The 144,179-nt window shown below is 39.2% G+C and overlaps 3 protein-coding genes across 3 annotated transcripts; all 3 read left to right on the top strand.

Moving 5' to 3' along the window:
* Window positions 1–26: 26 nt before the first annotated feature.
* lrrc1 (leucine rich repeat containing 1) lies at window positions 27–41,206 on the top strand. The gene is made up of 14 exons (XM_079472825.1): window positions 27–526; window positions 12,957–13,074; window positions 17,692–17,770; window positions 20,194–20,283; window positions 24,328–24,384; window positions 24,479–24,542; window positions 25,438–25,512; window positions 27,214–27,358; window positions 27,670–27,788; window positions 28,212–28,295; window positions 31,909–32,024; window positions 35,174–35,346; window positions 40,165–40,307; window positions 40,904–41,206. The coding sequence occupies exons 1-14, from the start codon at window positions 368–370 to the stop codon at window positions 41,060–41,062; spliced, it is 1,581 nt and encodes a 526-aa protein (XP_079328951.1). The 5' UTR covers window positions 27–367; the 3' UTR covers window positions 41,063–41,206.
* A 24,775-nt stretch (window positions 41,207–65,981) lies between these two features.
* On the top strand, window positions 65,982–116,071 carry mlip (muscular LMNA-interacting protein). Its single transcript, XM_079473736.1, has 12 exons — window positions 65,982–66,112; window positions 90,949–91,056; window positions 93,824–93,961; window positions 95,216–96,499; window positions 98,110–98,181; window positions 98,610–98,690; window positions 99,825–99,908; window positions 100,008–100,055; window positions 102,362–102,415; window positions 103,093–103,134; window positions 104,401–104,529; window positions 114,850–116,071. The coding sequence occupies exons 1-12, from the start codon at window positions 66,077–66,079 to the stop codon at window positions 115,033–115,035; spliced, it is 2,262 nt and encodes a 753-aa protein (XP_079329862.1). The 5' UTR covers window positions 65,982–66,076; the 3' UTR covers window positions 115,036–116,071.
* Window positions 116,072–128,054: 11,983 nt separating this feature from the next.
* On the top strand, window positions 128,055–143,901 carry fam83b (family with sequence similarity 83 member B). Its single transcript, XM_079473930.1, has 5 exons — window positions 128,055–128,185; window positions 130,561–131,053; window positions 137,403–137,567; window positions 139,575–139,699; window positions 139,828–143,901. The coding sequence occupies exons 2-5, from the start codon at window positions 130,595–130,597 to the stop codon at window positions 141,869–141,871; spliced, it is 2,793 nt and encodes a 930-aa protein (XP_079330056.1). The 5' UTR covers window positions 128,055–128,185; window positions 130,561–130,594; the 3' UTR covers window positions 141,872–143,901.
* Window positions 143,902–144,179: the final 278 nt, after the last annotated feature.

Here is a 144,179-nt window from a genome sequence, read left to right as displayed (position 1 = left end):
CAAAGGGGCTGGCCGTTGGGAATCATGACGTCAAACTGGAATGAGGGAGGGAATGTTCCGGGTCAGAAACTGGGCTACAAGGAAATAAACTCCAGGCTAAGAGAAAAGACGAAAGAAACGCATGCAAACAGACATGTAAAGGCTGACAATTAAAAACAGGGGACACTTGTGATCCGTCTGCCGAAGATGTGGCGAGGAAGGTGAAACGAGGAAAGAAAACTCCCGCGATCTTTTCATTCCATGTTTCCGTGCGCGGCGCGTTTGAAGTTGATACATTGTATCCTGTGCTTCCGCTAGTTGTTTGTGTCAGTGTTGAAGTTTTCCAACAGCAGTAGCAGGGATTGATCTTCATCGTTATCATCCCGTGATGTTTAATTGTATCCCCCTGTGGCGCTGTAGCCGTCACGTTGAATCGGTCGATAAGCGCCACTGCTCGCTTCTCTTCGTGCCGGAGGAGATATATCGTTACAGAGCAAGCCTGGAAGAGTTGCTCCTGGACGCAAATCAGCTTCGAGATTTACCCAAGGTGAGAGACGGGGAGAAAGACCAATGCGTTTTGGGGTGAACGTTTTTGTCATTGAAAGTGTGATCTGATTCAGCAGAACTTTTAAGATTCGTTGCTGCGTTCAGAGTCAGCAGCAGCACTTCATAACAGGCTACTGAGTCTGCTGCAGTTTTGGGTGTCTGAGGAGGGCTCTGAGTCAGGAGATTTATCAATATCAAGGTGCTTGGTGTCAGCTGTACATTTGGCCTCCGTGGTTGCGTTTTGAGCTTCATTTTTGGGCATAATGTGTGAAGATTCTGGGTTTGCCGATTTCCCAAAACTTCTAAAACGTTCTTCTAAAAACAAGTGCTTTCTGAAGGCTCTTGGCCATGATGCAAGGCTCTTATTAGGTTTGAGGCCACAGCCGATGTCATTTTCGAATAGGAGAGGACACCAGAACTCCGCTCGGTGTGGTTGCAAAAAACAAAGAGGAAGTTGACAGAAGCAGGTAGACGTGATGTTCCCGTATCTTTTGATAGGGCGACATGATTAAATATTTGTAATGCAAAAGTAATGCAGCCTTTTATACTCTGATCACAGATACATGCAGGACATCAGATGTAAACACGCCTGCTGTAACCGTGTGGCTTTTTCTATGCATCTAATTTTGAACTGCAGTAACTCAGAAGACCTCTTGTTTGTTTAAATCACATTTCTTCAGTTGGTTCAAACAGGCCTACTATTAGACCGTGACATTTGCAGTGATTTAGAATGATTTTGTCAGCAAGTTTGCAAATGTGATATTTTTGGCCACATGCTGGTATAACTTTAAAACCACAAGAATTGGGTGCAGTGATGCTTGAGCAAATTATATCAGTCTTCCAGATAGACCAAAAGATGTTGTGTCTAACAACTGCACAAGGGAGGATGAGGGAACAAAATAAACCTTGCTATTTGCAGATCACAGTTATGCTGAGTTTAAGTCCTGAAGTTATTGTAAACTAAATAAAACCTAAAGGTTAGCATAACAATGGTTTTAAAATAGCTACTTGGTTTTTTTGGAAAAATAATTGCTGGTATAAAAAGTGCTGCATTTTTTTAGACATGTGGTAACGTGAAACGGCAGTAATAGAGGGCCACATATCAGACTTTCCCTTTAAGGGCTGAGTGAGTGGTTGTGCTGAAAGCATTCTGGTATTTAACCATTTTCTGTAAGATGTTTGCAACGTCTCTATTGAATATAGAAATCAGTTATTCATGTCTGTGCCTGTTAGTTCTGGGCTTTCAGATTTTCTTTTATTAGGGCAGATTACTCTGTGTTTGATAGTAGTCTTTGTTGTGGACCATTAAACCAAGCCCATTTATTACAAAAGTAGACTTTGACCTAAAATACGTTCTTAAGACATGCACATTTAAGATCTGACAATATACTTTGTGTATATATACCACACTACATCTATATCACTGACAGTACAAAGTAACAATATTGTTAAATATATATATATATATATATATATATATATATATGCGTGTACTGTGCACGGAATCATACTGTTGCTTAGGTTACTTTGAGAGATTGTTTTACCTACTTTTATACCTGGTAATTTACATGAATTGAAGAAACTACAATTCGTCATATGTTATCGATATGGTCATTTCCTATACAAACAGTCTTGTCAATGTATTGTCAATATTTTCTGTTATAATATTGAGTAAATGTTGCAATTTCATAATAAAATAAATTGTAAAGTTACTGTAAATTCGTTGCATTAAATTCTGCAGTAAATAATGCAAATAATCTCATAATAGTCAAACCAATCCTTCCATCAATTCTTAGAACTGTCACTCTCTTTTATACTTTGTGGCTTCAGTGTAACTGCTGGGTGTACAGTCAAAGCCCAAAGTGTAGCTTTCAGACTCAAGCGAGTTTAATAAGTGCTTGAAAGTATATTTGTTTGCATATTCTCATTGTTTTCCTGGAATCTGAGACTTGTTTTGATTAAAATATATGTAATGCTATGGGAGACCAATTAGCCTACACTGAAAAATACATGTCAGGGGAACCAGGGCCTGCTGGTCAGATATCAGATACGTTTTAAATCTCCAATATCTAACACTGGCCTCCATCTATGCTCTTTTAGCAAGCATTTCTGTTTATTGGGATTAGTAGTCATTTATTTAAATGCCCATTCACAAAATGAAAGATATTGAAGAAACTAGCCACACTACATCTATATCACTGACAGTACAAAGTAACAATATTGTAGGGATTAGTTATTCCCTGCTGATTAACAATAATATATTGTCAGCCAATCGAAATCCATTTAAATTTAAAGGGTACGTGTAAGACTGATTTAATTTGTTCATGTGTCACTGCACTTAATTCTTGTGGTTTTATCATTATACCAGCACGTGGACGAAAATACATGTAACAACGTAAACATAACATTATCATTCATTGCTGTAAAATATCCCAAAACCACTAGGCCAGTGTTATGTATTTTGTTCAGCTGAGTACTTACAGTGTTGTGTGGACAAATACGGAAGAAGTGTCTAGCCTCTAGCATGTTTCAAGCAGTCACTTATTTATGGACAACAATAACATTTATAAAACTATTACTTTACCTCATACGCCAACATGATTTTTCGTATCCGTCTGATTGATGGCCATCATCGGTGGAGTTGAAGACAACAGATCCCATCATGCCACACTCCTTCACAGCGTCGTCAAGCTACGCCATTGTTGTTGTTAAAAAATAATCCTTAGGAAACTGAAGGGCTTCTGCACCTCGGTGCTTGGGCCCTAACAAGGGGGAACAACAAGGCTTGGTTTAAAGACAAAAACCAAGAACAATTTTTTCTGTGAAATTCAGATTTCAAACACACACTCACAGTGTTCAGCGCGGTGTCGCGGCTATCAGAGCAACCGCTGCTCTGTCTATCTCCCCCAGTCGTGTTCATATGTAAATTGTCTGTGCTTATTTAGTCCATTCGATCTAAAGATCTGAAAAAGCCCATACATTTACCGGACCACAACCCTCCCCTCCAAGAAATCAGGACAGCAGGGGTTGAAAGTGGACAAAAAGATATGGATTCAAGCAACAGGTGTAAACTGGAATGTGTCTTTTTCAACCACTTGTGATCCGATTGACCAAACGCATCTTAAGAACAGTTATAGACAGGGTCCGACCCACAAAGTTTATTTGTCTATACAATGAGGGCTACTGTAATTATTTAGTCACTGAGTCCTTACCATTTGCTTTCCGCAAGAGGCAGCGCCATGTGTTCCACAACAATGCTTAGTTGCTAGCCACCTGCTTATTTGCCTACCTTGCAGCACAATCGGTCGATGCCAATTATGTAAAAAATCCCTCTAGTTTGAAGAGCTCTACTAATTTACTTGGTAATGTACAGTGGTTGTTTATTGTAAAGCAAAACTAACCAATAGCACTAGTTGAACAAATTGTTACTTGTCTGTCTGTAAATATTTAGATTGACAAATTGCAGTGGATTTTCTTTGTTTGGTCATGAAATCTTAAGACTTTGCAGGTGAGCACCATAAGACTGTTTGCTTTGTTTGTACCCAATCAGGCTTCAAATATTGACGGAGAGGATAAATAGGTTAATGTATACTTGCGGGCTAAAGGGTGGAGGGCCGACAGCATGACACACAGTTTCATTAACAGGAAGAACAGGTTCCGGGTTCCACCTCAGCTGCAGTTTGTGAGTATAGTTGTCTGACAACCCACCAATACAACCTGATGGTTTTGTCCTCATATGTTGCTAGTTTCAATTGCATTGGTTTTGTCTCCTATGGTTTATAAACAATAGCAGTCATCATAACGGAAGTATTGAGGACAATGTGGTGGGAACTGCAGAGATGACTCTGTTGTTGGTAGTGTGGTGCACCTGTTGTTGTCTGGGTGCCTATTGTCTAGAGGATGTGCAGCATTACCATTTAAATGAGAAAATGAAAAGGTGGTGAAAAAAACAAGAAGGTCTGTGCCTCTTATTTTGGTGGTCTGTCTGATTGTGATTGTTACTTTCCTGCCTAACTCGCAGAGGAACTCACCAGTTTTATGCACTGTATTTAAAAAAAATCTCGGGGCATTGTTGTCAGGGTTTTGCAGGCTGGTGTTGAACCTCAGCTACCCTCACTCTGGCTTGTCTGAGTCTAGACAGGATTTTACAATTTGAGTAACAGCTGGCTCGTGGGGCATGCGAAATGATTGTAATTTTCATGCAACACTGTAAAGTCAATTGGTTTTTAGGGATGCACCGATATGTACATTTTGGACGATAACGAAAACCGATAATTCTTAAACATTGAATGTCGATAACCGATCTATTTCCGATATACAGTATCATTATAAAATAATAATTCCATAAGACTGAAAGAAAAGGCAAACAGTGGACAACTGCTTTTATTAACTGCAGAAAACAAGTTAACCTTTTCCCCCGAAAATCATGTACCAAGCCTACTTAACACTAGTTAAAGATTCTTTAACCTTCAGACTTTTCTGGTACATTTTTTATTTAATATACAAATAATAGATGTTCTTCCAGAGCAACCCCATAAAAGGTTCTTCATAGCCATATGTCTAACAGGTTTCAAAGCAGAAAGCATTCAGACAACAGTTTGATTCAAACAATATGCATTTGTTCCTATAATGTACACATTCATAAATACTGTACATTTACATTCAGTCATTTAGCAGATGCTTTTATCCAAAGTGACTTGCAAAGAGTTCAGGCGATATGTCATAGAGGAGCAATAAAACAATAGGTGCTAAGACAAAGTTACCAGTTTCAACAAAAGCTAGACCACTACCAGAAAGAGAGAGAGTTAGTGTACATTAAAATTTTTTATTTTTTTAATTTGTCAAGTATTCACAGAAGAGATGGGTTTTAAGTAGTTTTTTGAAGGTTGTGAGAGATGTGGTTGACTGGACCATGTTAGGAAGAATGTTCCACCAGGAAGGAGTTGTGAGGGAGAATGAGCATGAAAAAGATTTTCTGCCCTTATGAGAAGGCATAAGGCGCAGCTCATTTGCTGAACGCAGGGTTCTTGATGACTGCATCTACATACTGTACCTACATCCACAATGTTTTGGTAATAGCAGTAAGTCCGACCGTTACAGACCAGTCTGTCTCCTCCCTTTTATTGTGAAAACTCTTGAAAGGGCAGTTTTCAACGAAGTTTCCTCATATCTATCCCAGAACAATCTACTGGATGACAAGCAGTCTGGCTTCAAAACAAACCACTCCACTGATACTGCACTGCTATCAGTCACAGAAGCACTGTGGCTAGCCAAGGTGGAATCCAAATTTTCAGTCCTGATTCTGCTAGACCTATCTGCAGCATTTGACACGGTCAATCACCAGCTACTGCTAGCAACCCTGTCATCCTTAGGAATCTCAGGCTCCCCTCTCCGCTGGTTTCAATCTTCCTCTCCGGCAGATCATTCAAGGTGTCATGGACGATACCCCTGTAGCAGCTCGCATTACAGCCTGCCTAGATGACATCTCGGCTTGGATGAAAGAGGATCACCTCAAGCTGAACCTGGCCAAGACAGAACTACTTATGTTTCCGGCACACCCCACGGTGCAACACAATCTCACCATTCAGTTTGGCAATTCCACTATCACTCCCTCCAAATCAGCCAGGAACCTCTGAGTCATATTTGATCAACAGCTGTCCTTCGATGATCACATTGTAAAGACAACGCGATCCTGTCGATATGCCTTATTCAATATTCGAAAGGTTAGACCCTACCTCACTGAGCATGCCGCACAACTCCTTGTCCAGGCCCTGGTAATCTCAAGGTTGGACTACTGCAATGCTCCTTGCTGGTCTTTCTGCAAAGGCTATCAAACCACTTCAGCTGGTTCAAAACGCAGCAGCACGCCTCATCTTCCAACAGCCCAAAAGGGCTCATGTGACACCCCTTTTTATCTCTCTCCACTGGCTACCGTTTGAAGCCAAGATCAGGTTCAAGTCACTGATGTTTGCCTACAGGACTATCACTGGATCTGCACCGGCATACTTTCACATCCTCCTACACCCCATCAAGAACCGTGAGTTCAGCAAACGAGCGGCGCCTTGTAATGCCTTCTCACAAGGGCTTTAAATCGCTTTCACTCATTCTCCTTCACAACTCCTTCCCGGTAGAACATTCTTCCTAACGCGGTCCGGTCAACAACATCTCTCACAACCTTCAAAAAACTACTTAAAACACACCTCTTCTGTGAATACTTGACAGACATATGAAAAAAAAGTACACCTAACCCTCTTCTCTCAACAGGTAGTGTTCTAGCTTTTGTTGAAACTAGTAACTTTGTATTAGCACCTATGTACTATTGCTCTTTTATGACATATTGCTTATTGCTCCCTGAATTCTTTGTAAGTCACTTTGGATAAAAGCGTCTGCTAAATGACTAAATGTAAATGTAAGTGAATGATCACGACAGAACGATACTGTTTTGTAACTGAGCGGCGTTCAGCTAAAGAAGATTAACCAGAGGAAATTCTTAGATTTTTCGGTTATAATATATCCTCCTAAATCTATTATCCAATTACACTAAAATGACAATTTATCCACCGATACCGATATGGCCGATAATTTATCATGCATCGCTTGTTTTTTCTTTTTGTAGTTTCCTTTAAATCAGGGGTGGGGGTCGCTTCGATTATTTCCAGAAATATATTTTTTATATTTTTAGAAATAGCGTATGTAATCAATAAGTGTAACCAAATATATTTTGTATTATTTGAAGAGATGTATGTAATCAAAAAGTGTAACAAAAAATTTGTAAATATTAGGCAACACTTTATTTTACGGTTCCCTTGTTACATGTTACATGTATTTAGGGTTCGAGCCCGTAGGGCTAGAAACCTATTGTATTTGTAGGTTTTATTATTATTTTTCCGCCGTATTCGCCGTAAAACTGATCCTGCAGCCCAAACCGTAAGGCCGACAAAGCTGAGACTTGGTCAGATGGTAGTAGTCCTTGTCGCTACTCAGATACATTGACCCAGCCAAATCGGCCCATAGGTGGCGCTATAGCGATGAAAAGCCTGTTTGCACTCTTTACTCCTAAACCGTTTGTCGCACACCCAAGTGTTTTATATCATTGTAATCATTGGCTCCAAACTTAAAAAACGTATATCTCCCATTTCATTTCCGGTATGCAATTTTTTCCGCTATATTGCATTTTATGAAAAAAATAAAAAATGAACTCTTACCTGGATTTTTGCACGATCGGAACCAAACCAACGCTGACGAATTCTGTGGAGTGTGAATGTGAATAATTATCCAAAAAAAGTTGAAATTTCGATTGACCGTTGCTAGGGGTCGCCAAAACGTCTGAACCGGAAGTGGCATATTTGACTAGAATGGCCATAACTCGTGAACCGTTTGAGCAATCTTCACGTGGCTTGTACCCTATGTGTAGACTCTCAGTCCGGGGTCACAATAAAAAGGAATTGGCGTTTGGCCACTAGGTGGCGCTATAATATAGATGAACTCGAAAAGGGCTATAACTACCCAACCGTTTGCCCGATCTACTAATTATTTGGTATGGTGTGTCTTTGTGTCATTTACCATGACTGTGTAAAAGGACAGTGCCGTATCTAAAGAAACATGGCCGCCATCGACATTTGACACATACTCAAACTATTGTTATCATATGATAGCGCTTCTCATTCTGAACAACTTTGCCTCTGGACTCGCTTCTGTCGATTGAACGGTTTGTGAGTTATCGCTGACGATGTCAAAAACCTACTTTCGCGAACTAGTCCTAGGTTTTTCGACCGATCGGATCCAAACCAATGCAGATGACTTCTGTGGAGTGTGAATGTAAATAATTATCAAAAAAAGTTGAAATTTCCTTTCGCGGTGGCTAAGGGGCGTAAACATTTTAAATAGGCGGAGCCTATTACATTAAAATGCCCTTAACTCTAGCACTATAAGAGATATCATCATGGGGCTTGGACCATACGTGTAGACCATCACTCCGAGATGACTTAAAAAATATCGCAGCGTTTGGACACTAGGTGGCGCTATAACAGTACAAATTGCAAAATTGACACATCTTTGGTTGCCTTAACAATTGTGTATCACGTGACATTTGACATTTACAGAAACTATCGATATCATATCAAAGCTCTCATAATTCCAAACAAATTTGGCTCTTGAACCATTGATGTCGATTGAACGGTTCGTGACTTATCTGTGATGATGCTAAGAACCTGCTTTTGCAAACTTGTCCTAGGTTTTTCAAGCGATTTCAAAATTTCCACCACAGTACAATTCTCAGGACTCTCTAGATAAATAACTATCAAAAACATCTTCAACTTTTTCATTTGCATGACCATTACAGGGTCCTTTATTATATTCAAGTGAACGGTGTACCTGAAAGCTCGCTTTTCCTTAACAAATAATCCAATTGACTTGCCATTAAGTACAATCATACATCTTATTAGACTAAACAAGCATGCAAAATATGATGGTTATCGGACAAGAGATATGTTTCCTGTCTCACAGGAACAAGGTGTTAGACATATAAAGCACTACACATTAAACGTTGCTCCATATTCACACGTCTATAAATATAGAACATGTCTGGCTGGTTGTAAGATGCTGTTTTGCTTAACATAACACACACCTTTATTACGGTATGTACACCAGTTTAATTGCATGTAAACCCTAAATATCTACTCAGCAGTCACATGGCAGCAACTCAATGCAATTAGGCATTTAGACGGGGTCATTTCTTAAATGGATGTGACCAAATTAACCTGAAAAAATGATTCCCCTCAAGTGTACTCTATGTGCATATGTGTGTAATCAGGCGTAGTGTCTGTGAACCGTTGCTGACCGTATCTATAATTTTTCAGGCGTTGGGAGTATCTCCCACTTGGGTGTTTTAGGATGAGAGTCCTCGGCCTACTTGATGATGGCAAAGATGCTTTGGATGCCTTAAAAGTGCTCGAACCCGCTAAATGCTGCTTGCAGCTTTAATTACTATAGTATTTTCTAAATATTATGAATAATTACATGTAACTTACCCTGAACCAAACCCTAAAGTAAGAACATGTCATTCATATTTATTACTCATTACTTAAATGTATAATTACACTGCAACACAGGCACAAAGTGTAACCAAATTTTTGTAAAGTTAAATATAAAACCAGGCAAATACAAAACAAAGGAATTTGCTCCCCCTACTGATCATGACCTCTGAGGTGATTACGTCACATTAACGACATAAGCAACCGCATTAGGTTAGGTGCAGCAAGTCCATTAACAGCACCACGTTAAACAGTCCCATGTGCATGCAGATTATTTTCCGGGCTTTAAATTGAGGATTTTCTTATTTGTCGAAAATGAAACGTTGATTAATATCGACCAAAGACCACGCAGGGAGGCCAGCGGAGAAGGTTGGAGAAGCGCCGCGGTCAGAGCACTCTAATCTGTCTACTAATCACTCTAATTAATGTATAACAACAAGTAAAGTAATGAGTAAATAACTATAATAATATTATGATAATATTATGTTAGACTGTGCTCTTTGAGTTGTCATTATGTGCCTTTGGGTAGAATATGTTTGTATACTTGTATACTTTAACCACCTCAGAGTATAGTGGGGGTCTGGCACTGTTATTTTGGGGGTCGGGGCTGAAAAGTTTGGGAAAAGTTGCAATCATTTTGCATTAACACAGCTATTATTTTTCAACTCTTTTGGATGAGTTTAGTTTGAATAAGTTCTTGGCTGGTGGACTGGGATAGCCAGAGTAGGGGTTAACCAAAACTTGTTTCACCATTTTATTTTTTTATCAAGGGACAGTGGGTCTATTTAACAGTCCAGTAGCATTTTCTTTACTGTATGAAATAAACTGATTTACAATAAAGATAGTATGATTTTGTTCATGATTTTGTATTTTGTTGTTTTATTAACATTGACGACAAAACAGCAGCAGGTTTTTAGTCTATGGGATAATGCAGCCAGTTGTTATCTGAGAACACATCACACGACATGTCGCGGCCCCGCGGGGATATAGGGATATAGACGTAACTGTTTACTTTCATTTGAGGACACAACGGACTGTTTTCATGTGTCTTTGACATAACGTTGGATTTCACAGCATATAAGATGCGCAAAAAGACACATAGAGAACATGGTTGTAGTCTTGCGCTGTTTGAGAACTGGCTCACTCTTTAAGTGAGAAATCGATAGAAAGTTTAAATGGGGAAGCGTTTTAAAACGTGTAAGAATATGTTTTAACGTTATGTGCGTCAAAGTTGGAGACATGTTACAGTTATGGAGGCCCCACCTCCAAGCCTGAGGTCCTAGGCAACTGACTGCGCTTTTTGTTTGAATTTACTTTGTTTTGCTCAATTTTATTTTAAGTTATATTGTATTATATTCAAAAAGCAAGACAAAATATAAAAAAGCACATTTTGACCATTCAGTTCATGCAATAGGGAAAATAAATTGAAGAAATGGGAAACGTGGTCAGTATTTGGCCAAGTCTTTCATTTTTATTCGGCTACGGCCAAGAATTTTCATTTCGGTGCATCCCTATTTCATTATTTAAATAACAACACAAATCAAACACATAGCACTACTGAATTAAAACATAATTGCATGTCAGTAATTTTTAACATTTATAAAAGTTGTCTGATAGATTCTATTCTGTCTGATAGATTCCTTTATTCTATTCTAAATGACTTTTCCTGTTGTTGTTAAATATTATGTTTTATGCTGTATTTGTGTTCATTTAAATTGGAGGCTACTATGTGTTAGTTTTGGTTTCATTTAGCTAAATAAATTTGAATATTAATTAGGTTTTATCTATAATCTAACATATCTATAATCTTGCATTTATTAGCTCACTGGAGTCATTTGGAATTTTTTTACGATGGTTGTATGTAGACTTTTGAGTGCCATATAAGATAACATGATGCCATTTTGTAATATATAATAGTAGGGTATTTATCCGTTCACTGGACTTGTTCTTTTCAGCAGTAGCAATCTTTTTAGCTGAATTTATGCATAAAGTACAACGGCACAGCACTGCTGTTCATAAAACAACAGAAACTGCAGGCAGCTTGTTTGTTTCTGTCTGACTGCGCAGTTTCATGGGGTGCTTCAAATTCAGTTTTCTTTCTCATTGTCAGCCTCTGTGCCAGCGAGAGGTGGGAGGAACTGAACAAGTAGGTCATGCAGATAGACATGAATAGCTGAATACATCACAGAGCGCTATACACTGAGCTGCTTTTGCCAGGCCACTGGACATTACCAATTGCTGACTTTTTGAACTAGTTTTTGTCATTTCGTTCCCTGAACTTAAAGTGAATTGGATCCGTTTGTCTGCATTGGCTCTGTTTTTAGGCTTTTTGCTTGATGCATTAATGCATCTATTCTCTGCTGAAAAAACAATGGACATTCTAATGTTTTCCATTACAAATGCCATTACGAAACATTACAAATTTTCTTTATGTAGTGTGTTTTGGGTGTTAATCCATTAGTATTTCATGGTGTTTGGTTTGTTCCCATCAGCCAGATACATTCCTGATCAAAACCAAACACATTACCAGTGGAAAACCCCACAGACTATAATAATTTCTATTAAAGCCAGTATACAGGGTATGCACGTGACGTCACTTTCCCACGTGAACAAGCCACTAGGCCCTTGAGTGGAAAAATGACTGCTTACAATATCATGAAACGCAATTCTGTTCAGCGTATCAGTGTCCAAGGGCACCTGGTTCCATTGGAAGTCGTAAGGATCACCGTCAAGTCCAGCCGGCTTTAATTTCAGCAAATAAGTGCGTGTTTTAGTCCTGGTTTCTTTTTCTCTTCATATTGAAAGTTGCCATTTTGCTGCTTGTTTTACCACTCAATGGAACATGTCCCGGCATGATCACGTCGGGAAAGTGACATCAATCTATACCCTCTATTATAACCATTAGCATTTCTGTGATGTTTTCTTTTCAAACCTGTATGACTGACTTCTGTAGAACATAAAAGAAGATCGTTTGAAGAATTTTGGTAACCAAACAACATTGGACCCCCTTGACTATCATTGTATGGGAACAAAACCTGACATTTCTAAAATGATCTGCTGTTCTAACTTGTTCAACTTGCAATGTGCTCATTGCTCAACTTTATTTTTATGTCTAATTCATTTTACACAAAATGGGATTTAAAATGCTTTTTCATTTTGGTCTGATATTTTCATTTTGGTCTGATATTCTTGTGTTCAGTGATAAAACCGGGTGTGGGAGTGGTTTTCAAAACAGGAGAGAAGGTTAAAGGTCATAGCATAGCAAAAGCATTAGTCACTTAATATGTTTAATAAAACTTTATTGCACTGTTTATTTTATGTTCTCTCATGTATTGATGAATATGCATCACTATTTCAAATCATTATGGCTCATAATTGGTGATTCTTGCTCTGTTGCAGCCTTTTTTCAATTTGACGAAACTGAGAAAACTCAGCCTGAGTGACAATGAGATCCAGCGGCTGCCAGGGGACATAGCTAACTTTAACCAGCTTGTAGAGTTGGATGTGTCTCGAAATGGTAAGAGATGATCTTTGCCATTTGGCCCTTTTATTTGTCAGACTGCTGTTTAATGAGTGTAAGTGTCTGTGAGAAGTTTTGACCTCACCCATACACTACCAGCATCCGCCCAGTCACAGCGACTGTTTTTCACCACTCAACAATTATCTATAACCAGTGCTCGAATTGAGTCATGTTTTATGGGTGGTCCCCATGTATTGAAAAATAACTTCAAAACAAAACATATTTTAAAGTATTTAAATATTGTAAAACGATACCGAATATATAATTCGAGCCTAGTAAACTTAAATGAGTTTCAGTAATGTTGGCATAAATTAACAATGCATGGTTACGCACAGTCTCTGAACATGTGAGTAATTTTCTGCCCACTGGTCTTAAGAATATTTAGTTTGCTATTATTTTCTTCCACACACAACAAGGTCTTAAATCAGCGGTCTCTGTTCCTGCAGAGTTTAGCCCCCCAACCATCAAACACACCTGAACCATGTAATCATGATCTCACTTGGCAGACTAGAAACTAGGGATGCCACAGTTCTCAATGAAATATTGAACTTTTCGGTACAACCTCAGTATGGTTCAATACTGGTATGTTAATTGCGTTTTTTCAGTTTTGTGTTTAAATAATTTCCTTGCGTTTCATTACTCTCTGAACTGGCTCTGTCCATGTTTGTCTTTGCGTCCAGCGCTGAGATAGATAAATGCCTCCCCACGAGAAAAAATCGAATAACAATGCGCTAAAGTTCAAGTAAGTTACAATGCTGGTGTCTTACTTTTGGCCTTATGTATATGACATGATTTTAAAAAATGGATTGATAGTGATACTGTACCTCTACTATCAAAATAATATATATATATTGGGATAGTTACATTTTTCCACCCTAATGTTGATGAACTGTAAACAAAGAATTGCTGTGAGCTGCCAGTGTAAATATTTTATACATCTTTATTTTATATTATTCAATACACCAGGAAGTTGCTTTTGCTTAAAGATAATAACATAAGTAAAATAAAGAGAACTGCAATAAAATCATAAAGTCAGATTTACACTCGGAACACTTTAATGTACCAACTAGTCGTTAATCAAAAAAATAAATTAATCAAAAACCGTGGGTAAGAAAACAAGGTACGTATTAACCCATGGGTTAACTTTATTGTTGCATCCCTACAAGAAACCTCCTTTTAGTTGTTTTGAGGCAAGTTTGAGATAAACTCAGCGGGACAATGGCCCTCCAGAACTGTTATTGGACACCCCTGTTCTGATGCCTGCATGAAAATATCTGTATAGAAAAGTGCAATTTTCGGCGGAAATGTTTGGTTCATATGAATTACTAGCCCTATATAAAAATGAAAATACATAATGTTTTCTGTTGATCAAGAATGAAGATAAAGCCAAATGTGTCCAATTTATTTAAGGAATTCAAAACACTAATGTGGAATGGATAAAAACAGTCACAGAATGTGAAAATGTGAAAGAAATCCAGTTGGGGCTTTATTAGCATCATTGTTTTGCTCAAGGTGTGCACTATCAATATCACAGGGTTACATTTTTAAAGATACATGACAAGTCACCTTAACATAGACTTTTTGTTAAAAAATTTACAGTATCTTTTCTAAATTACAGTTTGTCATTATTTTATTCTTAAATGTAGGAATCTTATAATTGATATAAAATAAACATTTAAATTCTGATTATCAATTCCTGTGTACACTTTACCAGATAACAATGTGTATGTGTTAACTTGGGAGTCTCTATAAAAATAAATCATGTTTTTACCATAGGTAACATAGTTAAACTACGCTATGTTCAAGAAAGCACAGTCCAGCAACCATGGTTCATCAGATTTATGACCTTTTGTATAACCATATGTTAACTAGTAACTAGTAAAATTAGTAACAAGTAGGGGGTGACCGATGTGTCTCGCAAGATCCGACTGGTCTTGCTAAAACACAATTTCCTTACGCAATTGGCATGATGGACCATTACTGTTCATTACTGAACAGAACACGCTAATAACTGCACAAAGTATGTGCGTGCTGTGAGCCACAGTGACCGGCTTTCCATTCAAAGACAACGTGAATTTACATCCCGCGGTGCCTCTTTCCCACCGTTTTTTCGATGTAAACATGTGCTAGACGGACGCTGCAGGGCCTCTTACATAAGCACTAGTGTACTGCGGTTCACGCTGCCACCAGTGCTTTGGGAGCGCGCAGCGATTTTACGGTTTAGCAATCACAAGTTCACATTACGTTATTTTAAATACATTCACAGGCAAACCTTTTCAGAAACTGATCATCTCTCTCTTACATATGCAAGCATAAAACATGTTTATGTAGTTTTAACTGTTTCTCTGAAGGCAATGGGGGTTCAGTCAGTGGAGGAAGGAGGATCAACAGTGTGATATGATCGTCGACTCTGCTAACACAAGCACTATGCAAAACATGTAGATAAAAAAACACAGCTTTTTACTAAATGCTACACCTGTTAAAAAAACAAAACCATACATTTTGTGCCATTACTGCCTGTCATTTGAGTTTGTGACAAACATTTAGCAGTGTTTACATATTGTTCATTACTGCATAATATAAGTAATTTGTTTCATCAAGTTGATTTTATAATGCCTACATTTTTGCATTTTGTATTAAGGTGAATAAAAGACTATGTTTCCCTATATATTTCATCATTGAGGATTTCTTAAGTCTAAAAGTCTCGTCTCGTGAGATCTCGTGGGTCTTGTCACACCCCTAGAAACTAGTATAAACATGGTTCATTTTCGTAAAGGCTTCAGCAGATCACAAAATGTTTTTCAAAAGCTACCAGCAAATGATCAGACTGTTGTTTGTTTATTGCTTGAACCCCCTGCCCGTGAGTATTACTGCGATCCGGCATTACTAGACTGCACAAATCGGATAAATTGTAGCTATTTGCGCTAATCTTTTGTCCTATGACTTTCAGTGAATGATACCTGAAAGTAGATTTATACTAGATACCTTACCTTAAAGCACTTTGAACACAAAAGCAGTTTCTTTTCTTTCTTTACTTACAGTAAATCAAAGTACAGTGAGAGAGATTGGAAAAAGCTTCTTTTGAAAGACTCTCGCGACACGTTAATGTTGTACGCCAATCGGTCAGCGTACGGTGTGCAGCCTCAAAATAAGTCAAACGTAATAACAGACAGGTCTAACTCAAAACTATTCAGCTAGTGGGTGATTTTCCAGGAAAACTAGGGATGTCAACTTGGACAAATCCCCATAATCGAACTTCCTTTAAATTAACGATCAATTAATCGATTTCAAGTTAACATTAATACTGCAATATGCCTTGGCAATGGCATATAGGCATGAGGGCGTGCAAAAGCTATGCAAAATGCCAGCTTCCTCACCTGAATATAAATGTTTCTAAGTTTAAATAAAAGCCTATTAGCATTGTTAAAATTAATCGGTGTGATTGATAATATAATCATATATAGAATTATGTATTTAATTATTAACATATGGACCAATATACAATGGGTCGCCGCCTCAGATGTGCATTCTGGCAATTGCAAATCAGCAAATTCATTAGTTATATTCATCACAGACGTCAGACTCACAAACTCTTGCGTCCATTGTCACAATTTATTTAATTTCTATAAAAATATAAAACGTGTCGGTAGCCAAGTAATGTAATAAGTGGATAGCCATTGCGGTTTTCCATGATTCTGCTGTAGGTGTTTTGTTCATGAGCCACACACACGTGCATGACCTTGAACTCGATCATCCTTAAGTTATTTCGAGTAAACTGTAATCGACAATTAATCGGTCGTCGATTAATCATTAACATGACTGGAAACCGTCAGGTATGCAGGAATTGTCAGATCTCATTCCCATTTGACTTCCATAGTATTTATTTTCCCTACTATGGCAGTAAAGGGAAATGAGATCCGACATTCTCCCAAATATCTTCCTGTGTGTTGAGCAGAAGAAAGACATTTATAAAGTTTTTTTACATACAATTTCATATTTGAAAAAGTATTTAAGTACTTTAAAACAAAAAAAATCTCTCAAAGTATTTAATTACAAATTAAATGTGGCTTTTTTTTAAGGAAAATACAAATGACAAAATACTCAAAAGTAATTAAATACGTATTTCAAATACATGTAATTGAAATACTGCCCATCTCTGCTTGAAATCTCTCTTATGTACTAATGCTATGTGGATTTGAACGTAGATTTCATTTATGGCTCCCTTTTTCAGCAAGCACATACATAATTTAAATATTTGTTTTTTTTAAGACCATTGCTCTTTACTGACTAAATGCACAAGGGAGATTAACAAATACATAACAGAATTTGGTTGTCAGTTTTTATTAGTGTAAGCAACTTTAATCTACATAGCAGTTCATTATGGGAATTTTCACATAGCAATGCATTATGGGATTTCCATCTCCACAAAGGAATAGTAAGTATTGTATCATGGAGTAACATAGGTATCTTCGCCAGACTTTTCATCATGCCTAAATATGCTGCTCATGTAGGCAGCTCACTAGATTTTTTTTTTAAACAAAGCAATTATTTTGGTTACTGTATTTTTGTGTTGTTATAGATGGACTTCAATGGACTTTTCTTTTTTATTTACAGACATTATTGAAATCCCAGAAAGCATTTCGTATTGTAAAACTCTCCAAGTAGCAGATTTTAGTGGGAATCCCTTGACAAGGTAATTGTATATTTCCATGTCTAACTGCTGATTTAAAGCATATGCTGTTATTTTTTATATTTAATATTTTTAGCTATTTCAATTAAAAGCAGTGTACACCACACATGTTACTTCGATTATGTTTACTGTGATTATGAGCTTCATAGCATTTTTCAGATCGAAGTTAAAATGTTATCGCAAAACTGCCAAAATCCTCTTATAATCGGATTATGAGGGTTCATTTGAACGTAGTCAGTGATATTTAGCCTCTGTAGCGCTTATATACAAACGTAATTTCCTACATTTGATATTCACATCTTTCCTTTTCTTTGAACAAAGCAAATCCTTAAAATGTTTGTTTTTTTCATTCTTAATCGAAAACACAACAACTTAATCGAAAACACAACAACAATAAAACCGAAACATGACAAACACAAAACTGTCGTAGTGTGCACCTTTAAGGCAGGGCTCCATACTGCGACTTTATGGTTTTCGAGACAGCGTAAGCATTTTCTAAGTATTTGCGCATGTGCGACCTGCAAATACGGAATTTGATTGACAGAATTGATTCCTAGCTGCTGTTTTCGATTCCTGCTCCATTACCTATTTTACTTCAGAATTTTTTTATACATTTTAAAAAATCACAACATTGTTAATGCAATACAATTTTCTAAGCTGTCACACTTTACATTTATTAATTGTTTGTTTATATAACAAAAATCTTAACCAAATATGTCGATATTGTCCAGCAATTCCAACGTATTATTAATAATATCATTAATACTCAAATTTACTGGCTGTTTTCAAAAAATTAAGTGCAGGTCAAATTACTATTTTAAAAGATAATCCGCAGCGTACACAAAAATACTTGGAGTATAGATAGAGTAGACTGATCGATAATCAGTAAATTGTGTTAAAAATATGTAAGAATACTGTGCATATAAATACTGTTAAAGGCAAGTTGTGCAGACAGGTGTTGAAACCACAACCAATAGAAACCACGATTAATGTTAATGATTATTTGAAACCTCAACATCAAACTACAAACATCATGGCAAACATTGAACACCATAACTTACATGTCAGTGTCAATCACTCCCCCTTCACGTTGGTCCTGCATAAATATATTTGTTCTGTTGAACACAAAAATATTTTTGGAAGAATTTTAGCAATTGATATTTCTGTGACATCATTGACTACCATAGTTTTACAATTGTAGTCAAACTGTTTTCTTTTTAACAATTTAACAAATATTTTCTTTTGCTTATGCATCTGTGTGGCTAACTTTCAAACTGTGCAGCTTGTGTTGTGATGATTTGCCAGAATTTTTAAGTGCACAGCTCACACTTTATGGAACAGACAGCTCAGTTCATACTGTGTACTTTGTCCAGCTTAACTAAATAAATGTTTTATTGAGTGGCCAAGTAATGTACTCTATTCCCAATGTATCCTACATAACAAGCCTCGAATGTGATTTAGAAAAGATAAACAGGAGCAGTTCATCTCCACCAGCCCCAGAAAATGCCAACAACTAGTTTGTTGTTACAAACTCATACAGATTCACTCTTTGTTTGCGTTCCGTCTTGAATAGCTTTCTAAAATAGAAATAAGTCACTTAAATCATGTTACAAAAGAGTATTCCAAAGTTTCCCAGATGGTCTACTATTTCCGGTAGAAATTCGGAATGCAGAAAGAGCAAAAAATTAACTTTTAGAACATTTCCCACAACTCAAAGCAAAAGTAGGCTGTAGTTTAGTGCATTAATAAAATTAAATTATCTTACAAATTAAATTAGATGTTGCAATTTGCATCTTTTTTGTAAATCAGTTTCATCAGTTTCTTTGGCTATTTGTAAATGCAATGATTTACCTTATTATTTCCAGTAGATCTGTAATTGATATAGAAGATAATATCTATAATATCTTTATTTACTATTTTAATTTCTGTTTGGGTATTTTGCCTTTTCTGTTTTTTAAAGCGAGACCATCAAGTTGACATGCATATGAAATATTGAATGGCAAGCGAATTGTGGCAAGCATGATAATTTTTTTGCGAGTTTATCAGCGAGTGCGTTTACATGCACAGATTATGCTTAATAAGCTCATAACAAGTAATGTCATGGGAACGCGTAAAGCGGTTTTCTTTTATCCGGAAAAGCTCATAAACGACGTAGGCAAAACCCGCTCGGCAGAGATAGATTTTTGCCAATTACTCTATAATTAACCCTACGATTTCCTGAAAACGGGTTTCTTTTAGAAGCAGATTTTTGATAGATATCCGTTTATTTTGTGCATGTAAACGCATTCAGTGATAAAATGCAGGGTATTTTTGTTCATACCAGTCCATCAAAGCAAATGCATTATTGATGCTCAGACATGTTCTATTTTGTTTGTTTTGTCCTCTGTGTTTACAGTTTTTTTTCCTTGATATTTGTCCTTTTTTAGATTGCCAGAAAGCTTTCCGGAGTTACGGAATTTAACATGCCTTTCTGTCAATGACATTTCCTTGCAAGCACTCCCAGACAACATTGGAAAGTAAGTGCTTTATTCCTGATTTGTATCTTCAAAAGCATTTAAAGAGATACTCCACCCAAAAATGATTGGCCATGAATTACCCCCACCCCCCCCCCCCCAAGTTGTTGCAAACCCCTAAAAATGTCTTCTGTTTAACACAAAGATATTTGGATAAATGTTAGCAACTGACATTTCTTGGACTTCATTGACTACCAAAGAAAAATCTAAATAGCAGTCAAAGGTACCCTAGAAAAATCGAATTTTGTGTTGAAAATAACAAAACATTGATACAATAATGTTTCCTATGCAGTCAATGTTGTTCAAGAAATGTTAGTTGCTAAAATGTTTACAAATAACTTTCTCGGTGTTCAACAGAACAAAGAAATTTCCCATGTGAAAAATGATCTAGTGTACTTTAGTATTTACTACAGTAAACTTCTAAAACTCATAGACACTAGTGTTTGAGTCTTACCATAGTACATATTTAGGTATACTACAGTATTTGCTTGTACCCTAATCCTAGGTACTATCAAAAGTCCAGTTTTTTTTTATCTTAAGGACCATGATAGGTGAGGGCTATAGTAAGTAAATGCAACATATTATAAAACAATACTAAATGTGTAATTCTTAGTCATTGTAACACAATCAAATAAATCTTTTTTTATAACAAATCATTTAAACATTACAGTTCTAGAGTTATTCATATGCGTAACAGTAGTCGTGTAAGAGTCAAACCCAGCAGCTTTTTGCTAATACACAAAGTTCATATACAATGCAAAATCAATGCAAACAACATGCAAAACGCAGAGGGGCAGTAAGTCTGTTCATGTAAACATAAAATTAGAATTGTAAAGTTTAATTAATTTATTTAATATGACATATAGCAATTTATAGTCTGTTTAATATTTGACCTGTGTTTCGCTCTTCTTTATCTTAAATATGTGCTACAAAGTTTGAGCTACAAACTGTGCTCGCTGCTGCCCACTACCCATCTTGTGTCTGGCTGATGTGAATATTGTGTTTCTGCTGGTCTTAGTAGTGCAGTAAAACCACTTTTGCGGGGGAAATGTTAATACATATGTTGAGTTGAACCAGAACACAGTACTTTAGCACTCCAGTACATGGAGGCTGCCATATTGTTTTGTTTATACTTGTACTTGAAAAACTCTCAAAGTTTACGTTTTTAAAAACAACAGCGTTCTCGTCTCTGTTATTGGGAAAACACAGCCTTCAGAGTTTACACAATGACACATGCGTATTACTCGTTCAGTCTGTAGGAATGCACAAGTATTCTCAAAACAATAATGGTGTCCTCAATGCTGTATGTTTGTGCTGCTTGACATACTTATAAAAATCTTTCCGGCAAAAAATAGATTTACTGCACTACTATGACCAATGGAGACATATAATTTATATACACAAACTATAAACACGCCGACAAAGTGTCTTAAAAAAGCTTTTAGCTTAAAACAGGGTATGCTTATGTGCGCAGACAGGTAGTGCTTCTTTACCACGCAACATCGCCATCCACTGGCCTGGCATGCATAATTCAGCGGTTTTAATCGTTTCCTGGATCGCTGTAGATGCAGATTGTTTTGTTAAAGCTGCCTGAAAACATTAGCATTTTCAGTCCCTAAAATGTGTAAACGAACGGCCAATGGCGCTCTTGTGGTCTGTCTCTTGTTAAAATACATGAAAAATTCAGGCACAATTAATCTCGCATATTTTATTAGCATTTTATGGATCTGATAAATGTATTCATTTAAAATTGGATTAAAACTTAAGTGTATATATTTCATATTTAATTAATTTATTGGTTACTTTAGTTAATATTTATGCTAATTAATGTAATAACTATATATCACAGCGTTAAATGTTTTATTTTGTGGATGTGTTTTTGGAACTAAAACTGAAACACCCATACTTTTAAAGACATTCACGGTTCAGACAATTAGGGTTAGACATAACAATGGTGTTGCAGTGGGATATTTCTTATTACTCTACAACTTCATGATGAATTCCTGAAGAGATTTCCTGTATCTTGTCTATGGTTTAATCTGGGCGGGGGAGGTGGAATGACACTGCTACATTTAGTCATCATGAAATCAAACAGGAAAATTCTAAGTTCTAATTTCTAATGTGTTGCAGTGATTATTATAAATGATTTATCCGTGCATACAATTATTTTAAATTCATTTGCACTTGCAGTCTTTAATCAAAAACGTTAAACTCCTCTCCCAACAAGTCCCAACAGCTCTTCATTACATGACGTCAGCAACAAAAAAGAGATAAGACTATACTGACTGTCCAATGGCCAGGCATTTGTAGCCTGCCTCCATGCCCAACTTACAACAAACCAATAAAAAAAAATGAGAAAGGCAAAATAAAGCCCCGCCCTACATTAATTTTTCTAATTTCAGAAGCCGTTTCACTTGGATATACATCACAATACGGAAAAGTAGTCAATCGCAACTTCCGTTTCATAGTGACTTTAAAACTTATTTTTACAGATATCAATCACAAAAGTGATTTTATTTGCTGTAGCTATGTAACTCCCATACTCAAGACATACGTTTCTGTGTGAGACTGTTGGAAGTGCGCTGAACCAGTCCGCTCAGATTACATTTTCACCAGTTGGAAAAAAATAGCAGCATTTCCGCTCTAAATTTAGCCTTTGGTTTGACCGACTAAAGGCTCAGATAACCTCACTTTTTTCTCTCGCCTGTTTAATTGGTCTTTTGCCCTCTCACTGACATAACTTTCCCTTTAAAGCCGTGTTTAGGTTGATCTCAGGATGTGTGTATCAGCCGAGCGTCCATCCGTCACACGCTTCCCTTTATCAAAGTGGGTACATGAATCCGATTTTCTTGCAGAAAAAACTTCAGTTAAAAGTCAGTGAAATTTAGCAGCATCTAGCGTGAGGTTGTGAATTGCAACGAACTGCTCACTCCTCCCCCGGAGGCTGACAGAGGACTAAGATGTAGACACATTTTCGCTTCTTTGCTGAAGATGATAACTTCTTTACGAAATGCATTCTGTAGAGCAGTTTGTACATTTAGGGCTACTGTAGCAACATGACAAATTCTATGTAAAGGGACCCATGGACCACATAGAAATATCTAATTCCAAGGTAATACAACATAACGTGTTCATTATGTAAGGTCTTAATACACTTCTGAAGACATAGTTATTTATATCATAATGCGGTTCTGTCAATAGATCCTCCTAAATTGTACTCACTGGTCATTTACAATTTAATAGTCTTGAGGCAGCATCACTTGGGAATACATTTACGATGGACATTGTAATGCTTTGTGACATTGTAAAGCAATGGCTCCTTTTAACTTTTAGTAAATTGCATTGTGCATTTTAGGGAAAGAATAAGAAACTGCATTTACATTTAAGCAAATGCCTTTATTCAAAACGACTGTCAAATGAAGAAAAGCATGATCAGTTTATTACAAACATTAGCAGTATCAATGTACTTGATTTTCAAAGTGAACTGAATAAGTGAACAAAAGAAAAGTGTTTACTTTCTTAACATTTATGTATTTTGTTATCACCAGATTTCATTGCTTGTCGTGAACTTTGGGGAAACAGCCTGTTTTTGTTACTTTACCCATGATACTTCAATATGTAAATGACCTCTATTGTAATTGATGTGATGGTTTTACCTCGTGCTGGTTAAGACAGCCTTGCTTATTGTTTTCAGTTTTGTTTGGATTCATTTTGTAAATACACTGTGTGAATGGAAAAAAGTCATTAATTTAAACCCAGCAATTTTGTGCTTGTCATTTTTAACGTATTTAATGCATTTTAATGGCCGTTAAGTCTGTCATCCAGCAGTCTAGATTTGTATTGTCATTTTAACCATTCACAACCGAATTCACAATTCAGGGTTTGGTCATTAATTTCAGATGTTTCAGTTGAAGCGTTTTGGAAAATGTAAAAAATGTGTGAGTTTTTCATCATAACATTTTAGTAGTCCTAAACTATTGACCAATAGTCTAAATGTTTTCTTGTGTCCAATTTACTTATGTGCAATGTTTCCGTTTCTCCATCAAGCCTCTGTAACTTGGTATCACTGGAACTCAGAGAAAATTTACTGACCTATTTACCAGAGTAAGTGCGTTTTTTAATCCTTGCAATCTGTGTATTTTCTTTTTGTATGTAAATGAAATGCAAGTGAATGCTTCTTCTGTTTTGGTCCAATCAGGTCTTTTTCTCAGCTTCAGAAACTTGAAGAACTTGATGTAGGAAACAATGAACTATATACTTTGGTAGGTGTTGATATTTAAATTAAGGCTGTCAATAGCTATAGTAAAGAACTTGCTCTACATGGCATGAAATTACTGTTACAAAACAACATTGCTGTAACAAGAATTACATTTTGTTTTGCATTATGGTAATGAGATGTTATGCTACAAATGTCACAATGCAAAATCTCCTAATGGTGTTAAATTGCTTCATTGTCCTTATGCAAAACAGTATCGTGGGGATTTTTTTAAGGGGAATTGTGACCTGGATGTGTTTTGTGACATTCAGTCAGTAATTGAATCATTATTTTAGATGTAAGTTTAAATAAAGCAGTATGTGTTGAGTTTTAAAGTGCACATTTCCATGAATGTCACCGTTTGACAGAGGCAGGCTTGCAGGCTTAAAGGGATCCTCCACCCAAAAAACATATATTCATTTATTTGTTCTGTTGAACACAAAGAGATACTTTGGAATAATGTTAGCAACCAACAGTTCTGAAGCACAATTGACCGACATAGTAAGACATTTTTTTATTGTTTGGATCTGTTCAACACAAAAAAATATATTTTGAGGAATGTAGGAAAACAAACAGTTCTGGGGCACTTTTCACCTTTTTTCACCAATTTTTCCTATTATGTCAGTCAATTCTGCTTCAGAACTGTTGGTTGCTAACATTATTCCAAAATATCTCTCTTTGTGTTCAACCGAACAAAGACATGTATACATATTTGGAACAACTAGAGGGTACATAACAGAATAGTATTTTTTGGGTGGAGTATCCCTTTAAGACAGACTGCAATGTAATGTCAGTTCACGGATGTTTTGCTTCGTTGTACATTCTTTTGCGCGGCGATGCAACATTCACCTGCTGCATACTTGTTGTTCCATCTGAACTCTGTCAAACCTGTTTTCTTGCAGCCTAAGACAATCGGTTGTCTTGTTAGCCTGAAGGACCTCTGGCTGGACGGAAACCAGCTGTCTGAAATACCCCCGGTAAAGTATTTCGGCAATGTACTGATGATGTCATGTTCAGAAAGTCTGTCAGTAACATTTTCTTTATTTCTCATGTAGTCTAGACTGCATATCAGAGAGGGATGTCATCTTTTCAAAGTTATTTTATAAATTTTAGGCAATTATTCAAGCAATTTAAATTTAAATTTAAATTTAAATTTTCGTAAATATTTTTTGCAGTTTCATCAAAACCCCATTATGTTTATGATAAATATGGCAGAAATCACAGTAATGTCCCTAAAACAAAATATTAAAGTCTGATCAATAAACGTATGTTTCAATGCCATCTGTCACTGTTCCTGTAGCTCAGCTTGTATAGCAATGGCGTCAGATTAAAGATCCAATATAATGAGGGATGAGTGGCCCCAGTTATTTCCAATATATATATATATATATAACCATATTTTATCTAACCTTATGTATGCTAGAAAATAATTTGTAGGTCTGTCACCTAAAACTTTCACAGAATTTAAAATTAAAAAAGGAATTAAGCTAAACCCGAAGATGGACTGTCTTAAATCAGTAAAGGAATAAACTAAAAAAAAAAACATTACATGCCCGCCAGAATCAGGTCGTCTCCGAGTCATTTGGGACCGGATCTCTCACAAACTGTTTAGGTCCTCTTCCCGGTCCCGTCGCGTCAGGTATAACTAACCTGTCTTATACGGACCAATAAATGCTGGTCTAGTTGCAGCTCATGTGTTTGACGTAAGACACACAGTTGGGTCCATAAATATTTGGATGGAGGCACAGTTTTTGTTATTTTAGCTGTGTACGAAAATATATTCGAGTTACAGTTTTATAATGGATATTCTTTTAAAGTGCACACTCACAGCTTTATTTAGAGTGAATTCACATCCAGATTATCTGAAGGGTTTAGGATTTACAGTTCTTTAATATGTAACTCCCCATGCTTTCAAGGGACCAAAAACTGTTTTATTCACAGGTATGGTCGTTTCCTTAAATAATTGTCATTTTCAGTCTTTTGGTCTGCACAAGTTTTTCAAGTGCACCACATGACACCTACGGAGAACCTATGTTTAAACATCTGTCATCCTACTTTTAATATGCATGTCAAACATCAGTCAGCTTCTACATTAGTTCCATTTTATTTAAACTAGTGCTGTTGATCAAACAATCGCATTACACACTCTTTATTACTGACTTTGTATGATTTTACTCGCATAAAATGCCTAATTTGCATTTGGTGTGAACCCAGTGAATGTGCACTCTTTATTACTGACTTTGTATGTAATTTACTCGCACAAAATGCTTAATTTGCATTTGGTGTGAACCCAGTGAAGGTGCAGCTCTCAGAAAACGTAGACAAATTAAGATGTTAAGAACATTTTAAATGTTTAATTACGACTTTGAGCATTGTGATCGTGAGACGAGGGAAATGTATAAATCTTTTATGAAAATCTAAAATTCGTCCAAAATCCATATTTTTTTCCTGTAGCTCAAAATTGTCGTCATATTTATATTGTCAAAATTATTGTGACTAGCTGCTGCTCCACCAGTGTCATGTGGTACACTTGAAAAAACTTGTGCAGGCCAAAAGCTTGAAGAAAATGACACTACACCCAATCATTGCCTCAAACATTTATGCTACTCGACTGTCACCATATAAAACGCTTTTAACAATGATGTGGGATGTGTTTGCTTACATGTTTGTGTCTTCAGGAAATGGGGGGCATGAGAAGCCTTACGTGTCTGGATGTATCTGAAAACAAGTTATTGCATCTCCCGGAGGAGATGGGAAACCTCATTTCCCTCACTGACCTCCTGGTGTCCCAAAACCTCATTGACATCCTGCCAGAGAGCATAGGTCAGTGTTTAGCTTTTTTATAAACAGAATTTCTTTCTGCGTATGCGAGTGTCTTTATTTAGAGAAATAGGATAATGATTTGACAGAGAGTTAAAAGTAACAAAAGAAACAAGAAAGTCTTTGCATGTAGAATATCAAACAAAGCTTGTCAAGTTTATGGAAACATAACATAGTTTGTTTGACCTGTGGTTGACCTACTGACCTTGTAATTGTATGCTCTTGTTGCTTCATTGGTAGAAGAGCACAATTATGTAGTGTTATAAGTTATATTTTTCACAATAATCTTATTAATGTACATTTTCTCTCTTTAGGAAAATTAATACAACTTTCGATATTGAAAGCTGATCAAAACCGTTTAATCCAACTGCCAGAGAGCATAGGCAACTGTGAAAACCTCACTGAACTGGTGCTAACAGAAAACCAGCTGGTGGTAAGTTATCATGCCATTATTCATGTACCATCTGTCCGCCTGTTGTTTTCCTCAAGACACTCGTCATAGAATTGAGTACACTAAACAATTAGCAGAATAGGGTACAAAACAAAAAAACAAGTGTATTTTTTACAGACTGACCATGTAAGGTGCTTAATATATTAATAACCTTGTATATAAAATTAAAAATATAAAATACATTTTAGGTTAACGTGGAGGAAGTTTGGACCCTTGTTAAATACAGTTTAACCCTAAAATTCGTTTTTTTATTTCATAGCACATTTATTCAGAATTAATTAATAATGTAAAATAACATGAAACTTTAGTGTTTTCTAAAATTTTATGGTATTAACTTTGTATCACTGTTTTCTTTTTTCTTTGTTAAAGAGGTATTTATTGATGTGGGAATGTTTTTTTCCTTAGAACTTGCCCAGAAGTATTGGAAAACTAAAGAAACTATCCAACTTCAACTGTGATAGAAATCAACTAACATCTTTACCGAAAGAGGTATGCAAGAGCTTTTCTGATAATACTACTCACACAGTATATCCAGTTAAAGGCTACATTTCACAACTACATTTCACTGTGGTTACAATAGAAGAATAAAATACAAAACCATTTATTACCGATTAGCATTAAAAACCTTGCTAGCATTATCAGGAAATAAAAATAGAGAAAAAAAGATACGGATTGTCTTCGACAGTAAATGTTCATAATGTGCCTTTTTTCTTTTCTATCAGTTTTGATGGGATCGTATGTTTACTTTATATATGCTGTTTTTAGTAATTGTGTTCATACACTTTGGACTAGTTTTTCCAGATTCAGCTAGTTTACCCACACAGTTTTTAGGTGTAAATGTATTTAACAAACATTATTGTTAGATGCATGGTAAAAGATTTTTCTTTGGCTCAAGGAAAAAGTATTTTCTTACTAATAATTACAGAAGTCATGTGTTTGAAGCTATCATATGCTGAATTATACACCTTCTATACCCCCAAGCTTAGAACAACCTAGTCAGGCTTAATAAGCAACCACTCCAACAAGACATTATTGCTATCCATCACAGCCTCGCTTGGGCGGAATCTGAATCCCCTGTTCTGATTCTGTTAGACTTATCTGCAGCCTTTGGTACTGTAAATCATCAGATCCTACTAGCAACCCTATCATAGCTAGGTTAGGTATCACAGGTACTCATTTCCTCTGGTTTAAATCCTACTTCTCCAGTAGATCCATTAGGGTGAAATGTAAGGGCACGTTGTCCACAACTCACCACATGGTCACTGGTGTCTCTCAGGGCTCTGTGCTTGGACCACTCATCTTCTCCATCTACACAACATCCTGGAGACCTATCACACAGGGACATGGTTTCTCCTACCACTGTATGCTGATAACATCCAGATTTACTTCTCATTTCACCCAAATGATCCCATAGCACCAGAGCTTCTACTATTCCCTGCCCCCCCCCACGCCCTCTACAGCATGATCTCACTATTCAACTTTGCAATACAACCATTACTCCAACCAAAATAGCCAGGAATCTTGGAGTGAAGGACAACTGGTCATCAAAGACAATGCATTCATGTCCACTTGCATTATATAACATCTGGAAGATAAATTCCTACCTTATTGAGTATGCAGCACATCTTCTTGTCCAGGCTCTTGTAATCTCTAGGTGGGACTACTGCAATCCTCTCCTTGCTGGTCTTTCTGCAAAGGCAATCAAACCACACCAGCTGGTTCAGAACACAGCAGCACAGCTCATCTTTCAGAAGCCCAAAAAACCTCACGTGACTCCCCTCTTCATCTCTCTCCACTAACTACCGTTTGAAGCCAAGTCAATGATGCTTACTTACAGAACTATCCATGGCTCTTCCATACTTTCAGACCTTCCCATACTCTTACACCCCATCCAGAGCCTTGTGTTCAGCGAATGAGGATTGCCTTGTGATTCCTTCACATAAAGGGCACAAAAACTTTTTCACTACTCCTCGCTGGTGAAATAATCTTTCAAATGCACTCAGGTCAACCACTTCTCTCACGACATTCAAAAATTTTATTGAAACGTATCTTATCAGTGAGTTCTTGACTGGTAAATGTTGATTCCTCTTAAAAAACAAAAACTCTCTCTGAGAGCAACAGGTAAATGACCTGGTGGATAAAATGACAGGTGGATAAAAGTGTCTGCTAAATGTAAATGCATTAAAGGGGTCATATGGCACGAATACGTGTTTTTCTGTGTCTTTGGTGTGTTGTAATTTGCCCATGCATGTTTTAGACATGTAAAATTGCAAAAAGTTAAGTGTCAGAACAAAATATGCATTCTATCGAAAAGCGAATGCTCACCCAGACCTGACTGAAATGCCTGGTGTAACCACACCCCCACAAATCTACGTCAGTTCGTGGTATGATTCACCTAAAACCGCCCATATGGATACGCAAGTAAGGTGGGGTACCTGTTAGTACAATTGCTTTGGAACCTGATGTTACATTCACTATGCACTGGTCATCTGGCCAATCATAGCACACCTTGATTTTCAGAGCGATGAGCTTTGTAAAAATCTGCGTGTTTCAGAGAGGCGGAGCAAAGATGAGATACAAACATGCACGACATGTGGAAAAGTAGTGTGCTTCAATACGTTGACAATTAAAAAGACGTAATTAATTATAACTTACACTAATGTAGATAAATTATCTGCTCCCCAGCTGTGTCGAAGTGCAAGGTAAACTAAACGCCTTGGGCTGTTTTACGTAGAGGAGGGGCTGCTCAATATGTCCCATCTTGTTTCAGTGGAAATTGTCAAAGCTGCACATATTAAGGTACTTTATTGGGTCTTTAATGTTTTGGTTAGGAGACGGAATCGTGAGAATAGACCAATTATTAAAGCAAGATAATCCTTACACCTGCTAACCAGCAAATCCAGTTTAGAAAACCTTACCAAGTCCAGTGAAACTACACCTGACTGGCAAAAATCAGCCTAATGTTTATTAGCACACTTAGGGCTTTCTGCTCTGACCTGTCACATGACTGTGTGCTCTTACAAACAAACAGTTGTACTGTACTTGTGGGTATGACAGCAGCACTCGGGATAGACAAACACACATCTCACTGTTACTCTTCTGTGTCATCTTTAGTGCTCCTATAAACAGAGTTATTATCATTTTTATTTTGTTTTATTCATGGTTTCAGTAAGCTTTTATTAATTTTTTTATTTTTGTTTATTATTATTAAAACTTATTTCAGTTTATTTTTGAGGCAACATTTAAATTTTTTCATTTTGTTTAAGTTTCTCAATAATTTTTAGGTCAATATTTGATGTGATTTTTGTAATGAACGGGAACGTTTTCAAAGTTCTAATTTTAGTAAACTAAATAACCTTGCCTCAAAGTGTCTTACACTGTAGAGAAACGATCCTGTCTTGTTCTGGAAGGGCTTTTTCTCCACAACAGATTTGGGGAATGTCATTGTAACATTTTAAACAGATTCTTTGTGTATAAGCGAAGCTGATGCCCTTCTCTCCGCTGTTACCACCATGATCTCACACAGCAGCTTAGATTGTTTCATCACCAGACAGAGGACCACGTTAGACGAACATTTGCATCACTTGTGCACAGTGTTTCAGGCAACTGTAGACAACAACAGTAGGAAACTGCTGATGGCCTAATGCCTACCAGTTGGTACATCCCAAGCTGACAGTCGACTGTCGGTCAGGTCATGAGCATCGTCTGACTTAGTTTTCTGATTGGGTGTTTTCGGCAGGTTTACATCATGCCACAAGTGTATACTAGCATTTTTTGTAATGTTCTGATTGAGTAGTTGGACCTGGAAATGGTATATGACTTTCCATGTATGGTGGTGTGACATCAGGCTTAACGTCGTGTATAAAAATAGTTGCAATTCCTTAACTCAATTATAAAACTCAGTTACTCAATTTGCAATGATTTGTGGTAGTGGGTGGTCACGGCTGAGTGCTCAATAAATATTTCAACGTATCAATAATATTTTGTATTTTTCCTGAATGAAATTACAGTGATACACATTTTTTACTCCGTGTTGAACTTGACTTATTATTACAAGCATTGTGTACTGAGCCATCTGATGTTTTCCACTTGTTGCTTTTAGATTGGAGGCTGCAGCAGTCTGAATGTTCTTTGTGTGCGAGAGAACCGTCTAACACGCATCCCTCCAGAGATCTCGCAGGCCACAGAACTGCACGTACTTGATGTTTCTGGAAACAGGTTTGTCAGAACAAAGTGAACTCAGCAGGTTCTGTCTATAGGGCTTGACGTATACTGTAGGTAGCACACCAGTCATCAAACATTTATTTGACTTTCAGGGCTTAGCAGTAAAGTTTTACTTTAAATATCTTTGTGGGGCTAGTGCTGGACGGTATACCGGTTAATAACGAATACCGGTGCGTATTTTGGTTATTATATACATCTTATATACATTATTACATTATTATCGGTGTATATAGCTAAAACAATGTGCGGAACGCGGCGCAGTGCGAAAACTGTTTCAGCGGGGTCCCTTTTCACTGTTGCACTATGGCCAGCCATTCAAACAGAATGCGTCTTTGTATGTCGCGGCACTACTGTATCATAATTTTTCTATATAAACATGTGCTAAACGGACTCGTTTAGATTTTCGCATGCGTCTCGCGCATGAGGGGTAACGTTACCTATTCAGTTATGTTAAACTCACTCTCGAGCAAACATCTTCAAAAAGCGAGCGTGTTCCCCTCATACCTGCTCAATATAAGCTAATAACAGGATTTGTTTCTAGTTTTAACAGTTTCTCTGTATGCTATGATGAGGATTGACAGCAAGATGCGATCGATTTTTTTTCTCACAAATGAAGCCATTGTGACACAGCAGACATCACATACATTTTTTAATGGTAAAATTGTTACTATTTTGTATTAAACTATTCAGACACTTGGTATTAATTTTCGAGTGGGTGCACTTTCTCTTGAAGTTGAGAGCACCTGTGCTACCCATAGATTAAATAATGTATAAAATGTGATTAAAAAAAACTTCATGTACCGGAAACCGGTAAAAAGCTGGAAAATATTGTTATATAAAATTAGGGTCATACCACCCAGCACTATGTGGGGCACTGTCAGTTACCACATAATTCAAATTCAACCCATTCCTCAGTTTGTCAAAGCACCAAAGCTGCATTCACTCTTTTATATCTTTTATTTACCCTCTTGTCATTCAAAAATCTGTATATTACTCTTTCTTCTGTGGAACACAAAAGACAATATTTCGATAAATGTCAAGTTAACTTTATTTATATAGCGCTTTTTTAAATTTTCATTGTTACAAAGCAGCTGTAAAAGAAACGTATAAACCTATATGTTTTGCTTTTATTCAATGTAAGCAAAATCAAAAAAGGTGAAAACACAGATGACAAACACACACACACCGATTCAAACACACCCACACGCACCAACAGACACGCACACAGACAGATGCGCAGACACACACAGACACAGACACACATGCACAGGGGCCATCACCAAGAACCACACACCCAAGATAAGGAGAGAGAGGCACAGGTCAGATATTAAACAGACTATAAATTCCTATATGCTGTGTTAATAAAATAAAACTAAAGCAGCCCCCTGGCCAGGCAAACAGTTTGTAAACTGTGGCGAGGAACCCAAAACTCCATTGGACAAAAAAAAACTCTGAGGGAAACCAGGCCCAACCAGGGATTCCAGTTCCCCTCTGGCAAAAGCTGCAGCCTCTGCACAAGCTCAACAGTGTTTACACAACAAGGCAAAATAAAATAATAAAGGTAAATTATAGATTTAAGATTATCATTAATTATCTAATAGCAGTTGAAATTTTGTAGTGAAGAGTTGTCAAGTCGCCGCGTCCTTTTTCCAGCTCTATCATCTCAGATCTTGTCAGGTCAGACAGAGTGTGTCTGCCTCCTGGACAGTGAAGGGAAGACTTGTTCCCAAGTTTAGGTGCCAGATAGGAAAAGGATCTTCCACCTGCACTTGATTTTGAAGTTCCAGGTATTACCAACTGACCTGAAGTCTGAGAGCGTAGTGCGTGTGAAGGACTGTAATACACGAGAAGTTCACTCCAGTATTAAGGAGCTAAACCATGTAGGGATTTATAGGTAATAAGCAAGATTTTTAAGTTAATGCAATGCTTTTTAGATAACCAGTGCAAAGTTGACAGAACCGGGCTAATTTTACAGTTGTTGACGACATTGTTCTCACATGACAGATTACTATTGAATAAAACGCAAAGATTATTTGCTGACAATGAGGGTTTCATGGAACATCCATCAATAGTTTAGTATTCTTGGTTGTTTCGAATGGCGTTTTTCGGTCCAATAAGTAACATTTCTGTTTTGTCCGAGTTCAGTAATAAAAGTTGTTACTCATTCAGTTTTTATATCGACTATGCATATATATATATATATAGCTAACTAACAGTTTAAATTATTTTTAAATCATCTTTTTATTGAGTAAACTTTGAGAACCCCTGTCCTTGAGGTAACATGTATAATGCGAAGAGCATAGGCCCTAATACTGAGCCCTGTGGTACACCGTACGGGACTTGCGATTTGCCCGACACATCATTGTTTTTTGCTACACATTGAAAACCGTCAGATAAATAAGATTTAAACCATTTCAAAGCTATTCCTTTAATGCCGAAGCCATTTTCAAGTTTATGTAGGAGTGTGCTGTGGTCAATGATGTCGAATGCAGCACTAAGGTCAAGCAACGAAAATGTCTCAAAGGTTTTGTGTCCGTAGTTCGTAGACCCAGTGTTGTTTGATTACCAACATTCATCAAAATTCCATATATTGTGTTCTGAAGGTCATGCAGGTTTGAAATGACAGGAGGGGAGTGAACGATGACAGAGTAAAGTTTCCCTTTAATGCCTTTAAAAGTCTACGTTTTGTGTTGTATAACTTTACTACTTTACATTGTAGAAAAGTGTAAGTACTTCAGTGTCACATGATAATATATAATATCTTAATATAAAATAAAATATTTACAAAATGGTGAGGGGTGAACTCACTTCTGTGAGATAAGGTAGGGTCATGAATAAAGCTTGGATGCGGGCCCTCAATCCCCCGGGCCCAAAGGCACCTGCATACCCAGACGCTACGCCACTGCATTAAACATAAGGTGTAATAACAAACAAAAGTGCTTTTACAAAAACACAAGCTTCACAATTTAGCTTTTCTGCATTTCTTCCCCAAGATGTCTATTGGAAAATGCATTACTGAAATTGTGATTTGAATTGGTTGTTTAGATTAGGAATCTAAAGAATTCGATGTGCTAGCTGTGAGCTTGCAAAAATTCAGGAGAGGCAGAAAGGCATGTGGTAAATTATCTTGTGCTACTCTGTAGGCTCCAGTGCCTGCCCATGAGCTTGACTACTCTACGACTCAAAGCTCTCTGGCTGTCAGAGAATCAGTCTCAACCTCTGCTCACGTTCCAGACAGACGTGGACCCTGAATCTGGAGAGAAGGTGCTCACCTGTGTACTGTTGCCTCAGCAACCTTGTGAATCAGAAAATCAAGGTAAAGGAATTTTACTTGAATACTTTTACTTCTGTATGTTATCCATGTACTAGAAGGTTCATGCTAAAGGGGCCATGTCATGAAATTAGTTATCCACTATTTATAAAAATACTGACTATAGTGCAACTGTTCGGTGAAAGAAACCGAACCATCTAAATGGACTTACAGCGACAGTTTCTGTCATTCACCATCGAGCTTCCAAATCTGTGAAAATGTCTTTGTTCTGATGAACATAGAGATGTAACCAAACAGTTGTTCACCTTCAGAATGAAAATTATTCTGTCATCAATTTCACGCCCTCTTGTCATTTCAAACCTGACTTTCTACATCTGCAGAACACCAAAGAAAATATTTTGAAAAATGTTGGTCACAGCACAACCCCCCATGATCTTCTATCGTAACCAATGCAAGTGAATGGGGGACTGTTAACAACATTCTTCAAAATATATTCCTTTTTTGTTTTTTGGAAGAAAAACATACAGGTTTGAAATGACAAATGATGACAGAATTTTCATATTGAAAGTGAACTTCCCCTTTAAGGACCATAGTAGGAAAGATTACAATGGTAGTCAAAAGTTTCCCCGAACTGTTTGGTTACAAGCATTCTTCCAAATATCTTTCTCTCTGTTCAGCAGAACAAAGAAATACAGATTTGAAACAGCATAAGGGTGAGTAAATCAAGACAGAATTTACATTTTTGGGTGAACTGTTCCTTTAAGGGTCAAAATAAAACGCTAGCATTTATAATATAGCCCTGGTAAATCAACATAAAAATTATACTTTTCTTTTGTATGTTTAATTTTGGTACTTGAGGATAGTAACAGGCATGGGTGCAGTATTCTGATAAAACCCTCTGTCACTTCACTTTCCGCTCTGCTTAAACTAGCCCCTGTCCTGCAGGGTCTGCATCTGGGTTTGACACACCCATGCAATTAGATCTTTGTGATGTGCTTAAGAAAGGAATGTATAGGCAGTCTAGCATGGCACGTTTAGAAAGGACCCAATATCTGTGAGCTTTCCCTGACCTCCTTCCACACTCATGTGCTGTGTTTGTACTCTTAGTGGATTGGACAGCTAAAGAGGCTTATCTCCAATCAGCCTTACTCTGCTTCAGCTGTTACATTTTCTCCTGCATCCATATCTTATTCAATCTAAAGGCTCTATCTAAAGGCTCTAATTTTGTGGAGTCTTTTATCATGATATAACCAGAGGTTAATTTAATAAATGTAAAAAAATGCTCTGTTGTTTTAAAAATTACAAAGAAAACTACAGGCAGGGAGCTTTCATTTTAAAAGGCACTGCACTTCTCGTAATGAATGATGTATGTGAGAGACCTGTTGAGGTCAGGTCACTGCTGGATGGGAGGGAGGAGGGAAGGATTGTTTCGCTGTAAGCCTGTGACTAAGACTGGATTTAACATGATCTCAGAGCCCTCATGTACTTACATCTTATATAGACTCCTCAACATGCTTTTTGAACAAAAACAGATCCGCTGTATTTTTTTCTTCTTTGCTTTGTGGTCACATATAAATGTCCATTATATACATGTTTAATATTTTTTATCATTATGCGCCCCTGATTTGTAGCATGTACTTTAGGGCTGTGCAATTAATCGCAATCGCAAAAAATTGCGATTTGAGCACATGCGATTTCTAAACCGCACAAAGCTGCGATTTTATTAATTAATTTATAACTCAGAATACTAAAACTTGTGTTGTGCGCATGTTTAAGATGTTAACCTATCAGAGCTCACTCTGCGAACTGTGCAAAATACGAAAAAAGCTGAGAGGGACAAGAACAGAATAGGCGAACGGGAGGAATCGATATAAAATATGGATGCAGGTCAGAATAAAAATGATTTGCTTTTAAAAAGAAATTCAACATCAGTCCTATGGGAGTATTTTGGATTTAGGAGAGAAGATGTGTCAGAGAGCAAGGTAATCTGCAAGACCTGTGAAATGATTATTGCAACGAAACGTGGCAATACAACAAAACTGTTCCAACACTTAAAACAGCGGCACAAAAAACTATATGATCAATGCATGTCAACAAAGTCTGTCGAACCTAACAAAAGCACACACCAAATCCAGGCTGAACAAGTATCCATCGTTGAAGCATTTGCAGGCGTAACGCCTTATGAGAAAAACTCGAAGCACATTTGCAAAAACATGATGCCTGCGTACATCGTCAGTAAAGACGGTTTCCGAAGATAAATAAAAAACACTCGACAAAATATACCAGCTGCCCTCGCGCACTCATTTCACACGAGTTGTTATTCCCGAAATGTATGAGCAGAAGTGGTTTTAGGCACGGGCGAACCGGGCAATTGCCCGGGCGGAATTCTTTCATGTCACATGGGGGGCGGCACCGGCACGAGCAGTAAAAGAAAATTCTGGAGCGTTTTGAACAAGCGTTAAGCACGAGTGATTTACATGTTAAGTCAATGCAAAGACACGAAATCCTACTTGCGGTGCGATTCGCGCGAAAGAGGTGAATTGAGCGTTTGCGTTTTCCGCGCGAAAATCTCAACATTTGCTAATCAGGAGCTTGCTCTAGTAGTGCCGTGATTATTTACATTTACATTTAGTCATTTAGCAGACGCTTTTATCCAAAGCGACTTACAAAGAGTTCGGGGAGCAATAAGCGATAGCCTATGTCATACAAAGAGCATATACAAAGTTACTAGTTTCAACAAAAGCTAGACCACTACCTCTTGAGAGAACATTTTTTTATTTTTATTTGTCTGTCAGGTTATCGCCGAAGATGTGCGTTATTTAGAAGAAATTATTATGATTTAGCGAGCGGCAGAAGAACTCTTCAGTGGCAAGGCACCGGGGGTGGATGAGATTCGCCCTGAGTACCTCAAGTCTCTGGATGTTGTGGGGCTGTCTTGGCTGACACGCCTCTGCAGCATCGCGTGGCGGTCGGGGACAGTGCCTCTGGGATGGCAGACCGGGGTGGTGGTCCCTCTTTTTAAGAAGGGGGACCGGAGGGTGTGTTCCAACTACAGGGGGATCACACTTCTCAGCCTTCCCGGGAAAGTCTATGCCAGGGTACTGGAGAGGAGAATACGGCCGATAGTAGAACCTCGGATTCAGGAGGAACAGTGTGGTTTTCGTCCAGGCCGTGGAACGCTGGACCAGCTCTACACCCTCTACAGGGTGCTGGAGGGTTCATGGGAGTTTGCTCAACCAATCCACATGTGTTTTGTGGATTTGGAGAAGGCATTCGACTGTGTCCCTCGTGGCATCCTGTGGAGGGTGCTTCGGGAGTATGGGGTCTGTGGTCCTTTACTAAGGGCTGTCAGGTCCCTGTACGGCCGAAGCAGGAGCTTGGTTCGCATTGCCGGCAGTAAGTCGGACTTGTTCCCAGTGCATGTCGGACTCCGGCAGGGCTGCCCTTTGTCACCGGTTCTGTTCGTAATTTTTATGGACAGAATTTCTAGGCGCAGCCAGGGGCCGGAGGGTGTCAGGTTTGGGGACCACACGATCTCGTCTCTGCTATTTGCGGATGATGTTGTCGTGTTGGCCCCTTCAAACCAGGACCTTCAGCATGCACTGGGACGGTTTACAGCAGAGTGTGAAGCGGCTGGCATGAAAATCAGTACCTCCAAATCCGAGGCCATGGTCCTCAGTCGGAAAAGGGTGGCTTGCCCACTTCAGGTTGGTGGAGAGTTCCTTCCTCAAGTGGAGGAGTTTAAGTATCTCGGGGTCTTGTTCACGAGTGAGGGAAGGATGGAACGGGAGATTGACAGACGGATCGGTGCAGCTTCTGCAGTAATGCGGTCGATGTACCGGTCCGTCGTGGTGAAGAAAGAGCTGAGCCGCAAGGCGAAGCTCTCAATTTACCGGTCAATCTATGTTCCTACTCTCACCTATGGTCATGAGCTTTGGGTCATGACCGAAAGGACAAGATCCCGGATACAGGCGGCTGAAATGAGCTTCCTCCGCAGGGTGGCTGGGCGATCCCTTAGAGATAGGGTGAGAAGCTCGGTCACCCGGGAGGAGCTCGGAGTAGAGCCGCTGCTCCTCCACATCGAGAGGGGTCAGCTGAGGTGGCTTGGGCATCTGTTACGGATGCCTACTGGGCGCCTTCCCCGGAAGACCTAGGACACGCTGGTGGGACTATGTCTCCCGGCTGGCCTGGGAACGCCTCGGTGTCCCCCCGGAAGAGCTGGAGGAAGTGTCTAGGGTGAGGGATGTCTGGGCATCTCTGCTTAGACTGCTGCCCCCGCGACCCGGCCCCGGATAAGCGGAAGAAAATGAATGAATGAATGAATGAGCGGCAGAAGCCCCTCCCATGATGCGAATTCAATTAGTGGGCTAAAGTCAGTCACACACCACCTCGACTTTCTTCCAAATATCGCACATTTTATCCATAATGCAATGAATACAGGCCTATAGTTCCTGCACATTTTTGTTTTTCTGAATTGTGTGAAATGGCTGATAAAAAATAAGTAATACAAAACGATTATGGCCGTGACTCGTTTCCTGAGTGACAGTGTTAATACTATGTTATTCCTCTGTGGGATGTTTTGTTATGCACTTCTGGTACATTTAGAATGTCACATGCTTGAAAAGTAAAACAATTACCAAAATCGCAAATAAAATCGCAATTGCAATATTGCTTATAAAAATCGCAATGTGATTATTTTTTCCATATTGCACAGCCCTAATGTACTTAGATAAATATGAAATACAGCATATACAATTTTGACTTGAGAATAAGTCATGACTATTCTTTTGTTAAAACTGGAGCGGCGATTCATATTAATGTTATTAATTATTAAATATATATGTATTTTTCTGTCTGGTTTAGATAACCTGACCCGCTTTGGTGCTCTGGAGAGTCTGCTGGAGAATGACGTGTTGGAGGACACGTGGGACGACAAAGCTGCAAACAGAATGAGCACCATCCGTTTTGTTGAAGATGATAATGATGAAGATGATGATGATGATGAGGTGAGGAGGAAAACGGCTCTTCATATCGTTTCCTTCTGCAGAATGTTGTTTTAAATGCTGTTCGCATTCCTGAAACGTTTTAATTTTGCTTGTGTTAAAGTGTTACAATTTGTGATCGATCACGAAGGGCAATTCATTCAATGATTTAATGCGTATCTCATGATTAGAAAGGATTGGACTCTTGTAGTTTGTATCCCAGGTGTGTTTGTTTTCATGATAACATCAAAAGAAGTGACCAAAAGTTTTCTGGAGGGCATATTTGTGGAATATTTGTTTTCAATATTTTCTCAGGTTAGATGAAACCATCAAAATATGAGGTAAAAAATAGAGAATGGTATTTTATTAATTAGAGAAAGTGAAAATGTCAGTTTTTCAAAGTTGGAAAGCACGTGGGACAGTATCACAGTCCAATACATGCTATCTCATATGCAACTACAACTAAAAGTTGGTATATGTTGGCAAATGCATAACTTTATAATTTTTGGTAAATAGAATGGTTGCATGCTCTTTCAAACATAGCTGTTGTCTCACTGGACTCTCGTGGAAACTAAAGACAAATTGGCTTAAATTAACAAGTGTCCTTTTCTTGTTCTCAGAGAACACTGTTGCGTAGGGCCACCCCCCACCCTGGCGAGCTAAAGAACATGAAGAAGGTGGCTGAGACCATCTGTAAGGACCTGAATGCTGCCAAAAGCCTGGATTCCAACAAAAACGAGGTCAATAATGCTGTGGACCGAGTGACTACATCTGTGTGACTGCTTTAACTCCAAGGTGTCTCTTACCCAATGTCTTCTCCTCAAAAGCCCCCCTGCAGAGTCATTCCTCACTGCCCCTGTTTACAATCTCAGGGGTGACCACCCTTATACTCTCCTGGGACCACCAGAGCCCTTTGTTCAGCCCTGCTAACTTCATCTGCTCTTGCCCCGTGTCAGGGACAAGCCACCAGTCCAGGTGCCTTCTTTTTTAAAGACATTCACAGCAATAATCTGCACAGGAATCCACATTTTGACTTGTAAAACTTTTCAAATCCAGTGCTTTTTATTAGTTTTTCTTTGATACGCAACGTACGTAGTCGCACTACGAGTCTTATCATAAATCTGTCAGAATCGTTATTTTATATATATATATATATATATATATATATATATATATATATATATATATATATATATATTGATCGATTTTTTGTAAACACTGGTTTTTTTCTCTTTCTTGAATTGGTGATGTATAGAGCCCAGGCCTTTTTTAGACCTACTGATTTTTAAAGTTATTGTATTTTTGCTTGTGAATATGGATACTTTTATACATATGGCAGCTCAGGTGGTGTAAATTAAAAAAATATGTGTAGCCAATTTCTGAATCAATGATCTTCCTTAATCCTGTTGCTAGGATTTTTTCAAAAGCATTTGAACAAAGTGGCGCATTTTATTTTCATATACAGAATATAAAGGGGCTTTGAATTTATTATTTTTCTTTTTAACCAACACAGATTTTATTACCTGTAAACATGTTTTGTACTATAAGTAAATTAGGGCTAATATGGCTCAGGACTGTGATCTGAAACACTCCAGCATTGTTATGGAGTAGGGCGAACGTGTCCAACAGACCTGCACTGTGCTTTCAGCTGCATTTTATATGTTCTTCAAGCTTTGTAAAACCGGTACACTAACACTTATGTCATTTAAGGTAACAGGTGTTATTAATAGCTGTAGCTTTGGTTTAGGTGAGCAGTTCCCCCCCGCCATGTGCCAGAATGCACTTTTACAAACATTGCTTATCAAGTGTTTTTTATAGTACACTTCGGATTTCATTTATCAATGTATGTAGTTGTATTCCAAAAGATGTCAATTTTTTTATCTTTAATAATTTTTTGTCAGAGCTTATGCTGCACAGAAAACAATCTTAAACAGGCAATTTTAATGGGCCAGTACTTTTATGACTTTAACCACTGAATAATAAAATTTTTATGAAGTCAACGTCTATGATTCATTATTTATAGATTTTTATTTAACAGATTTATTATTATACATTATATCCAATCTTGCTACTTTTTTTGCTGTTGAGGCTTGTGTTGTTGGGATTAAACGTTAAGTTTCTTGATTTCCAACAGGAACATGTTTAATTCAAATGTAAAATAACGTGTTTTAGCAAACAATCACATTTACAAGAAAAACAAAAGCACACATGATCATACTGACAATAGTGATCAATGCTTTTGCCCACCATTTGTCCACCCTGACATGCTTTCCCCCCTTGCTTTCTCTGCTTGCATGTTTTGCATATTTTTCTGTATTGGAAGATGCCTGTCTTATTGAATGTGTATAGGATATTTATGTTTGTTGTGTGAATGGTCTTTGAATCCATTTCTCTTTAGAAATGTACATGTATCGTTTAGCTTCTAAAACATTGTGACTAACATTTTTCAATATTAATAAAGATAAATGTATATTGATCTTTATGTTAAGGTTAAACCATTTATGTGCTTATCTACATCTACATTTTGCTGCAAAGAGATGGAGTCTACTGTGTTTTATCAAAATGTGTTTTTCTTTATGCACATTACCGTAGACATTCTTTAACTGGTAAGAAATCATTTTCTAAATGAACGATTGAGAAAAGTCTGACAACTCTTCGAGAAAAATGATGATGTATGATGCTAAATGGTATGAGGATGCTCATAATACTGTTAAGTAAGATAACTATGCCAGCTTCAGAAAATGCACAAAGAGTCTAGCAGGCCATCTTGCAGACAATGCATGAACAAATGTACTTGTGATGTTATAGAACCCAGAATTTAAAGATGAATAAGAAGTAGATGGAGGTTACTTTTTGTCTCCCAAAGGTTGTGGACAAGCGATATTTAAAAGCAAAAACTACACAATTTCTTTTTTTATTTTTGCTACTTGTTCAATTTACTTAAGTTAAATCAACACAAAATAATTTTGGTCACAACAAGATTTTTTTGTTTAGTCATATAACTGAATCCATCTAAGTTGGGACAACATAAAGGAGTTGTGTTGTGTTGTTTTTACATAAAACCCTTACAATTGGGCAGAGGACTTCCCAGCATGTTTTGCGTTTATATCTGCATTTTGAGTTATTTTCTTAAGTGTTATTTTATGAATTTTTCAGTAAAAATAAAAACTTGTTAGTGTTTAATGTCCATTTATCTTTAAGGTTTTGCAGAGTTTGTTATATTTTTGCGTTTTGTGATTTTCTATGGTTGAGAAAAGCGGTTCCTTTCGTTAGGTCGTGGGCGGTTACGATACTTTATTTGCATTTCTGTTGAGTTCTATTAACTAATATCTTCTTATTGAAGTGAAAACGTCTACTTAATGTTAAAAATGTATAATAAAAACATGTTCAACAGTGCTTTCATTAAATAATCTAATCGATAAAATTGGGTTTTTATATTGGTTTTATGTCAAATATGCATGTATATGACAAATTAATTTAATCAAGACTTAAAAAATGTAGTTTATACGACAAGATAATAATGTCTTCTTTCGAACTATTTCGATTTTGTTGGAGAAATGTAATTTAATTTTGTGGAAAAGTTTTCCTTAATTTAATTAAGTAAGTTCAACAAACACTAAAAGCTGTGCATTACAGTGATCTTAATAACAGCGTCCAGGACCCAAGTTATAAAAACAGCATCAAACCATGATGCTTGGAATAGGGTTTTGGATAGCAGTGCTATTTTTTGTGCATTTCAGTGTTTCATGCATTTTTTCCCCCAAAACCTAAACATTTTTTATTTGGTCTAAGTTGTGGAACAGTTAGCTGGTCTTGGGCAACCGTGAAACAAGCCACATCTCACCATGAACACATTTCTGTTAAGGACTGCCCACTGCATTGCACTGCTCTATACAGCTATAAGCCATCAAAGCACCCTTCCAGTCTTGCCATGACTCATTGCCTTTGAAAATGGTTTGTGTGGTATCAGGTTTGAGTTTTTTGGGGTTTGTTTACAATTGTGATATCGAGACATTGTTTTTTTTATTTATTGATTCTTGCAACTATAAATGTGATACTTAATACAGTTTATGAGAGATATACAGTGCTGTAAAAAAGTGTTTGCCCCTTTTTTGTTGCATATTTATAACACTTACTGTAAATTACGGTGGCCCATTGGTGCACAGCAAAACGAAATTTAAAAAAGCAAATATAAGTTCACAAGGCAATCAAGCTACCACACAATGGAATAAAGCCACAACACAACGGAATTGAGTCACAACTGAATCGAGTCACAACACAACGGAAATACTCCCGACCACTAGGGGCCCCAAATTTCTTATTATTGTTCTATATTTTTAGGGGCACATTCAGCACCTCCGTGTTTGGTTCAGTACAGACAGTAGCGGGAGAGAGATCCAGGAGAGCATTAAGGATTTTAAACACTCATTATTAAATTAGATGACAAACATTCTAAGACTTTTTCTTTCAAGTGGAGCGGATTCTAGTCTTTGACAGTCAGAAAAGAGCACACGGCTGCTTCAGACCACTATACACATTAACTGACTGATGACAATGAATTTCTGCTATACCAACAAATCTATTGATCTATTTACTGATATAGATGAGCAAGCTTTGCATTATATTCCAGTTTTGTCATAAAACCGCAATGCTCACGTATTTTTACACCTGGTTATATGTTAATTGTTTTAGAGGTTATGCATGCATGCATAATAAAGGTTAAACAAATTGGTAATGAAAACAATATTTAATAGAGCAATCTATTATTTGTAAAAGTAAAAAACACAAGTCCAGAGCTTGCAAACTGAAACTGAGATAGGAGAGTGTGGCATTGTCTGCATCTAAATGCAGACTAAAAGTTGAAAATTACTTGAAAAAAATAATAAAAAATACAACACAAAATGTGATCGCTTAGCCATCTTTGAAACAAGGCTGTATGTTCTTCTGTACCCTTACACACACACACACACACACACACACACACACACACACACACACACACACACACACACACACACACACACACAGCGTAAACAAAAGCTTTTATTTTTGATTGACAATCTATATTTAGCTTAAAGATGGCTATCCTTCTTCATGAAGGAAAATGTTTCGTTCTATTTGCACCACTACTGTGTTTTTTCTCCATTTATAAATAAAAAACGTGTATTTTAACAGAAAACATCTATATAATAATAACCCAATGATAGCTTATTCATTTGTATTTTTGTCACACACAAAAGAAGCAAAGCATGAAAAACATATTTTCATTTAATTCTTTCATTTCAAAGTTAAAGAAACTTTTTTATAAAAAATTTCATTAAAACACCTATTGTAAATACAACCAATGTATAGCTCACAATACAGCTTCTAGCATTTAAATTAATTTAAACACATATGCACAGTTAAAAAAACTGCGTGTCTACGATACCCGGGTATGTCAGTGGAGATTTTGGAATTCATTCTTTCCATCCAAATTATGTAGCCTATATGTAAGAAGCAGCGGAGGTAAATGTATATGCTGGTTGTTAAGGCAGAATGTCAATGCAAATAGGAGACAATGCAAATATAATCGTATGGTGTATTTATATATGATGTTTGTGTAGACTCAAAGTACCAGGATTATCCTGTGTTATTAGTTTTGAGCTGCAGTTGCGATGTCTAGTTCGTGATGTCTAGTTCATTTTCAGTGGTAGACATGCGGTAAACTCCAAATGTTGCATTGGAGGCACAGAGGTGGTGCAAACGGTGCCCAAAACCTTCCACTGGCATGGCTCTTCGCAAGTGCTCTTTTTGTGATCGGCATCCACGCTGGCTTTAAACTATCAACATTTTATTGAGCTCAAGACACAGAGAACATAGTTTCAATAACGGAATTCCTGAAGATATATGACCTAGCAAAAAGAAGACAAATACAGAGATTAAAATAAAGAATACAGAGTGGGTTGATTTGCAAGTTAAAATACACGATACGTGCAAAATGTCATAGTAAACTGTGCCTAACATGAGCGTCATTAGTATTAGTCATTGCCGCAAAAAATGACTGCATATTTAAAATATACATAAATTTCAGGCTGGTAATTGACCTTGAAAGACAAACATTTTCACTATAAGAGACAGAAAGGCCAAATACATTAGAATGACACGACTAGCCAATCAAAAGCAAGCATTCAAAAGCGCTGTTTAACAAGACTCAAATTTGTTCATATGATATTGTTTGCCATTGATATTCAGTTTTTCATGCAGCAATATGCCTTCTATCCGGCATGATGTAGCTTTTTTATGCCTAAAGTGCCCTCTAGTGGTCCGGAGCATTTCCGTTGAGTTGTGACTCGATTCTGTTTTGTAGCTCGATTGCGTTGTGAAGTTGTATTTACTTTTTAAATTTCGTTGTGCTGTGCACTAGTGGACCAGTAAATTATCCAGATCATCAAACAACTGGTAATATTAGACATAAATTACCTGGATAAATACAAAATGCAGTTTTTTATTAATGATTTATTTTATTAAGGGGAAAAATCTATCCAAACCTACCTGGCCCTATTTATAAATTGCCCATCTAAATCTAATAACTGAAATCATGCGTCTACGATAACTTTCACATTGGTTATCAAGCATGAACGGCCTGTTTAAGGTCATGTCACAGCATATCAATTTCTTTCCAGATTTTGAAAAGATCACTCCAAAACCTTTTTTGTGTTTTAGCGATTCAGAGGTGGATTTGCTGTTGGGATTCTAATTATTGTCCACTGCGTAACCGAAGTGCGCTTTAACATGAGGTAAAAACTAATGTCCGGATATTATCCTTAAGGATTTTATGGTAGAGTGCAGAATTTATGTTGACCTTAACTGAGGTAAAAGAGATCTGCAATTCTTTAGATGTTTTTCTGGGTTCTTTTTTTACCTCCTGGATGAGCCTTAGATGCGCTCTTGGAGTAATTTTAGTAGGTTTAGTAGGCTATCCATAGGGAACAAAAGCGTTTCGTTTCATGTTGCACAATCTTGGAAATGTGTAAGAAAAATAAGGAACTGAGAGCACTCTGTTAGTATGTGACTGACTGCCTGTGCTGTCTTCTCATCTACAGGTGTGCAGAACTACAAAGTCCAGCAGTCATGCCAGGCCCATCTCTGGCCTCAGATGGGTGTCAGGGAAGGAACCGCTTTTAGGACTAAACTTGTTTTCTGTCAGCGCCGGAGGACATGGCTGCAGCTCCGGAGCAGAGACAGATGCAGAGGAGATGAACCACAAGACTGATGATGTAAGACCAGCATTTCAAACATCCAATAGGCAAACGTGTTTTAAAAACGATTCCTCTTAATGTATAACTTGTGACCAAAACCGGTCTTAATTAGCACAGGAATATTTATTTCAATAGCCAACAAAACATTTTATGGGTCAAAATTATAGATTTTCCCTTTATGCCAAAAATATTCCTACTGTAAATATTTTAAAACTTTATTTCTCTGAATGGATGCAGCAAAATTCCTAACAGAAATGGCCAGAAAGAAGCTTAACAAACTTCACTCTCTTTGAGAATTACCCATTCAACTTTGGCATCTACAGTATGTAAAGCTTACAATTTCTGCTTTCAGGTTCATCTACCTTTCACAATGTCATTACAGCGGTAAGCCAATAGAAAGTGTTAAAACAAACCAGTTTCTTCTTAGCAACGGCCTGCTACAGCACTTTGATTAACAACTATAAAGGCGATTTCCTCAATATTTTTACTTTTTTGTACAAAAATCTACTCATAAGACTGGTTTTGTTGTCCAGGTTCACAATTTTTTATAATTCATTTTCTCATCCCCATGACATCCCAGCTTTTCATTTGACTTTCCCAATGTTTTAGAATAGTAGTAAAACTTCTCAACACTATGAAATAACATATGTAACTAGAAGTTTTGTTGAAGTAAAACGTTTTTTTTATTTGCTACCTGTTAGTTTACCTGTTCAAAAACATGTTAATATACCATGGCAATTTTATAGTGTATCTTTATTATGCAAGTTTAATAAAAAATCACTTTAATTCTTTGTCTCCATCAGTACAGCATAGGTAGTTATTCTGTTTTTGAGGGAGGAGGTCACAGACCCAAGCATCAGTGGAGAGAGAACGGCCACGTCAGGAAGCTACAGAGATACAGAACCCAACGGCTGATGACCCGTTCTCACAAAAACACAGCCCATGACCCAGAGAGCCACGGCAGATGTGAGGGACTCACAGAGAGACCCTGTTCACACAAATCACTGACTTCACTAGTGCCATTAAGAGTAAGAGGAGAGATAAAATATATAATTTTTGATTTTGTTAAATGTGCATTCAACACCAACTCCAAAATGGAAACAGGTTGTTGAAAGGGAGGGATTCCAATTTTACATTTTACAAATTTGTTTTCAATTAGGACACATGTACGTGTGGATGAGATCAAGAATGTGTTTATTTTTTATCATGATTGTAAAATAAATGGTATTTTATCAGTTACATGTCTAATAGATTATATTACAGTATATTATATGCGGGTCAGTTGTGGCCTGGGGGTTAGAGCGTTGGGCCTGTGATCAGAAGGTTGCTGGCAGTGCCAGCAGGTCTCAGTGCCAGCAGGTCATGACTGAAGTGCCCTTGAGCAAGGCACTTTACCCCTGATTGCTCTGCAGTAATGTGTCACTGTATAAAACTACTTGTAAGTCGCTTTGGATAAAAGCGTCTGCCAAATGAATAAATGTAAATGTAAATTATATTCTCTTCAGATCAAGATTAAAGTGAATGGACAGAATGGAGGTTTAGGAATCTGCATCGCTGGAGGAAAAGGCTCCTTGCCTTACAAAGACAATGACGATGTAGGTCTACCCTGAATCTTATTACACTCTATTAAAACTATACATAGTCCTGTGGGGCTATTAAAAAAAAAAAAAAAACAAATCACACACATAATGCAAAGAGATTTCCTTATAACAACTTTTATTTCCTGGCAGTCATAAATTGATTTGTTTTCTGTTTTTTAGGGTATTTTCATATCCAGAGTGTCTAAAGAAGGGACTGCAGAGAAGGCAGGGGTGCATGTTGGGGACAGAGTGTTGGAGGTAAAATGAACAAATACAGTTCGTAGTTCTACAGTATAGAAACATCCTCTCACACCAACCATTGCTAATGCAAGCTTCTAACTGCTGTTATAAATCAGGTAGTGAGGAAAATATATTTTGTGTATTGTCTGTGTTTTTAAGATCATAAAACATGGCAATTCAAAACGACCCAGTTATACACCACATAAAATGTTTGAGATTTACCTGAACAATGTTTATTCTTCTGCAATAGTATAATTTGCTGGTAGTATTCTTCTATTAGGATTATCATGGTTGTGAAGAGAAAAACGGACAACTGGCCACAAGTCAATAGTTGAGAACCACAGATTCAAAAGATGTAAAATAAATACCTAATTCAAGCAAACTAAATGGATTATCTAAAACAACTAATCGGTTGGTTTGATGTTATAAATTCTTATGTATGTGTGATCTGAAGTCATCAGAATTTCCCTGTAGCGACAAGTTATCTTAAGGTTTCTTTGGCCATCGGAGGGCGTTATCACATAAGGCGTTCGTTCGCTCATGCAGTGTTTACAGTGACCTCATAATCCTCAGGCAACCTGGCCACGTGCAGCTCTATTAGATACATGTCAAGACCAATTGATTTTACAGAAAAATAGCAAAATGTTTGACCAAAATAATTTTGAATTATTAAAATAATAATTTACAGTATTTGATAAGATGAAAAGTATTATAACATGACATGTGACATAGATAATTAAATACAAAAATCAATTCTAAATATATTTGTACATTTCATACATTTTGCATGGTTGAAAGCAGAAATGTATGAACACATTTACGAAATCACAGAAATGGTACAGATTATATTATTTAAATTTTAACATTAGCAATAGCAACTGTATGAATAATTGTCTGTCAGATCGGACTGTTATATTCAAAGCGTTAATAAACAGGTATATATGTCTTAATCCATTATCACATAGTGAATGCCAAACAGGCATATCCATACTCACCAAATGTCACTTTGAGGAGAATGTTTCAAGATGATCAGCGAGCAAACCAAAACTAAAGCTTAAAAGAGGAGAAAAACGTTGGGAGAAACCAGATTTGACCAGGAGGGAACTTCTCTTCTGGCACTTTAAAGTAATAATTCACCCGAAATGAATCATTTTCCATAATTTATTCATCCCCATATGAAGCTAAAATAATGTGTAGGACATGTGTTAGTGGTCTTAGATACAAAGGAGGCCAATGTGTTGTTTGGTTTGTTTGGTTAACAATGTTCTTGCTGTCTCGTATATACGTGTAACGGTCACCAGCTGGAGTGCCCTTGAGAACCACCAGAGGGCACTCCACATCAGACTTTTCACTCACTCACAAACTACATTTCCCCTAACTCACTACCCGGATTCATCAGCACTGATTGCACACACACCTGCATATCATTGACATACACACATATAGACTACGGCCACACACCCATTCAGTGCAACGTCTTGTTTAGTTCCTACTGCATTTCTGAGCGTGTCCCAGGTTCCTTGTCTTTCATATTTTTGGATTTTTTGCCTTGTTTCCTGATTACTCTTTTGCCTCTGGTCCCTGCCTGTTTTGTTTGTTTGGACTGCCTGTGTATGACCCTGACCTGTTATGTGGATTACGCCTTTGGATTGCCCTCTAATAAAGCTGCAATTGGATCTTACCTTCAAGTCTCAGAGCAGTTCGTAACAGAAGACTTCGCCACCCGAGATCCAGCAGCAACATCTACCATGGACCCTGTCATCCGTCTCTTCCGCCTCAGCCAAGATAGAGGAGTATGTTAAGGAGTTTTGTGAGTGCTGCCATGGGGTGGACGAGAAGGAGGCAGTTTTAAAGGACATGTTCCGCTATGGGCTGGACATGTTAGAATACCTTATGACTGACAACACTCCTCAATGGACTTTAGGTCAATATATTGACCTTGCCCTTCGGATAAGCGGCTTGCCCTTTACTGTGGGAGAGGCAGAGGACAGTGTTGAAACCCCAAATACATTTTGGGGGGGCCAACAGTGTCAAGCGCAGTTGGCAGCAGAACCACTGCATGAGATGGCCGCCAGCCCAGCCCCACTGCACAAGATGTCCGCCAGCCCAGCCCCACTGCACAAGATGGCCGCCAGCCCAGCGTCCCTGCACGAAATGGCCGCCAGCCCAGCGCCCCTGCACGAGATGGCCGCCAGCCCAGCGCCCCTGCACGAGATGGCCGCCAGCCCAGCGCCCCTGCACGAGATGGCCGCCAGCCCAGCGCCCCTGCACGAGATGGCCGTCAGCCCAGAACCACTGTATGAAAGGGCAGCAACAGTCGATCTTCCAGAGTCAAGTCATGTCTAGTCGATCTTCCAGAGTCAAGTCAAGTCCGAGTCGATCTTCCAAAGTCAAGTCCGAGTCGATCTTCCAAAGTCAAGTCCGAGTCGATCTTCCAAAGTCAAGTCCGAGTCGATCTTCCAGAGTCAAGTCAAGTCCGAGTCGATCTTCCAGAGTCAAGTCAAGTCCGAGTCGATCTTCCAGAGTCAAGTCAAGTCCGAGTCGATCTTCCAGAGTCAAGTCAAGTCCGAGTCGATCTTCCAGAGTCAAGTCAAGTCCGAGTCGATCTTCCAGAGTCAAGTCAAGTCCGAGTCGATCTTCCAGAGTCAAGTCAAGTCCGAGTCGATCTGCCAGAGCCAAGTCATGTCCGAGTCGATCTGCCAGAGTCAAGTCACGTCACCGCTGACCTTCCAGAGTCAAGTCACGTCACCGCTGACCTTCCAGAGTCAAGTCACGTCACGTCTGCCCCGCCAGAGACTGTTCACGTCACGTCTGCCATATCTGAGCCCTTGGACAAAATGACCATCGCCCAGTCAGAGCCTCATCCCGAGATGGCCACCTCCACGCCTGTGTCTTCGGACAAGATGGCCTTCTCCACGCCTGTGTCTTCGGACAAGATGGCCTTCTACACACCATGTTTGGAGAAGAAATGGCACTGCCCACCACCCCAAGAACACCATAACAAAAGTTAAGTTTGGGGTGGAAGCATCTTGGTTTGGGGCTGCTTTTCAGCAAAGGCAAGGACACATTGAATGGCCCAGTCAATCACCTGGCCTAAATCCCATAGAAAATCTATGGCGAGAACTGAAGATCAAAGTTCATAAAAGAGGCTCAAGGAACCTTCAAGATTTAAAGACCATTTGTGTGGAAGAATGGGCCAGAATCACTCTTGAGCAATGCAGACGAATGGTCTCTCCATACAAGAGGCGTCTTGAAGCTGTAATCACCAACAGAGTCTTTTCTACATAGTATTAAATAAAGGTCTGGGCCTCTGTCATGATTATGGCTTTTTGGAAGTATTTAACACGTTTGCATTTGTATCCAGCTTTCTTCATCATTACACGATTACCTGACCACAAACAAGAGAAACACTGGGACTTAAATACACAAACTAATCAAGTAACAAGACACAGGTGCACACAATAAGGGGAGGGCAGTAAAAATAATGTGAAACAGCGGAACCATCATAAAAAGGTGGAAATACTAAACAAAACACAGACAGGTATCGTGACCTGTGTCACAATTTCATTGTCACAATACCTGTCTGTGTTTTGTTTAGTATTTCCACCATTTTTTGTCACGATACCTACCTGTGTTTTGTGTAGTGTTCCAACCATTTTGTAATTGTTCTGCCATTTTGTATTTTTTTTATACTTCCAACAAGCAATAATCCAAGAATAGTGGAACAGAACACGTGAAATATCCATAACATGGAAACAATACCCAACAACTAACAAGAGAAACACTGGGACTTAAAAAGACAAACTAATCAAGTAACAAGACACAGGTGCACACAATCAGGGTGGGTCAGTATAAAACAATGCAACATGGCGGAACAATAACAAAATGGTGGAAGCACTAAACAAAACACAGACAGGTATCCTGACAATAAAGCTATAAAAGCACATACAAATAGACAATAGGTATAGACTATACTTTTTTAGTATAGTAAACGATAGAAAGAATATAGAAGGATATAGAAATGGGACTCATTGTGTCAGGTGTTGACGAAAGAGGTGTGTTTTAGCCCATTCTTAAAGATGGCTAAAGATTCTGCAGTTCTTTAATTTCCCGGACAGGGCTTAAAACTAGTCTCAGACTAACTTAAATCTGAAAGATGCCTTGATCAAAAACAACTTGCACTGACATCTTAGAATACATCACTGTGATTGGTTTGTCTCAAGATGCACACAGTAATGCTTTTTGTAAAGATTGTTTTTTTAAAACAATTTAATCATCCTAATTTAACCAAGGTCTAGTCCTGTTGTAAACCAATCCTTATCTGGGAAACCGCCCCATAGAGCAGATTATTGCACCAATGTGGAACAGTTTCAAATAGGTGTGTAAAAGTGAATTTGTTCCTCTTGGCACCACAAGACATTGTTCACTAGCAGAGTGCAGGGGTTTGGAGGTTACATTCATCTGAATTAGTGAGTGTAGGTATGGGGGTGCAGAACCAGTGGTCATCTTGCAAGCCAAAAGCAGAGCTTTGAATTTAATGATAGCGGCTATTGAGAGCCAATGTTACCTGATGAGGAGCAGTGTAATGTGTGAATGTGTGCTGTCTTCGGCTCATTAAATAACACTCTTGCCGCTGCATTCTGGATAATTTGCAGAGGTTTGGTTGAACAAGCTGGAAAGCAAATTCAGTAGAGCGTTACAATAGTTCAGTCTGGACAGGACTAGAGCTTGTACAAGGACTTGTGCAGCATGCCCCGTAAGGAAAGGTCTAACTTTCCTAATGTTGTACAGGACAAATCTACATGACCAGGTTGTGCTAGCAGCATGATCCATGAAGATTAGCTGATCATCAATGATAACTCTAAGGTTCCGGGTAAATTGAATGGATAATTGTGATGAATCTTTGGGACTACTGAAACATCAAAACTCTCTATACGCAGGGCCGCATTATCCTAATGGGCAACATGGGCTGCAGCCCATGGCCCTGAACATTAGGGGGCCCCCGAGAAAATTATTAAAAACTTAATGCTTAATACTGAATCCAGTGTATTTTTCCCTATGTTGAAATTGTGTTAGGATCTTTCTCACTCTCCCATGTGTCAAATGTCTCCGGAGAGAGGTCGCTTTCAAAATTGGGACTTTTAAAAAATAAACTGAGGACATCAATGCATGAACAAAGACTGAACTGTTTGACAGTAATGTCAAGTGAGACTGACATTCTGCGTCAGATTGATTTTAAGGATTTAATTGAGAAGCAGAAAGAAGCTTTTTTTTAGTGGTGAGTGATATTTAATTTGTTTTATTTGCTGGGCTGTTACTAATTTGTAAGATTATTACTGGATAATATTGTTTCATTATGTACATCACTTTTAGCCTACTTTTTAGCCTACTTTTGGGCGAAACACAAAGTGTTCGCTTTGTGTTTGTTTATTTTTATTTCACGAGTATAAAGAGTGCGTCTTTATATGGTATTTGTGTGACTGCACATTTGGTTTCCAATTTTTTTTATATAACCAGCATATAACTGGGGAGGGGGCCCAAAGCTGCGTAAGCAGCACTGTCTTTATGTAGCAAGTTCGTCACAGGAAAGCTTTCCGAAATGGAGAATCAGTTTCACTCTAAGCAATAATGTGGTACCGTGACCTGAGGACTTTTTCCATCTCTTCAAATACGGTCTCTGTCATATTTAAAATTTAACAGTTCTTTTGAAAAGAAAAACCTCATAATATAATATTTTAGTGTTTTTTTTAAGTCCGCTGTTGCTTATAAATTATGATTCATGCAATGACTAAAAGGCTATATTTCAAGATCACTTTCTCCCGTGCCCCACTCCACTGCCCCACACTTCTTCTCACAGCATTCATGCCCATTTAAATTGCATTTTTCAAAACGCCAGTGAGATAGACTGATAGACTATACATTTTCTCACCAATTGCTTTTTGTGATCTTTTCATCACCTGCTTCCCCTTTTTCTGCTGAATAATAACAGCTCTTTTTTTGTGCTCTAAGGTCAACGGTCAAGACATGCAGGAGGCTAGCCATCCCGAGGCTGTCAGTGCCCTGAGGAATGCTAGAAGCTGCGTAAAAATTAAAGTTCTTCGTGAGACATGTGTGCCCGTTGAGCCGCAAGCACACAAGAGTTCTGACGCCATGGCAACAGAGCGACAGTCCAGGCAAGAGTGGGATGTTACCATACGCAGGGACAGGTCCAATGCCACACAATCCTCTGATCCAACAGTGGGCTCCAGGATATTAGAAATCTGCAACGGAAATAAATCGGTAGGCTTTAGTCAAGTCAAATTGACTTTATTTATATAGCGCTTTTTAAACTTTTCATTGTTACAAAGCTGCTGTACAAGAAAACATATTGACTAAAGGCAATACATATAAGGTTATACAAGTAAAAACAAAAAAGGTAAATACACAGAATGCACACACAGATTCAGACACACACACACATACACACTTAAACACGCGCACACAGACACACACACACACACACACACACACGGACAGAGTCCATCACCTAGAACCACACACCCAAGATAAGGAGAGAGAAACACAGGTCAAATATTAAACAGACTATAAATTCCTATATTCAGTGTTAATTAAATTAAACTTTAAAATTCTAGCTCTCATCTCAGCTTTTGTCAGGTCTGTGCATGAACTGTGTCCTGCCCGCTCTGGTAACCTTGGAACAATGAAACAAGACTGGCTGAGAGTAGAGTACTGTTCAGCTCTCTTTGATGCAACAAATGCATCAGTTGTTATTGGAAGTGTTCCTGGTTCTGGTTGATCTAACTAGTGAATCCTAAACCTTCAGAGTTTTTATATTATGGTAGTGTAGTGTATGCAAGATTAAAAAGATGCCTCTTTAGTCTAGATTTAAACTGACAGTGTGTCTGCCTCCCGAACAGTGCGGGGAAGACCGTTCCAAAGTTTAGGCGCTAGATGGGAAAAGGATCTGCCGCCTGCACATGATTTTGAAATTCTAGGTATTACCAACTGACCGGAAGCCTGAGAGCGTGCACGCTAAGGACTGTAATACAAGATAAGTTTAGGACAAGACTTCCAAAATGAAAACAGAAGAAGCTCCTCTTTATCAGTTCTACTGCCACAGGGAAAAAAGCCTTTAATCAAGTTTTTCTTTTCGTGAATGTAATATACCTGGAATCAGATAATGTAATATAGTTTTTAATTCGTTTCGGTATTTGATGCTATATTAACTTTAATAGATTTGTAATGCTTATTCTTTTCTTGGCAATGTATTTGTTATTTTGTCATTAGGATGATCTGGATGAGTTAAAGCCAACGAAAGACACAGAGACCTTCAAAACCAATGCCCTACTTGTTGTGAAAAACACCATGACGGTATGTGCTGAGGATAGTTTGCAATTCTATGTCCTTTGATGTGTGTGTGTCTTTGAACAATGAAGTCTGAGAAATGCCTTTTATCAAGATACTGCTATTCATTTTAATGCAATCCGGACATCTCTCCAAACCATTTCTGCAAATTATTTGCCAGTTGTTCTTTTTCAGTATGTTTCGCTACAAAAAGCAGTAAGCAAACAAATTATTTTAAAGCTCTGTGACATGTATAAAGTCCTCTTAAATATCTTGCTTTCCAGTATAAATGTTGAGGAAACATCCAACAACTGAATTTTACAGAAAGCAAATTCACAATTACTTTGTCAGCTAGGTTAAACTGTTGAACACCAAAATGACCTTTTGTTAGATACAGTATATTGAATAGTTCAAGAGAAATCCAGAAACGTTATTAAAACAAGGTCTAATGAAAACAGAATTGTACATCTACATTTTGAGGTTTCATATTAATTCATTCAACACACAAAATAAACTTAATATTGACTATTCTCTAAAAATGCTTTTAATCTGAATTTATATTTTATTGATGTTAACGAGAAATGAGATGAAACTAATTTATTTGTTTTATTTGGGAAAAAATAAACAAAAAAACACTGCTTAAGAAGATGAGTATTTTAGTAGAGCCACAAAAGAAGAGTGTTTGACTAGTAAACAAAGATTGTGTCTAATTGGGTCTGACTTCCCTGTTCATTTCCTCTCTGCCCACTCCATTATGACCTTGACAGATACCTCGGATAATTTTGACTCACCCCTCTACCTCAGATGAAGATGTGGAGCTGCTGACACAGGGTTCAGATGACAGAGATTTATATGACTTCATTGGCTCTGAGGGTCACGTCTACCCTGATTTCTTGAACAGTGCATTTTATCCTGTATGAAAACTCCAGAAGAATGTGACCACAGGTCACTCATTCACTCTGTGTGCTTGTCCTTGAAATTCCACAAGTTATTTGTGACATTGAAAAGTGTAATTATTATAACTATTATTACAGGACAATATAAAGGACACATGGTGAGGTTTAGTCCAGCACATGCTGATATTTACACACACACAAACATGCTCGGTAATGTTTTCTGGTGTAATTGATTATATAAATATTTAGCTAGTTGCTGTCACTGTCTATCTATCTATTTAAAAAGAATTGATGAAGAGACAATTTTAGAAATATTATTGATTTTATTGGGTAGCTGGGAAATAAAAAAACCTTTTTAATGATGATTTTATGCGTAATAAAGACATTTAATTTCTAGAAAATGTCAAGACAATACTATGTGTCTCCTTGTGAATTCAGATGTGGCTGTGTTTTTCAGTTAAGTAAAATCGTGCTGGTTGTCATAATCACTGGAGCAGAAATTGAGCGACACACAGAGATCGATACTTCAGACAAACTTCCAATGAGTCACAGAAACTAGTCGGTTATCTGATTCTTACATTCTCTAAACTGTTTAGAAGAACGTGTCAAAAAGCAGTGACTTTAAAGATACAAAAAAGCAGTGACTTTAAAGATACATTTTTTTCTAATATTTTGCATGTTTAAATGTTACACAACATTGTTTATATTTTTACCATTTACAGCTTATAGATAATAAACTTGAAGGTTAAGAATTTAATTGTATGATTGTTTTTTTTCAGTCTAGTAATGTTCATGTGGATATCTAGCATAGCAGTACATTATGTTAAATGAAACAAAATGATCTTAATTCTCGGTCAATGCATGTCTCAATTTACTAATCAATTTACTGCTCACTTCAGCAAGGGTGCAAGGGTAATCCGAAACACTAGGAAAGATATACAGGGGGGTATACAGGGGGGTAAGCATGTTGCTTACAATGCCAAGGTCATGGGTACAATCCCAGGATATTGCACATAGTTGGAAACAAATGTATGGTACATAGCAATGTAAGTTGCTTTGTATAAAAAAAGTCCACCAACTGCATAAATGTAATTAAAAGTATTAAATATTGTATCCAACTCCAAGATTCAAATCTAATCTAAGTTTATGAATTTTTTTTTTCAAAATGTCATTTGAATGTATTGATATTATTTCATGAGGTGTACTTTCTGTGAATGTAGAGAAAGGGGTATACATTCACCATGAGTTAAAAAAGATACATACAGCACTTGACTTATAAGGGCAATTCATCTTTTAAAAGGAGACTGTATGCAAGTGACATCGTCATCCTCCTCCTCAGCTGGACACGAAACTCCCTCAGTACTCCCTAAATACAATACTAAGCAAAACAAGAACGATAACATCATGTAGATCGCTCTCTTGCACTTTAAGCTGTCAATCAAAAACCCACTAGCCAATCAGCGTAAACCGGCCATAAATCCCGCTCACACCTGAGATTAGTGCCAGAAAGGCGAACGAAAACTTGTGATGAGTAAATGAAAACTCTGAAAGTGCAAATGAAAAAATCTAGTAGTGAATTCAAAAACTATTATTTGCAAAAACGAAACAGAAAATTGTTGAGAAAAATGCATTTTTTTCACATTTATTGTATTCATTATCAAAGTGTTTTTCTTCTTTCTCATTGAATAATTTTGTTTAATTTTTAAAGTTTGCATTCATTTTATTGGCACAAAAATAATTCCATGCCCAATCTTTGTGTCCGTTTTCAGGGGCGGCGCCAGCCGATTTGAGTCAAGCCCCGAATGTAATGACTGTCACTGAGCAAATATGAAACTGGCAATAGCCTATGTTCTGGCGGAGGCCAAAGAGGAGGTGCCCCTCACTAGCACGGCCCCCCGTGTCCATTCTGACTGCTGGGTTCAATGTTGGTTAGTTCATTCTGTCAGGTAACGGGTGCACAGGTAGATGAAGGGTTAAATTTAAAGTTTTTAAATAAAACCCCACAATGGGGAAAACATCAACAAAAACAAGAAGGCAAAACCAAACCTCCCACAAGGGGGGAAAAACAAAACAAAGTTCTTTGAATAATAAAATAAACTATTAATCCACAAACTTGGCACAGGAGCAAGGGTAATCCGAAACACTAGGAAGGGTATACAGGGGGGTATACAGGGGGGTATACAGGGGGGGTATACAGGGGGTACAAACAATAAACCGACAAGGGACAGAGAGAAAGTGGGGCTAGATAAAGGGAAACACTAACGAGGACTAATTAAACAGGGAGAGTGGCGGCAGGTGACTGGGATGAAACCCTAAGGAAAAGCTAATAGGAAGATTGCACAGAGTGGGTGAGAGGAATGAAACACTAAGGGGAAGATAGACCAGGGACAGTAACGGGCAGGTGACAAGACTAAACACTAATGCGGAACTAACAGAGAAACAAGGGGGCGGAGCTAAGGACACAACACTGGAGGACGCGTGGCACAAAGTCAAAACAAAGGACACGTGTTTCCACACAAAACATAACAGAACAAGGCATGATACTGTCACGACCCTGTCCACAGAGCTAGGAAACTACTGACAAGGATAGGATCATGACAGTTTACAATGTATTGGACATTGCTTATTGATCTAGTCCTCTCTGAAAACTTGTGACATAAGGAAGCTTATAACAGGGCATCACATCCATTTATGGACAGAGACAGGTTTACGCGCATGGATGTGACTTTCACTATATCCTTTCCACCAGGGTTATGGAGAGTGAAGTAAAGTTGAAGCTTGCACAAACTCAGCAGTGAAGGAAAATGGTGGAAAAGAAACCCCATAGGTATACTTGTAATGTGAACCCTGCATCATCTACTTATCTTGTAGTCCGAAGTACAATTTTTGTACAATTGGATTAACACCTCTGGCTGTATCTAGATAAGTGCGCCATGGCATGTCACCACTTTTAGCTGCCTCTATTTCCAATAGCAGGTCTCGAAGTTCTCTGAGCTTAGAGTTGTCTTTAACTGATATCTTTGGAAACGTCTCTATTTTGGTGAAAAGAGCTTTTGGTGGCTTCTGGGGATCCATTGGTCGAATCTAGCCTCTCCCGTATTATTTCAAGACCAGCAGGCAAATTCCTTATGTTAGCAGATTTAATGCTTCGGGCATGATCTGCTAACTCTATCCCCAGCCACATCATTCGTGCTAAAAGAGGAAGGCTATTGATGGCATTGAGAAATTATGATTTCCAAGCAAGATTGTTTTCCGGACGGTCATCAAAATTGTTTAGCCCAGAGGACACAAGCTGATTTCGAGCTAAGAACTTAGCCAAGTCATGTGTGTATCATAACCAGGGTGACGAGTAGGATGATTTATGTTAGAAGCCATGTTAAGACTGACATAAAGGAGGACACCTTTCTTACTGCCACTGTATTGACTAGCATTCCAAGTACACGATACACTGGTGGAGAATGCTTTATTCCTCTTTCGTCGTCTGAATTTTGTGGTGATACAGTCCGTAGGGTTAATACGGTGTCACCGGGTAATTCACTGTATTGTTTTACATACATCAAACGTGAGATATTCATTCAAATGTTTACACAAGCACTGAAGGATGAATGCTTACCAAGATCATAAGCAGATTAAAGATATTACAATATAAACAGAACTACGCATTTCGAAATGAAAATAGTTATTTCTTCATGTTATGCTACATAAACATTTAGATTAGCATTCATCAACTGTACTTACAGGCAGTGCCTCCTTAAGTGCATTTAATCGAATGGAATGGCACAGCAAAAATATACTCTGCGCGTTGTTCTTCCGGACATAAAGATTTCTCTTAGCCGTTGATGATGTTCAAATTCCCAAAACAAACACAGTCTTACCCCCATCTTTTCTTTTGTCAGCTCTACTAATGTCCAACCTGTGCATTGTGCACCTTACTGCTGATTGGCTACAAGGTTGTTTTGGTACTCGACCCGACTTTGTCTAAAGAAGCATAATTCGGAAATCGGACACGCCTTTCCCGGAAACTGAATAATATTGAGTTAAGCTGTAGAATATACACTGACCAGTAGGGGGAGCCAGATGCAATGGCCATGAAGTGCATGTTACTGATTTTTCCTAAAATCCAATTGTACATGAAAGCTATGTGGATAAAGGCACAGATACTCTTTACCTTTACATTTATGCATTTACAGTGACATTTTGACATTTCTATCCAAATTGACTTTGCATTAAAGCTATACATTTTTATTAAGTCATTTTTTATGCTTTTCAAGCTCATATTTCATTGAAATAAACTCAATGAAATGCTTTGTGGCATCCCTTTTAATGTAAACAAGACCATGAGTTAATTTTTTGCTTCTGTCGGATATACATTACATTCCATTGCCATGCTGCCTATGTTAACTGCATATTTGAGTCTATCAAACTACTCGACAGGAAGATAAAATGACATTCTTTGTTGCCATGACAAAATCTTGTCCATCCTGCAAAATTTGTCTCGGCCATATCTAAGCAAGAACGGTGAAAACATTTCAGCATTTCCAGCCACAGAGGTGATACGTGTCTCTGTGAGTGCATTTGATGCGTTGGCGGAGTCAAATGACTTGGAGGTTATGAAGTCGACCCTCCACCCCCTTTCTATGAGTGAGAGTTAGATGGCTTATGGAGGCACGCAGAGCGACGGACAGAACCAGCTGTGCCTAGAATGCAGAACACGTCACGATCCGAGATTGCCGTCCATTCTTTCAGCCTGTTTTTACTGTCATGGTTAAAAATAATTTAAGGGGGTGGGTAGTTCTTAGATTTGTTAGGAAACACTTGATAATTTATTATTTCAAAGTTGTGTGCTAAATAAGTCAGACAATTGAAGAGTAAGCAGTGTTTCTGATTATCCAGGGGGTGGTATCTTTAATTTCTTCTCTTTATTTGCAGACTCACAACCGTCCAAGCATTTTATCATCTCTGCACAGCTTTCAAGCATTTTAAATAACCAGAGACCAGTAGACCAGAGAGGGGATGGGTCATTTACAGGTAGAACTCTGAGTTTCAGGTTCATTATATGGAGCAGATTCCCGCAACAACAGTCTATAGAGAGCATTTGATTTTGTTAGTGTACGAAATGGAAGAGTAATGTCCCAATTGTATTTTTGAGTGAGGTATCATAAATCAACTGCAAGGGCCTCAACTTTTAGACCAAAGGTCTTGTCTTAGCCAGTATTATATTCAATAAAGTAAAAAATAATTTTTATTTTATTAATCCTGCAGTAATGTCAAGTCAGACTTTAAAGACTGTAATTGAATTACTTTGTATGAAAGTCATTTATTTACATTTAGTCATTTAGCAGACGCTTTTATCCGAAGCAACTTACAAAGAGTTCAGGGAGCAATAAGCGATATGTCATAAAAGACCAATAGTACGATATATGCTAATACAAATTTACTAATTTCAACAAAAGCTAGACCACTACCTGTTGAGTGACTTTCTCATTTGTCTGTCAAGTATACACAGAAGAGATTGTTTGTAAGTAGTTTTTTGAAGGTTTTGGTTGACCGGATCGCCTTAGGAAGACTGTTCCACCAGGAAGGAGTTGTGAAGGAGAATGAGCGGGAAAGCGATTTAATGCCCTTATGAGAAGGCATTACAAGGAACCGCTTGTTTGCTGAACGCAGGGTTCTTGATGGGGTGTAGGAGTGTAGTAGGGTGTGAAAGTTTGCCGGTGCAGATCCAGTGATAGTCCTGTAGGCCAACCGGTCTCCAACCTTTTTTAAACCATGGACCGGTTTTGTTTTAAAATGTATATTTACACGGACAGGCTGGTGTATTTTCATTGTAGGGAAGTACAATGAAAATAATTATCCAATACTGTGAATAAATAACTACTTATTACGTACTTATTTAATATTTATTTACTTTCCATTTAATCGTCAAACTGCGCATTTATGCCAACTGCATAAAAATAAAACATCACAACGTCAATTTAATTTAGTTGAAATCGTATAACTTCACCTGTACGTGCACCGGTCTCGTATTACATAGGAGATTGGGAGCATAAGAGGACGAGCGACCGGACCGTCAGTGAGAGAAGACCAGGGGCCTCATTTATAAAACTTTGCATAGGATTTGCGTCAGAAGTGGCGTACGGATGAAACATAGGACGTGCGTACGCACAGAAATATTCGGATTCATAAAACCGTGCGCACGCACATCCTACGCAGTTTTCCCTTAATAAATCACTATCAATTCTAAATGTAGCGCAGCTTTGCGGCTTCATGTCACGGCCATAGTTGCCCATAAATAGTCTGTGAGACGCCCACAAGTTAATATTCATCGATTGTGAAATCATGGCAAACACAGAGAGGAAATCAAAAAAACGTAACTTCACTCAATGTGAAGTAGAAGTTATCGTTGGGGAGGTGGAAAAGAGGAGAAAAATGTTGTTTGGAGGGCACAGAGTTGGCATTAAAAGGCACTTGAGTGGCAAAGGTTGCAGACGCCATAAATGCTGTAGCCTCACAACCTCGGACCGTGGCCGAAATAAAAAAGAAATGGTCGGACATCAAAGTCTAGGCAAAAAAGCGTCTAGCGAGTGTGTCTGCTACGGGTGGGGGAAATGGGAAATAGTTCAGTGCAAATGTAATTTCTTGCAGCTTTCTGAATGGTTGAGACATATGTCATTGTCATGATTCTGCTGCATCATGTCATGTTTCTCTTAGTATAGTGGCAGGATCATGAGAGAACCTCATGTTTAATGTGGAGAGAGGCAATTATTGTTATTGCCTTCCATACGCTCTCTTCCCATCCTCTCGGTACCTCATTATTGATTAATGCCTTACACCTGTCCCTATCTTGATTATTGCCTTATTTAATGCCCTTGTGTCTTCTGTCTTGTGCTGGTTCATTGTGATTGTGTGGTGAGTTCTTGTCAGTCTAGTCTAGTCTAGTCTAGTCTAGTCTAGTCTAGTCTAGTCTAGTCTAGTCTAGTCTAGTCTAGTCTAGTCTAGTCTAGTCTAGTCTAGTCTAGTCTAGTCTAGTCTAGTCTAGTCATGTGTAGTTAAAGTTTATTTTAGTCTTGTTTAAGTGTAGTTAGTCTTAGTCCTGTCATGTATCCATGTTTTGTTATGTTACCCCACGTGGGTCTTTGTTTTATTATTTATTAAATGTATGTTAAAACCCCTTACCTGCTGTCTGCACCTGGGTCCTCTGTCCTTGTCTCACCATTCGAGAACCATGACACGTCATATGTTATTTTATCGAAAATAAAACAAACTAAAGGCATATGCATGAATAGCCTACCATGATTCCATAGCTGATGAAGAAATTAACTATCCCCAGTGGACAATTAATACATCTATCTGTCTATCTAATTGCATCCATATCTGCTCTGCCAGACGGACACATTGACGAGAATATCAGTTTGTACATTATTTCGTTCTGTTTACCATTTCGCTGTCTATTTACGTTTTTATTTATTTATTTATTTATTAATTCGCCGGTTCCCGCCTCCTTCCTTTTATTGAACTATGTCACAGTCGTCAAACTTTGCCGTCATTCCAACTTCATACAACTTAATAAACAAAAACAATTTATTTTACATTAATTGTTCGAACTTAATATAAAGTTAAAACTTTATATAAAGTAACGTTAGCTGTCTCTGAATCACAATCACTTTGTCTTTTCTTACCTCCTCCACTAAAGAATCCATCGAGCGATGTTTGTTTGGCACTCATTTTAATTCTGGTTGAACATAGAAATTCTCATCATTGCCTAAAAAACGGTCGCTCTTAAAGGGCCAAGGCATAATACAAATATTCAGTGAGGTAACAGGGAATTTCAGCACATTCTTGCGACCCGGCAACGGCTCTTTCACGGGCCGGTACTGGTTCGCGACCCTAGGGTTGGGGACCTCTGCTGTAGGCAAACATCAGTGACTTGAATCTGATACGGGCTTCAACCGTTAGCAAGTGGAGTTGTGTTTTTGTGGATAATGTAGAAACAATTGTGTAATTTCAACTAGTTAATCCTATCTACGGTAAATGGTATCCTATTGGATTATACATTCGTAACCCTGGAAGAAAGTGCCATGATTAAAGCTGCCATCTGTGGCAAAAATCATTTGCTCACGGTCTCCTTACTTTAACCTGATCCACAATTTGAATATTCTTAATGATTTATAATTTATATTTCTTCTCTTTTCTTCGGTAGTGACTCTACTTGAGTACTCTACCTGCTGCAGGAACATTGTGTTAACATTACATTAAGCAAGATGTAAATTCACTGATTTAATTTATGAAGTTGTTATTGTTGTTGTCGGTGCTCTGAGGGGCTCCCTGGTGTCTGTAGTCTATTTGTGGATTTTGAGCTCTATAAATGGATGTCTACAGTGCTTCAAAGTTATCAGAGCTCTCAACACTCTCACTCATGTGAAGACGGTCAAAGCACAGGGCAGGAGAATGCCATTACAGGATCCTCTATACAAACTTTAAGCACAAGCACAAATATGGCCTTTGAAAAGCCACATGGGATCTTTGGAAAGGTAAGTTGCTACATAATTCAAAACCTTTTGTTCTTAGGCACAAAGCAAGTGGATGTACAATTGTGAAATACTCCCAATGTATTTTGTAGATTGACAGTGTATATGTGTATATTTTACTTCTTAAAGTGTGTTGTTGGGCTGATTTAGGCATTGTAAGTGCACTGTAGGGTAAAGGGGTCATTGTTAATGGATATGGAAAATAAACTTGCTTTGGAAATTTGGCGGCTAGAAAGTTTAAGCCAAGGTAATGCATCATGACTCAACTACAGTTTTTGTGAGTGCTAAAATATTTTAAATATGTTAATAACATATCTGGTATTCATTGCTAAGTTTTCTCAGTGAAATAAATATGGAATTTATGGAGTTTTTAACAGAATATTATTAATCATATGTTTAAACGAACATGAATTGTTATTATATGATATTTATTTATCTACAATATTAATCAGCTATACGGCCCAGCACAGTATCAGCACAGCATATTATTGTAGATTACAGTCTTTCAATGAGGACAATACAATTTGCAATAATGTAATGTATTTTATCCCATATGTAAGCTACATGTAATATTTGTTGCTGTTGTTCTTTTTTTCTATTGCGATTTCTCTTTTTTTCTTGTAAAGCTGCTTTGCATCAATGCAACATTGTAAAAAAGCGCTTAATAAAAAAAATCTGATATTAATATATATTATTATAATTATTTACTTTGGGGACCCCCTGCTCTGCACATTTTGCATGTCTCTCCTAACTGACACACTTACTTCAGTTCATGAATCTCTCTTTTAATGAGTTGAAGAAGATGATTTGAGTGAAGTGTGTAAGGTTAGGGAGACAAGAAAAATGTGCAGAGCAGTGGGTCCAGGAAACAGGTTTGGGAACCACTGTAGACCACCTGTCCTAATAAATAGAAAACCCACATATTTTAGGAATGTCAAAAACTTACAACCATTAAAACTTAATGTTAAAAATATAAAGTGCTTTTCTACAACTTTTCTGATTTTCCAGCAAATTAGAAAAAAATATATATTTTAGCATTAGATACATAACTTTGACAAAAATTTTGCAGCAGAATTGCTGGCGAAGAACAGTAAATAGATTCCTGCTAGTGTACCCCAGCTTTGATGCAGTCTTTTATCATAAGGAAAAACCCACTGCCCTTGACAGCTGTCTGCCTCTTTGAGCTACAGGCTGCATTGGCGTGTTCACTGGGTGGAGGATGACGCCCACAGCCATATAATTACTCTTAAAACACATTGATACACCCATAGAGTTTGTGGTGTTTCAAACCTGTCTCAACAGGTTATGCAAACATATTAGCTGGAATTTAAAACATGTGGCTTCAAACTGGTGCCAGAAGTATTTGTGTTTGCCAGTCGTGCCCGTGTCTGCAAAGATCCTCAGACATGGAAGCATCAGAAAGGAAAGTCCCCAAAGTAAACCTGTAAATGCCGCTAAGTTATGTCAGACTTAAGAGAAACCAGTCCACTTTCTACTCAGAGGAAAAACTCAGCTGGGTTTGCATGAGATAAAAATATTTTTTATAGTGCAAACTGACTTTTATGGGCTCATTTGTCCCAGTCTGCTTACCAATGTTCTCCATTGCCAGTGTTTTCCCCTGGAGTACAGCGGGTCCAGTGATCTCCAACATCATTTCCACAGCTATATTCACTCTGTTTCCTCCATTGTGGTCTGGTCTCATCGCTGTTATGTGTTCTCAAATGACACTGACAGAGATCATTTATTTGCTTCAAAAGGACAAAACAATAGAATATAGACAACAACAATAATACCTATAGGCTAAACACAGGTTTAAAGCCACACACACACAATGCTTTCGAATTTTACACCGATTTTATCACATTGAGTAACTTACCACGCGAGCACTATTCGAGCTGCCTGATCAAGCGGGCTGCTCACCAGAAGAACACAAGAGCGAGACTCCTCAGCGACTAAAAAAAGTCCCTGACCGAGACGTCCAGCCTGACCACATCCTTGACAATCCATCAGCATTTCCATGGGAGGCCCCTGCCCGATGTACCACTCGAAGTTGAAGTCCTGGAGCATGAGGAACCACCTAGTCACCCTGGTGTTGTTGTCCTTGGCTTTCGACATCCACTGTAAAAGCGCAATGGTCGTTGACCAGGGAGAAACTCCGACCCAACAGATAATACCGCAGCTCCTGGACTGCCCACTTGATGGCAAGTGCGTCCTTTTCGACCGTGGCATAACGAGTCTAATGAGTTGAAGAGGGGGTGCAGGGCGGGCTGGCGAATTTCTCCTTCCACTATCCGCACGTGGGCCCAGCAGAGGCCGGTAGTCCTCTCTCTGTTTCCTCCCAAAGGAACCTCCTGTGGTCACCTGCTGGAAGAGATCAGCAAATAGGTTATGGGAAAGAGAATGGGTACTTTAATTCCCATTTGAGGGAGCATGGTTTAGATCTATCAGCATACACAACATATTATATGGATATTGTTATTAGATGAGGAGTCTGACATCAAACTTCTCAAGTTGTTATTTAAGGCAGGACACAAAATATACTGTTTATTTTGAGATATTGGTCTATTTTGCTTTCATGTCTTCTTTTGCGCTAATCAAAAGGAAATTTCCAAAGTACACATTAAAGTGTTTGTTTTAAGCCTACTATGCCCTCATCTGTTTGCTTCTTGTCATGATCCTGCCTCTCCTTGTCGTGGTTTTCGAGTCTTGTGGCAGGATCATGTCAGTCCCATGTGTTTTGTGTGGAGAAAGAGCATTGTTTTGGTTTGAGAAGCCATGCTCTCTCTCCAGTGTCTCGTCCTTTAGTCCCGCCCCCTTGTTTCCCCGGTTAGCGGTCCATTAGTGTTAGTCTTGTCTCCAGCCCTGATCCATCCTTCCCTTAGTGTTTCAGTCCCCTCACCTGCCTCGTGCTATCCTCCTGTTAGCTTTCCCTTAGTGTTTCATCCTTGTCACCTGTGGCCACTCTCCCTGTGTCATCAGTCCTTGTTAGTGTTTTCCCTTTATCAAGCCCCAGTTTTCCCTCTGTCCCTTGTCGGTTCATTGTCATTTTGTCATTATCCTACCTCCTCACGTCACCTTGTTGGATTATTCCTGTCTATGGATTATCGTGTTTGTTCCTGTTCTAAGTTTGTGGATTTTGTTGATTTATTATTCTAAGGACTTTGTTTGTTTTGTTCCCCATGTGGGAAGTTTTAGTTTACACTTTTGTCTTGTTTTAGATCATATTTTCCCATCGAGGGTCTTTTGTTTAAATAAAGTTTTGTTATTTAACTCTGCTGCCTGCGTTTGGGTTCTGTCCACACCCCGTGACAGAATGAACCGACCAACTTCGAACCCAGCAGGCAAGATGGAGGCAAGACGAGCGACCCAGGCTCATCGCCTCCTCAGTTTACGCCAGGGGCACTGTGATGTATTGGAGTTCGCGGACCGCTTCTTTGAGGTGGCAGGGGAGATGGTCCACAGTGAGCAGGAACAGATGGTCCTGTTCAATGGCGGCCTCAACCAACCACTAGCGGGGTGGGAGATGCAGATGCTGAGACCGCTGGGCTTCACAGACCTGATCAGGTATGCCATGAATCGGCCGGAGCCCAGTGTCTCAGTCCAGCCCAGTTTTTCCACCCCACTGGCCGCCATCCCCGAGGGCCATACCCTGCAAATCGGGGCCGTGGGCCTCTCCTCACCCTCTGCTCCACCACCAGCTAGCCTCCGTGGTAGGCGTGGACGGAGGGAGTCGTGGGACTCCCCGTCCGACTCTTCCAGCACGGAGATAGTGGGGTCCCCCACCGCTACTCTGCAGCCGGCCACACGTCCTGTGAGCCGGTCGAAGAGGAAGAAGCAGAGGAGAGTGGCACCATCCTGTCCTGCCCAGCAGCCGGTATTCAGCCCTGCCCAGGCGTCCAGTCCGGTGGTCCCGTCAAGTCCGGTGGTCCCGTCAAGTCCGGTGGTCCCGTCAAGTCCGGTGGTCCCGTCAAGTCCGGTGGTCCAGTCAAGTCCGGTGGTCCCGTCAAGTCCGGTGGTCCCGTCAAGTCCGGTGGTCCCGTCAAGTCCGGTGGTCCCGTCAAGTCCGGTGGTCCCGTCAAGTCCGGTGGTCCCGTCAAGTCCGGTGGTCCCGTCAAGTCCGGTGGTCCCAAGTCCGGCGTCAAGTCCTGCCCTGCCGGCCTTCCAGCCGGCGTCAAGTCCTGCCCTGCCGGCCTTCCAGCCGGCGTCAAGTCCTGCCCTGCCGGCCTTCCAGCCGGCGTCAAGTCCTGCCCTGCCGGCCTTCCAGCCGGCGTCAAGTCCTGCCCAGCCGGCCTTCCAGCCGGCGTCAAGTCCTGCCCAGCCGGCCCTCCAACCTACAAACCAGTCAGCCTTGCCCCAGCCGTTCCCTACTACGGCCGTCCTGTCATGCCCTACCCCTTCTAGTTCCTCCCACTCCAAGAGAGGTATCCCTACCATGCCCAGGCCTTCCTATCCCACCCCTCCGCCCAGCTCTAGGAAGCAGGGTCCTGTCCCTCCTAAGTCCCCACCCAGTTATGTTCCCAAGTTTTTCCCACCAATTCCGCCTCCCCCCTTCCCATTGATGTTTATTTTATTGTCCAACCCCAATCCCTTTCTTGTCATGTCAGCCCTGCCCCTAGTGTGTTCTGTTCTGTGTTTGTGGTGTCTGTCCTCCTGTCTGTCAGTCTTGTCATGTTTAGTGTGATCTTGAAGAACTCCTGGAGGAGTTCTTTAAGGCGGGCGCTCTGTCATGATCCTGCCTCTCCTTGTCGTGGTTTTCGAGTCTTGTGGCAGGATCATGTCAGTCCCATGTGTTTTGTGTGGAGAAAGAGCATTGTTTTGGTTTGAGAAGCCATGCTCTCTCTCCAGTGTCTCGTCCTTTAGTCCCGCCCCCTTGTTTCCCCGGTTAGCGGTCCATTAGTGTTAGTCTTGTCTCCAGCCCTGATCCATCCTTCCCTTAGTGTTTCAGTCCCCTCACCTGCCTCGTGCTATCCTCCTGTTAGCTTTCCCTTAGTGTTTCATCCTTGTCACCTGTGGCCACTCTCCCTGTGTCATCAGTCCTTGTTAGTGTTTTCCCTTTATCAAGCCCCAGTTTTCCCTCTGTCCCTTGTCGGTTCATTGTCATTTTGTCATTATCCTACCTCCTCACGTCACCTTGTTGGATTATTCCTGTCTATGGATTATCGTGTTTGTTCCTGTTCTAAGTTTGTGGATTTTGTTGATTTATTATTCTAAGGACTTTGTTTGTTTTGTTCCCCATGTGGGAAGTTTTAGTTTACACTTTTGTCTTGTTTTAGATCATATTTTCCCATCGAGGGTCTTTTGTTTAAATAAAGTTTTGTTATTTAACTCTGCTGCCTGCGTTTGGGTTCTGTCCACACACCGTGACACTTCTGCAGATTTCTTCCAAATTAACCAAAACAAGCTGCATGTATATCTGCATATTTAAACAACATAACACGTGTCCAAAAGTCATATTAACTTATAACTGGAGATAAGCTTTAGTTATTTAGTTTATCCTATTAATCTGCATTGCCTGGCAAATGTATGCAAGTTAGCACATTTTAATTACTAAACGCCTGATTTACATATCAATGCTGCGATTCTGATTAAGTTATTAATTTTACTGTATTCAGCTGTTGTTTCTCCATTAAGTTATCATGTATGCCAATGATATACTGCCTTAGCTAAACTTAAGCTAACTTACAAAATTAGCTCATAAGTGATGGAAGTTAGTAAAACGATATTTGCGTATTGTCTTTTGGATAATCGCTGTGATTTCGAGGCACAGGTAGCTAGTCTGTTAATCACCACTCACCTCCACACCAAGACAAACGCGATCCTGGGGTTTGGCTGCAGACCTCGGAAATCTGTCCACGACCACAAAATCCAGCCAAAACTTTGTAAGACCAATCTACAGACTATAGGTGGATCACTGGAATATCTGTTTGTAACACAGTTCAATAAAAGGAAGGAAGGAGGCGAGAACCGGCGAACATAAAACCACAACTAAAAGCCAGGCCTGAGCCTCTCTCACTGACGGTCTGGTCGCTCGTCCTCTTATGCTCCCAATCTCCTCCGTGATACGAGACCTCGTATCCCGGCTCTCGTCCCGCCTACCTCACTACATACCCCCATCGCCCTTCACAGGCCGGGGGTAGCCCGAGACTGTGCTTGCTCCCCCTTCCTCAGGGTTGGGGGGTCGCCCATCCTCGGCGGACTATCCCCTGGGGGTATGCACCGACAAGACGAGAGAATGGAGACGGGAGCACTCCGAGCGACCGGAATGAGAGAGGGGAGAGAGGAAAAAAGAAAAAAAATTCTTGTCTGGTTCCCTGACATGCTGCAGCTCGGTCCTCAACCAGCCGGGTACTCTCCTTTGCGGTTCCTTGCAGTGGCCCTGAGCGCTAAACCTCGTGCCCCCTGGCAGCCGGCAGTGGCTCCTCTGGTAGGGAGACAGTAGTGGGCCCCCGTCCCCTGGTCCTCCCCCTTGGGCAGACGGACAAAGGCTCCGGCCTCTGGCAGGCGGTGGCTTCTTTTGGCTCTACCGCCCCCTGGTCCTCCCCCTCGGGCGGACGGACTCATGCTCCGGCCTCTGGCAGAGGGTTGCCGCTCTCGGCTCCCCCGCTCGTCTCCTCTTGGGCCGATGAGACAGGCTCCGGCCTCTGGGGGGATGGTGGCGACCCGCACCGCTCCCTCTAGGGAGGCAGCCATCCCGGCGAGGTCACCTCTGCTCCAGAACCACCGCTTCGTGCGACCGCTGACGATCGTCTCCAAACTCCCCGGCACCGCGAGGCCACTCGGCGGCGAGTCTCTCCTTCCTCCCGGTTTCGGCACCACTGTAACACAGTTCAATAAAAGGAAGGAAGGAGGCGGGAACCGGCGAACCAAAAACAACTTTTAATTAATAAATAAAAATGTAAATAGACAGCCGGCAGCCCCCTCATGGGGGCGACACACACACACAAACCACAACTAAAAGCCAGGCCTGGTCCTCTCTCACTGACGGTCCGGATGCTCGTCCTCTTACGCTCCCAATCTCCCCCGTGATACGAGACCGGTGCGCGTACAGCTGACGCTCGTTATCACTCACGCACCGGCCTCGAATCCCAGCTCTCGTCCCGCCTACCTCACTACACTGTTATAATAATGAGCTCAGGTGTATGCTTGAAAGCACATGGCACTGAGGAAGGGGTTAATACATGAAAATATTTTGACATCTGTATTATAACAAAATTTCTTTGGTGAAGCCCTTTTTGAAAGTGTGTGGATCCTTTTTTCTATTTTTCGATATGTCTGCTGTGGATTTACGCACCAAAAGTTACGGGATACGGGCGCCATGACATTTTCTGTTTGTCATTTTTAATAAAGCAAGTGATAAAGCAGGTTAACGTCTGAGCTGTGGAGAAGTGGTTGGGATTTTTTTAAATACCACAATGAGTGAAACAGCTTTTTGAAAAGGAGAAAAATTGTAGGGTAGGACTTCATTTCATCCTTCAGTGTTTGAAACTAAAAGATCTCTTTTCTACTCTTTAATGTTTTTTACATATTTACATTCTGTATACTGTGGTAGACTATAATGAGACTAGGTTTTTGAATGCACTTGTGGTTTTTGTTGTCCTTATGCTGCTTATGCCAATTGCTTCCATTATTTACCTCATCTGTAAGTCGCTTTGGATAAAAGCGTCTGCTAAATGACTAAATGTAAAGCATGGCCATGATATGGTCGCTGTCATAATGTAGAGAAGAGATGTCATTTGGAGTTTGAGAGGAAGTTTCTGTTTTTTATTAAAGGTTATAATGTATCTTGTTTACATTTTTTGTCTGGCCTGTACCTTTATTATACAAATATTAGAGTAATAAATACATTTTATATAGAATTACACTATATAATTTGACTAAACTCAACATAAAGCCATGCAGCTAGAGAATGTAATAACCTGGCTTTGCAGCGATTTTGTGAAAAGTTTTTACAGCATTAGGAATGCTGGTTTGTCATATCAAAATCCTGCACCAGAACTTTTCATTTATTTGCATTACATACCCATTAGATGGTTTAGCATTTCGTAATAATTGCAGCCTACAGCTGCCTCTCTGTTTAAAACTCAGCTGCCAAATAAATTGTGTTTTGGAAATTAAGTTTATAGGCCTACTATGAAAATAAACCTGATGGCCAAGTAAGAGTTATTATTGGTACATCCAAATCTTAGTTTTATAAACTAAATCTGAACAGCAAACTGCTGCTCTGAAAACTTCTGTATATGTAAAGCCATTGAGCACACACACGTTTTTTTTCTTAATTTTAAATTTTTTGGGGTAAACAAGAATAACATTTCTCAGCATAAAAGAGAAAAGCATATTTTTTCATTTATTCAAGTGATTCACAGGAACCTAACCTAACAGATGAAGACCTCCCAGTGTTTAGGAATCATAGGTCTACAAATTTTCTTGAATTTCTTGAATCAGGCATGTGTTAGATCTGAGTCTTGTGTTCTAGATATAACCCTATGCTGGGAAAAACATATCCACTGATTGGCTATAGAGCTGGAAATTTGAGCTGTGAGGAATGGTATGATCCACATAACACTGCGGAGATGTTATTGGCAAGTAGGAAATGCCTGCTGTGACCTTTGACTACTGTTATTTGTTTCTAACTTTCTTTGTCACTGTGGTTACACTACAGAAGAAAGAACATTGAGCTCTTTTGAGGTTTTGAGGGATCTTTATTATTAAATGGTAAAAGTGATCAGAATGTCTGCGAGAATAAATGGGATGATTGGGTTTATAATCAGTGGAGAGCTAGACAAATACTGTACATATACAGATTATATTTATGTTCTAAATAATAGCACACCTCACAAACCAGATCAGTCACTTTCTTTGGTAGAAATTGCATTTCTTTATAGGGCAAATATTTTAATAGTAGGTGTAGTAGAGTAAAATCAACAGACCCAACAGTCATGACATGCATGCTGCTTATTCTGTGTAATTGAATCATTAATTGAAAAGGGCATGTTCAAAATAACAGCAGTGTGGAGTTCGATTAGAGAGGTAAATCCTTCAGTGAAAAAACTGGTATAAAACAAGTGGCCATTATTTAAGGATGAAGTCAGCAAATGTTGTACTGTGCATTTCTCTCTCATAATTTCTGAGTAAAATGGGTCATTCCAGACATTGTTCAGAACCCCGTACTTTGATTATAAAATTGATTAGAGAGGGAAAAACGTATAAAGAAGTGCTAAACTGATTTCAAATGCTTTAAAACGAAAACCAGAAAAACATGGAAGAAAATGGAAAACTTCCATTCGAATGGATCGAAGAATAGCCAAAATGGCAAAAACACAGCCATTGATGTTACCTGTAAGTACTGCAGCAATTTGAAGACGCCAATGTGAAGCCAAGCAATCGGCAAGAAGCCCCCGCAAAGTATCATTGCTGAAAAAACAACATGTGCTGAAGAGGTTATAATTTGCCAATGAACACATTGACTGGTCGTTTCTCGAAGCTGCTTGTCAACACACCCATCACCCCCTCAGGCCTATTTGGTGATGTCGTGCAGTAGTGGAGCGCTTCACTGAGGCCCAAAAGTGTGCGAAGGCCATGAGTCACGTGCTGCCCCGGCGCTCGTCTCAGCCGTCTTCGAGAGAACCCTCTTCTTCCAAGTCTCGCTTCACACAAAGACCGGCCAAGCAGCACAGCACTCCCGCGCTGGCTTCCTGGGGTCCTGTACTGGATGTCAGGCCAAAACAGTGGTCGGTGCTAATAAGTCCACTACTGCCAAGCTGTTGTCCTGACGGATCTGCAAAGAGGAGGAAAGAGTTTGTAAGCGAGCTGGCCCCAAAGTTGCACTGTCTGCATCAAATTTCCCCCGTAGTTGCGGGCGAGTATTGCAAAGCTATAAGTGTTGTTTGTGTTGTTTGTCACCTCACTCCCGTGGGTGAAGAGGTGGGGGGATTCTCACACAGGAGCTTTCCCCCGCCATTGCATTTAGCCTCGCTGGGGCTTGATGAGACCCATCAACCGAGCGCTTCACAAGCTAGTGTTCAGAATGACTACTCTAAAACAGATCCTGGTGCCAGAAAATTGCTTCCAAGGGCTCAGAGTACCAGTTTTCAGTGCTCCCGTTCAGACTGGCATTAGCTCTGCGCACAATCTCGAAGTGCATGGATGCGGCGCTTTCCCCTCTCAGAGCGAGCAGTATGTGCATTGTGAATTATCTGGACGATTGGCTGATTCTCAGCCGTGGTTTCCGTACCTTAGAGAGTTACTAACAGCGCGGGGCCTCTGTGGCGGACCCCCCTCAGGAAAGACCAGTTGTGGAAAGCGAACGGCTCGATATGGCCCTCATCCCAGATTTGTGGAGCCTTCGTGCGTGGCCGCTTCAGTGGTTTAATACCCTAGTCTCGTGCATCTTCCACCAGACGTTTATATGCTCTCAAATGGAGAGTGTTTTTGCGAAGTGGTGCAGTGATAAAAGTATCGACCCGGTGTCCTGTCCCATGTCCGATATATTTCGCTTCCTACTGCACAGGCTGGATAATGGCTCTCCTTCTCCATTCGGCAGTCTGACCAGCTCTTTGTTTGCTATGGTGGGGGAAAACTTGAAAACTTGAAAACTATAACTAGAAGAGAGCAAGGTTAGTATAACTAATCCGACAAGGCAAGAGGCTAAGGTGAGGTCGTTAATACAACGCAACAGCAACGAAGGAGAGAAACAGAGAGGAATATAAAGGGTGGAAAATAATGAGAGCAGTAAAAAACAGCTGTGCGCTGCTGAGCCGCTCAGCTGATTGCCAAGCCGCATCAGCTGTGCATATGGAAAGGCGAGTGAGAAAGTGAAGGGAGATCACAACTGATGCATTTGTTGCATCAAAGAGTGCAGAACAGTACTCACTGTCGAGCTTATGCAGAGGCTGCAGCTTTTGCCAGAGGGGAACTGGAATCCCCTGGTCAGGCCTGGTTTCCCTCTGAGGTTTTTTTCTCCTCCAATGGAGTTTTGGGTTCCTCGCCACCAATTGCATACTGTTTTGCACTGTTTGCCTGGTCTGAGTGGCTGCTCGAATTTTATAGTCTTATTTAATTAACACTACAAATAGGAATTTATAGTGTGTCTGATATTTGACCTGTGTTTTGACTTGCATAATGTTTTGCTTATAGTCAATGTTTTCTTGTACAGCTGCTTTGTAACAATGAAAATTGTAAAAAGCGCTATATAAATAAAGCTGACTTGACTTGACTGTAGTAACCTCGGTTACCTGAGAAGCGGGAACGAGACATTGCGCAGACCGCGTGTTCGCCATTCATCAGCCCTGCAGTCGTTAAAAATTCATAGATTCTGAGGTATTGTCGCTATGCATCACATTTATACTGCCAGGGTTCGTCAATATTTTTATACTTTGGCTTGTCTTGTGACATTTGGTCAGTTTTTTTTACTGGCATTATCCAATAAGACTTCAGGAAAGTGGAAAGGGAAGGGATTCCCATATGCGGAAGCTCCGCAATGTCTCATTCCTGCTTCTCAGGGAACCGAGATTACGACAGCAACAGCGGCTTTAGGCTGGTGGTGTCACGAGATTGAAGTTGTGAGTGAGTGCATGAATGGGTATGCAGTCACCGTACATAAATCTCTTTACAAGAAGGTCATGGGTGGCCTTTACAATCTATTTTTAGACAGAGCCGTGACAGAGGGCACATTAAAATGTCTAAGTTAAAGTACAGAATTATTTTGAGCCTGATTATTTACGTTGTTTACAAATCTAGATGGGATATTTGCATGTGCTTTTAATGAACTTACAGGTTTGAGAAATGTGTCAAATTATTAATTGTAACAAACTTATAAGGACAAACTACAGTATTTTCAGGAAATTGATTTTATTAGAATATAATGGTCTAGGAAAGCAAAAAATACATTTACTGGCACATATTTTCTTGGGCCAGAGGTAATAAGCTTTTTTTCAATTTTTTCCAAGCCTGAGACCTACATTTTACAACATTTTACGACTGTACTGTATGTAACATTTAATGGAAAAGGCGGTTTTATACTCTCATCTTCACTGCACAGGCATACAGTATACAAATCAATAATCAGTAATCTATAAACAACAGTTAAAAATACTATGACATAGGAGATGGCCTGTCCTGCATGATGAAAACAGAAACAGTAACATAGGTTGTACAGTTTGTTTTAACAATCCGTGTTTGATTAAGGATTTGAAAGCTACACTTTTAACTTGCTACATTTGATCACGATGACTCATCTTTAGTTTATCAACTCAAACTAATTCATGGCTGGAGGGCTGATGATCTCCCGCTACGTTTAATTACTGAGTCTTCATTATGTCGATATGCCAGCTTATTGACTATAAAATATAAAAGGAGCTGCCAGGCATCGATCCGTTTGACTAATTACAGTATATCAAGGCATAACTAAACACTAAATTAGGAGTTAATTATTTTAAATCCATTTGCTGTACATGTGTTCCTTGCATCCTAAGTGATAATTAACTGCTGGTTTGGTACACTTTAAACATACTGTAAAATGTTTTTCACAAGTCAGAAGAGGACAGGACAGAACGATAACTTAGAAACTGAAAATTGTTTGTCATGTAATTCAGAAAATTACAGAGAGAACTGGCACAAATATAGATGATCCAATTAAAAGCCTCTGTGTGGTAGCATTCTTAAAGAATGAGGCAGTGCTTGAGAAAAGTGACCATCTAAACGCTTTAAGAAGCCCTTGAGTAGAGTCACTTTATTTAAACCATCTTGCATGTGTCTTTAAACTTTCTCTCACAAACACAGAAGAAAAAGCTTTATTTATATAGCGCTTTTCACAATTTTCATTGAAAAAAATTAATAAATAAAAAACTATGTGACTACGCCACCCCCAACTAAAGGGGAAAACAACCCAACTAACGACACGCATGTACATTCCACATAAAAGGCAGGAAGCGCAAGTTCCCATACAAACGATTTTTTTATTTAAGTTAAAATAATTTGGCCAAAAGACAATTAAAAATAGAAACTAGAAACATTCATATACTTAAACCAAAAGAAACAAACATTAAGTCACAAAAAAACATGACAAGATTCCACAAGAGACTGAGGCTTCCTATATGAAGAGCTATAAATAAGGCTTTTTAAAGAGAAACCACACCAATCAAAGTCACAATATACACAGGTGATAGCACAGCATTAGTGACACAGTAACCCCTAGCTGAAACACCTCATGGTACAACAGAGAGCCAGTCTGCCTCAGGAAGCACTCAGCTCCTACCCGATGGTGTGACACTCACAGCAATGCTCACAGCGCTGACATAATAACCTCTTTATCCTTTACAGCCAACGCTGCGACTGTACCACACAGCAAAGCTGACCAGGTGGGAGCCTTGACGGCACACTGCACTGGGATAGCAGCACACTACACACAGTGCATCTCACCCCACCGTCACAGATCAGACTACAATGCTGCAGGAAACAAAGCCGTTAAGGCTACCGAGCTGTGTGGACCATCTGCACATTTTGTGCAATGCATCAATCTGGCATACTCCATTGCTCGTAGTGACCAAAGGAAGGGGCGGGTTTTCGACCATGTGACTGGTTGCATACACAACAGGTTAATATACACAGCCGGGCAAATACGGAATGGTTACATAGTTAATGTCTGCGATTGGTTTAAACATAGAAAGCATCACTACACTACTAAAATAAATAATGATCTTCCATAAATCTGATGATATACATGCAATCGATTCAGGGACTTTTAAATCCATCTTGAAGAACATCGTTCTCAAGTGTAGAACAATAATGTAGAATGATAACATGCAGTGCATAATTAGTGGTGTTTATATGGCAAGCATTATTTTTTAAAGCAAAACACCCCAAGTAGCAGCGTTACAATGCTGTTATAAAATGCTCTAGTAACCCACCGCTTCGAGGGGCTTATTGCATTTATAAAACGTTAGTCTGTACACTTTTTAAAAATGCTGGGTTAAAAATAACCCAATTTGGGTTATTTTGACCCAACTGGGTTGGGTTAACTGTTTGACCCAGCATGCTGGGTTATTTTTTTGACCCAAAATTGGGTTAAAAATAAACATAACTGCTGGGTTAACCTCAACCCAAAATGGGTTGAAAATTACAACTAGGTATTTTAATTTAAAAATTTTTTTTTAATTTGAATATTAATAATATTTATGAAAAGTAAATGTTGTGTTTGTGTGTTGGGGTCTGAGAGAAGCGCATGGCAAATCAAGTGGGGAAAAAACAAGTTTATTTTACATTCAGCGATAACAAACTTCATGAATTCTTTCTAAGAAATGCTCACAGTAAAAATGTATCAATTGTAGTGTAAAACATTGGCATAAAAACATTCTCTAATATGTTTAACACACCTCTACACAATGTCAGCATCAGTTACATTGTGTAAAAATAACAAACTGGATAAACTCTACTCTACAATTGATTTTGCTGTGACAATTTCTCTAGTAGGAAATGTAAAAGAAATCATTGACTTAAAAACATTTGAACTTTTTACACTTTATGCACATCAGCATGTCAGAATCAGTAAACATTCAACCAAAGCAACAGAGAAATTGTCACAGAAAAATTTAATTTAATTTTTGGCATTAAAACAATCTCAGATCATGTTTAATATTTCAAAGCCCTGAAATGGATGAGCAGTAGATGCAACATGTTTTAAAAGCTTCTGCCCATTAGGTCTTTAAAAAAAGACACTGTTTGTCTCTGTAGGGATCCAACAACATAATTGATGAGCCCAGATGTGTGCTCAACTACATAATTGTCAGTGAGGAATTTGACCTTAATTTAGCCAAAAACAGTGCTACTCTACCCTTCATATTTTCTTCATCCAACTCATCACATTCCTCAAAAAGGTTATCACAATCCTCATCACAATGTTCAACAGCATCAACAACTGTCCCCGGGCTCAACTGAAGGGGTTTTCATCACTTTTTCTGTAAATTCTTAAAAATGTTCCAGTAGGTGTCTTCTAAATGATCTAATAATACTATATGAGTAATGACATCCAACTTGAGCACACTGAAAGAACCTTGATGTAGAAAATTCATGTACAATTCTTAAGTATAAAATAAGCTCTGATATTAGGCTCTAAAGACCTTTTGCATTTAAAGCAGATGTACCCCATGTTGTCTACACCTAATACCTTGCACTTACATCAAGCACATTCTTGAGGTACTTCTTGAATTTTAGACGAAGTCCAATAACAGGGATAAGCGTGGTCAGCGTGGAGTCGTCTAAAAGGAAGAGTGTCTCTTGGTCAATCTTCTCACCTGTAAAAGAAGTGACATCCAGAACTTGTTATATACTGATGGGGGAAATTACATGCTCTATTGTTAGTAAGTCTGTCATCTGCTAGATGAAAGTATATACAATGAAACAGACCAAACTAAGGAAATTACAATCATGTAAAAACACTATGGCTACGCACAGACTAAAATTTAAATGATTGATTGTCCACGCTCTAGCAACCATTCAGATCCGATATGAGTGTCCCGTGGTTGTCTCAAATTTTTTGCAATATGTGATTTGGTGTATATGGGAGCGTTGAACTTAATGGGTCGCTGTGCAAATCGATGGGTGCATGACATCGCAATACTCTTTATGATGTCAAACGTGTCTGCACAGATTCTTGAGGATACTCCAGTGTTACCCATACAATGCATTCACTTAATGTCACAAATACGTTAATTAATTTGTGTTTGTGACGTCACCAACGCCACAAGTCTGTCAAAATCCTGTGAACATGTTATGGTTGTGGACAGAACCCAAGCGCAGGCAGACATGTGTCGAACAACAAGACTTTATTTCAAAACAAAGACCCTCGATGGGGAAAACATGAACACAAACAAAACTGAAAACTAAAACTTCCCACAAGGGGGACAAAACAAACAAGGTCTTAAGAATAACAAACTAAGTCCACAAACTTGAGTCCAGGGAGCAGGAACACGGGTAATCCAGACAGACGAAGGGTAAATGTGCAAAGTGTGCAAAATGCAAAATGAACCGACAAGAGACAGTGGGAAACTGGGGCTTGATAAAGGGAAACACTAACAAGGACTGATGACACAGGGAGAGTGGCGGCAGGTGACATGGATGAAACACTAAGGGAAAGCTAACAGGAGGATTGCACGAGGCAGGTGAGGGGACTGAAACACTAAGGGAAAGATGGACCAGGGCTGGAGACAAGACTAACACTAATGGACCGCTAACCGGGGAAACAAGGGGGCTGGACTAAAGGATGTGACACCGGAGAGAGAGCATGGCTTCTCAAACCAAAACAATGCTCTTTCTCCACACAAAACACATGGGACTGACATGATCCTGCCACAAGACTCGAAAACCAAGACAAGGAGAGGCAGGATCATGACAGAGCCCCCGTCTTAAAGAACTCCTCCAGGAGTTCTTCAAGATCTCACTAAACATAACAAGACAGACAGACAGGAGGACAGACACCATAAACACAGAACAGAACACACTAAGGGCAGGGCTAACATGACTAAAAAGGGATTGGGGTTGGACAATAAAATGAACATCAATGGGAAGGGGGGAGGTGGAATGGGTGGGACAAACTTGGGAACATAATAACTGGGTGGGGACTTAGGAGGGACAGGACCCTGCTTCCTAGAGCTGGGTGGGGGGGTGGGGTAGGAAGGCCTGGGCATGGTAGGGATACCTCTCTTGGAGTGGGAGAAACTAGAAGGGGTACGGCATGACAGGAAGACCGGCTGAGAGGCCGGCTGGACAGGACTGGGTGCCGGACACGGGACCACCGGACTTGAAGGGACCACCGGATTTGACGGGACCACCGGACTTGACGGGACCACCGGACTTGACGGGACCACCGGACTTGACGGGACCACCTGACTTGACGGGACCACCGGACTTGACGCCTGGGCAGGGCTGGATACCGGCTGCTGGGCAGGACAGGATGGTGCCACTCTCCTCTGCTTCTTCCTCTTTGACCGGCTCACAGGACGTGTGGCCGGCTGCAGAGTGGCGGTGGGGGACCCCCCTATCTCCGTGCTGGAAGAGTCGGACGGGGAGTCCCATGACTCCCGCCGTCCACGCCTACCACGGAGGCTAGCTGGTGGTGGAGCAGAGGGTGAGGGCGCGGTGATTGTCAACACCCCGAGCTTCAGGGCAAGACCCTCAGGGATGGGGCCCAACGGAGATGCAAAACACGGATGTGTTGAGACCCTGGGCTCCGGTCGGCTCATGACAAACCTGAGCACACCCTCGAAGTCCAGCGGTCTCAGCCTCCTCGTCTCTGCTGGCGATAGGGGAACCCTGAGGCCGTGGATGAATGCTGCGGTCACCTCCTCCTCTCCGAGGACCACCTCTCCTGCAGCTTCCAGAAACCTATCAAGGTAGTACGCCAGGTCGGAGTTATCCTGGCGAATGCTGCAGAGGGGACGAGGCTGGCGGGACCTTGCAGCAAACACTGCTGCCTGCTGGGTTCTTCTTGGTCGGTTCATTCTGTTATGGTTGTGGACAGAACCCAAGCGCAGGCAGACATGTGTGGAACAACAAGACTTTATTTCAAAACAAAGACCCTCGATGGGGAAAACACGAACACAAACAAGACTGAAAACTAAAACTTCCCACAAGGGGGACAAAACAACAAGGTCTTAAGAATAACAAACTAAGTCCACAAACTTGAGTCCAGGGAACAGGAACACGGGTAATCCAGACAGACGAAGGGTAAATGTGCAAAGTGTGCAAAATGCAAAATGAACCGACAAGAGACAGAGGGAAACTGGGGCTTGATAAAGGGAAACACTAACAAGGACTGATGACACAGGGAGAGTGGCGGCAGGTGACATGGATGAAACACTAAGGGAAAGCTAACAGGAGGATTGCACGAGGCAGGTGAGGGGACTGAAACACTAAGGGAAAGATGGACCAGGGCTGGAGACAAGACTAACACTAATGGACCGCTAACCAGGGAAACAAGGGGGCGGGACTAAAGGACGTGACACCGGAGAGAGAGCATGGCTTCTCAAACCAAAACAATGCTCTTTCTCCACACAAAACACATGGGACTGACATGATCTGACACAAGACTCGAAAACCAAGACAAGGAGAGGCAGGATCATGACAGAACACTGTTCTTAAATCGTGAAAAATCTCGGATAGACAAATTCGACAAATGCTAAGTACGTCACCGAGAGGATGCGAATGTATTCAAGTGCTCTCATGGACGCACATCTTAGACTGACAGGGTAGAGAAGAATATGTTGATAAAAGTACTTTTCTGGACCTTGACGGGAACAATTAGCATGATGTCTATTAGGTGGTATGGAATATCTCGGATGTGGATCTAAAATATCTTAATTTGTGTTCTAAAGATGCTAGGAGGTCTTAAATAGTGTAATGTGGGTGACAAAACATTACAAAAAATAAATTTTTGGATAAACTATCCCTTTTAATAAAACTTTAACCTTGAATAAAGCAGTGCATTACACTTGCATTGCTATAAACAACACTGTAAGATATTATACATTCACACTTCCCTTCAAATGTGGGAAATAACTCGTCAAGTTTCCATTCTCTATGCTTATTTTTTACATATTCATCCATCTGAAAAAAGTCACAAGACATCTTAGCATTCTAGACACATTCATATAAATCCTCAATTACGTAAAGTGGCATGTAAATAATAATCTATATTAGATGCAAAACAGTCTAAATGACCATTTTTTAATCAGGCCCCTCCATTTACTTTGCATCTTAACTCTTCATATAACAATTGTGGTCGCTGTCGTTGGATTCCAAGCTTATTCGATACAATCTTTTATAGAAGCATAACGAACTATACCATGCACACAGAACCAGCAGCATGCTAACGTTTAAAACTTTCAAATCGAAACACTGGCGACTAAAAACTTATATTAAATAAATAAATGGTAATGAAGTGAATGTCTGATATTTACATTTACATTTAGTCATTTAGCAGACGCTTTTATCCAAAGCGACTTACAGATGAGGAAACATTGGAAGCAATTATAACAACATAGGCAACAAAATACATAAGTGCATCAAACTAGTCCATTAAAGCCTAGCACAGTATAAAAAGCTAAGAATAGTGAGGTTAGTAAGTATTTATTTATTTTTTTAAGAAGGAAAGGGAAGAGAATTAGGAAAAATCAATCAGCGACGTGTTGACGGAAGAGATGCGTTTTTAGGCGTTTTTTAAAGATGGCAAACGAGTCTGCTGATCTTGTAGCAGCTGGTAGATCGTTCCACCAATGTGGAACAGATCCAGAGAAGGTACGGGAGAGTGACTTTTTTCCTTTTTGGGATGGTACCACTAGTCGTTGTTCCTTTGCAGACCGCAGTGATCTGGCAGGAACATAGATCTGCATTAGCGAGTGGAGATACGATGGTGCAGATCCGGTGTTGGTCTTGTAGGCCAGGAGCATAGCTTTGAACTTTATGCGGGCGGCAACAGGGAGCCAGTGTAACCTGATGAAGAGCGGAGTTACATGCGCTCTTTTCGGTTCATTGAAGACCACTCTTGCCGCCGCATTCTGGATCATCTGGAGAGGTTTGATTGTGCAAGCAGGAAGTCCAGCCAGAAGCGCATTGCAATAATCCAGTTTGGACAGGACAAGAGCCTGGACTAGGACTTGCGTAGAGTGCTCCGATAGGAAAGGTCTAATTTTCCTAATGTTGTAGAGGATGAATCTACAGGACCGGGTGGTGCTGGCAACATGACTTGTGAGGTTAAGCCGATCATCGATTACCACTCCCAGGTTTCTGGCTGTGCTGGACGGTGTAATCGTTGATGAGCCTAGTTGAATGGCAAGGTTGTGGTGAATCTTTGGGTTGGCCGGGATCACAAGCAGTTTCGTTTTTGCAAGGTTTAGCTGCAGGTGATGATCCTTCATCCAAAGCGAGATGTCACTCAGGCATACCGCGATGCGAGCAGCGACCGTCGGATCGTCCGGTTGAAATGACAAGTAGAGTTGTGTGTCATCGGCATAGCAGTGATAGGAGAAGCCATGCTTCTGAATGACCGAGCCGAGGGATGTCATGTAAATGGAGAAGAGTAGCGGTCCAAGCACTGAGCCCTGTGGCACCCCCGTGTTGAGCTGTTGGGACGCGGAGACCTCATCTCTCCAGGATACTCTGAATGACCTACCCGAGAGGTAGGACTCAAACCATTGCAACGCCATTCCAGAGACACCCATAGCACTGAGAGAAGCCAGGAGGATGTGATGATTGACAGTGTCAAAGGCAGCAGACAGATCCAGTAGGATGAGCACAGATGACATGGATGCTGCTTTTGCCAGTCTCAGGGCTTCGATGACTGAGAGCAGTGCAGTCTCTGTGGAATGACCGGTCTTGAACCCAGACTGATTGCTGTCCAGGAGGTTGTTCGGCATGAGAAAGGAGGAGAGCTGATTGAACACAACTCGCTCCAGGGCTTTGGCGATGAAGGGAAGAAGGGAGACAGGCCTGTAGTTTTCTAGAAGTGTAGGGTCCAGGGTGGGTTTCTTTAGAAGCGGTGTGATGCGGGCCTCTTTGAACGCTGTGGGAAATGTCCTAGTGGTGAGCGAAGAGTTGATGATGTGGGTCAGAGCAGGCACAACCGTTGGAGAGATGGCCTGGAGGAGATGGGTGGGGATGGGATCCAGTGGGCAGGTGGTAGGGTGGTTGGAGCCAATGACCTTTGAGACATCAGCTTCAGACAGAGTAGAAAAGGCAGGGAGCACACACGTGTCAGGGATGTGGGCGGGTTCGACAGATGGTGGCGTAGAGAACTGGCTGCTGATGGCAGTAGTTTTCTTTACGAAGAACGATGCAAAATCAGCAGCTGTTAACTACGATGAAGGTGCAGGAGCAGGCGGACAGAGGAGAGCAGAGAAGGTTTTGAAGAGCGTTCGAGAGTCCGGAGAGTTGCAGATCCTCGAGTGGTAGTAATCTGTTTTTGCAGAGGTGACATCTACAGAGAAAGAAGAGAGAAGAGATAAGTAGAGAGAGAGGTCAGCAGGGTCTTTTGACTTGCGCCATTTTCTCTCAGCTGACCGGAGGCTGGCGCTATGCTCACGCAGGACATCCGATAACCAGGGAGCCGACGGGGATGGACGGGCTGGTCCAGATGCAAGGGGGCATAGGTTGTCCAAGCAGGATTAAAGCGTGGAACACAGGGTGTGTGTGGCATTGTCTGTATCTAAAAGAGAGAGCTCATCAGAGGGGGGGAGTGCAGAGAAGACAGCAGAGGAAAAACAGGAGGGAGGGAGAGACCGCAGGTTGCGCCGGAAGGTGACCATCGGTTAGACATCTGCGATATCCGGAGCAGTGAGGTCGAGGTCAAGGGTGACGAAGAAGTGATCAGACGTGTGCAGCGGGGTGACCTGAGAGTGATGAGTGGAGCAGTACCTTGTGAAGATCAGATCTAGATGGTTTCCAGACTTGTGGGTTGCTGATGTGGAAACCTGCTCGAGGAGAAATGATGCGGTCAGGTTGACGAAGTCAGCCGCCTGTGGCTTTCCAATGTGGATGTTGAAGTTCTCTTGAATATGATATATTCAAGAGAAAGGAAAATGAACGTCATGATATAGCGTTACGTTAGTTATCTTAATGGGTCTAATCATGTCTGTCTGCTTAAGCAGGTTGAACGTTTAAGACAGCTAAAAATATAGTATTTTCTGTGTGAACAAATAAATTGTGATATAATGAATGAATAACTACACGAAAATTGTCGAAAACTGAAAACTTGCTAGGCGGGAAATTATCAGGGCAGCAAGGCGTATAAATAACCGCAATTATAACAAACGACTAATAATACACCAAAATGTATCTTAAATATAAAGTATACGATTAAGAAATACTAAAGTAATTTTACACCATCTTACCTTTTCTGGCCTAAAGAATCCAACGCTGAGCCTCAGCTTCAGTTTTCGCGCCGTCTCACTTCCCTGAGCAGACTCCGTTTACTAATTGCGCAGTACATCCGCCAACAAAAAATAGTCCTTAAGCCCGAAGCATTGGGTTTTTCAATTGTCGTCAAGAAAGGAAGACTAAAAGGCTTATTTAAAAAAATAGTGAAGCGTTTTCATTACATGTCCCAAGAAACTTTACAAGTTCCCTCTCACTTGTCCCTCCCACTGGTTACTGCGGGATACAGGCTGATTTAACCCCCAAAGTTCACCTCAGGCATTTTCACATTTAACGCTATTTCGTTGTTTTTTCCCCAAACACATTTCTGCCAAAAGCCGCAATATTATGTCAAGCACCGCAAACGGTAGGCGGAGTATTATCAACACCGAGGAAACCTTCGGAACCTTTTTAACGTGACGTGCATGCTCTCTTTAACGTCCGCATGAACAACCCAGCACTGTTGGGTTATGGTCGCCAACCCAAATTTGGGTCAAATCAACCAGTTTTCGTACCCAGCGGTCTTAACCCAGCGTTTGGGTTGAAAAAATAACCCAGCAGTTTATAGAGTGTATGTGTCGAATGGTCAAGAAACACAGATGCAACAACAGTTTCACAGTGGTACTAAGGCTATGTAATGCTGTCAGCAGTAGGTATTTTATAACGGCTTAGAACGTGGCTCAACCAATCAGAATCAAGGACCAGAACTTATTCTTTAATAAAAGTGATTTAACCATACCTCAAATGCACCTACACTTTAAAAAAAAGGCGCTTCACGATGCCATCGAAGAATCTTTTTTGTCTATATAGTTCCATAAAGAATTGTAAACTCTTTCATACAACACATGTGCACGATCACATCGGTGTGATTATTCTAGACTGGTCACTGCAGCGTATGATAAGAACATTCAGCGCTTTTGGCTGGCCCTGACCCAGAAACAGACATACTCAATCCTGCGACATGCCACAACTATGCATTGCTTTCAACCACATAATGTTTATTTTAGGATTCTGACATTTATAAACACGTGCGTACAAGTAGAAAATACATTGAGTTAATTATACAACAGTTCTTTCTGCTTCTCGAATCTGATTCTGAATCCGAATCTGAGCCATGCAATATTCCACCAGTATCACAACTGTTTGTATCACTCCGCCACTAAACTAGCTCGGATAATACTGTCCTCGCAACTGCGTCACTCTGAAGAAGCTAGACAGCTAGCTAACACAAAGCAGTTTATCATTTCCAGAATGTTTTTTTCTGTGATGCTTTCTTTTTTTTTGTAAAATTGACATACAATTAACAAGATATGAAATTACAAACTGGTATACATATAATCGCATGCACTGCAATCTGCACATGGGTGTACATATGATGCGATAAGTGTACTCCGTTAAAAAGTACACATTTGAATTGATTGCTAAAGTGATGACACTGATCTTAACTTTCACTTTAAAATGCAGGTTTGGACCTTAAATTATTAGCAATATGCCACTTTATTTCTGATGCATGCCATGTACAGTATATAATGTATACCTTTATTAATCAGTGCTAATCCTCCCATTTTTAGTCGCCGCTACAACAACGGCTCTGCACCATTCCCGTTTGCATCTGTTTGAGTGTACACGAAAGACCAGTCGCCTCAGAACACTCACTTGTGATTGCCCGAATGTTAGTTCACTCAAATCTTTGTAACAAAGCAGAAAACATGTGTGAGAATGTTGGCCGAGATGTGTCGAAAAAGTGCGGGGTGCCATGGTGTCATGCTTATTTAGCGCAGATGCGTGACTTACAAAACAAGTGCTTAGGTACATTTTTAATTTTTTTTATTTTGTATATGCTGGTTTATTTGGTGCCCCTAAAGTCTTGTCCATATGGTTAATCTGCCACTGACTGAATGGCTATTTGTGGAACCAAATATGGTTCTATGGCATTGCTGTGAAGAACCATTTAAGCATCTTTATTTTGAAGAGTGTACAGTAAACGACCACTTTACGCCCTGTCAATCAGTAGCTAGTGGTAAAATATTTTTAATTTACATGACAAACAACATTTGGTTAAGTATGAGTTGGGACATCTGATAACAGAAGAGGTACACAAAATAATGATGACTTCAAAATACAGACCCAACAGTTTTAGAAGACCATCTTTGATTGTTAGATTTAAATATGTAAACAGAATAGGGCCATCCCTTCCACAGCCATAGTGCATTCCACTGAACAGCCTGTAAGCAATCTGCAACACAAAATTGTCCCATTTCTTTGATGTCAAGGACAGCGCTAACATCCAACTAAAGGTAAAACTTGCATAAATCAAGGTCACCATTTTTTTTAAGTCACCATTATTCAGAGTTTGTTGTACCACAGTCAATGTCTTTTTGAATAGAAAGAATTTGTTCAAATCGCATGTTCGTCTGGTTTGTGGATTAGGATTTATTTAGGTACTGTAAGTAAATAATTTTTTTGACATAAATGTAGATGGTTTCAGCTGCAACAACATAAATAAATATTATGTGGCCCAAACTTAACTTCCGGTAGTTGAGTAGGTTTAATTACAATTAATGTACAATAAAATATTTATATAAATTAATATGAATATAAATTATATATAAAATACTGAAATTAACTTCTGCTGTCAAAAAGTGCATTATTGCAAAACGACGTGTTATAAAATGCTGTGGCCTGATTTTGTAATCGCAGACCTTGATTTATGCTTCATAGTGAGGACAATGCAGTTTATATTTCTCTGCAACATTCAGTTCTCCAATCAGACTACACACGGATGTCTCATACTCAATTGGATACAGCACTCTTTTTCATTATATAATTTGTTAGAGTTGATGGAGGCTTGATGGCTCTTTGTTGTTTTCATTTCCATGTGCCTTACACAAAGTTTCTTTGCATACAATAATCACTTTAAAACTATTTTTGTTTCATAGGTCACCACTGTATTCACAACCAAGCTCAAGTCTTTCAGCCTTGTGCCTTTTGAGAACAAGATTACACCAAACTGGAAGACGAGTCTTCAGACAATTGGAGCAAACAAGGTGTGCTACTGTTGTTTATTCTGTATGCTACAAAAAAATCTAAAAAAGTCTGAATGAAACAAAATGCCAGCACTTAATGCCAATGTTAAAAGAAGAATTCACCCCAAATCAAACCTTATCTCATTTTCACTCTTCCTCAAGGTAAGTCTAAACCAGATTTATGCAGTTTTTCTGTAGAACATAAAGGAAACACTTTTTTTAAATGTGTCATGAAGGTCGTTCATATCACCAAGCCTTCAGGAGGCGATGATTGCTTGCTTGCTTGCTTACTAGGTTCCTCCAATCTGGTCCTCACTCACATGTGATTTCCCTTTGTCTCAATAGCTCCTGAGGTTGTGAATTAGTATATCGTGTGCACGGGTCCGGGCACTGGTATAAGGACCCTGGCTCACTTTACATTCACTTATTTTCCTTTGACGTGACAGCTTAAGCGTGTTGTGATACTTCACAGCAAGTAATTATCAACAAGAGTCAAAACCGACATCTCTCTGACTTTATTTGTTATATTGGTTGACTTACATATGACAAACACTTCTTCTACATATCCATGCACAAATTTGGTCAATTATTCAATTCAATTTAATTGTAGATTGTGTCCCTGCCTGTCTAGCAATGTGTGTTTATAGACCCCTTTCCGGCCGGCGTCATGCTTACGTCACAGCATTAGCTGGAGGCAAAACAAAGCGAAAACGGGAGGCGGCCAATACAAACCAGCACAGATTCGGCTACATAAGGAATTTAAAATATAACCTTGTTGTGTTGATTAGTGCCACAATCGACAGAATACAGACTGCAATTTGATACTTTACCACATGCTGCCATTGCCAAACAAAAACACAGACAACAGCTGTAGTTAAACACAATAAAACAAGCGGGCTGAACAGAAACGATCATTAAAACCACCCACGTTTCACTTCATAACACTCAAGTCTTTTGTTGGTGTGGATTATGATTTGTGTCTAAAAATATCTCACGTATGCCCAAATCAGAAACTGGGGAAGAAGGTTATTTTTCATGCAGTGTTAACTTTTGAAGGCATGGTGTATGCTAGCTCACTTTGTTAGTTATACACCTAGCAGTTAATTATCGGTCAGAAACTAAACATAAAGGAAACTGTTTGTCATCTCTTTTTCTTTAGTTGTCACAAGTGTAAGTATTATAAACGCGAATACACATGTTACATTGCTTCTAAATCAAAACATGAAGAAAAAAGTAAAAAATTTGTTATTACTCTACAGAAAGTGAAACATATAAAATGAAAATTCTTTAAGATTTACCGTTCTTGAGAAACACTGAGCTAATGTTTAGTTTTCGGTTTCTAAGAACTGCTTCACATCTGTGTTGCATGGAGGTGCATGCTTGGCTTCACATTGGTGTCTTCTAATTTTAACAGTACTCACAGGTAACATCAGACTTTCTTTGATCACCCTGGAGTCTTTGCCATTTTGGCTATTCTTTGATCCATTCTGGTTTTGGTCGCCATTTTAAAGTATTTGATATAAATTATTTAGCACTTCTTTATATGTTTTCCCTCTCTAAACAATATTTTAATCAAAGTATGCTGTTCTTCTGAACAATGTCTGGAACGACTGCCTCCGTCCTTAAATAAGGGTCACTTGTTTGACACCAGTTTTTCGGAGAATGATTTACCTCTCTAATCGAACTGCACACTGATATTATTCTGAACACGCCCTTTTCTATTAATGATTCAATTACACAGAATTAGCAGCATGCATTTCATGACTCTTGGTTTTCTATTACTCTACTACACCTACTAGTAAAATATTTGCCATATAGAAATGTAATTCCAACCAAAAATAGTGTCTGATCTGGTTAGATGTTGGACTGCTATTATTTTCAACATAACTGTACATTTCAGAGATCATTTCAGTGCACTGGAAGGATTTTGCGAACGAGATAAAATGGCCAGACCACTGGTCAATGGAGCTGATTGAGACACACCCCTAGTGAGCCTGAAGACCTTGATTAGCTTGCTCAGGTGTGTTTGATCAGGGTTGGAGCTAACCGCTGCAGCTTTTACCCTCCAGGGCAAGATTTGAGAAAAGGAATATTGGGCCCATGTTATATGAACTACTTTATAATTATTTCATTCAGGGGTCCCCAAACTGGTTCCTGGAGGGCCGGTGTCCTGCAGTGTTTAGCTCGAACCTACCTCAATACACCTCCCTGCAAGTTTCTGCTGTGTCTAGTAAGACCTTTATTAGCTGGTTCAGGTGTGTTTGATTAGAACTGAAAGTAAACTGCAGCACACAGGCCCTCCAGGACTGAACCTGGGGACCCCGATTGTAACACTTGAGCTTGACAATTGTAGTCACTATGAACTATTATTGTATGTATGTCTAGATTGCTCAAACAATTCCTTTTTTGTGTTCACAGAAAAACTGAGAATAATGACAAGATTTTCAATTTTGTGTAAACTACTGCTTTCAGTGTCAAATGTGGGAGAAATGTAATTGGCAGCAGTGTGGGGATTTCAGTATTTGAAATGTTGATAGAGAAATGTGTGTACAGTGTGCGAAAGGCATTTAGTTCTTACACAATCCGGGTGGGTCATGTGTACTTCCATGTGAGTGATACATGAGGGACATGATAGAACGGGATGCACACACATATATAAATGCATTCACTTGCTCTCTCATATTTATATGGTGCTTAGGAGCTAGAAATAACTACCTCTAGTTAAGGCCCACTTTGGGACAGCTGGGGTTTCAGATTTGATGTCATTTAGTAACATTTTCTTTTCCAGTGTCAGACTTCACGAGAGCCAGGGGATTCTGAAGAGAGGATGGCTAATAAGGGCGTCTACAAGGCTGAGGTGATTTATATCCAAGACCATGAGGAGGAAAAGATTGGAGAAACATTCAAGATTAGCACTCAAAATGAGGTGAATATTAGTTTTTTTGTCAGAACAGAAACAAAGTCCTGGTCAAATATTTTTTTTTATCCACTACATAATCTTCAACAGGAATGTTATTGTTACGTATGATATGTGTGATGACAAAATGAGGGATTCAGCACAAGCTGAAAAATCATGGCTCAATTCATATTTAATTATTCAGGTTGTGATGCAATTGCTTTTAAATAACTTTTAAATGTCTTTAATGGAAGTGTCATGGTAACGAGTCTTCTTTGCTGACCAAGAGGCTGTGGTTCCCATCAAAAACTTAAACATTAAGACATTTAGACAGAAAAAACTATTTCGTACATAGGATGGCTCATTGTGATTTCTTGCAATTCTGTCGACAGATTTTACACACTTCACAATCCATTTAGTGTGTAGAGTCCTTTTGGTATCAAGGTAAATAAAGTGATTTGGATTTCTGAAAAAACACCTACTGTATGTCCAAGAAAAACTCAGTGGTCGCTGTATACTGAAGTGCATTTAAATCCTCCTGGGTTGTTCCTATTGACAACCTGGTAAGCTGCATTGACCACATCAAGTAGTTCAAATCAGATAGTGGTGTAACTTTCAATGATTTACATACAAACCTGATGAAGAAAACAAACCTTGCTGGATTTTTGTTATGTTTTTAATTAATTTATGAAGCCACTAAAGTTATTATTACATATTTATTGTTATATTGCAATGCTTTTGAATATCTTTCAAATTTAATTTCAACAAAAAGCTACAACCAGCTACAGACATTGCATCAATTGCTTCTGTCATCTTTCACACTGACACACCCTTGTAACCTTCGGGCTTAAAGAAAATCCTGAACTCTCCAGTGGTGTGCAATGGCATTGTGGTAACATTAAAGTGCGTTCATCTCATAAGTATGTTCTATTTGACAATACTTGAATGCACCAAGTGTACTATTTGCTAAACTTTTGATCACACGATGCAGTGTCACTTGCATGAGCCCTTGCTGTTTTCCGCAGTGTTCGTGCAACACACCATCCCCTTTAAACTGAATGAATTTGCTTTGTTAAACTCTATCCTGTACTATAATGAACTACACTGTAAAAGTGAAAGAAATGGTTGAGACAAAATCTTACCTAAGTTAAGGCAAATTGTTGTTTAACAAGTTACTTTTCCATAAGCATTGTTTAATCTACGACCAACCCATGATGACAAAGTAGAACTGTTGATCTAATGAGGTCTGTTTATTGTTCTTCACTTTTTTTCTTATTTTCTCAGATACAGTCTGCTGACATTTCAGTCTTTAACTCACTCTCAACGCTAGCTGGACCTCATGTTGAATCTGGTTGCACAACTCCTAAGCCTAGTCCTGTCACCATTGAAACCATTTATAACCAACCACCCAACCTTACTCATCTAGGCTTTCAAAACATTTCAGTGGGTGCTGAGGTCAGCTCGTGTCTGTTTTTAAAAAGCCCACCCCAGAGAGAGGAGGTCCTAAGTCCTGCTAGTTCAATTGATTTCCTGACCTCCCTTGCTTCTTCTAAAGAGTCTATTCTCTCTGAGAGCTGGGACAAGGAAAGGAGCTGGTCAGCTCTTCACATGTTGTCACCCAATCGTTCTCCCGACCCTTTTAGTCGAACAGTCTCCCCGTGTTCTTCCATAAGATCAGGAGCTTTCACTCCCTCAGTGGTGAGAATTAAAAGACATGCCCTGGCTCCAGGTTCCAGTCTGCTGCAGATGTCACCCACTTGCGAAACGCCCTGTTGTGACAGTCGGGGGACATCACCTTGTCCCCTCTCGCCCCGTGCTAGGCAAAGACCCCCACCAACTCGGTTATCCCTGCTAACTGCCATCCTCCGCAAAGGTCGTCTACCTGTCCTGTCCTCTGCTTTACAGAGACCTTACACTCCATGTTGGCCTATTACTTCAGTTAGCATGACTTCCTGTTCAGCATGTTCAGCTGCATCTATGGTTTCACTCATGAATATGTCTAAAGCTAAGTCTTGTTCCTCTATAGACCGACCCTGTAGGGAGTATTGCCAGGATCCAGAACCACAGCCTCCAAAACAAGACCAAAATGCTCTGGCAATATCATTTTTAAACAACGCATGTGACAAAGGACAACTGAAGACACCAGAAAGATTTGACTCCTGTCGACATGCTACCAGTAATAGTAGCATTACCTTACCTACAAAACACAGCCTTTTGACTTTACCAAACTTACCTACAGTCCTGGCTGCCTCTGCTTACCTGTCTAAAACGGGTCATAAGGACACCCCTTTACAAAATGGCAAAAGTGATACTGAAAATGTACACCTGTCATCACCAGCCTCTCCCAGACCCTTAGGTCTCACCTGTTTGTCCTATACATCTCCAGTCTCTCCTGCTTGTCCCTCTGTCCAACCGTACCTGCGGTTCTCTACCTCAGAGCGTTGCACCCCATCCCCAGCAGCCCCAAGCAGTCAGCTCTCCCCCTCACCCTCATACTCTCTCTGTTCATCACCCTCTCCTTCTTTATGGGGCAGCACCCAAGACTGCACAGATGGTAAAAATAGAAAGGTACAGCGCATTTCATCATATCTGCATGCTACTTGCATGTTCCTCCACTGTGAAAACAATGGGTCTCATTCACCAAGCATGCTTTCGCACAAATTTATGCGTGAAGCATGCGTAAGAACGTATTCAAGAACAAATCATGATTCACAAAACCTTTCGTACTAAATTGTATAATCTAAATATAAGAGAAAAGATAGTAACAGTTGAAAGCATACGTACGCAAAAATCACCAGTCTCCTCCTTTCCTTTTCTCTCTCTGATGCATAAATGTATGTTTCATCTTGGGATAATAGTTATATACTTTAAATAACATATCAATAAATATATATTAAATTATGTGTAAATGTATATTCAATTTTAAAATTATTTTCATACCAGGTAAAAGAGTAAGAAAAGCTGCTTTAGACTATAGCTTGAGCTGCGATTATTTTTTTTTATTTGATCTTTTTCTCTGAGTAACAGTGCTTTTATAATCGGCTGACGTGAAGTATTTAAACTGCGTGTCTGTGACCGGTGAAGTACAACACGTACACGAGTTTGCAATAAACCACCCCGAAGGGAAACTTTTATTAAGCAGGTTAACAGGAGACGAGAGGTATACGAGGGGGATGTCGACGTCCAGTGATATCCAGCGGGGAGGAGGATCTTCCCTCGCCGTATCCTTCGGCGTCTCGTACCTCCACTTCCGGGTTGGTACAGGGTTGGTGCGGTAGCGGTCCGGCCGGTCGTTCCTTCGTTACTCGTCTGTTCCTGTGGGTGTATAAAGAAAGACTTCTTAGCTTCTGTCATCCACAAGAGAAGCGTAGCTCACCTTCCTTCTAGTCTCAGTGGCTTTTGAAGCCGCTGAGAAGTGGTTGCAGGTGGTAACGATCGGCAGTTGTGCCGCTCTAATTTCCTCCGTCTCCATGGCGACGCTGATTGCGCCAGGGGTGACTCGTCACAGTGTCTAAAAGGTGTTTTATGGTGTATGAACTGACTTTGAGGACTGTGCACTTGGAATTAGTTGCGAGAGTTCGTCTGTAGACAGCCTCACATGGGGTTGCCTGGAGTATCTTAATTGAAAGGAAAAGTTAATTGACAGGAAAAGCCCTAATATGGAGACGGACTGGGTGTGTTTTATGCAAATTACTAAACTTGTGCATGCGGCTGCTCATTTATAATACTTCAAATTCACTAACATTAGGATGAGATTACACAAAAATTAATGTGTGCACGCACGTGTTGTGAATTAGGCGAGGTTCTAATGTGCCTTTTAATTCGAAAAATCTACGCAGTGTGTGAGTGAATGAGACCCATTGGCATTCGCTCTATAATGTATTTCCAATCTAATCGCACTTAACGTGTAGTTATTCATATACATATTAATCATGTAATAACAGTAGGTCTTTGCATAGGACAAGTTTGTTATGTTGCACAGTTTGTGTTGTTTTTATGTGACATAAGCATGTTGAACACATTATCAACATATTTGAATGTGGCTCCTTCAGAATTCAAAGTCTTAACATTAGCTGCGATTTATACTAAAGCCAGACCTCTTGTTCATGGTGTAACTGTTCTCTGTTATGCTTCTGATGTCATAACATTAATAACTTAACGATTACTCTCTAACACAGACATACAAGATCAAATCGATTTACAAGGCAATTGCTGCTATTCCCACAAATACACTACTTCTCGAACAGCAGGTAAGCCACTCTATCCATCTTACTCTTATTTAGTGTACAATTAATAAATGTTTCATATTCACTTGATATCAGCCATAATATAGTGATTAGAGGACGGTGAAATAGAATTGTTGATTTTTTCATTGATAGTGTGGGCTTGTTCGTATTTGGTCGATCTTTAAGTGGAACAGTAACCAGGCAAAGAGAATAAGTCACCCAGTCGCATTCCTCATAAGACATTAGAAGAGGTGTAAATATATTAGACAATTATAATTCAAAGAAGAAAAAGGATGAACTGATTAGACTCATACAGACTACCCACAGGATTTTGCAGCTCTGTCCTACTGCCCTTGAGTACTCACACGTAAAGGTCATGCCTTTGTAGCGTACCGGTATATAATTTAAATATTTAAGCTTCATCTACATCTGTACTTTTCTTTTGTTTAAAGGCCATAGATGATGAGGTCAGCAAGAATGAGGCTTTGCAAAGACCAGACAGCTGTTCTGCATGGGAGGACCCGCATTCAGAGGTAAAATGAGACCACACTGTCCATTAAAAACAACTTGCAATCTTTTATGTTTTATACTGGGGATGTGCCTGAAGCCAAATACCTTATTCGGAAAGGCACGGATAATGGCTTCAAAACGAATTACAAATCCATCCAAATACAGAAACGAATATTTGGCAGACACAGCTGGAATAGCGCTAAATTATAAACCTCTAAAATCACTACGTAACATAAGGTGTGTGAAGTGAATGTGTGTAAACTAAACGAATCAAATGAGCACAAATCAAACTGCAGCGTACAGCAAAGCATGGTGGCATCAGGTAACAGAGGTTACAGTCGTTACTGAGACGTTCCCTTTCTGTCTCCCTCTTGATGTTGTGTCGAGACAAAATGGGACTGGCCTGGGTGTGTCACAGGAGAGCGCTTCCACGATATTATAACATTCCAGTGTGAAGTAAGGCATCAGCTTGTGCGTATCGATGATGATGGTGGTTCTCCTTCTCCTATGGTGAGATAGCTGCTCGGCTTTTTAAGGGACACTGCGAAGCGTTATTTCCTCAGTTGGGTGAGTGCACTACAGAGATTGTATCTGATCGCAGGACGGTATCCATGTGGATAAACTTGTATGGACTCACCAATAGAGAACTCATTGGAACACGTTGTGTGGGTGCCATTCGCCAAGTTCATTGGCCTTTTGAAATTGACGATCAGAGATGATAGGTTCTCAAGTTCAAACCCCATTCTGTCTCGACACAGACAGAAAGGGAACACATTACACTCGCCTTTTTTCGAGTATTATATAAAAATTTGTTTTTAAATATAATTTTTACAATAGTTTAGGTAATCTCTGAGGGCATCAGTATTTTAACCATTGTCTTATTTTTCCTGTTTTTATTCTACCTTTTTATTGATAACTATTACAAATTTTTATTCCAAGCAGTTTTAGCAGAAACATCTGAAACTCAAGTGGATATTTAAAAGAAACAAAAAACTACATCAAATCTACTGAGCTAAGAATGAGAAATCTTTTAGTACCAAACTTAACTGTTTATTTCTAAATGTTTTTAACATATTCAACATTGAAATTATGTCATATAAAAGTACCACATGGTGTGATTTTTGTATCGGCTGACTTGTTCGATTTACGCTGTGCAGATGTGCTCTCCTGCTAAGCTGCGTCAACAGTCTGCAGAACTGTACGCCACCATCGATGAAGTTCTGGAAGACCCGATTGAGAGAGTGAGCTGCCATCATTACACACTCAGCTCAGAGCAGACCACAATGTTCACAGAGCACAAATGTTGATGTTTTAATCACATTTTTCACTATTAATCACAGCATGTGAACAAAGCCACTGTGAAATCTTCAGCAGCAGAGGCACCGAGGGTATGTAATCACTGACACTTGGGTTTATCACAGCTTCATTATCATTATCTATAAAAGCATAATTTACAATCAAGACAAAAATGATATTGTTTGTCTGGAAACTAACATGCTTTGTTTGTTTATATTATCGGATCAGTGCTATCCTGGGGCCTGTACCATGAAGCTGGTTTAGGTGGCTAGCCAGCATTGTTTCAGTTTAGTTTGTGCCAACCTTGGGTTTTAGGTACCATGAGAGTAGCTCGGCTTTATTCGGTGTTCGTCGCCATGGTATCTTACGCTGCACGGCGAACCTGCTCCGGGGCAGGCTATGTTCTGGATTCGAGATCTCAGACTGAAGTTTGACCAATCAGCTGTGAGCAAAGAAACATATAGGTGACGTAACTGACTCACAGTGCGTGTTAGAATGGCTAGTTATTTTTTATACTGTTTAATAAAAATAAAAATACTAATATAAAAACATATATTACAAATATAAAATCAAATATTGTTTACTATATAGGTAAAATCTGATTTTACAGATTTGCTGGCTTTCCCTTACACTCTTACATGAAATTCAATTTACTTACAACAAAAGTGGAATATAAGTATCACGTGTATTTGCATTGCATTTTTTACATTCTTGAAACACTTTCAGTTTCACTGTATTAGGACATTTTTTTTCTTTGTCCTGAACAGTAGTTTTTATTAAGGCTTCAATGAAATGACTGACCCTGGTTAATGGCGCAAAGACTAGTCTATTAAAGGTAGATGCTTATGCACTCTGTTGTAAAAGCAGGCCGTTTTATTAAGTGTAATTCTTATATTTTCTTCCGCTTCTCTGTGTTGCAGAACACACCGCTATTTATAATTCTGAGCTCCGTTGTCTTTCTGCAAAAAAATTAACAATTTTTTTTCCTGCAGAGCATCATATCAGACTAAAAGGAGACCAACATGCAACCAGTCCGCGTAATTTTTTGGGCAACTTGTTTGACATGAACCATCAGTACACGGTGCATTCATTGATTTTAAACACGTAAGATGTCAGAGTTTACAATGCAGAAGCGGTGCGTGTCATTTGCCTGTCAAATTAGCCGTTTACAGCTTTAACAAATTTGTACAGAAGTTCAGAAATATATGTGAATGAACTTTATTTGCACGCGACTCCTCTCATGTGTACTCGGAAGGGAAATGATGAAGCAGATGTAAGGTTAACTTTCTTGCTTCTGCTGCCTGAATGGATGTTTTTTGTCCGCACGCAGGTTAAAATTGCAATATGCGGGAGCTTCAATGAATATTTGTTGTAATATTTCTGTACCCATGCCTTACATACAAAAGTTGCCCGCAAGGACACGGACCCCTTGTAGTTCCACCGAGGACCCCGCGGATCCTGTTTGCCCTACAGCACTACAGTAAATGTGTGTAATATATAGTGTTTAACTTGCGCATTAACGCAATCAGCAGTGTTTCTGAAACACTTCTCTCTTGCGTAGACAGCAGAAACATATCACTCCATGGCTGAAATTCATTTTTGTGTTCATATTGTGGAAATCGCTTTATCCATTTATAATGCGATTGGTTTAGCCATGCTGACGTCACTCATTCATGTGCACGCGTGCGCAAACTAATCTTAGCTTCAGGATCAAAGCTTGAGTTGACAAAGAAACTCCACGAGCTGCTTCATGGTACCAACAAAGCTTGATCACGTTGGTTTGGTTTTGTCAACCCAAAACTAATCCAACTACCCTGAGTTTGTTCAGCTACATTCATGGTACAGGCCCCTGGTCTATTCATCAAAGAAATTTAACCTTTGCCCGAAAGAAGATACATAAACAGTTAAACACTTTTTTTCAATAGTGCTCTCACGCTTATTTGCCTTGTTAAGTAAATCTGGCCTATAGGGTTTAGTACTGCCTAGGGACACTCCACACACAACTGGCAGTAGACATTCCTGAATTTCACAAACAGTCATTTTTTCTAATAGAATATGTCTTTCTACTGGCACAAAGATGGTTTCTTTGTACACTACAATAACATTTGTTTAGTAAGATCTAGAATTTATTGATAAAATTAAAAAATACATATATTTTAGCAGCACTGAAGTGACATGATTTGATTGATCCATTCTGGCTAACGTTGATGAACCTTAGCTGGGTACCACAGGGGATTTAGCCCCCGCTGTTCAAACCTGGGCATGCAATTGCGACATCTAAGAGCTATTTTGATTACATTCACTTCATGGGTTACTTTGAAATCTGGCACTTTTTAGAGGGTAGTGTTTCTCATTCTTGACTCACTTATTCTTCCCCTTTCATTCTGAATTTCTAAAGCCACAGACTTCATCGTCTCCATATCCAAAACTATTGGGACGAGAAACAAAATATGTGAGTGTTTTCCTGATCTTTTGTCTTTGCTAATGTTTATACTCAGCGTTCTGTATCAGAGTAGATGACTATGAAAACATTCACAATTCCCTGAAGACAAGTAAAACATCTTAGTGAAAGGCCACCTGATTTTCCTGAAGACACTTTAGATCTTGGAAATCTCTACTAATTTGAGTTTTAAAATATTTTATTTTAAATCTTACAAACTTTATTCTATGCATTTGTGTCTTTTCTAAAATTGAAAGATCTGGCCTATAATGCTATTTGGTCAGTAACCTAGACTGTTTATTTATAGCACTACCTTTTTGTCATGACAGCCTATCATACAGTTTCTGGCGTTTTCTGAAGAACCCACTTAAGATAATGGCTTTCAGAATGTAAACAATGTCTGAAATGCTAAGATGAATTATTTTTTCTTTCACACTTGGAGAATTGTAGCAGATTTTCTTGTCACACAAATCACTTGAAGAAGCCATTTGTTACTGCTGTTCCACTGAATTCAGCAAGCAATAAGAGGATTTAAAATATCACAGACTCTTAAAACCAGCATTCTGAAAAATATGAACAGAATTCAAATAGGACATAATGACACTAATGATAGTCTGATTAATCCAAATTCTAGTACGGTAGGTGACTTTTTTTGATGTCTTGGCTAAAGCAAACTTTTCTTCTCCTAGGCCAACCCTCACTTTGAAACCTGTGTACCTGAAAAAACACTGGTAGGCAATTCCTTTTGTATGATAATGTATCCATGTTTTGCTATTGTGTACTCTGTTAGAAAAAAGTACCAAACTGTACTTTCAAAAAATAGCCATCACTGGGGTATTGTACTTCTTCGGGTACCCAGCAAAGAATATATTTTTGGGTGCATAACCTCTACGAATTGTGCACCTAAGGGTATATTTAAATAAGTGAGTTTGATTAAATGAGTGTTTTAAATAGGTACCTACATAAATCACTCCCACCCACCAGGGCTGGTCTGGGAAGAAAAATCGGCCCTGGCATTTTTGGTCCACATCGGCCCTACACTATTTCTATGCGGCGGTGGTGTATGGTCGGGTCTGTCGGTGCTTGAGGATGCAGGGTGGCATGCATATGTGTCTTCTGCATTCGCATTTCTAATACATCTGTCTGAGCGGCCCAAGCCTCCGTTCGGGGCCCATACGTTAGCGGCTCGCCGGAAAAAACAGATTATATCGCCAAATGGTCAATCCGCCCCTGCCAACCACTATAGTTTTACCCAACTATAGTTTTTTAGTTTTTTACCCAACATAAGTTGGTGAAACTTAGACTGTATCATTGGCTTAGCAGCCTGCATGCTAATTTAAAACTGAAATCAACTGTGAGACACGTCTGCAAAATGTTGTTTTACATACTATACATATAATTATTGTCTGCTTTTTATGCTCAAACTCTAAGTGTATTGTGTGTGAAAAGTAATGAATAAATGTAGGGAATGAGTTGTTCACTCATAATTCAGACAGCATTTCAAAATGGCGGACACCAAATATAGTGCACTATATAGGAGATCACTGATCATTGAGAATCTGCAGATAACAGATTTTTTCTATAGCACCTTTTTAATTTCTGTTTTTGAATTTTTGCTAAACAGAAATTACATTTTATAATAAACAGCAGACACACATGAAAAACAGTATAAATGAGCGACAATGATAAAATACATAAAATATAAATGTGAAAACCAGTCTCAAAAGTCTAAAATTTAATTATTAATTAATTCAATCATTAATGTAACTTTAGTTTTAATTAGTCAGTTTTAAATATATTAAGATGATATTTTTACAGAATGTTCTTTACAATGATTTTACGTAGACAACAGTAAAAGTTGGGTTTTAACAGACGTATAATAATATAGATACAATATTTTAACTAAGACATTCTGGAATGTGAGCTGTGCATGTATTAGTTGATTTTGTGAAATATACCATCCTCCTTATCAGCGTTTTCTATCTTTGATCTTTCAGACAAAGCCTGGAATTATAAAACCAGTTGCTGTAACTTCCAGATTAACAGACAGTAAAGACGATGAAAAATTCCACCCAAACCCTTACAAGAGCTGTTTTGGATACACTTCACCACGTTACCATTACAAGGTGTGTTCTTCTGAGAAATCATCTGCTGTGAACGATTTACACATATTGTCGCCTTGGAATTAAGTTTTTATTTGACATTTTTGTCAAAACTGAGTTATTCACATATTCTTATTCTGTGACAATTTGTATACATTGTCATATTAAAATGTTTTTTTCTTTATGTTGTGTACATTTTACAAGTATAAGAAAATAAAAAGCTTTAATTTAAAAAGTCAAATGGAATGCAAACACTTTTAAGCTGTTGTCTCAAAACTGCTCAGAACATTGTAAAAACCTTATAAATCCAAGGTGAGGAAATGACAAACGACTGGAATCACCTAGAGTTGCAGTGTGTTTTCGGTTTTAGCGGATGCTATCGTGTACATTGTATCCGCTTAGAACAGCGCATGGTACTATGGGGTAAAATAACTCCTAACGGGTACTCTTTTTAGCGCCCTGATTGCAATTCTTAAAAATTACATCACGATTTATGTCGCTAGTACTTTGTTTAAATTACCATTATTGTCTTTTTCACTAAATGCTTCATATGATAGTACATAGATGAGGCTATGGGTAGTGAAATCAAACAAATCGTGTTCTTCCTGTTGTAGTTATTTACCATAATAAAACCAAGTGATGTTTTTGTTTGTTGAGCAGATGTTGACCCAAAAATACTGGTTTGTACACAGGACTGGGGAGTAATGACATACATGTAACTTGGTGATGTATTTAAAATACTAAATTTGAGTAACTAATAATTAAAATTTTTCTGAGTTAGAGCTAGTCTTTTTCCTTTTTATTTGGGGACATAATGGCCCACATTTTCAAATTTTGTTGCCTTATCCACAACATCACCTGAGGTACATTTAGTACTGCTATTCAAATGTTACCACATGTTTCCTGGAAGACAAAATAAGTACACTTTAGCCTCCTTTTTGAGCATCAGCATTTTTTCCTTTTCTTTTCTCTAAGATTGTTAGCTTTTTTGCTTTAAGATATACTGTGGAAAAATAATGTAAGTCCTCTGTTTGGTTGTCCCTTTGTGTTACGTACCTTATTAGTATTCTAACGTATTTAGATTAAGTTACAGAACTTGTGAAATCTAACAAAATACGTTACAAATACATTTTTAAAGCATGTATTGTGTCATTTGTTGTGTCATTTGTACCCGTTACAGCCCTGTGTGTACGTTACATCAAGCTTTGACCAAAAAATTGTCATATGTTTACCGTTAACTTAAATTTTAACGTGTAATTATAATGCTTATATTTTACACAGCATTTTAAGATCACTAGAATCTAACGCAGCTTCAGCTAGCAATACAACAACATATTGAGATAACAACTTTGTGATCAGGCATTACAACTACCTACCTAACCCTTACAACATTTCGTTACACTGTACTTGTATATGTGTAATGACAATAAAGTTGAATCTAATCTAATCTAGATTATGTCCTAAAAACAAACAATTCACATGGGGTCACTGGAACCTTTTTCCCCACTTGAAGTACTGACTAAATGCAAATGAAAACAAACACATACCAAACATGTAAATCATTACTGCTTAAGGACTCATCACTTTTGACTAAATAACACCAGCCATAATTGCAGTATCACTTGTAATATAACAATAGGTTGGCCATCTTTGTGGAGGGATTTTTGACCATCCCTCTTCGCAGAAATGCACAACTCTACTTTAAAACTGACAGATTTGTCTGTCAACCAGTATGAACTCTGTTCGGGTCATGTTCTACTGGATCGTCTGACACACATCATACATGCTTCCTTCGATGATAAGTCATCCATGTCTCAAAGAAGCAAAACATCAGCAAACACATGGTAAATACTCTATAGATGTTACTCTATATTCACTAATAGATGTGGTATAAATCCCGTACGGTGAAATACTTTATTATCTTTACTCAGGGCTGCCAACCCTCACGCATTCGCCGTGAGACTCAGGCCACAAATAAGGTGGCCATTGGCCATTCAAATGTGGGAAGGCGGGAGTTACTGTTTACAGAGCCGGTGCGGTGACCAATCAAATCAAAGACGACAGTTATGGTTCGAGTGCAACGCACAATGTTAGAAGCTAAACATTCAATATTTTAGCTTTTTTTTACAATACAAATGTTTAGCGATAGAATCCATTGATCAAAACGGAGTTTTTAATGGAAAATATGTAATTCATGTGATTGATATAATGTACACACATACGTCATTATTTCAGGTGCAACCGTTACATTTCAAAGTAAGAATGAAACTACAATGATTAAGTCTTAAGAGAAATAAATGTTAATTTTATAATGTTTTTAACTAAAATTAGACGTTGTCTATGACGTACGGAGATGTAGACAAATGTGACCTCCGGAGGGCACAGCTCTTGTCTGGTCCCTGCTCAATTTAAAGGGACAGTTCACCTAAAATCAATGAAGTTATGAAATTGTTTTCACAATACTTCGACTGCAATGTTTTTTAAAACTCACTGCCATCCCATAACCTCCGCATTTCCTCCACAATATAAGGACGTCTGCTTGAGGACGTCCTGAAGCCTGTTGGGGGTTTAGTGGGGCAATACAGTTTCATATGTATTTTGCAAGGAATTTGAAATGTCACTATATTTGATTTCCCAGTGGAACTTCAGAATGTCCTGCTGGGTTCTGCCAATTCTCAGCAGGATCAGGCAATGCACGCTTGACTCGAACTTGATGTCATGTTCAACTCCCCATGTCATTACATCTCCAAGGAGCATAAGACAATGCTGACAGACCCAACATATCCCTGAAGCTGCTGGAATCCCATTTAATTTACCTCCCAGTCCTTAGAAATTGTCAAAGTCAATTTCATCCCGGGTCACATCAGTATTATGGTTGCTCTCAAAGGGCTGGTTGTAACTGTAAGGCTATATACAGTAAATGTATCTACTCTTTTATCACACTGCATGATTCATCTGCGTTAGATTACTTCTTTTGGTAATAACTGAATTAATACGTAGTTTTGACAGGAAAAGACCAGTAAAATAATGATAAAGTGAATTTACGTATAATATAAATGTGGTAACAAAAAAAGAGCTGTTAACTTCTAAATTAAATTAATACTTATACATCAAAGAACAAAATTCGCAATCAAATTAATAATAAAATGAATTGTACCATAATACAACAAGCCCACTGAATTACTTAAATACTTTTTTTTCGTCACAGTTGAAAGGGGCAATAGTAAGCAACAAATAATTGTGCACTGTTCTAAGATGCAGGTCTGCAGCATTGAACCGTTTTTTTTAAAACCACCATGTTTTTGTTCCAACAGCTATATCTGCTGGGATCATTAATGAAATAAACTCTGAATATAAAACATGTTTCTGTATGAACAAATACAGTCGGTCTGCATAGTGACAGGCTAACATTTCAGGGCACACCTGCTCACACATCTTCAGCATACACTGCTTTAAAAATGCTCCTTTTGAACATCACTTGAAAGCTCGGGCGATAACTTCAGCCATGGACAGCGGAACGCATCTGAACAAGTGGGGGGGCATAATTTCTAGTCACGCGGAGGGTTGGGGCGCATATGCATTCAAACAGACAATATTACTGATATATTAAATAACATTGCAGAGCACTTTATTTTATTCCGAGCTATTTAGATCTCGTCGGAGTCCGTGGTGGAGATGGACGCTCCGGGTCTGTTGTTGAGGCCACAGTGGAAGCTGGAGTAGTTTGCTCATTTTGTTTTGCCAGTTTATTTGTAAAAAATCTGATATTGACTTCTGTCTATTCATAGTCACAGCCCGTTCTGCCGAAAATGGAAGGGTTTTTTTCAACTATCGTACCTTTTTGTTGCTTTTCTTGGTGGCAAAGGTTAGCATACTTTGCTCTGTGTTTGGTTTTCGAAGTGCAGATGTAAATTGTATTCTTTAAGCACATCCACGGCCTCCTGGCAAAGACCACATACCAGCTTGTTTCTATTAAGCACACAAACATGTATTTGCTTTCCCATCTCTCTCTTGAAATAGCCTCCCCCTTATACACAATCTTTGTTTGACATGGTGCGTCTGATTAAGATTTATATAAATCACATCACTCACTCAAACACTGCTAAAGGAAAATATTTCCAGACAGATGTCGTCATCATGCTGGTAAGTTAATACAGTTGAGCTGCATTTTCAGGTCGTGGACATACAAATTATTGTGTTATTAGATTCTTTTTAAGCTGTCGTGGGCCACATAAAATGAGGGGGTGGGCCGGATTTGGCCCACAGGCCTTGTGTTGACACCTGTGCCTCAGAGAAACCATGCACATTATTCACAGAGAAGAACTTACAATTTCATACACTAGTTAGCTATTGTTTTTTTAATTAAATGCGATCTGGGGGATGAACCAATAGATTAACTCTCATTAGAGGTTAAGAAAGCTATAGTGTTGGTCACAAAGAACGCGCCCCCCTTTTGGTGTAAGATGTAAGAGTGGGCAGTGGCCGTGCTCTGGGATTGTCTGCTGTGGCACATCACAGATTTGTTGTACAGAACCACCACATTACAGTGCTGTTTAGGCTATTTGAATTGGTATTGGTATAACAATTGTAATATTCAGATCTGGATCAAGTTCAGTATAAAGTTATTTTTGAGTTCAGCCCTGATATGGTGTCTGTCTACATTCTTTGGAGACTGGAATTTAAAAAGCATTACGTTTAGATGCAAATGTCAAGAGTTTGAATCAGGGAACACAATGATAAGATCCCATGAATGCACTTCCACTTTGGACGAAAGTGTCTTCCAAATGCACACATGTCAAATGTACATGATTCATGTAGAGTAAGACTGACATTTTGATATAATTTTTAAGTGTCTTTAATCCTTTATGCAAAATTCCCCGCTTCTCTTCACAGAGTACACGTAGAAACCACAGAACCTGCCAGTCAGCGGTAGTACTGAATTGGAATATTTGAATACATTCTCAATAAATCACAAGCCTGAGTGACTATTAAGAGTGATGTAGTTTGACAAATGTGCTGTGTTCTTTTCCCTGTGAGAAAAGGGCAACAGAAAAAAACTGTTAAATTAAGCAGATACTGTACACTGGGACACAGCAGTGGTATATAGAAGTGCTGTCTTACTTAGATGTCATTGTAACAATAAGTAAACATAAATACATAAATCTAATAAAGCAAACAATCATCAACAAAATGAGCTGTGGCTGGTTTTAGTGACTATCATTCCTGTAGTAGCATAGCACTCTATGATCGGCAGAAGTAATCAAGGGTTCTGAGCATGTTCACCGGAAATACAGTACGTCATGCACTGCCATGCATAGAGCCCATTCAACCTGGAGCATAGCACCCTCTGGTTTTATTGAAAGGGGCATATCGTATACATACAACATTTTATAGATGCAAATTCAACATGTAAAGTGTCTGTTTCTTTCTTTCGCAAGCCAGACTCAACCTACTGCGTATTTTCAGCAAAACATTGTGTTTCATGGCGAATTCCTTGGATAAAAACCCTCAATGAGAGCTGCCTGTGCAACATAAAACTCTCCTTTCCTCAATCTTAAAGTCTGGCATCTGCTCTTAGCTGGCTTTCAACACCCTATGTGTTCCTCATGCCTTGCTTCTGTTTAAAACGTGGATTTTTACTTAATGCTTTTAACCTGGTGTGTTCTAGGGGAGAGAGCTGCTTCAGTCCCTAAGAAGTGTGTCCTTGCGAAAAGCATGTATATACTGCCAGGTTACATACAGTAGTGGGGATCTTGATTTTTGTTACATTTTTTGTAATGTTAATGTTGTTACTTGCTTAAAGCTCCAGTGTGTATCTTTTGGAGGATCTATTGACAGAAATGCAATATACTATACATAACTATGTCTTCATTGGTGTATAAAGACTTTACATAATAAAGCGTTATGTTTGTATAACCTTAGAATGAGATATTTCTATCTACATACACTGTGGGTCCCCTTTGCATGGAATTCGCTATGTTGTTTCTACAGTATCCTTAAATAGACAAACTGCTTTACAGAGTGCCCTTCCTAAATACATTATCTCCTTCGGCAAAGAAGTGAAACGGACGACATCTAAGCTGGTGCTTGCCTATAGAACAACTATGAAAACAGTACACCCCTTCTTAACTCTCTCCTACAGATCTACACCAGGTGTGCCTCACATGTCCTTTAAAGAAAAGATGCAGCACTTGATTTTTTTTCCAAAGATGTTTTTGTTAGTTTAGTCAGTTTTTATCGCGTTAATGTATGCCCAAGTGTTCGTTTTTTGAAGTTTGGTTTTAGTTAGTTATAAGATGTTATAAAAAGGGGTGTGTGGTAACATGGTTTCTTCATTTACGGTTGAGTCATCAGGAAATATGGGCGGGACCTTAATAATAATTTCTTCATGCCTTAAAATGTAGTATTTGTGGATTTATGAATGTGCAAATTGTTCCCCACCTCCAATATCAACTGTGAGAGCTAAGACTGATGATTATAGGTACTTAATGTAACAAATTACAAAATGTAGGCATGTCTACTCTGGTTATTTCATAATACATTAATGCTGTTACCGTTTCGTGGGTTCACGATATCAGATTTTCACTACAAGACTATTGTTTAAGAATTCACTAATTATTTAAATAACCATTGAAATTTTAAAACAACGCATTAGTCACATTTATATTACATTTTGTTTTTAGTGTAGTGTCTTTTATTGGCCAGTGGATCAGATTCAAAATACAAATAGCAAGAGGGGAAGAGTTGGTAACCATTGTAGCCCTTGAAGCAGAATTATTTACAATATTACTACATGTGACAAAATAACCTAATATCGATAATTGTGCTTTTAAATTTTATGGTTATTGTTAATGCATGTACATTGAAACACTCGTAGTTCATTATTAGTTCCTGTTAGCAATTGCAGCAACTAGTTAATGCATAGAGCCTTTAGGTAAAGTGTTACCTAACAGTGCATTTATTTTCAGCTTATGAACATATTTACCATGATATTGTCCAGAATGCAGTACGTAGGCTTGTATTTTATTCCGAACATAAAAGGATAAAATCAATAATAAACATCACAAATTTAGGACTATTGAAACATCAATGAACCCAGTTAATCATTTATATTATACATGACTGTGAATGTATATTTGTATGCCACAAAAATTATACTGCCAGCACTTCCACTACAGCCCTATTTCAATTTCCCTTCTTTTCCCATTACCTGCAAAACATCATGCAGGACAGCTTAAAAAAAATGTTTGACATAAAATAATGTAAAATACAAGATACCATACAACTACAAATCTCAGCTCATCACAACTCAGAAAATAGATATAGATCAAGTGTACTTTACCTCTCCACACAAGCTTTTTAAAGCAATACTTGTGTTTTGAAATCTTAAACGGGGTATTTATTTCTTAACAGCCTGTACATCTGTAAAAGTGATTTTTCACTAAATGATTGTCTCGGGAAGAGATTATGGAACATATCTGAGACGGTAGCTACATTTATTTGATTCTGTGATGTGTAAACTTGTTCAGGCTCTTCTGTATTATGACATCAAAGATGGTTGGCATTCACACCTCATTTCATTCCCATTGAAAAGGTGTAATCATGCAGAGGTTTGCCTACTTTGACATTCACACAAATGGGATTCCTTTGTGAAATCCAAATAATGTATAAACAACTCCCTGAAGGCAAGCTTTAGCCACTTCTTAACTTTATTAACCAGAAGCACTACTGGCTTCTTTTTTATTAATTTATTCTTAGTATTTTTTAAATCTTACATATATAATTAATACAAAAGATATTTGTTTAACATTTTAAATTGGTTATAAGTATTCTGTATTTTGTGAAAATGGTTTGTAAATGAAACAGGAAAGTTGTCTGGGCCAGTGTTAAACCAGCATTGTTTATGTCATCCAAAGAGGTGTATACCAACCCAGTCTCAAGGCAGTTTGTACATTACATTACAATTTGTGGCATAGGCACAACAATTTGAATTTATTGATTTGTGTTCATGGACGCTATCCATGAAAAAAATGCATTGATTACTGTCAGGGAAAGTGCTAGAAGTACCCAAGCGCAGGCAGCGGTAAGCAGGGAAACGAGGGGTTTATTATATAAAGTAAAAGACAGAACACAAAAACCCACGATGGGGTAAACAACACGAACAAGAAATAATAATAAGTGGACTAAACAAGAACAGACCGAACTTAACTATAACACAGTTGACAAGAACTCTTATATTTACATATACAATGACTTGACATGATAATCCTCCGAGCAAACAGAGATGAAACGTCCTACATGGAGTGCAAGGCAAGACAAGTAAAATGAACGAGCACAGGACAGCAGACACAAGGGCATTGAATAGGGAGACTAGCAAATGAGATAACAATTGGCAGGGGTGGGTAATGAGAGAGATTGAAAGCTAGACTAGGAAGGAGAGGGGCGGGGCCAAACACAAGACTGGAGAAAACACATATGTCCTAATCGACAATAATATGTTTCTCTCCACACAAAACATGAAGCCCTGCCATGACTCTGCCACAAGACCAAGACACACATGATGAGAATCATGACAGATTACAGTTTGTGACAACGTCACAAATTCCAGCGAGACTGTGTTATGTATACACACAGAATGAAATACTCATGAATACACGGAATGAAATACTCATGAAATTGGTTTTGTAAGGACAATGGGTAGACTAAAAGATTTATGATGATGTTATTTTCTTCCTTCACTCATCTGCCCTGCGGATACTGTCTGCATACTATCTACTAATAAACTGCCTACCACACATGAGCTTGAATATAACAACGGTTAATAGGATGACAGATAATTGATAGCACCGCTATTTACAGGAAAATGAATTCATTGTGCTAATATCATATTTTTTTTTATCGCTGTCAGAGTTTGACTGTTTATTTGAGCATGTTGCTTTATAAACATTGGCAAATTATTAGAGGTGTCATGTGTTTATGGATGTTTGTTTTTTAGCTTTGCTTTAAATTTACGCATTGGCAGACGCTATTATCCAAAGTGACTTACATTGAATTGTATTATACATTTGTTTCTGACTATGTGAAATCCCCTGGGATTGAACCCATGACCTTGGCATTTCTAGCGCCACACTCTAACCACTGAGCCACAGGAAAGCTTTAAAGCTCACTTAGTATTGATTCAAGACTATTTACTGTGTATAGCCTAGATTTTATTTGTTCATTTTAAATTATTTTGTCCTTTCTGAATTTCATATAGGATGAAATTATATTAATTATATTATATTTAAGGTGAAGTGCAGAGAAATCATGGTGAAATTTGAAAGCTCCCTATACTGATAAGGGCCCCATTTGACCAAACAGAGACTTCAGATAGGTGGGTACAGTAATAAACAAATAGCCTCAATAAGGAGTGTTGAATAGAGTTGTACTGAAGCCTGATCTCATGGAAATGCGTAAATTTGTATGATCTTATTTGTACCTTTCAGTAAGATTTGCTTTCGCGCGAGTGATGTTTTGTAAAGGGTTGGGATTAGGGGAGGGCCTTCCATATATTTTTTTTTAATTATCATACATTGGTGTATGATTCACATTAAACAAATTCATACATATTAGTCACCTCGTATAATACAAATTAGCCAAGATTAGCCATCTCGTAATCAGTTATAAATTCCTGTGAGATTGCGTTGGGTGAAGCATAGGTGATATTTTATAATCTGAGAGTATGGGAATAAATAGGATGGTCTCATTTTTATTGTCTTTAGCTGATTAAGTGTTTTTGGATTGGTTTGTATAATGTGTGAGTGAAATAGATATATTTCTGTCCATTTGTCCTTCTCCCAAAAACCACTTCATTTGATTCAATGTTCAATGTTTATTATCATGTGAAATTAGAAGATTGTTTTTTGCGTCACATTTATTTTAATTAATTTATATCGTTTTAAGTCGCATCAGTCATTGGAATAGGAGACTGTAGGCTATATACTGTATAAAGTATTTTTTGTAAAAGAAAAATATATAATTATAAACAAATCATACAAAAGGAACTATTTTTGAATAAAGAAAATGGTGTGAATGTTTTGTGCATTGTGATCACTGCACCCCTCCCCCTGCCTCGATGATAATTATTCGGAATGGTTCTTGTGATTTTGTTTTAATTACTGTATTTCATGTATACTGTATATTATTTATCATAAAACAGTCTAATTTAATTATGATTTTATCACACAATATCACATAGACGTGTTCTCCTTAATTGTTTAGGAGATAACTTGTCTTTTCACGGTTAAATGGTTGGATGGATACGGGTTGCCACTTAGTAACCAGTTTGTGTGTGTGTGTTTTCAGTTTGTCAGCAGTACACTCTTTGGTGAACCCAGAACAGATGGCAGATACACTCTAGACCAGCAGTCAGACAGTAGAGAGGGACTTCCTTCAGAAGGAAAGACAAGCCTTTCTACTCTGATCACGCAAAGCAGGAGCTCCCCACAAGATGTTCTCACATCCATCAACACCCTCGAGACACACATATGAGGCTTTAAAAAGTCTGATCTGAAAGTACCATCAAAATGACAATGCAGCACACATCAAATATCTCCCATCAGATAGCCTACTCATCCTAATGTCAATCCTGTATGACATTCTTCAATTGATCACAAATTAAAATGTCCAAGCCGCTTTTTTAATCCACTGAATGTGGATGGTTTAATAGAGCACTATGTGTCTTTAAAAGCCATATGACAGCTTTGTGTGATAAACAGAAAGACATTTGGGCCATCAGTTTTAGTGGATGGGACACATTTTGCACCATTTAACCTTCTGAGATACACGTTGGCACATCAAATTAAATATGTGCAAATGGACATTTGATTTTATTGCATTTATCTTGTGAAAACTGGTTCTCTAGTCACCCTAAACTCAAATGAAACATAAAATACAAAGATAAAACCACAAATCACAATCTATGGACATAAAACCCCACAAGTAAACCCACTGGGTAATGAGTTATGGGATGTGTCCTATAAACGAGTGTTCTCAATAATAAAAAGTAGAAAAAGTTCAATTTAATCTAAAATAAAACAATTTTATTTTAGTTCTAAATGCAGGTTCCGGAGGTGCCTGAAAATATGTCAATACTTAAACGTGTTATCTGCCAGGTCTTTGGTGTAATCTGATGTCTTATTGACTTATTTCTTGTACGTTTTTTGTTTAAGCTCACAATCCATTTACACTAAGATTGCAAAAACAGGTCTATCATTTGACAACTTAATGAGCCAAGTAGGCTGCAGATATAAAATTATGTCAGTAACTTTTTGCCCTTTCTCCATTAAGTTATTAAATTTATTATTTTCATTGACTGACTAACATTAGTTCATGTGATATTTCAAGTTAGCAGTTTAGCCCACAGTTGTGTACCCTTTAATAATGGTGCTCCGATCAGTATTTTTGGAATTGTTAGAACCAGTTTCATAACATAACAGCTTTTTTGCATAACTTTTCTGTTTAATAATTAGGAAAGAACAACAGAATAAAACAAACTTTTAGGAGTGAAAACCCCAAATGAAGGAGTACATTTTTTTGGCGTCTGTGAGTAAGAATATAACCTGTTCTTTATTAAGCTGTACGATATCATACACAGTAGGTTTTGCATGTGATGTAATCAGGAGGACAGCCAATGCCGTATGTTTCATAACGTAAGAGAACGTAATGATGCAACCAGTCAGAACACACGAGAGCCAATGCCATTTCACAATCGGCTCTGACGTTCCGCCGGCAATTTTAGAACTGGAACCAGTTTTATGGCGGGAGAAGGGGATCTCTGGGCTCGGAATGCTTGGAAAAATGGCACCTTTTGAATAAATAGCATCTGTAGCTGTATTTTTGTCTTCACAAGTGACATACGTGTATTAATTCCCACACCTTGGCAAAAGTTTAAGCAAAGCATGCTAACTGTTCTGTTGTTGGCTGCACAGAACACTGTTTAGAGTACCAGCCTCAGAGGAGACAAGAGAGCAATGGAATTATTTTCTATGGAAATCGTCCAGACTGAAAGAGGCAAAGCTGCAGATAAAGACATTTTAAGTACCGGTATTTTTTTAAGTAAGACCTCAGGGACCTGTCTCAACTTTTGTATAAGTAGGTAAAATTACACTGTGACACGTTTGTCCGTTCACTTATAGAAAGCAATGTGTATGGCTTGTAAACAGATGATGGGTTGTCCTGTTACATATTACTTACACTTAGAGAAAGTGCGATGCTTTTGTCTTGAGTAACGTTACATTCACTTATAGAAAGCAATGTGTATGGTCTGTAAACACGCGATGGGCTTGTCATGGGTACAATCACTTAAAGAAAGCAGTGTGTATGGTTTTGTAAATATGAAACCGGTTTGTCATGTGTAGGCCTACTTTTAGAACGTGACACGAACCTGTTTGCTTATAGAAAACAACGTGTTTGGTGTTTAAAGACGAGACACAGTGTTTCTCATTCGCTTTATGTGACCCTTCTTTCTTGTTTTTGTTGTCTTTGGAAGCACAGGCTTACAGCCCTGCCAGAGATACTCTTATTATAGGGAAATAGAAGGGTCTAACACTTCCAATTGCAGAAAGTGCAGAAACAACATCAATTGACATCCATTAAAACATTTCTCTCTGATCTCCTTTCCTGTGTTCTGCTGAAGCCAAGGTGGAAGCACCAGCCGTTACGCTTTTTTGGCTAAAGATTGCAGGCTTTCTATCTAGTGGCTTTGCCCCTGCGTACGTGCAAAACTGGGGATTTAAGGCATGGTATAAAAAAGATCTGTGGTGTATTTTGAGCTGAAACGTCTCAGACACATTCTGTAGACCCCTAAGATTTATATAACACTTAGAAGTAGAAAAAAACTTGTGGGTTCATTTTTATATGAGGTTGATGTCCTATATATATAAGCAATCAAAATCATTCCATAGCTGACAACAGGGGCATAGCACAGAATCTCATTCCCTATGCAAACGCAATGTGTGGGGCCCCTCCAGGCTATACTGTATATCACAACTTATATTTTCGCATTTCTTTAATATTTCAATATTTCTATAAATTGGGTCATCCTAAACCCCATTTAACTATTTCACAGTCAAAAATGTCTCATCTCCCAGAGTACCTTTTGTTCTTAGTTATTGTTTAATACCCCTGGTTACTGTCAAATCATACTGGCTTCATAAAGCTCTCAGTATTTCCAGAGTTTATATTAGGTGTACATGTGATCAGGCTGTTTATTGCCCACTGAAGCAAGATAAATTCAGACTGTGTGAAAGTCCCACACACGCCTGACCTAATGAAATAGCAATGGTTACTGGCACCACTTGAGTGCACACACATATTATATAGACTTTATGCAGAGTGAACAATGGATGGACAGGAGTGCCAGAACCAGCTTGATGCTAAAAGAGCTGAAATTTCACTCATGTGTAGCATAGCTTCTGTGAATCACTTAGCAATTGCATATGTCAGTAAATTCTAAACGGTAAACTTGCCTACAAGATTATAGCCGAAAAATAGCTTTCGACATGTAGACAAAATACAACTACAAGAACATTTATATATAAATGTTAAACAAATATCAAGCAATGAATTCATGATATTTTTTACAGAGAAAATCGAACAAATTTGTGACAAAAAAGAAAAAACTCAACCTCCAAGTCTGTCCTATGAATTAGAACCAACCATCGCTCCAAAAGAAAGGCTACAGCGTTTTTCACCTATAAAACAGGAAGATTTAATTAAACTTATTGCAACATCTAAACCTACAACTTGCTTATTAGACCCCATACCAACTAAATTATTAAAAGAGTTACTACCTGTTGCAGTTGAGCCCATTTATTACATTATCAACTCGTCAATTAATCTAAGCCATGTCCCAGGACCCTTTAAGATGGCCGTCATTAAGCCTCTAATCAAGAAACCAAACTTAGATCCAAATGAACTAGGAAACCCTAGACCGATTTGAAATCTCCCATACCTGTCTAAAATACTAGAAAAAGTAGTGTCCACTCAGTTGTGCTCTTTCTTACAAAATAATGACATACACGAAAAATTTCAGTCAGGCTTTAGACCGCATCATAGTACTGAAACTGTGCTTGATAAAATTACAAACGACCTGCTTATAGCATCAGATAAAGGTAACATCTCACTCCTAGTCCTGCTTGACCTTAGTGCTGCGTTCGATACCGTAGACCATAACATACTTCAAGATCACTTACACAATTATACCGGTATTGCGGGGCAGGCACTACAATGGTTCAGATCTTACTTGTCAGACAGACATCAATTTGTCCATTTAAATGGGGAATCATCTAATCTAACGCAAGTTAATCTGTTCTCCATATACATGCTGCCCCTCAGAAACATTATTAAAAAACATGGAATTAGCTTCCATTGCTATGCAGATAATACTCAGCTATATATCTCATCAAGACCGAAATATTACTTATCGGACCAAAGACACGGAAACCGAATATTTCTGATTATAAACTGCAAATTGAAGGATGTACTGTTACCGCAACAAATACTGTAAAAGATTTAGGCGTTATATTAGACAGCAACCTGTCATTTCGAAATCACATCTCACACGAATTGATGTCTTACTACACTACTGGATGATTCGATTCGCAAAGACGTTCATTGTGACTCGTCCAGGCCGGTCAGTGTCGTTCCGCTGTAAATCGTGACGCAGCGCAGCACCGTGGCGTTTTCCAGGGTAAAACCCATTCTGTCAGTCTCGACACAACATCGAGAGACCGACAGAAAGTGAACGTCGTGGTTACATATGTAACCTCGGTTCCCTGATGGAGGGAACAAGACGTTGTGTCCATCATGCCACGAGCGCTGCGCCGGCACGCTGCAGCGAACAAGAGTGCCTCTCAAGTTCCTCAGCCCAAAAAGGTGAATGAATGGGCATCTTCCCTTTTATACCCGTATGTAAGGGGCGGAGTCTGGCGTGCCGCCCAATTCGCCAAGTTCATTGGCCTTTTCAAAGTGTCGGAGATTACTGGTTCTCAAGTCAAACCCCATTCTGTCAGTCTCGACACAACGTCTCGTTCCCTCCATCAGGGAACAGAGGTTACATACGTAACCAAGACGTTATTATGTCATTTCAATCTTTTTTGTTTTTATTAGGTTTTATTTATATGCAGAGGACATTAGAGGCAGACAGGAGCAAGAGGGTATGGGGTCAGTTCATGCTAACCACTGGGCTACAGCTCTGACAATTTCAATCATTTTAAGGTAAAAACATGCATGTTGCATTCACTTCTGAATAGTTTATTGGTGGATTTGTTTTTATTTCCCAACAATTTTCATTTTGATGGACAATTTTTCCCTCATATCTCAAAACATTGTGAAGACTGAAAAATAACTTATAATCGAATAAAAATAGAACTTTATTGTCATTGTTAAGGGAACAATGCAATTCAGTTTAGCAGCTCTTCTGGATGACAGTTGTGACAAAAAAGAAACACACATAAACAAAGGTTCATACAGTATAAACACAATATTATACAAATATAAATCCTCTGAGGTAGTGCAGTGATTGTGCAAGTAAAGCAATAGCACACACTTGGTTGGCATCGAACTGCTAGGGGATAGTTTTTCAGTCTGTTGGTTTTGGTTTTTATCAGTCTGTAAATCATCTCAGAAGGTAAGGGGGAGAACAGATGATGTCCAGGGTGAGCAAGGTATTTTGAAATCGGCCAGTGTAGATGTCATGGAGTGTGGGCATGACCACATTAGTATGGGCACCAGTCACACACTCGGCTATATATAAATTTTATTTCTGTTTTATTTGAATTTTAAAGAAGTAAATGACTAGTCATTCAATGTTTTATATATTCAATGCACTCTGCCAATTTGGATAGCTGGAAGGAATGATCTGGTCTTGATGAGATATGTAGCTGTAGCTGAGTATCGTCTGCATAACAGTGAAAGCTAATTGTATGTTTTCTAATAATGTTGTCAAGGGGCAGCATGTATATGGAGAATAGCAAGGGTCGTAAAACCGATCCCTGTGGTAATCCATAATTTACGGAGTCGAAAATTCCCCATTTAAACAAATGGACAAATTGTGATATCTGTCTGATAAGTAAGATCTGAACCATTTAGTGCCTGTCCCTGGATACAGGCGTATGCCCTGCCACCGTCGGTCTCACTCAAGACCTGCTCCGACACAGGTTCGATGCCCGTGCGGAAAAATAGGCTGGACGCAGCCCAACCCGCAGCTCTGCAGATGTCTGCCAGAGAGGCGCTCTGAGCCCATGCCCACGAGGAGGCTGCACCCCGGCGAAGTGAGCGTCACTACAGTGGGCAGGGGCCTGAGATCGGCAAGCCAAGGGATGGCATCCACGATCCAGTGCGCCAGTCTCTGTTTGGAGACAGCCCCCGCTGTCCCCTTACACAGACAAAGAGCTGCTCAGAGCGAGAGCTCTGTCGGTCTGAGTAGAGGCGCAGGGCGTGTACTGGGCATGACAGGGAAAGGGTTGGGACTCCTCCCAGGGGGAGCGCCTGCAGGTTCCCCACCACCAAGTCCGTGCAGGGGTGTTGGGGACTCTGGGCATGTGGCCAGGTTGGGGTCTAGCCCACGTGGGGTACCCCAACTCTAGGCACCCGCTGGACACGGAGAGTGCATGCTGATCCCCTACCCTCCTGATGGAGTGCCAACAGGAGAAGCGTCTTCATCTTTCGAGAAAGGCCGGGTTCTCCAGGGGCTCCAACGGGGCCTTATGCAGGCCCACCAGGACCATGTTAAGGTCCCAGGAGGGTACGGATAACGACAGGGGAGATTAACCCCCCCGTGTGCCTTAGGAATCTGCTGATCGGGTCGTGGTGCCCAGCACGACAGAGATCAAGGCACTCTGTGCTGCAGGAAGTGCAGCAGGGCGAGAAGAGGCGCCACTTATAGCGACAGTCGCCTAGGGGTAGTGCTCTTGCCTGAGGGACCATGCTCACGAGAGCGGGAGACAGGTCTCTTCAGATCTTCTCGTCCCGTCCAGGGTCCAGACATGGGGTCCCAGAGGTCTGGTCTCGGGTGCCAAACCATGCCCTTCTCACCGGGGGGGAGTGGCCATCAGAGTGTGTGCTCCGAGAGCCAAGTCTGGTTGGACCAATCGGGCTCAACTAGAAAGTTTTGAAGCTCCTCTACCCTGGCTCCGCACAGTACCTGTGTGGGGAGGCTCACTGGGGGGGAAGATGTACTCCTGCTTGCCCCGCAGTCAGAGTACCTAAGAGGCCAATGGGAGGTGTGCAGGGGGCAAAAAGGGACTCCCTGTGCCTGCCCGCACTGCTCCCAATGCGCTGGACGGCAGGGATGGATTCGCCAACTTCCGCAGAGCGGCCTGCAAAGAGGCCATCGGCTGTTTGATCAAGGTCGTCTGGGATATGGATGGCCCGCAGGGACACCACCCACTGCTGACTCCTAGAGGAGTCGTCGGGCGAGTTGCGACATCTGCCATGAACGAATGCCACCTGACGGTTGACATACGCTAGGGCAGCTAAGCTGTATATACCATGTGCTTGCGCCAAATGAGAGGCAGGGGCCTCTATATTGCAAGGCAAGCTGTCTGCAATCTTAGGCAATTGGATTGCCACTGCAGGCAGGGGCCTGTCCAGCACCCCAGAACTGCCTGCCCGTCGCACACTGCACCCCAACCGAGCAGGGATGCGACTGCCGTACCACAGCACGCCTCCCACTTGCTCTAATGGGACTCCAGCCCGGAGTGGGACATGTCTGTCCGTGTGGTTAGGGTGCACTGACAGATAGACTTGATCGGGACACGCCCTGTGCTGGTGTGCTACGCTTTCCAGGGAACCCGACTCGGTAGCCCATGCTGAAGTGGTATCATATGCATCAACCTGAACCGCATGATTGCCGACAAGGACGCTATATGACCCAGGAGCCTCTGAGTGTTTCAGGGGTATGATCACTCTGGGGAGTTAAGCACCACCCGTCTCGCCACCTCCAGCTAGCATTCGTGGTAGGCGCGGACGGAGGGAGTCGTGGGACTCTTCCAGCACGGAGGTTGTCGGTTCCCCCACCGCTTCTCTGCTGCCGGCCACATGTTCTGTGGGTCAGTCCAAGAAGAAGAAGCCTCGGAGAGGGCAACCGCCCAGTCCTACTCAGCCGCAGGCGCCAAGTCCGGTGGTCCCGTCAAGTCCGGTGGTCCCAAGTCCGGTGGTCCCTCCTGCACCCAGTCCTGTCCAGCCGGTGTCAAGTCCTGCCCAGCCGGCCTTCCAGCCGGTGGTAAATGAAATGTACGCCAATGGTTATGGGCTAACATCAAAGTTACCATGCACGCTACAAATGATGTTATATTTCAAGACATTTGTCAGGTTTTTGTTCTTTTGTTTTTGTGAGTAGGATTATTTGATGTGGTGATATGGAAATGTCATGATGTGCTGCTGGAAGATCTAACCACAACACATTATAATATTTATATGAGAGTCAGGTTTAAATTTGGTCATCTGTTGATATTTCATAAAATACAGAATCTCTGGTATAAAAGAAGGTCCACAACAATGAAGATCTGGTGGTATATTTATCTGTGGACATGGGGCACTTTTTATTCCTGTGTGCTCCAAAAATCTTGTGTTATTGCTGCCGAGAAAACTCTTTCATTTCAAATGGCCTTGCACCCCAGTTCTGTTTGAAGGGCCAGTGTGGCAGATTAATATGGTGGAGTTTGTTTCGCATCAGAGCAGAATATTTGTTTCTTGAAAAGTGTCCCAAACAACTTGTGGTGATGGGGGTGCAGTTTTCCTTTATTTTTACTAAATTATTTTTGACACTAAAATTCAAATAATTTCTGCACTTGTCCATCTGTGATCTTTGAAAAATCTTTAGCCACTTAAAATATTCTATTTGATGTGCATTAAGACAATATAGACATATGTCTCTTTCAGGCAGATTTGTAACATCTCCAGTCCATTGAAACTTCTTAATTATTGCCCTGATGTTGGGAAATGTGAATTTTTATTGTTTCAACCATTGCCTTTAAAATCCATGTTGTATTTGAAGAGTTTGGTTCCAAAATGAGGTAACTTAAAGAAAATCACGTTTTTATTGTGTTACAGTGGTAAGCTGTATTTATTTTTCCCTTTCTGTCGGTCTCTCGACGTTGTGTCGAGCCGACAGATGGGGTTTGACTTGAGAACCTATCATCTTCTGACTATTTTGAAAAGGCCAATGATATTGGCGAATGAAATTTGCATGCCGGACTCCGCCCCCCGGATATCCGGGTATAAAAGGGAGACGGCGTGCTGCATTCATTCACCTTTTGTTCTCCGGAGCCTTCGCATCTGATGACAATACTTCTAAAAGAGCTGATTTCTCAACGTTGTGCAGCGGACTGTCCCTCATCAGTGACTTCCCCTGGTTCCGGAGGTGTTTTTCTCTCTAAAAGAGCAAATTTCTACAGCGCAGCATGTCTCGCTGTTCTCACGGGTGCAACACACACATTGAGGAGGGAGAGGGACACGATGTCTGCCTCGCGTGCTTGGGGGTCCAACACGCTGAGGCAGCCGTTGTGGACTTAGGATGGCTATTCAGACGTTGCAGTCACGGGTGGCCGTGTTCTTTTAAGAGCCTGCCACCACCTCGTTTGCTTCCCGTCCTGCGACGGCGAGCAGCGTGGGTGACATGGGGATTACCGTGAGCGTTAATCCGTCAGCCACTGGCTCGCGGACCGTTCATGCCCCGTCTCGATCGTCTGGTCACTCCCTAAAAGGCGGCACCTCGCCGTCTTGGTCCTTCTCCACGTACTCGGACACGATGCGTGACGAAAATGAGATGTCCCTTGCAGCATCGAAGAGTGACGTACTGGCTTCGGACCCAGATGACTCCTTGGAGCCCCCAGGAGGTTGAGCTCGGGATGAGAGCATTCGGAGGCGATGCCCAGCCCCGTTGCGTTTTAGTCCCCGAGGTGCATGAGGAGCTCAGTAACACTGGGAACGCCCCCTTTTCGGTGCGTTTTCCGTCAAACTGACTCTGTCACTTTCTCTTCCCTCGATGGGAGGGCAGCTAGGGGCTACGTCGACGTACTCCGGGTGGCGTGTGCCGTCGCGGTGCACTTGTGCTGCAGACACCGGCCACCTGGGGGGGCCGATCTAGACTCCCGTCCACGGCTTGTGGGTTCTCGGCACCCCGGTGTCGGGAGCTTGCAGTGCCGCGGACCAGGCTGCCCCCGCTCTTCACACCATGGCTGTCCTGCAGGTCCATCAGTGAAAGAGTTATACGAGTGGAGACCGACCCAAAGGTAATGCAGGAACTCTGCGCCAGCACCGACCTCGCCCTCCGGGCGACTAAGGTGGTGGCGCGGGCCCTGGGTCGGATGATGTCCACGATTGTGGTCCAGGAGAGGCACTTCCACTTGGTTCCACTTAAAAAGAAGGAAATGACAGACTATTTAGGCCAAAGTAGGGGTTAACTAAATCTTAATACACCATTTTAGCCGGCCCTCTCTATAAGCAAACTAAGCGGCTACTTAGGGCCTCACCGCCACTAGGGAGCCCCCAAGAGCACATGAAACGACAGATTTTTTGGGATATATTCATGACACACTTCCATCTTCTCACTAACGGCCGTACCCAGTATTTTGTCTGTGGTTTGTGTCAAACTTTGTGAAATTACTGACTAAACGCAACCTTACAATATCAAAATAAGGTGGCCAATCAAATGAAGAATGTAAAGGATGCTGATTTAGATTAAACATATGTAATTTATGATTTTAATTATAAAAAAAATTATATTTGGGACTCAAGGGCTTTGTGGCTTTAAAGGGTGTGGTTAAATAAAATAAAGATTATTTTTTAAATCCTTTGTATGGTTTGTGCTCATACTCCAAAGGGACAGTTCACATAAAATTGGAAGTAATTAAATTTTCTAATGTTTTGACAATCACAATACACTTGTATTGCAAGTTTTGTGTTTCAGTTTTTTATCTCATTCCTATATCCCAAACACAGCTACAACTAATATAATTGGGTGTAATAGGTTTAAAGTGTGCGTGCAAATAATCAAACATTGACAATAGTCGATTGTATCGGGGTTACAGGGGGACTCCAAATAAAATTCTGCTCAGGGCCCTGTAAAGACTTGAGCCACCCCTGAGTGGGTCTATTTAACAGTCCAGTAGCATTTTAACAAAGAAAATGAATAATGTAGAAATGAATCACTGCTTCTTAACTGCATGAATTAAATAAACACACTGATTTACAATAAAGATACAAAACTTATTAAGTCAGGAGCAGTTCATTATTTTGTTTTTTGTTGTTTTATTAACATCGAAAACAGCAGCAGGTTTTTAGTCTAAGGGATAATGCAGCAGGTTGTTATCTGAGAATAGACAGTGTGATCAGGACACGACACGACGCAAAACAAAGATATAGTGATATAGATCTGACTGTTTAATTTCATTTGATACACAACAAACGGTTTTCATGTGTTTTTGACATAACCTTGGATTTCACAGCATATAAGACGCGCAAAAAGACACGATAGAGAACTTGCTTGTAGTCTTGAGCTGTTTGAGAAATGGTGTCTGTGCCCGCTCTTCAAGTGAGAAATCGATAGAAAGTTTATATGGGGAAGAGTTTTAAAACGCGTACAAATTATAATCTTTTGTGATGACAAACAACGCTGTAAGAGAGATATGCGGGGACATGTGACTCGCACAGCCAAGACTCAAGTAGACTGCTGCGTATATGCCTTTGAAACACTGTTGCAGTAATTTGATGTTATGTGCGTCAAAGTTGGAGACATGTTACAGTTATAGAGGCCCCACCTAAAAAGCCTGAGGCCCTAGGCAACTGACTGCTCTGCCTATAGGTAGCGCCGGCCCTGCATATACATCTATTGTGGAGTTTGGTTCCTTGCCACCGTTGCTACTGGCTTACTTACTGGGAGACTGCTGATTTAGTTTAATCCATAAATTTAACAACTTGTGTTTAACTACACACATGCACGTTAACATATTTTAACAAGTTTGTTATTTTCGTATGTTTTGGTTTTAATGCAAACATTTATTGGTATATTGTCATTTTAGGCTCCCAGTCCTGATATCAATATTTAAAATAATAATATACCTAAATTAAATATACTTCAATTAAATAATTTATTGTTTCTGACAATCCATGTCGGTGTACATTGCAAATAGAAAAAACTTGTATAATAAATGTATATTCATACCGTACGTTCTCTTTAAACTTATTGTTTTTATATTTTGTTATTATGATGCATGTAAAGCTGCTTTGCAACAAGCGCAATATAAATAAAATTATATTAAAAAAAACAAGCGTTTAATAAGAAAGTGTATGTATAGTAAGGTTAGGAGGGGTTTTGTCGCAGTTAGTTGGCATCCATTTAATCATTTTAATAAATTTAATCAAACCTCGATGCTTGTTATTTGAGAATTAGATTGAGTGACTTAAGCCTGGTTTTCACAAATTGCGTTTCCCCAAAGTCAAAAGATAAAACAAATGCTTACGGAAAACACTGTAACTTTATTTTCCTATCGATTTAATAAATGTTCTCTCCTAAATTGTCCAAAAAATACTTTCTCGTAATACAGGATGTGATCCTGACACAAGCTTTCTTGGGAACCAGTGTAAACACCTAACAAACACCTTAGTGTAGGCAGCTTCGTCCGTCATCCATTGAGGGGTATACATGCTGGAACAAGCTAACATGAAACGCATCAGATCAGGTGACGTATGTTACAGTGTGGGCTGCTTGCATTGAGATGCTTACTTTCAGATAGCATTACTCACCATCTACCTTAAGGGACAGAAACCTGTTGTGATTGTGCTAATGTACCTAAAGTGCCTTGAAATACTGCACCTGTTCCTGCAATCCTCTGGCCATGTCTAAACAATACACCCAAATTCTTTCCCCTCTCAAATGATATGTTTCTGTCCTCACTACTTAGAATTGCCTCTGGTGTTTGCGAGATATAAAAACGTACCTGTATGGATGAAATAATCTGCTTTCTAAAGCGTAACGGATAATGATAGGGTTTTTCCCAGTTATTTTGATACCGGCCTGGCGTGTTAAACAAAGATAGCTGGTGTCTCTGTACCTCCTCAGTACCTACCTTCTTTTAATACTGTTTGTAAGCATGCCACCTCAGATTAGACAAGGCCTTCAAAAATCCAAGAAATACAAAATGAAGAAAATCTGCTCAGTGAGACATCATCAACACTAAAATGCTTTTTCAGCATTTCTACATCCTGCGAAGAACTTAAATTAGCCCAAAATAAATAAATAAGAAAACATATATTTCGGGAAAGACATTAAAATGGTGTGCGTGTCACACTTACAAATTGTTATTGCCTTTGTCAGAGACAAAAAGATCGAAATAGAAACTGTCAACTTTATCTGAGTGTACTGTGAACCCTGTCAAAGGAGTGTTATTCAAGAGTGAAAGAGGCGTGCCTTTGCTATGTCAGACAGGTTTACTGCCCCTGGCCAGTCAGATGCTCTTGTTATTTGCATGTAAAACTTGAGTCCCACCCTCCATCAGGTTCTCAGCACTCCTCGTGTTCAAACATATTCAAGTTTTGTCGGTGCACAACAAACTCCCTTTTGCTCTTGACATACCTCAGCTGTACCGGGGAAAAACACGGAATCATTAAGAGACACAGCATGACAAGTTCATCTTAAGTAAGTTTTGCAAATGGCACTTTTTTAAACTTTAATGTCATACTTAATGTTATGTTTTAAGAACAGTAGAACAGTAAAATGCAGATCGTTGAACAGAGAAATTCTTAGAAGATATAACGAACTAAGTCAGACTATAATTTCAATTAAAATGATAAAATAAAGAATATACTGTATTTCAGTACAACATGACCGAAATGGGATTTTCACTGTCTGTATTTGTTCTGTTTATGGATCATTTGGTTTTATCTTTAGAATGTGCTGATGTCTTAAAGCAAATGTTTTAAGGTTCAATAGATTCTGAAGAAGAGTTTGGAACCTCAAGAATCAGGTTTCTACATCACCGTCCCACTAAAAACAAAAGGCCTTTTTGCTAAATTTACTGAAATAATCTTCGGAGAGAGGATGAAGGACCTCTATGAAAATCTTTTCAAATATCTTAAAAACAAGCTGTTACAAAAGATAAAAAATGCTAAAGCTGTTGAACAGATAAGTCCAGTTATAGCCTACTGCAAACGTACACCATTTATTTCTCATAATTGCTCACACACAAACTATTAGGTACTTAAAAGTGTCTTGTTATGCAGCCAACATATGAATCAGTGTGTCAGAGAAGGAGGGGCATGCTTCTGGCCTGGGGAGATCTCAGCAGCTGTTGATCAAGTCACGTCAAGTTGAATGAATCAAGTGATGAGAAAGATTTATACCTGATAGGAACGATTTAAATGTAGTATATATATATGGGTTTGTGAAAGAACAACCTTTAGTTAAAATAACCTTTTTATTATGCTCGCCCTGACTTGTTCAGCGTAAAAGATATTGATTTCTCTGCCATAGCCCTCAATACCTGATGGAGATTTCAGTTACATTTTGTTTATCGACTTTGTGTCTAATAATTTAAAAAATACATTGAACACATGAATAAATAAATACAGACTTTGGGGCATTTGGGACAGAGCTTGAGACATTATTGAGAGGTCTTCTTAAAATCCACGAGTGACACATGTAAAACAACTGTTGTCTGATGAGAAGCATCTGAAAAGTTGAACAGTTAAGCAAACCTCCCACTTTCTCTTCATGGATGCATTTTGCTGTCTAGGTTTATCTTAATTAGACATGTACCTACATTGGTGCTTCATGCATTTGTGCCACCCAAGGCTCATGACTTCATGGGATTTTTATTGTAAAACCTACACCGGACACCATGCGACAAAACACAATAGAACACATTAAAACACATGATAATTAAAAAATGTGTCCACTAGATTCGGCATGGTTCGTGTGTCTTTTCCCGCCCAGTGTAGACACAGCGTAACAATGTTGTCAAGCTACAAGCTACTCGCTAGATATTGATCTGTATATAAAATGGAAAAGGGCCCTTACATGAGGCCTGCAGTACATTCTAAACAACCAGAAGTGTATAGACACATTTTGGGACCCCCCTTATCAAAGGCACCCACACATGCCTTGATATTAAATTAATCCAAACAGATATTCATACAATAATCTTAGTGTGTGTTCTAAAAAAACACTCATTTGGTTTTAGAAGGATGAAAGGCTTATGACTGAATTCTGAAGTAACAGCAAGCAGCACCAACAACAAGACTTTGTGCGAGACCAGCCACAGTGAGAGAAAATACAGACTTTGATTTCTATACACACACTCATTACTTTAGGCAGAAATGACACAATCTGCTCCACCTAACAAATTAATTAAATGACTTTCAGGAAATCATTCTCCTCGCTCCTGTGAATTTGTCTAACTTATATCTTCTCTTTGCGTTCACTGCATTATGCTGTGGTCAGACTAGACTTTAAGCAAGCGAAATTCACTTGGACAGTGCTGTGAAAACTCAAACTTTTGCTGTGACACTTTGATCTTCTATTCACGCACCCGAATTCGCAGGTCAGAGTTCACCAAACTTGAAATTTGCTACGTAATGTAATGGGAAATATCTTAGGACGGCCTTGTGTTTCCAGTCTGACGTGTATTCACATGTGTTCGAAATGGAAGTCAGTGGACCTAAAAGTCAAGTGTGACCGCGGATTTACTCATGTGATCTGGTCAGGGATGAAGTGAACACAGATGAGTGATACAAACATCAAATATCACAGTGGCTTTAACACTCTGGTCTGCTGTTGGGCCTAATTTATCAGTTTTTAGCAGTAATTGATCAAATTCATTGACATTTAATTAAAGTGTTTCTGTACGTCATGTTAAATTACGTTAAAATATCAGGCATAAATGTAAAATGAAACCACCAAAGTGTACTAAGAAAAAGCCTTCAGAGTAAATACTACTGTACATTTGCCTGCACAAATTGCTTATAGTATCAATGTGCACACATTAAATGCTGTGTTGCTGTTGTTTTTTTCAGTTTGTCACAGAAGCTGAAGAGCGTTTTGAGGGAGATGGACAGCTTAATGGAATCCAATTTGTCCCTGCTCTCTTCTTCAAAAGAGGAATTTAAAGCAGAAGATTATGTACAGCCTCATTACAAAGAGGCGTATCGGTTAGCCATAGACTGTCTTATCGATGGTGGAGAAGCCTCTTATCAAAACTTCATCAAACAAGAAGGCATTTGGGGATTTATTTCTGAGAAGGAAATCCAGCACATTACAGCGAGTGTTGTACAGCTACCCACCAGCAACCACACTGAGGAAGGGGACTGCCCGTCGGATGAGACGTCTTCTACGGGGACATACTGGCCGACTCACTCTGACACTGAGCCACCAAACCTAGATTTAGGCTGGCCGGAGGTTTTGCACAGCAGGCTTAAGACCAATATAGACCTGCTCTTTCACCCACCAAGGCAAAACAGCCCCACCATCAAGGAAATGATCCGGAAACATATGCAGGATGCCAGGCAGGTAATGTTGACAAAACAGCAAACTGTGAACAGTGTAAATGAGTGTCTGTTTGAAACCAGTCAATCTGTAGATCATTTGATCCTCTGTCATTATTTATTTCGTAGTTAACTGACAACTTTCACAGTAGCATGAAGTAGACATCTAACATGAACAGGCATGACGTTAAAATGTTTGTGGCCCTTTTCAGACAGGACTAGATTTCGTAATTTATGAAAGTTAATTTATTTGAATTAAATAGAAATATAAAAACATTTTCTTTATTAGTTAATTCTGATAAATGTATTCTTGCATAATTGTTTTATTTTATTTTGACGATTTGATGCTCATAAAATATATATGAAAGATATTAAACAGAGAGAAGGCAAGGTGATGGAAAATCTTGCTCTAATTATACAGTTGTGGGTTCAAACTAAACAAGGGGTAAATATGAACTTACTAATGTGCCCTTTAACAAAACAGAGAGGGATTCAGTAATAAATAAGACATGCTGCTTTCAAAATAATTTAATAATAAATGCCAAATGTCAAGTACACATAATGGAAAGTGATGTGCCAATCACAGAAGTCACTATTTTTTTAGAAATGTTAAGCATGTCACACACTGTCCACTCCCACAAAACAATGCAAATTTATGTAATTTAGTCAAGTGTATTGTAATTAATACTTATAATAAACTTACAGATGAACTTACTTATTCATTAATGATGAGTAGTTCATTCTCTTATAAGCAAGTTTAGTTATATTGACTCATTTAGCAGATGCTATAGCAAATTGGAAGTGATAGAGCATTTGGAAAAGCTATGTTAACATCTAGGACTACAGTGAAAGCTAGGGAAAGATGAACAACAAAAAAGAGTTTTTATAGACAGTGTTAAATACACGTGACATACACTTTGCCTTAAATGTCTAATAATAGTTTTTTAAAGAATTGTTAGAATTGTACAAAAGAAAATAAATGTAAAAAAAGGTGACAAAGTGATTAGTCACTTATAAATTATAAATGTGAGTCAAGGTGATAGTTATACTAGTTTTTTTAACATGCCGGCATATGTTGTTTTGTATTGCTATTTTCTGATTTGAGTCATAATGCAGATTTCTGTTATTTCCATAGAACTAAGACAGTCAGAGAAAATGGCTTTGAGAACAAATATCTTTTAAATATACAGATACAAAGTATGTCTTTGATTTAGACCAACATCACCCATCACAGTAGATATTCTTCTCTCTGGGGTTTCACCCAGCAAAACTTCTACCTTGAAAGGAAAGTAGGGATTTCCAAATGATTGCCTAAAGTCATGTCTAATAAATTACATTCACAAAATACATGAGCTTATCATCCAGTTCCTTTGACGTGCTTTGAGAGTCAAATAAAATAGACCTTTTCATTTTGTTGTTTTGAATCTTGATAGGATTGACAGCCATGTAAGATGTTGCCTTACACTAAACCTAAACCTTTAGCAGTGTCTTCAGCTCTGTTTATTGTGTATCTCACAAATCTCATAAAAACATGACCAGGTCACACTTTGCATAATATATTTCATGAAAATGTTCACACGTTTTCAAGGTTTTATGTACAGGCTGTTCTCAATTTTGATTCTCATTTATACTAAATGTGTTTATTATTAAAAGTAATAATACGTGTGTCTTATTTAAGTTTAATAGAAAACCAAAAACCCCACGATAAAAACATATGTACAGTACAGGTTCATCTAAAAAACTCAATATATCATGGAAAGTTTTTCTTAGGAAATTTTATTCCAAAAAGTAAACTTTTTTATATTCTAGATTAATTACGTACAAAGTAAAATATTTCATGTGTTTTTTTTTGTTTTAATTTAGTTTTACGACTCAAGAACGTATAATATTTTTTCAAAGATGAATCAAAATATTATTCAGAAAACAGAAATGTTCAAGATCTTAAATGATGCACCCACCACTTGGTTGGGGTTAATTTGGCATGAATTACTGCTTCAATGCGGAGTGTCATGGAGGTGATCAGCACTGCAGAGGTGTACTTTAGTAGCTGCCTACAGCTCGTCTTGTCATGATTCTGCCGCATCATGTCATGTTTCTCTTTGTTTAGTGGCAGGATCATGACAGAACCTCATGTTTAATGTGGATAGAGGCAATTATTGTTTTGGTCTTAAATACACTCTCTCTGGTCTCGTCTCTGTTCCCATTCTCTAGTTACCTCGTTATTGATTGATGCCCTACACCTGTTCCCCTTTTGATTTGGTCCCTTATTTAATGCCCTTGTGTCTTCTGTCTTGTGCTGGTTCATTGTGGTTGTGTGGTGAGTTCTTGTCTCTTGTGCAGTCTAGTTTTATTCCAGTTATTTGTACCAAATGTTATTGTATCCCTTTTTTTCTGCTACCCCCACATGGGTCTATGTTTTATTATTTATTAAATATATGTTAACCCCTTACCCACTGTCTGCACCTGGGTCCTCTGTCCTTGTCTCACCACTCGAGAATCATGACAAATGAACCAGCCAAAACTAGGACCCAGCAGACAGAGGGGTCGATGCGGCAGCGGTCGAAGCCACCGGGTTCCCCTCCAGGGTTAGAGACTGCCGGACTCCCTTCCTGAGTCGGGCCGCCGGACTCCCTTCCAGGGTTGAGACTGCCGGCTGTCCTGTTCCGTGTCTGCCGGCTGTCCTGTTTGTGTCTGCCGGCTATCATGCCGGCTATCGTGTCAGCCCTTGTTTTGACTTCCCTTTGGACTCTTGTGTTTCCTTTCCCTTGGACTCTTGTGCTTGCTCGTTTTGATTTATTGTTTTATCATGTTGATTTTATTTTGCCTATGTCATTGTCTGTCTTGTCTTGTTTGTGCCTTGAGGAGCATCAGGTTGCTGCTCCTTAAGGAGAGGCTTCTGTCATGATCCTGCCGCATCATGTCATGTTTCTCTTGGTTTAGTGGCAGGATCATGACACAACCTCATGTTTAATGTGGAGAGAGGCAATTATTGTTATGGTCTTACATACACTCTCTCTGGTCTCGTCTCTGTTCCCATCCTCTCGTTACCTCGTTATTGAATGATGCCCTACACCTGTTCCCCTTTTGATTTTGTCCCTTATTTAATGCCCTTGTGTCTTCTGTCTTGTGCTGGTTCATTGTGGTTGTGTGGTGAGTTCTTGTCTCTTGTTCAGTGTAGTTTTAGTCCAGTTATTTGTACCAAATGTTATTGTATCCCTTTTTTGTTCTGCTACCCCCAAGTGGGTCTATGTTTTATTATTTATTAAATATATGTTAACCCCTTACCCACTTTCTGCACCTGGGTCCTCTGTCCTCACCACTCAAGAATCATGACACGTCTGTATTGTTTGATTGGATGTTTCTAAACTTCATCTTGACAGTTGGGTTCAGGTCAGATGAGTTGGCTGACCAATAAAGTGCAGTAATAGCATAATCAGCAAACCAGTTAGAAGTAGATTTGGCACTGTGGGGAGGTGCCAAGTCCTGCTGCAAAAGGAAATCAGCATCTCTAAAAAGACAAAACTCTAAGATCTTGACTCAATTAGACAAAGTGGACCAACGCCAGTAGATGAGATGGTACCCCAAACCATCATAGACTGTGTAAACATTACACTGGACTTCAAGCAACTTGAATTCTGTGCCTCTCCACTTTTCCTCCAGAATCGTAGATGTTTAGGGAGTCTGACTTTTTACCAGAAGGTTGCCGGTTTGATTTCAGGGTCAGTGGGTAACGACTGAGGTGCCCTTGAGCAAGGCACCTTACACCCACTTTGTCCCAGGGCGCTGCACCCATTGCTCCTGGTGTACGTGTGTTCACGACTCGCAGTCTATTTTCACTATTCACTGGATGGGTTAAATGCAGAGGTCAAATTTTGTGTATCACCATATCTGACAAATAGGTCACGTTCATGTGCACCATTGTTAATAGATATATAAATATTAAAGCACTAATGGAGGCAGTCTTGCTGTGTGTCAAAACACTGAACCTGAACATTATGTCAGATGTGCATGGAAATATGTCAAGCACTTTCACCAACCTTCGCAAATCACTCATAATCTCAGAGGAGCCTATGAATTGATTTCCTTTACATCATGGCTTTTGTCTAAAGTCAAAGTCTGCTTTATTGTCAATTCTGCCACATGTAAAGTGCATACACATGGAGGATTGAAATTGCGTTTCTCTCAGACCCATGACCCATGCATACAAATAAAGCTACACAAAATAAAAAAATATAAAAAGAAATACAGATGCGGAATGAAAACAGTACTGCAGTCCCGATATCTTAAACTTGTGCTAAAGATGTGATAAGGCATCACCCTTTCCCAGAGGCAACAGTCTGTACAAATTACACAAGTATCTCCCCAGCAACAGAGGCAGCCCCAACATACAGAACAAACACGAGGAAAACAATGAAAGTTGTGCAACCCGCACAACTTAAATGCCCCACTCCCTTTCCAGTTGTTCATACAGGAGTGCCTGAAATATCTGGGTGTGTCCATGAGAAGCCTATACAACTTCAAGAAAAAAATGTTTTGTCATGCACAGAAAAGCCCTGCTGCTGGGGTGTGGAACGAATCTTCACTAGATGGAAGGAGTCCGCGCTTGTTTTTCAGTGCAGTGCAACTTGGTTTTATTTTGATGATGAGAGATGATTTAAGCACTGGCACTAAGACAATGAAACAGCGCTTCTGTTGTGCACTGTAATTCATGGACTGAATAGGAAACATTATTGCCACTCCGGACTCCATCAATGCGGCTTTCAGCTGCTTTTGTGGCCAGGAAACAGCAAAACAAGAAGTGATCATATCACTTGAATTAGCATTACAATTTATATGGGACGTCAACACATTCATAACATTGTGGGTTTTTTCAGTCTTATGTCACTGTTAACTCACTGCTGTGAGTTCAGAAGCGGTTCACACATATTCAAACATGTCAAACATATTAGCAAAGAAGGGTCTTAGTAACTGATATAACATGTGACATAAGTATTAACTCTGGCCAACCAAGATTCAACTCATCTGAAGGCACATTGATTTGCATAAACAATGTTACATGTCATCACACAATTGCATTAGTCAATCTGCAGTGCATTGTGTGAAGACTCTTTGAAGACTAACTTTATTGTAAACCCAACAGAATTTGGATTTCAATAAATTAGGGTTGGATGTAAAACCATATCATGCTCAGAGGTGTAAAAAGTACTCAAAAATGTGACTCAAGTGAAAGTACAAATACTGAGTGAAATCTTTACTCAAGTAAAAGTACAAGTATCTGGCCAGAAACATGCTCGACTAAAAATAAAAATTAACTACATAACAATTGTTCATGAGTATTAAAAAAGTAAATGTAACAGCAATAATAACAATGAGATTGCAGGACAATAATGATTATTCAACATATATGATGATACAGCTTATGTTATAACGCCAAAGTTGCCAAAACCCTAAACAACGGTTTCAGATTGTACACATTTACATTTACATTTATTCATTTGGCAGACGCTTTTATCCAAAGCGACTTACAAGTAGTTTTATACAGTGGAACATTACTGCAGAGCAATCAGGGGTAAGGTGCCTTGCTCAAGGGCCCTTCAGTCATGACCTGCTGACACAGTTACCGTCGCAAATAATTTACAGACAATAATGTATTCTTAACATTTTACGCGGCTTGCCAGTCACGGTCAAAATGCGTAAAACAATTGCCATTTTCACTGAAGGTTCAAACGAATCTCATTGGCTGAATAAATAACATTTAAATTAAACTGGGTATCAGCCCAATTTATACATTTTTATTTGTTCTCAAGTAAAGTAAAAATCCCCAAAAATAAAACTTAAGTACAGTAATAAAGTAAAATTACTCAAGTACTTTACACCTCTGATCATGCTTCTGAAAAAAAACTTGTGTTGCTGGGGTGTGGTAAAATATAACTTACATTAAGACTTACTGTCATCAACTGAAAATCATGAGACCTGTCAAGGCATGAATTGTGGAATGCTGGTCTGCCAGACAGTCAGAATGCTTGCTTTAAATGCTCAACGTCTTTAAATAATACAGACAGAATACATAAAGCTCATTCTTCTTGTCCGACTCTTTAGTATTCAGTATTGGGAACAATACCTGAAAAACACTTGACAGTTTAATCTGGACACTTGATCTGGACTTTCTGTGTTTTGTGAGAGTATGCAGCATGATGCTGGCATTTAATAAAACAAACATCGCGGTGTTCACTTTTTTAGACTTCTACTTTGTTCTTTATAGATATATACTGTTTCATTGATTTAAGGGAATAGTCCCCCATACTATTACTATTAAAATTAACCTAAAAATTCATTATAATAATAATACTTTGTTTTCATATTTCACGTTACAGGTTATTGCAATTGCAATGGATATTTTTACTGATGTGGACATTTTTAAAGAGGTGGTAGATGCATCGGTCAGGGGGGTTCCTGTCTACATTCTACTGGACCATCATCACTTTAAAAGCTTTCTCAATATGATTGAAAAACAAGATGTTCAAATACAACAACTCAGAGTAAGTGTACTTACTTATTATGTACATACTTATATACATATTATGGCACAGATCACAGTACACATGCGCACACATTCTTGCACACGCAAACCATCACACACATAAAAGTTATTTTCTTTTGCCACAAAAAAGGTATTAACAATTATTATAAAACAGAAAACCAAAACTGCAGTTATGATTTTCCTTACAATAGGCCATACATTGGAGTGTAACCAGAGGATTACATTGTTTTTAGTTTTACATTTCTATAGAATCTCTAAGAATCACTAAAAAGGTGGTATTTTTTTAATGCTGTGCAAAAAAGGGTCGGCAACAGACATCTCTGCAGCCAAGACTTTTGACTACTGTAAACAGATGGTACATGCAGTACGACAGGGATAAGACCTGACCTGAATTACTGTCGTAATGTTTGCAAAGCAGCAATAAGGCATATTTAAGTAGGCAGACTTTTAAAACAGGTTTAACATGTCTACTTTGTTTCTTAAATTGAACATGAAACAATAAAAGTGTTGGGGGGATGATGTGTACTAGAATCTTTTTCAAAATCATGTCATGTTTTAATTTAAGCCAGGACTACTTTGGTCAAAGCAAAATAGTTCTGTTCTGGCTGGCAAACTCTCTGAATAATATTTGCATAATTGTGAATGGACACTTTAAAACTTCAAGTAATATACAATATACAGTACTGTATATCCTGACACATTGACACAATGACACATTGAAAAATGACTTTTACCAGCTGACCGGACACCTGAGAGGGTAGTGCACGTGAAGGACTGTAGAAGTGAGGAGTTAAACCACGCAGGGCTTTATAGACAATAAGCTAGATTTTAAAGTTATTGCGATGCTTTATAGGTAACCAGTGCAAGGTTGACAGAACCGGGCTAATATGCTCATACTTATTTGTACGTGTAAGAACTGGAGCTGCCACATTTTGGACCAGTTGGAGTTTTTGTTATAAGCCTGCAAGGCAACCACCTAATAGTGCATTACAGTAATCTAGTCTTGATGTCATAAAGGCACAAATTAGTTTCTCTGCATCTGATGGTGACAGCATATGACGTAGTTTAGGTATATTTTTAAGATGGAAAAACGCAATTTTACAGGTGTTGGCGACTTGGTTCTCAAATGACAGAGTACTATAAAAGATTCTTGGCTGAAGATGAGGGTTTTATGGAACTTCCATCAATAGTTAAGCAGTATTCTTTGTTGTCACGTATAGTGGTTTGCGGTCCAATAAGTAACACTTCAGTTTTGTCTGAGTTCAGTAATAAGAAATTGTGATCATCCACTTTTTTATATCGACTATGCATTCCACTATTCGATGGAATTGCTGTGTTTCATGAGGCTTCGAGGAAATATAAAGTTGCGTATTATTGGGTTATTGAGATATCAGGATAAGTTAGCAACGACCGTGATAAGTACCAAATGTATACTATGAATAAAATACACTAATATTAAAGAAAGTGCAAGTGCAGTGATACAAACAAACCGATTCAGCCGCAGTCTGCAACTGGTTGAAGATGAGTCAATGAGTCCTAAATAGAGGAATTAAAAAATAGAATTGATGTCTGACATGTCAGAACTTTATTGTTAGACATTACGAGCAACACCTGATTGGGTGCTTCTTGACCGTGACCTGCTTGAATTACTTGAAAATATAATTGAACCTAAATGATAGTACAGGTCATACAGTTGATCACTATACAAGCTAATTTGAGCATTTACTAAATTACTGGCAGAAATGGCTTCATGAGTTCCTGTATCTCATTTGGCAGAGCAAATATGTTAGCAGTATGGTGACAAACGTACATATTTTTATGGGGAGCGATGGTCAAACATCATATCATAGTACTGTACACTTAACACAATTTTTGATAGCTAGAGGGCACCTAACTTTCAAACTATATGTCGTAATAAGCTGCTTGCACAACAACCTATGGGAAGGACAGGTCCTTTCAGGGCATTTTCTGAAAATGTATCTAAACATTTTTGTTTTTATCGCAGAATATGAGGATCCGTACAGTGAAAGGCCAGGAATATTGCTGCAAATCGGGAGCAAAGTTCCATGGAGCAATGGAGCAGAAATTTATCATTGTCGACTGTCAAACAGTGTTTTTTGGATCATACAGGTAAGGATGCTTGCATCTGTTTGCTTTTTCTAAAAACAATTATGATGCTAAGATGTAAAAAAACTAAATATCCAAGATGCACTTCGAAACACAATACCAATATTTATCTCTATTTTTTCTTCTTGCAGTTTCATGTGGTCTTATGAGAAAATTAACCTCAGCATGGTGCAGGTTATAACAGGTCAACTAGTAGAGACTTATGATGAGGAATTTAGAACATTATACGCTCGATCGACAATCCCAGCTCTATTTCAGAGCAGCTTCAATGGAAACCAGTGTGACGTGAGGCCTAATGGTAAAATGGATGGAAACCTCATGCATCCCAGCAACCCCTTCGAACGCAAAGACCACTTAAGGCACACACTCGATGCAGTTTACCGGCAAACCTGTGAAAGGCGTTCAGGATTTTTGCCATCACGGGAATTTGAAGAAAGGCAGCCTGTTGCACCCCAGACACGTCTCCTTCAAGAAGCATCTGAATTTTACAAAAGGCACAGCTATGCCGGCGAGCGCCAGGAGCCTACATATATTCCACATGTGTCTAAGTATGGTGCTAGTAATTGGAATGTTGCAGCGGCAAGCAACCGCTACTGTGGTTTCTCTAAAAATATGGACCACCAGTACGAAAGTTACGTCATCAACCCAATGCACAGAAGCTCAAACATGCGCCAGTCCTACCATGGGCAAGACAAACAAATTCTCAACATGAGGCAAAAGATGCCGAGCTTAGCTAGTACATCGAAGACTTTCCTCCGAACATGGAGGATAGAGTCCTACCTCAACAACCAAAATGATGAACCTTTCAGAGATAACTACGAATATCTGGACCAACATGAAATGGAGAAATATAAAATACCTGCTTCCCAACACTCTCGCATCAGGTCATCGGTTGTTTTCACATCCACCATACCGGAGCAACCAGAGACGAACACCTACTCCAATAACTCAGCGTCCTCCAACAATGAAAAAATTCAGTCAAGAACTCAGATGTATCCCTCAACCCAGTGGAATCATGCAGGGGCAGCACAATATGATGAATACATGCTCAAGAAGCACAGTACACAGATTTCAGAAAATTCAGGGACCAGCACAAGCTGCAGTTCAGGTAGAGATACAATTTATGCAAGTCTGAACAGAGCAAACAGCAGATTTTCGAACAAGGAACATGACATCCAGCAAGTGGATTTATACAAGAGACACAGTGTAGCCGATCCCAGGTGCAATACATATAACAGTGACCGGAAAGAGCCGTCTAGTTACATGTATGCCTCTTTGCCTAGAGCACAAAGAGACAAGGTTTTAGTAAATGAGCATCCTACCAGTGGACAGTACTCACAAAACCTGAAAGAGGATCAAAGATCCGTCTCACACTATGATTTTAAAAAGGCAGATGATACAACTACCTCAGGAAACGTATGGCAAGAGCCTCCCTTGAGAACTGTGTCAGCAACACTTCTAGAAAGAGAAGACGGTCCACCTTTAAAGACAAATAGCATATCATCACCACACTTCTTGAAAAGGAGCACAAAGAAAATAAAATCTCTTCTAAATATTCCACAGAAGGGAGACAGCTTGCCGAAAAGAAAGAACCCTGCAAGTCTCAAAACAGGAAGCAGCACTGATACAATTCTCTCAGATGATGATTTAACACGAGATAAAAAACACCACAGCAGCATTACCAGTTCTGTCAAATCCATTGGAAGCATCAGACTGAGACGCGCAAATGGGAAGATTCCCAGTGCTGAGAATCCCACCATGGGAGGAACATCGGCACCTCGCTTTAGCACCGAAGAGCTTCATCACCCGCTGACTAAAGGTGTTGCAGAGACTTCCAAAACGCAGGACCAAACCTTGTCCGTTGCTCAGAGTTACGGGTCAAACTCAACACTGACCGGATCAGATCTGTTGCCAAAGAAACAAGTATCAGCAAACAGGCCGTATAGCAGATTTGAGCCACTAAGCTCATTTGAAGCGAAGCATTCCTCGGAAGGTCATCCATCCTATGTGTCTTCAAACAGCAATGCAAGGACGAAATTTAGGAATTCTGTTTTTTTAAGAGGAGAAACAATTAATAACCATGACAATTATGCACACCAACAGACACACGGACATGACAACAGACTTGGCCGGTTCATGCAAAGGTTTGGAAATTTGATACACAAGAAATACTGACAATCCAGTTTATTGCAAGTTTAATGTTAAAGTGTATCATTCTGTCCACTTGCGTGACCAAATGTAATCACAGAATTATTGTATTTAAACCATTCTCGCTTGTTGAAAAACATATACTGTACCCACACTTACCTATGCCATTGATGAAACCAGTGACTATGTTTACATGTATGCAGTGAAACAATTTTTTGCTTTCAATCTTCTTTTCCATTCACATGCACACTCTTCAGAAACCATTAAGGACAACAAATAAGCCAGCTTGGATTTTTAGCTAATAATCGGTGTGAGGTAAAACATTTTTCTGTTTATGGCAATAGCAATTTTTGTAGTGCATAGTCAGTGTTGCTGTGCAGGGTGAAATGCGCAAACAAAAAGAGAAACAGCGTTTATGGATCTGAACCGGATCTTGCTTGCTTATGCCGTAGTTGTCTTTGCACATTCAGCTGGGATGGAATAAAGTATTTTAACATAATTGAAATGTCACACTTAAGTTTAAAAAATGTAAAACGATTTTTACTTGAATAAATTACTGCTAATGCCAGTGTTGAAGGTTGGCACTATAACTTGTTGTGAATGCTGCAAGCACTGTCTGTGGTCAAACTCCAAATATATAATACAATAATAAGTAGGGCTGCAGGCAGATGTTATGATAATAATTTCATCATTTCTTTCACATGAGTTATTGATACTTTGATACATTATCTGTGGTTGAATCCTCATATTTGTGTCGGATTGCAAGCGGTAGCAAATAATTTTACGCTGATAAATTGCACTTCAGTCTGGTCAAGATCTTTTACAAAATAACCCTGATTGTAATGTTGACAGTGAAATGCTGTAACAGATGCCAGATAAATATTTGCTAATGGGTAATTGGTGCTTAGCTTATCATTAAGGGTGATAAACAATGCCAGAAAACACTGCAATGGCTTTTGCACTTTGTTTTGCTCAACATCTTGATATGTGTGTTAAATAAATAAGTTAAAGTAAAATAAGTTATTTACCATTCTTTGATGAACAATATCAAACGTTGGTGTGTACCAATACTTCATAGCAGGATATTTTGCAGTGCAAATATTTTACTGTGAGTAGAGAGATATTTTACGATATGATGTTTAATTCTATTCGTTGAGTGGTCAAGACAATACATATTCTGTGCTAGCGTGTCACATGTGCTTATCTCACATATGTAGAGAGACGTATCTGGAAGAATACGGGAAGCATAACATCACATCAAATTTGAAAAGTGACTGCTAGCGAGTCACCCTGAAACTAATTTCAAAGGCAAGCACAAAGTTTTTGAATGCCAATGTTAATTTATCCGCTAATGTGATATGCAACATAAAGTAAGCCAAAAGAAACCAGCGCCGTACCAATCAGAGAAGTGATATAGATTAAACGATTGAATGACATGCTTAAGATCGAACCAAGTATGTGATTTGCATGATTTTAGAAATGTAATATAGTTTATGTAATATGTCTTTTTGAAAGATATTCGTCATTCATTACTGTAAGCAAAGACAGTGCAGCTTGAGCCAATAGCGTTTGAGTGTGAGATCTGTCAGAGCGTTCCATTGGTTGAATGTACGCAATGAACACGGCCTTTACAATGAACGAGTCAGTTGAGAAAAAATAGACTGAACGAACTGGTACCGTACCAGTCGTTCATGGTCTAATATTCTCTGTGTTGCAACAATGCATATCCAGTACTTATTGAACTTTTCTGAAAAATAAAGGTAATGATCTGGTTTAATTTAATTTAATTAAAGGTAAAGTAAATTATGTCAAAACAGTTAAATCTTTGTATGGGACATTTAATTAAACCGATTCAATTAGTTAAATTAGATTAGAAACAGCATTTTACTCAAAAGACTATGACTAAAACTAAATAAAAATTTGCTGTCATATTTGACACTGATCTTAATTCTAATTTCAGTTGAGCCTTAAAATGTTACAATTCTTTATTAAGTTGTATGTGCAAAAAAAGCTACTGAAATACTTAATATTTTTGAAATAAATGTTATTTGAACTTCAGTTTCATTTTTTTATTTTGTTCAAAATATCGAGATGTGTATCGTATCGTGAACCCAGTGTCACGATCTTCAGCTGAAGTGCCCATGAACTTCAGTAGAGGGCACTCCAATCAGGACCTGTTGTATCCATTCCCAACTCCATTTCCCATAACCCCATGCTAACCACCACCAGGTGTTGCCCATTACCACTCCCCTATATATACTGTGTTTGGACTCTCAATGGTTGCGAAGTATTGTTTAGCATGTCTAGCATTTCTGAGCGGTCGTCTGTCTGTCTG

This window comes from Barbatula barbatula, assembly GCF_947034865.1.
Source record: "Barbatula barbatula genome assembly, chromosome: 14".
NCBI classification, from domain to species: Eukaryota; Metazoa; Chordata; class Actinopteri; order Cypriniformes; family Nemacheilidae; genus Barbatula; species Barbatula barbatula.
This window is presented reverse-complemented; position numbering and strand designations above follow the sequence as displayed.

What these genes read in the sequence shown, in the direction of transcription:
- lrrc1 (XM_079472825.1), top strand. Translation starts at nt 368, where the DNA reads ATGTTTAATTGTATCCCCCTGTGGCGCTGTAGCCGTCACGTTGAATCG. An exon ending in AGTGGGAATCCCTTGACAAG is followed by an intron (nt 17,771 to 20,193) that starts GTAATTGTATAT and finishes GTCCTTTTTTAG; the next exon opens with ATTGCCAGAAAGCTTTCCGG. An exon ending in TTGTGAATCAGAAAATCAAG is followed by an intron (nt 35,347 to 40,164) that starts GTAAAGGAATTT and finishes TGTCTGGTTTAG; the next exon opens with ATAACCTGACCCGCTTTGGT.
- mlip (XM_079473736.1), top strand. Translation starts at nt 66,077, where the DNA reads ATGGCCTTTGAAAAGCCACATGGGATCTTTGGAAAG. An exon ending in AGATTAGCACTCAAAATGAG is followed by an intron (nt 93,962 to 95,215) that starts GTGAATATTAGT and finishes TTATTTTCTCAG; the next exon opens with ATACAGTCTGCTGACATTTC. An exon ending in TGGGACGAGAAACAAAATAT is followed by an intron (nt 102,416 to 103,092) that starts GTGAGTGTTTTC and finishes TTCTTCTCCTAG; the next exon opens with GCCAACCCTCACTTTGAAAC.
- fam83b (XM_079473930.1), top strand. Translation starts at nt 130,595, where the DNA reads ATGGACAGCTTAATGGAATCCAATTTGTCCCTGCTCTCTTCTTCAAAA. An exon ending in ATATGCAGGATGCCAGGCAG is followed by an intron (nt 131,054 to 137,402) that starts GTAATGTTGACA and finishes TTCACGTTACAG; the next exon opens with GTTATTGCAATTGCAATGGA. An exon ending in TTCAAATACAACAACTCAGA is followed by an intron (nt 137,568 to 139,574) that starts GTAAGTGTACTT and finishes TTTTTATCGCAG; the next exon opens with AATATGAGGATCCGTACAGT.